Here is a 128,932-nt window from a genome sequence, read left to right as displayed (position 1 = left end):
TTTTGCATGCAGCCTCGGGGGCACAGGGGGTGACAGATAAAGCAGAACGAATATGCTTGTTTTGTGTACAAATCAGGAAAATAATGAACCGCCTCGGAACGTGGACCCGGGTCCCCGGGTGTCATGCCGCCGTCCCGCGGTAATTTGCATGGCATCCCATCCTTGAACGGATGAGGTGTGTGTGGTCAGGATGAATTACGGCAAGTTGAGCTTGCGAGATTTGAGGATCAGGGCGGGATAAGAAAGAGAAATAATAAGACAAAAGAAGAAATGGTCTGCTTTACGATAGAATTCGGCCGAGGCTCAAAAAACAAAGTGACTCTTCCTTTTTTTTAGTCTGCCATCTCGTATGGACCATTTCGTCATTGGTGATTTGTTTCTTTATTTATTTCTGATTTTGAATGATTACTATACTGTATAGTTTTGCACATGAAGCAAATTAAAAGGATTACTTGTACAAAACATTATGGGGGGAGCAACGCAGCCTATGACACCGAATCTGAAAAGGGAAAAGAATCTCCTCTCCAATAACAGAATCGCCGCGCGTCACATCCTAATTTTGTGGTACAATATGACGACGAACATGGTAGATTTAATTGCTGTCAGAAGGGAGACTTAATTAGTACTTCCTTATTTTCTCCCAACTGGGGAAAAAAATAAACACAATCTCACGTCCGATGACCTCGCTAGAAAGCAACACAAACATTTCTACAAGGTTCAAGTTACCCTCCCCCCCTTGTCCGTTGCAAAACCCAACAAACAGGATTGATACCAAACCAACTCACCCCCAAAGTCGCGGCGTCGACGCCGCCGCAGCCGCAGCTACCGGGACGGAGGGAGTAGCAGCGAATGGAACACGTCCGATCCAATCAAAATTCCAACCCCAGTCTTCATTCCCGTCGTTCCATTGCAGCCAGATAAAAAAAAAAAAAAAAAACCCCTCATCAGCTCTCTTCAGTGGTCTTGGTGCTACCGTGTGATGACGAAGGCCTTTTTTTTCTCTTCTTGTTCGGCCGTGGGGATGTTGGATAGACGAACAAGCCCAGCGAGAATGTTGGACGGGCCGATCGGAGGAATACATACGCAATAAAGACACAAAAGAAATAAAAATCCAGCCAGCAAAGTGACATGACAGCCACCTCCTGGGCTAAAATCATATGGCCTTCTTTTTTTGCTGCTATCATAGCTCCAGCTGTTATTTTTAAAAAATAAAAAATAAAAATAAAAAAATAAAAAAAAAAATATGTTGGTCTGTTGCGTTGAAGATTGACAAACACATACTCGGTTGCGAGAACTCAATACCATCCCTTACGTCAGGTTACCTTGCATATTCACAATTTATCAGTACCAAGATACGCAAGGTACCCGAGTAGAAACACAAAACGCATTCGGAAAGGCAAAAGGTGGGGAGAGGGACAGCAAAAAAAAGGAACGGAACTAATGCAAGGCTAAAAGGAACAAGAGAAAGGTAGATCCACCCCACCCCCTATTTTTTCTAGTGGAGGGTGGAGCCGCCGGCGTCATGATGGAGGACCAACGTGATGGAAACCAATGAGGGAGATTGAAAAATCCGGGCTTCGCATGGGAAGAGATCCAAGCGTTGGAGGCGTGAGGGTAGTAAGTACTGGTCTAGTAGACAGTAGACGACACAAAAAAATAGGGGCCGAACTGTGCGATCTGTGGACAGGTTGCCATTTTTGACACGGTTGGGTTCGCCGAGGGTTCGGTCGTTGGGTTGAAATGTCTCTCACATTGTTGGTGCCTTGTTTATTTTTTGTTTGTTTGTAATGGTTGACGAAAAAAAACAACACAATGAGCGGTACGTATAGTGATCACTCTATAGAATTATCGTGGTGATTCATACATTACGGAAGCAAAGACAAAGGGGGGAAGCAACCGAGGTGAGCCAGACAAGTTTCTGGGTCTGGTCTCGTTCTAGACCAGACGGGGTTATGCCCAAAAAAAAAAAAAAAAAACAATAGCACGCCACTGAGCCTTTTCGTATCCTTTGCTTTTTGTTTTACGTATTTTCCTTTCCTTTTGCCTTGCTCTACCTAGGTTTTGCCAAGGAAGGCGACAAGTAGCAGAAAAAAGGAAGCAAACTCAGATCGGAGGCTGCTCGCCTTCTACTGCAAGGGACGAACCACGTTGACCCGATCTGATTCGGCAGGGAATGTTTCACTACTGCAGACGAAAGCGGCATAATGGGGGGGTGTGTGGTTGAGAAAAATCAAAGAAACTACCAGTCTAACCATAGATAGGTAGTAGACAAATCGTGCTAGTTATTATCTGGCACGTCTTGTTCTCGGCAGCAATGTGAGACATCCAAGACACCTTCTTTGCCCTTTCGGCATGTCCTTGTGTGCGTGTAGATTAATCATTCTCGGGTAGCCTAGGCATAGAGCGGGTTCTCCTTGTCTCTCATCTCTGTGAGGATTGCTTAGACGAGGTACAACCCATGATCAGTTGCCCAAGTGAAGTGACTACTCACAAAAAAAAAAAAAAAAAAAAAAAAAAAAAAAAAAAAAAAAAAAAAAAAAAAAAAAAAAAAAAAAAAGGCGGATTGCATATTTATTCAGCTGCGATGGCGGCCTCCTACTGCAAATTGGCAATCATCTGGAAATTTGTGCTGAAATGTCACTACCTGTTCGTCCCATTGTACCGGGCTACTCCCGCGTAAGAACTAATACATGAGAATTCCGGAAACTCTTTCCTATGACAACTTGTTTTGAGGGAGCGGGAATAATACGGATAACAAAGAGCTTTTTTTTTTTTTCATCCCAAAAGAATCTGCAAACCATATCAAGGATAGCCTCAAAGCCTTTCTTCCCGCGGAACATGTTGGATTGTAAGGTTCGTGACGTGTACTATAACATTAGAATTCAAAATCACCCCCCAGTCTATAGCTCACATCCATAGATTCCCAACCAATCAACCCCAGAGCGGAGCCGTGACCTCGACTGCCCTCTCCACTACAACCCTCACCCTGTCTCCAAAGGCCTTGTTAGCACACTCGACCTCCAGGTCCTCCAGCCAGACCTTGGCGTTCAACTTGTCATCGATCTTGATGGCTACGCCGGGAACGGGGATGCCGATTTTGTGCAGCCGCTCAATCTCGGTACGTTGCCTCTCCTCCAGCCTCTTCTGCCTGCCGCCGTCCTCATCCCCATTCTCCGTCTCTCCCGACGTGTCATCTGATGCTGGAAGCCTGGGGTCCTTGATGGGTGAGACGTGGTCTGCGCCGAACTGCGCCTCCAGGAACATGAACAGCCGCTCGAGCCGCTCTTCCGGGCTCAGCCGCGCGTGCAGGTTGCGTGTCGGCAGCAAATATTCTTCTTCTTGGTGGTCGTGCGAGTGTGAATGCTTGCTTGCGGATTCTGCAAGGTAAAAAGATTGGATGGTTTTGTTAGGTTCGGGCTGTGCATATCATTCGATATAGCATATATATGCAGGGGTTGGTTATCAAGGTTAAACTTACTCTTCACGGCAGCGGGGCTACTCTCTACTGTCAGGAGCACAGCCATGACCGCATCTGCAAACCCGTCGTTCATTGTGTTGCCCTCCCATTCCAGCTCAACCTCGCCGTTGCCAAAGCAGCGAACGTTGATAGAGCCCATGACGATGTAGCCCGCGACCGGCCGCTCTACTTCTTCGTCCGCGGGCTCTTCCTCCTTCCCGTCCAGGACCATGTCGTCACCATTAGAGACCTCTTTGTGCAGCTGTCGCATCTCGGGCAGCTCGTCAATGGCGCCAAAGGTGCTCTCCAGCGCCCACTTGATGAGGTCCACGCCCGCCGCGGCCAACATGATCTTCTGTCGACACACAATGGTCGTAGTGGTCAAACCTGCATACTCCCGTAGATCCTCAGGTGCCATGAGTGATAGCTTAAAGTCGTTCTGTACCAGCACGCCCGTAACGAGCTGTGGATGCTGTTGGTAGTCGTCATCGGTTGGGAGTCGCGTCGGCGGCGTTATTGACGCCAGCTTACCCACAACCTTGGCTGTCTTGTCGGTCTTGAAAGGGATCCTCAACTCCTCACAGTTTCGTGGGCTATAAATCTTGACCTTTTCCGTTTTGGTGGCATTAAGTGATAGAAGCTTTGACTTAAGCCTCATCATGTTATTTTGCTCTCCGTGGACAAGAATCTACAATGCACAAGGTCATGTTAGCTGCTTTCCGCCCTCGCTGGCTAGAGAATTCCCCCGATTAGGGCCCACATACAACGACAGGAGCAGCAACCTCCTCGATAAACTCCCTGTTCTCCGTGCCATCAACGTGCGCAGCAAAAGAGAACTCTGCAACACTGCAGCGACGTGGAATCATGGGCTTCTCCCCGTCGGCACGCCTTGAGGCTGCAGCAGCAGTCCGCGTCATGATGGCAGGGATCTGCTCGGGCTCCTGCATGATCTGTTTTGCCATGGTGCCCTCGACACTGTAACCAGTGATGACCACACCGTTCTTGTCACTCGGGGCCCAACGTTCGAGAAGCTCGCGACTCACTCCGTTCTGCAACATACCAGGGCTGGCAAGCATGACACAAGGGCCAAGATCGTCGAAGCGGTCCAGATTCTTGAGCGACCGGATGTACTTGAAATCCCAGGGGCCTCCGCCACCGGCCCCACTCTTGCCCGATGCTTCGGCCTCGGCGAGGCGCTCGCGGAAGAGCCGCTTGATGTTGTCATTCATGGCGCCCACGTACGTCTGGTACACAACCATACACTTGCGTGCAAGGTTGCTCGCATAGTAGATGGGTACTTTTTGGTACTCCTGGTGCTTGCCCCAGTACTCGTCCAGGATCAACAACAGTTCTTGTGCTCTTCCCAAGGCAAAGACGGGCATGAGTACTCGCCCTCCGCGGTTCAGAATGCCCGTGATAGACTTCATGAGCGCCTGTTCGCGCTCTACCCTAGGCACATGTGATGCAATACCATATGTCGATTCAGTGATGAGCACGTCGATCTTGACACCCCTGGGTACCTCAGCTGACACCAGATGTCGATCTTGTTCTCGTGAATAGTCGCCCGTGAAGAAAATATTCATCCCCGCTATCTCGATGAGAAACATAGCTGCACCCAACACATGACCAGCCGGATATGGAGTAATGCGTATGGAGGATATTGTGTGTGTTGTGTAGTAATCGATGGCCTCAATCTGCGGGAATGTGTTCAGGTGATCCTGTTCCGTATAGACGGGCTGTGATGTTGGATTCGACGAGGTGTTGCCCACACGGACACTGTCCTGGATGAGCCATTTGTAAATAGCTTTGGTTGGATGCGTCATGAAGACGCGACCCTTGAAGTTGGTCTTTGCCAGTACGTAAGGGAGAGAAGCGGCGTGATCGACGTGGAAACTGTAGACGGATGGTTAGCGGTTGCCGAAATCATCACGAGCAGCAGGGCTAGTTGCAGGATCTGGTGTTTGCAGCCTAGCTGCCTAGCTACTTGGTGGCGGTGGGAAGAGATCGCGGTGAGCGGCGAACGGGCTTCACAGAACACAACGGGTTGACCATGATGGACAGCAGGTGAACAGGTATTGTATTGTTATCTCTGTACATGGCGATATACGATTCTGGTGGTCCACGGCACTTGTGTGCACATTAACCTCACACGGTGAGCAATAACCGCGTGGCAACCTTGGTAGCAACAGCCCCAAGAGTTGGCAGAGCATAGCATAGCATAACACAGCATAGCATAGCGCTACATGACTATGCCACACGATGCAAACAGCCCGTCGACCATCGGCTGGGGCATGCTCCCACATACTCCCCGAAAATCGCATTCGCGGAATAATAACCAACCCGTGTGTAGGTGTATCCCAAGCGGAGCAAGTAACATGACCAGATAGCGTAAGGAAACGGGCCGGCGTGCTTACTGGCTGATTAGTAGCACATCAACAGTGCTCAAGTCGAAATCATCAAAGAAGGGCAATGCAGCCAGGCCATCGTAAGCAGGATGTTGTCCCGCATCAAGCTACAGATCACAAAAGGCAGGTTTGCGTCAGTCAAATGGGCCAAGACAAGCATGGTACGTGTGAAGTACTCACCATTACAGTCTTGCCCTTGTACTGTATGATGTGGCATGATCGGCCAACCTCATTCCCGCCTCCAAGACATGTAAACACAAGCTCGTCGGCGGGGTCTACGGGCTCGTCGGGCGCTGCCACGTTCATGGCCGAGGCCTTCCTCTTTGAGGCCATCGTGGGTGGGAATTATGTCGGCCTGGCCGAATACCAGGCACTTGACTCCGGTCTGTATGATTAGTAGTAGTATGCGAGCAATTAGATGCTCTTTAGATGTTTGATAACTCAAGATGCACCACAGTCAAGGCGAGGCTAGCAAAAGCCGAGCCCGGTTCGCAGCCTCTGTCGCTTGTTGATTGAGGCACCCTTATATGTGATGACTTTGCGCTCAACGCAAGAAACAGTTAATTGCGACCGTTTCACCACAACGCACTAGTGCTTTTTTTTGCTCGCATGTATTGTGTGCACCGGTACTCGTCGGTTGATTCCGCTCATCAACGGCGAGAAGGAACTTGCTTGCCAGTGCGAGGTTGTCGCGTTAATGCGGCGCGGATTTCGTTTGTTCAAAGAACGCGGCTACTGCAAAAAGCTTAGTCAAACCCACTTGTCAACCAGTGACAAGTGACGACGCTGCCTAAAGAGCGGGTCCAAAGAAGTGGACTGGACGCTTTCCAGGTGGGCGATTCCACGTGACCTGGAACAATCTGCGACTTTGATTGTTGGTTCGCGCAACTTGAGCTTCTTCTCACCATTTTCAAAAGAGCAATCCCGAATCAACGAACGCCTCGACGCCAACGCATCTGCAGGAAGCGCAAATCGCGATCATAAAACGCTTCCTACCGAGAAAATAATCGACCGATATCAGAAGACTACTGGCGACGTCGCGTCTCGGATGGTGTTGGGCAAGGGAACCGCGCTGTGGCTGCAACGGGCTTGTTGCCCGAGATAGCGTCCAGTGGCCTGTGATCGATCTGGGGGACTGAGGAGAGGCAGCTAGACTAGGCCTCCTCATCGTCGCATCGCATCACTATCCATATCGCGCTCAGCGTTGCAAAGTCTCCGCTGAAGACGCTTGCTTTTGCTACATTTCGACAGTCGCGGCGACACGCCAGTCACCACCGTCACCATGGCGCAACCACAGCATCAGATCCAGCTGCCGCCCGCGCCGCAACGGCCATTCTCTCCCGCCCAGCTCTCACCATCAACGATACCTCACGCCCATACCCAGGCGCCGTACCCAGCGGGCAATCCTCCTAATAAAAAACAGAGAATGTCTCCAGCACCACCCCAAAGTCAACCAGCCTCCCCATACGTACCATCACCCGTATACGCCCCGAGCCCCGCCGCATCAGCAACGCCTCCTCCCCAACTTAACGCGGCCTCACCTCCGCCCATGAACCCACAAATCGCGCTGCCTCAACCAACAACGATGGCTCCTCCTCCCCAGGCTCTTACGATTCCGCAACAACCGACACCTTACGTTAATGGGAACTCGCTAAACAGTCCTGGTGTCAAGCCCACACAACAACCTATGGGCCTCACAATGCCTAGCCTCACCATGCCATCGCGGCAGCCGGGCACACCTTCGGTGGCGTCGCCAGCTCCGCTCATACCAACCACAACTCCAACCCCGCTGACTCCGGCGCCGGTCAGCTCCCCATATGCTACAGCGACTCTGGCCCCTATGCCAAGTCATCCCGCCACTCCGGGAGGCACTATGGGGCCGCCATCCAAGCCTGCCGACCGTCCGCAGAAAGAGGTCGAGTATGATGTAAACGACTCCCTCAATGGCACAGGAATCGATCTGAAGGAGATGGAACAGGACCTGGTTCAGTTTTACGCTGGTAGCACGCGTCCCGAAGCCAGGACAGGATTTCCCGCAAATGTACCTGGAAGCAGTGCAAGCATGTATGGTGCTGGGCTAGCGAATCAGCCGGCTCAGTTGGTGGGGATTACTGACCAGGCACAGTTCGCCGCCGAGCTTGCCAAGAGCGTGTGGAGCGAGGCAGCTGCAAAGCTAGCTACTGTGAGGAGCCAGGAGGTTAAGAATCCTTTCAGCAACATTGCTGTGATTCATTCAAAGGCATCCAAGATCGCCAAGGAGTATGGAATCGGCCTGGTGCTGGACCCCAAGACTAACGGTGGCATGGGCAAGATGAAGCTTGACACCGAGTTCGCAGAGCCGTCTGTCACTGTCACCCAGAAGGTTATTGATAATGAAGTGGTGGTGAATACTTCCAAGTCATTTCTTCCTGCAGATTCGTTTCTTGCAGAGCAGATAGGCCTACTTTCCATCGCCACAAAGCATCGGGTTCGGCAACTGCTTGAGGATGCGGACAGAGTCGCACGCACACGACAACAGACGTCACACGGTATAGTACCACCGGAGTGGATGGACGTGAGCGCGCCGATCACTACGGTCGATGCTAGTCTCGCAGAGCAAGCAAACAGTGTGAACGGAGACGGGAGTGCGGCTAGTCCCCGCCCCAATCCGCTTAAGCGTAAGCTTTTATGTCGATCAGCTTTGACGGTTTTGAATGGCGTCTAACAATAAGTTTTTTTTAGGTCCTCTGGGTGCTGGTGTATCACAAGCGGCTGCGAGCTTGGGGCTCAGTGCGGTCATGCGTGAGCAAAGCAAGAACGAACGTAATGCCGAAGAAGCCAGACTCCTCAAGCGTCAGAAGCGCGCTGAGGAGGAAGATCGCAAAAAGAAAGGTGGTGGTGACTCAGCCAACCCATCTCGTGCAGGCTCAGTTGCACCAGGAACACCAGGGGCATCGTCAGTCGCGCCAGAAACGCCAAAGCTCACCAAGAAGGAGGAGAGAGCTAGGGCGGCGCAGAACAAGACGATGGACTGGATGAATACAGCCTCTGCAAACTCAACGACATCCCATTTCTTAGGTCAGCTCTCTAGAAAGAAGAAGGGCAAAAAGTACGACTGGTTGACGTCGGGAGGTAGTGGCGCCTCAACACCGTCACGTGCTGGGCCTGGCACTCCTGCTGCGGGTGCGGGTGCTGCTCCTAGCCGCAAGGCTCCGGAGTCGATAGCACTCACGGTGGATGGAAGATACAGACTGGGTTCTTTGCGCGAAAATAGCGACAAGGGCAAGAACATCCAACTGAGGGATTGGATCACAGTCCTGGAATCGGATCGACTAGAGGTCAAGGCGTTGCAAGCCGCCTATGACAAACTAGATGCGTCGGCCGCAACGTAAAGGCTTCAACCTTCCCCAATTTTTTATCTCTCCTATTTTCCTGGCATAATGCCACTTGTGGTGTCTCGGTGCGATATATTCCGTGAGAAAACGGACTGATCGACGTGACGTTCAAATTGTCACAGAGGGCAATGTTTTCCATAGCTACTCTGTGCTGTATTCAAAAAAAAAAAACTCACAAATCATTGCCAAATTATACCGTACAAGCCCGAGCATGGCGTTCGATACGAGGTTGGTTCAGGGAGGGCGCTCTTATCAGCATTGGTCGACTTATTGAAAAGGCTGGGAAGGTTTTGGTCATATCATTTTCTCCTACGTTTTGGAAGAAATTCCTGGCATGGCCTGCAGACGGTCATTTTCCCTTGTTGTTCTTTTAGTCTTGGTATTACCTTCCCTACTCTATTCTCTGCTCGCTTGTGCAGCGTTGCTTGTTTAGTTGCAGCAGCGGTTTACACGTTCAGTCTACCCAGTTACAGGGGAGACGGTTCAGGTTTATTAGCCGGCCAAGTTGTCAGCTGGGGCTTTTATAATACTAAGCTTCAAAAGGTAGAACTGGCCCTACCTAATGAAATGGCAGATCATACTCTTTTGAGTCTTTCATGATACACTATGGCCCTTGTGAACGTGATGTGCGACAGCAAGATCTGGTCACGTTGTAGCAGGTATGAGATTTGGTTTTCACGTTGAGGCCTTGTCCTCCCTCGGTCTCGACACAGGCTCGCCTAGTCCAAGTCGAAGTTAAATTCTTTTCTCGTTATTTTAAAGATTCCACCAACCAGCTCATCGCGATGACACCTGTATAATACGAAGTGGCACAGCGGTCAGATAGAAAAGGCCTTTCTGTTGTGTGTAAGGCGTCATGGTGAAGGGCAAATCCCGAATATTAAGTCCATTCGCCTCTACATCGGTTTGGACGTTGCGTATAAGTTGTCAGCAGGTCAACCACATCATAATACCACGAAAAATGTAAGGAAATCAGACTTACCACAATCCTGGAGAAACTTGTTCGCGACTTCAGGAAACCGTATGGCCCACGAAATAATAACCTTTAAGCCTGGCTTCAATACAAGCAGTGACTTCAGCGTCTTTGCGAGGGCCGACGCAGACTCTTCGTTGTAAATCTAGAGTTTATGGCATCACATGTGTAAGCTCAGGCTCATCCAGTACCAGAACGAGCAAGTTCTAGCTGAGAACGTACCAAATCAGCTCCAAAAACAACGTCGAGACTTTTTTCTTGCTTGAATAATCTATCATGGAGCCACGAGGCTCCGAGATCCTCTCCCCACCAAAGCCTCTCAACTTCTACGCGGCCCTGGCCTTCTTCTTCACCGCCCAAGCCGCATATATCAACGTTTCTACGCGCCTCCTCGACGACACGCTCGTCACCATCCGTGGCGATGACGCTCTCGGCTCCGAAATACTTGGCACAGAGGATCGACAGCAAGCCCGCGCCGGCACCTAGCTCTAGCACCGAGCGTCCCTTCACGGTGCTCCCTTGCTCCGCAACAAGATAGTGCGCCAGGTGCAGGGCGCCGTCCCATGTGCGGTGGCCGGTGAAGCGCGATCCGGCAACAAGGCGCCTGGACTCGACGAGCGTGACAATGTCTGGGTTCACGGTAGAAGAAGACCCCGGCGGGAACAGGGGCACGGTGTAGGTGACATGCATGTCTTCGGGGTGGTCGGGACTGCCTGAAGCAGACATCTGTTCGAGCTTTTTGACGGCCTCCACCATCGCGACGATGGAAGGAAGTACACCGTCCTCTTTAGGATCGTCTGTGATGACGTGACCAGCCCGCCCGAGCCTCTCCAGCAGTCTCTTGAAGAAAACTAAGCGGTACTGAGCAACAGGGAGCTTGGCCATAGCTCTCTTCTTAAAGCAGAGATGCTTCCAAGTCCAGTAGCATGTGTCTGGGTGGGCAAGTAGCTTCTGCGGCGGCCATCTGATGCAGTCGACGTCGAGGCATTGGAAATATTGAGCTCTGAGGATGAGGAGTGATTCTTCTGTATCCATGTTGTTTTTTATTGTTTTTTTTTGGTACTTTAGACTGGCTTATGACAGTCGATGTAGCCAATATTTCAGCCAAACATATCAAACGTTGGTGAATCAACAACTAACAGCTTTTCGGAATGATGTGCCCACAATACAGTGACGTATAACATGGCTTGGATGGAATAACTATCCATGTTACCAAAGTAAGCAAAACCACGACAACATGATTTATTAGGCAGAATTCTAAATTATGATGGCTATTGGACAACAAATCCCAGATTACGAATATGATCTTCGGTGGGTAGCTACTCCGGGTGAAGTTGAGGCTTTCGGGCCCCACTTTTCCATGAGTGATGCACTGGATGCCTGCCGCCCCGGACTTGGCCGGGCTCTTGCACGTCAAACGAACGCCAGTCGCCAATCTAGGATGTGCCCCGCGATTCGAAATGTTGCCTCACTTGAACCCGCGACAAAGCAAACAGCTACACCTGCAATCTGACTCTCAACCTCTAAAACTTTCTGCTGTTTAACCTTGTCCTTCACGTCTTTTTTTGTCTCTCTCGTGTCTTGTTTTTGTTTATTTGCAAATTTATTCCCCACACGCATACGGTCTTTACTGCATCTCACCTAATTCCCTTGGCTCCCGTTTCCTGGTTATTCCTACCACCGCCGCTGTCACGATTTTTGGCGATATCCTAGGACAGCTTCGCCACGATGCTGAAAATATGGTCCATGGTGCGTCATAGTTTACGCTCTGCACTCGAGCATCACAACGAACGACTTACTGATGCTTCGAACGTGTGCAGAAAAAAGAGCAGCAGAAGGCTGAGACGGCCGAGGGAGCCGCGGGGGGCAAGAAGAAGAAAGTCACAGCTGCACAACTCCGTGTGCAAAAAGGTATTTTTGGAACAGTCCTCGGTCGCATGTGGAATTTCATGGGGGCTGCCGCGGAGCCCATGGCTTGTAAGCAAACGGTGCTGACAATGATCGTGTTCTTGTGGTCACGCAGATCTATCAGAGCTTTACCTTGGAACGACGATGAAGACAGAGTTTCCCGACCCCGACGACATCCTCAACTTTAGACTTATCATCGAGCCGGACGAGGGCATGTACCGCGGCGGACGATTCACTTTCGACTTCAAGATCAACCAAAACTTCCCGCACGAGCCGCCAAAGGTCTTGTGTGAACAGAAGATCTACCACCCCAATATCGATCTCGAGGGCAAGGTCTGCCTGAACATTCTGCGTGAGGATTGGAAGCCAGTCCTAAACCTCAACGCCGTCATTGTTGGTCTTCAGGTACGTCCAAATATAACTTTCTAGGCCCGCCCTGTTATATTCCACACGTGGCATAAGATACTCGAAGGGCTAGCTCTATCCCGTGAGCAGTGGCACAATATAAAGCAACTGGAATCGGAAAACGCTAACCAGCCCGCTCCATGACGTCTTAGTTCCTTTTCCTCGAGCCCAACGCCTCGGACCCGCTGAACAAGGACGCGGCTGAAGACCTCAGAAGCAATCGGGAGGGCTTCAAACGCAACGTTCGGACCTCCATGGGCGGAGGGGCTATCAAGGGAATTTCTTTCGATCGCGTTCTGAAATAGATATTGGTGGAAGGAAGGCAAGCTCTGCCTCAAGAATGAACATGATACCCTCCTGCTAAAGACTCAAGAGTCGCAAACCTGTGCCATTGGTACGATCATTTCTATCCCGACCGCGAAACCTACGCGTCGTCGTCCCAGCAGTGGCTATGAGTGAGTCATCTGGACGCCTGGAACATTTAAGACAATAGACCCCAGGAAGTCATCTCAGTGCCCAAAAGGCAAACATGCTTGAATGCGAGAATAAGCCGGGGAGATGTATGGATGTCGACGAGGGTGTTCTCGTTGGCGATTGGACTACCTAGAACTAGTTTTAAATACGGAGTATCGGAACATTAGATGGGTGGGGCAAGCGGTGTCGAATTTAGCGATTTCGGCGGTCTGTATTTTCAACACAGTCGGTTTCTGCTTTCTTATTTCTCGTCTTTTTAAGATCTACCTCATCTCCCCATATTGCTACATAAATCTAGTTCTAGAATGTTTTGATGTCTACAGTACACGTACAAGAGATATTATGTGGAGACACATCAGACGCGAGTTTGTTGGTTTCAAAAGCGTGACTCGGATGGCTGAGTAATGACTTGACTTTCGTCTGGTGGCTGGATATTATGATGGAATCTAGCCACAAACCATATCCAGGCGCCGTCTATAACGCTGACCCAAGACGCTTCTCCGGTTTGCACCTACCTAGAGCTGCTGCTGGCTCTTGGCAGATCAAAGCGGGGGCATCTGGGTCTGGGGCTCCGTTATGCGGGCAGTCCCCACTGGAGCTACCCTGCTTTTCAAAACGGTCCGATATCGCTGACCCAGGAAAATTTTGTACCCACAATGCCTAAGTCGGAGCTGATCCCTTATGTTGAGTTTTGTTGAAGCTCGCTCCTAAAATCATCTCCGTTCGACTTTCCATTGTCGGTGAACACGGATTCCCTCTCTCTCCATCTTCACTCAATCTTGTTTTTCTTGGTCCCTTATTCTTCCTCGTCACACCAAAATCATGTCTGCTCGTGGTTTCTCAAAGGCTTTGAGGCCAATGGCCCGCCAATTGGCCACTCCGGCCGTTCAGAGGCGTACCTTCGTCGCTGCTTCTAGCATGGTGCGGGCCACCAGGAAAGTCGCCGTCGCACCCGCTCAGCAGCAGATCCGTGGTGTCAAGACCATGGACTTTGCTGGCCACAAAGAGCAGGTCTGGGGTGAGTTGGACAGCTCAATTGCTCAATCCGCGGCGCAACGAAATTGTAAACTGACAGGATTTTTTGTCTACTAATCTAGAGCGTGCCGACTGGCCCAAGGAGAAGCTGCTGGTGAGTCATGTCAATTTTTTTTTTCCCTTTGTTTTTTTGATGCCTCAAAATTCGCCAACTTTCAAGCAGCCAAAATACTAACCACCTGAGTTACAGGAGTACTTCAAGGACGACACTCTTGCCCTCATCGGCTATGGCTCGCAGGGTCACGGTCAGGGTCTTAACCTCCGCGACAACGGCCTCAACGTCATCATCGGTGTGCGCAAGAACGGCAAGTCGTGGAAGGACGCCGTCCAGGACGGCTGGGTTCCCGGCAAGAACCTCTTCGAGGTCGACGAGGCCATCTCGCGCGGTACCGTCATCATGAACCTTCTGAGCGACGCTGCCCAGAGCGAGACGTGGCCTGCTCTCAAGCCCCAGATCACCAAGGGAAAGGTATGTGGTCCCTAAAGACCGACTTATTCCTGTTAATTGCCCAGCTGTGTGATCAGAACAAAAAGTCTAATCAGTCTCTATACAGACTCTGTACTTTTCGCACGGTTTCTCTCCCGTCTTCAAGGACCTCACCAAGGTTGAGGTTCCCACCGATGTCGACGTCATCCTCTGTGCCCCCAAGGGCTCCGGCCGCACTGTCCGCTCGCTCTTCCGCGAGGGCCGTGGCATCAACTCTTCTTTCGCCGTCTACCAGGACGTGACTGGCAAGGCTGAGGAGAAGGCCATCGCTCTGGGTGTTGCCATTGGCAGTGGTTACCTTTACAAGACCACCTTCGAGAAGGAGGTCTACTCTGACCTGTACGGTGAGCGTGGTTGCCTGATGGGTGGTATCCACGGTATGTTCCTTGCCCAGTACGAGGTTCTACGTGAGCGTGGCCACAGCCCCTCGGAGGCTTTCAACGAGACCGTTGAGGAGGCTACCCAGTCGCTCTACCCCCTGATCGGTGCCAACGGCATGGACTGGATGTACGAGGCCTGCTCGACCACTGCCCGTCGTGGTGCCATCGACTGGAGCCCCCGCTTCAAGGACGCCCTCAAGCCCGTCTTCAACCAGCTTTACGACTCGGTCAAGGACGGCTCCGAGACTAAGCGCTCGCTCGAGTACAACAGCCAGCCCGACTACCGCGAGAAGTACGAGGCCGAGATGGAGGAGATCCGCAACCTTGAGATCTGGAGGGCGGGTAAGGCTGTTCGCAGCCTCCGTCCCGAGAACCAGAAGTAAACTGTATTTTTCTCAAGTTCCGGTCAAATACGAGCAGATCTCTACAGACTGCTGGTAGGTGATCAATGTGTTTGAAAAATAATCTGGAGTCATCGCTACATTTCTTGGAATATCGCGGGGTTCTGTGTCCAAAAAGCTGGCGGTGTTTCAATCGGGTTTGCTTTTAATGTTTATCAGATTTCATATTTGTCTGGGATTACATCAGTCTACTATACCTCGCCAGTTTAAATTGGTATCCATTTTTTTTCGTCTTTTATACCTGCTCGGTCATCTGTCCCCATACTACTGTGCCACTATTGATTCTTTTTCTCCATGACGCCTTTGCAGTTGTTGGTCGAGCTCAACAAAACCTCCATCTTGGCCACCGCCAAGGGGGATCCAAACGTCGACCCATCGCCGGGCATCCTCGTAGCGCTCTTCCGACGCGATCCATTCCTCCTCGCCCGCCCGCTCAATATAAACGGTACGCAGGCCGCATGCTTTCGCTCCCTTGAGGTCGACCAAGTGGGCAGCCACCATGGCAACCTCATCCGGCTGCAGACCCAAGCCCTCGACAGCTCCCAAGTATGTCCTCGGGTTAGGCTTGTAGGCACCAAAGTCTTCAGCAGAGAAGAGACGGTTGAAACCGAGGCCGTCGCGGTAGGTGTTTAAGTCCTGCAGCAGGGACTGGTTGCCGTTGGACAGGGCAGCCGTGACCAAACCCCGGCTCGCCAACCGCGCGAGCCCTAAGCGGGTGTCGGGCCAGGGCTCCAGCCTGTGCCACGCGCGGCTCAGCTCCAGCAACTCGTCGTCAGTGAACAGGCCGGCCAGACCTCGCTCCTCAAGCAGGCGCTCGAGGCTCTGGCGGTGGTGCGTGTCGATGTCCTTCCACGGTGTGATTCCGGGCTCGAAGCCACGCGTGAAGCGGCCGTAGCTCCGCCTCCAAGCGGCGGCAAAGGCGCAAGGCCAGTCTGGCAGCAGGTCCGGCGTCGGAAAGCTCGAGGGCGACGCCGACGCCGCGATCATATCGATGCTGCTGTCCCTTCCGCCGCCGCCCGCGGTCTGGAGGTTCCTGGCGCGCGCCTGGAGCTCTGCGGGAAGCGTGGCGAAACCTGCTGAGTCGATCTTGGCGTCGAGTGCGGACGTCAGCGCCGATTCGATCGAGGTTCGCCAGTTCACAGTCGTGCCGAAGACGTCAAACGTCAACGCCTTGATCTTGTGCAGGGATAATGGGGTTGAGGCTCTGGGGAGGGCATGGCCTTCGGACATTGTTTTTTTTTTTTTTTTTTTTTTTATAAGAGGGTGGTTTCTTCTTATCTCTTTTTCTTTTCTTGTCTTTCACATCTATTTTCGAGTGAAATCCGAGGCTGCGTATAGAGGGAAATTGAAACAAATAAACATAGGTATACTTTGACTGCTCTCCAGGGTCAGAAAGGGGTGCTTTTTTGGCTTTGTTTTGGGAGGAATGAACATCATTCTTGCCGACGTAGGCCGATCCGACAGCTTGCTGAAAGCGGGGATGGTACGACGGTTAAATCGGACGCTGCCAAGTAAAAAGGTTCGGCCGTCACTAATCGTAGTCATTGCATTGAATAATTAGGTAGATAGGTAGCTACCTACCTAACTAACTGACTGGGCATGGGGGGGTTTGTTTTTTTCGAATGAAAATCGTCTAAATTTGTGTTGTACGGATGGTTCTATTTTCTTGACCCGCGCTTACAAAACAGCAAGCGCCTCAGGGTCTCCCTCATATATCCGGGCAGGTAAGCAAAGCAAGGTAAGGTATCTAAGGTTACTAGTTAAGATCGTATAGTAACGATGCCTACAACTTACTACCGCTCAGGATCTGAAAAGCGTAGATCGGACTGAGGTACCCAAGGTTAAGGTCGATACTTGGGCAGGTGATAACCAGACTCGCATACATGTAGCTGCTACCTGCCTGGTGTCAAGTAATCAAACAAGTAGGAGTGTACCGTACTTTCCATGTTATGAGTTTGTGCCACTTCCAGTATGACTGTAGTTTATGTACTATGGAAGGTAGGTAGGTACCTAAGGTAGCCATCAAAGTTGGATGCTCAACTCAATTATGTTATGCCGTATCATGGTAAATATTACATAAGTCTCAATCTAGTGAGATAGCACAAATTCTCGGTAGATTGTCTCAACTGTCGACAGACATCATCATCATCATCATCACCCTGCTACGGCCCTACTTAAATTATCAATAAAACAATAAGCACCAGCCAGGAGTCACTGTCTAGACCAGTGTCCAAGGCAACACAACCCCTAAAAGCCGCTTTTAGATCACAGGGACAAAGAAGCAACCAACCCAACATGCTCCCACCCGAATCGAATACCAGCATGATGTTAGCCTTGGTTGCATCCGAGGCGATAAAGGCGAGCAAGCGCAACAGTATCGAAGAGTCGCCTGGCAAACAAGACGCCGTCGCCGTTCAACCCACCACGAAAGATGGCCCCAACGACGGCATGGTGACTCCGCTACACCAAGAAAGCGACACCGGCGGGTCCTCGACACTGTCCCCGAGAGATAACGCCGATAAGATGCAGCCGAACACCCCTCAAAGCAGCCATTACAGCACAGAAGAAATCGACAGTCTGGATGGTGCAGAGCTGCCAGCCTTGGATCCGGACACACCAGGGGAAGCAGGCGACTATGTCGAGGCTCTAGCCCTCAGCAGTGATCCCTCGCAGATGCCGCCTCGAGCTGCCACCGTCCAAGATAGGGAACGGAGCTGGGCCCGGCCGGACGACCTGGGCCTATCGGACCCGTTTGTACAGCCCGTCAACATGGCGGCGACCTTGGTCTAGGTGACGACACCCGGCGGTCGGCATGCCGCATTGCCCATCCCCGATCGCGATGACGGGCACGACGATGACACGACAGTGTCTGACAGGAGAGATAAAGAGGGGAGCCTGGACGAGAGAGTGTACACCTTGATGCACGCGTACCTCCTCAAATCCCGCCGTCAAAACCTCTGGGCAGCCATGGCAAGCAGCATGTCACCGCGCGGCAAGCTGCTCGAGGACTTGTCCAACAGCCCAGAGGGGTGCAAATCGCTATCCATGTGAGACGTTCTCTCCCATATGTTTTGTTTCTACCTGCCTGACTTCTCCCATCCCCCTTTCTCGCTCCCCCGGATCACAGTCACTGGCCTTTTCTTTTTCTGTCAGCCTGGTGAAATGCACACAACATCACTGACAAGTGTATCGTGTTTTGCGATTTAGGCTTCATTATGAGCTTGTGGAAGCCGCCAGCGATATTGATACTACACTCGCGGCGAGGGCGCTCACCTCCATGTCCAGGACTGTCCAGGCAAAGCCCCTATCTCCTCACAAGAATGCGTCGTCCCGTCCACGCAGACAATTGCCCAGCTTCCCAGGAGAGTACGTGCAGGGGCGGTGATATATATATATAAACAACGGCGAGGAAGGACAAGCTCTCCGGGGAAAGGACTGTCTCTAGCGTGCTGAGGGGCTAAATACATACCCAAAGTTTTGTGATAATCGAACGAAAGAGCGTGTGCGATTTTGAACAAGGTTGGTTAGTTGTAGGACCATCAGTTAGCCAATATTAGCAAAAGGGCGGGAGGCAAAACTTGGAGAGCCACTCAGCGTGTTTACTGTGTAATGACATTCTGGATACGTGGCCGAACAATAATCACGGCTGCACTCCTCAACCAACTTCAGACTTGATGATAGAACTTTTAAATTATTGCTGAAAATACTTGAAAGTTATAAAAGCATGGGTATTCGCGGTTGGGCTTATCATGAGATGCGTGAGATTTTTGGCTTCAAGAAAACATCAGAACCTGCACGCTTTTGAACAACAAAACGCCATTTTGTTACAATAAAACAAACACAAAAGGTCAATTAAAACCAATCGTCATAATGGCGGTTTCAACTTCTCACCGGCCTCGCCGCTCGGCCTGTTCTCCCTTTCTTCTCCTACTTCCTCCTCCTCCTTGATTTCATCTGTTGTCTCGAGGCGCTCGCCGCGGAGAGTGGAGACGGCCGAGCGGGGCGAAGTCGACGTCGCCGACGGCCGCCGCGGGCTGTTGTTACGAGACCCTCTTAGTGGGCTACTAGCGTGATGCTCATTGAGGCCATGCTTTGCAGCCCCCAGCCCGTTTTTGAACTTGTCAAAAAGGGCGACCGACCGTGGTCCGTCTTCGTCCCAGTCGTTCGAATTGGCCAAAGTGGACCTGCTGGCCTCTCGACCTTCTGTTGCCATGGCTGACAATCTCCCCCTAATGCGCCGCTCGAGCAAGGTGTCCATACCGACCTGCTCGTCTGCCGCTGCTGGCGTGGTGGGCTGGTCGCGCGTGTCAACGGGGTCAACCATTTTGCGGGCGTCGCGCCCGAAGCATAGATACAAAGGATATACGAGCGTGAAGCACAGCGCTGCTGCTATGACACAAAAGGCAATCTGGATGTTCCTGCCTGTGTCGCTCCTCTGTATAATTCCATATATGATGAATGGGATAAAGGCCGGTCCTGATGCTCCCATGGTCAGCCATGCCGCTGCTAGCTTGGTTCTTGATCCTTGCCCGACCAGGCCGAGCGAGAATATCAAAGGCCAGCCGGGCCCCTCGGCGAAGAAGAAGATGACGATTGGGATCGCCATAACATTGGGGCCTATTGATGATGAACGTTTGACTGTGATGATGGCAATCATGGCCGCGATAGCCGTAATGATCGAGGCAAGTAACACAGTCCGCGGAGTCGGTATCCATTTGTTTCGGGGGTGTTTTGCCGAAAGGTATGCCAACCCCCCAGCTAGAAAGCGGGAAAGTGCAAAGGCTGTGTGAGAGATGACCATATAGTTGGATACCGAGAGCGTCAGTGATGGCGGATTGGGTTCACTGTTGGTGGCGTTGGCGGTAGACCCAGTCCCAGACGAGACTGAAGCGACGGGCGTTGCCGATTGGGTAGGTACCAGTGCCGAAATGAGGTCTTGAAAGAAGATGGACACGCTCTCCTGTGCTGCGATTAGACAGTACTGGGCCAGCACGGCGAGGATTATGCAAACCGTTCGCAGCTCAAGGCCGCCGATACTGCGCTTGGTCGAGTCTACCGGCAGCTTTTCGGCGCTGGCTGCCAGTTCCTGGTCGGTCACCTCGGGTAAAGGGATGTAGTAGAATAGAAGCGCAAGAGCAGCGCAGAACAAGGTGACGGCTAGGTATGTCCACTGGACATCGGCTAATATGAGCGAGTCTGGGCGCTCTTGGCGCTGTGTAATGTTGGAGAAATAGACATGTTGAGCCAGAAGGCCGCTGAGGATACTTCCGACAGCCTGGAAGCCTTGTGCCAGGCATAGCCTCATGGAAGCGAACTCGCTGGGGCCGCAGAGGACCAAAAACGGGTTGGCTGCCGTTTCTAAGACCGCAAGGCCACTGCCAACAACTGATTTGGTTTCAAAAGTTAGTGCAATGTTCTTCATCTTGGCGACTTGACTCTCATATGCCATAAGTAAACCTACGAAAGTTTGAGACCATAAACCCCGGAAAGCTCGCCAGTACGGCGGCAGGCCAAAAACAGATCGTGCCAGTGCCAAAGATTGCAAGACCCAACATCAGGGTGGCCTTGAACCCCCCAATTGATTCGTGTGGTCGGTGGTTCCTTGTCGCATGTCGAGAGCGGTGATGTTCATCATGGCGAAGTATCCAGACGCCAACAATAAGTGGTCCAAGAAGGTATCCCAGTCCGAAATAGATGCTGTTGAGTCCAATTGTTTGAGGGACTGTCATGTCGGCCACCAAGGCAACGACATTGTTCAGCATCCCTAACAGCCCATAAGACATGCCCCATAGTACAAAAGTAACCGTAACAAAAGCGCAGTATCGCCAGCTTTCGGCATTTGTGGCCTTGAGCATGCTTTTGGGCTTCTTGATGCTCACGAACCCAAAATACAGGTTGTTTTCGGTTGGTGCAGAGCCCTGGGGCCCTAGTGTCGTTACGGTCGACCGTCTAAGGTTAGACCAAGCATTGCTGGTCTGTGGTGTCCCCGGGGTGGCGGCAGTGCCGCCCATGCCTGGAGTCGTCAAAAACTCCATCACGTCAAGCTGCTGAGTTTGATCCTCGTGTCCAGCAGCAGTGGGGGAATGTTGTGGTGGTGCCGCCTGCATGCCCCCGCCGGCCCCAAAAGTTGGCTGCATAGGGGCAGCCGTGGGTAGCACCTCCCTATCTTTCGTGTTGTTGGATCCATAGTAATAATTGCCGTTGGGGTCCAGAATCATTGCAGGGAGGAGACGCAACACAAGAGGCTTCAGGGTCGGGATGCATGCGGTTGAGATGCCAACGTTGACCTCGACTGCAGACCACATGAGGGACTATGGAGTGATATGTCAGTGGTAAGAAATCCACAAAAATGGATGTAATGTTCAGTATACTCACGAGAGAAGCGCTCCAGCTAAATTGAGGGGAGTCTCCATAGATGGCATTCGGATCCGATGTCTGCGTTGTGGTGGGAACATAGTTGATGGCGTTCTGAAGGTAGTAGATTCTGACCACGTCGACTATGGTGACGAAAATACCCAGCCCAAACGTCAGAACCAAAATGGTCTTCTGTCGCGGAGGTAACCTCATGCTCGTGAGGACTGGGATCGGTAGGGCGAGGATGGCTAGGTCCGTGAGGATGTTGATGGGCGCAGAGCAGATGAACTCGGTCAGGAGAGGCACGCACTGCCCAGCCACGTCATCGTAGGCTGCGTTGATTGGATTGCATTGAAAAATGTTGATAAAAGTGAGAATGGTACCAGCTGTATTGACGATAAAGAGCACGATTTTCGAGGCGAGGCGGAGCAGCGGCTGTGTATTTCTCGAGAGCCGAAGGTAGAATATCAGGACGGATGTCTTGGCTGCCATCAGAGCCGGGTTGTACAAGATGGAAAAGACATATTCGCAGCGCCTAAGCTGCGGCAAGTACTCAGGAACTATGTCCTCATCGTGCCGGCCGAGACCCCTGTGAGTACCGAGAGCGATGGTCACCGAGATGCCCACGGCGAACAGCCAGGCAATCACAATAGAAAGATCATCCCGCCCGAAGCGTCGAACAATAAGGCCTCGACAAACCAATCTTGCGCCGACAAAGACGGTGGCCAAGATCAGTGTGGTGGTAGTGACGATAAAGACTGCGGGGCCTCGGTCTGGTACGCCGTCGACCTCGACGGTGAAGTCCTGCATAGTATGAGCACACCGAGCCTGAGTTCCAGTAACAGTCAAGGCTTGTCCCAGCTCAACAGTCTGGTGGTAAAGATGTCCCGGCAGCGGCCATTATCAACGGATGAGGCGACGGTGACATGAACAAAAGAAAAAGGCGGGCGAGCTAGTGAGGAAGCCTTCAAGTCCGGAGGCGGATCGGAAGAGTTGGAAATGCTTGTATAAAAAGACGAAGCGAGCTGTACGTAGCTTTGGGGTGTATGGCTGTCTGTATACACGTCCAAAGGGTTGCTTGCTCGATACTCGTAGCGGCGGGCCGGGTCAAGAAGCCCAAGTCAAGGTGAGTATATGGTGGTGCTTTTTCGTGCACCCCGTGTCGCACCCGCCGGACCTACAATATGCTGAAGATGTCGTTTCCGTTCCCCGCGCGTCGAGCTCAGCGAGAGACACTGATCTTCTTGGGATTGCCAAGGAGACCCACCTCGGTGACGTTGAAAGGTAACTTGCTCGTGTCAGTTGCCAGCCATGCGCCAAAGTACCTTACAGAGTAAAGCAATCGCGAGTGTGCCGTTGTTGCCAACCAGGCGAGAGGCAAAAGAGACTAGATTTGCAAGGGTAATCTCGTCTCAGCTGGGATGACTGCGGAAAAGAAACAGTTGGCGCGGTAGTTTGCGGGTGTTAACTTTTTTTTTTTTTTTTTTTGCCTTTCTTATTCCTCCTGTTCTTTTTCTTGTTAAAGGGTGCACCCTAGGGGTAGGCAGGAAGAAGAGTTGCCCCGTGGCAAAAGAACAAAACTAGAGGCTGCTGGGTTTAAGGTTGACCAGGTTGGATCCCCGGGCCCTGGACCATGACCGACGAGCCGTTCCTGTTGATTCGAGTAAACAATCCAAAACTGAATCCAGACTCTACGCGCCTCTTGTTGCAAGGTCGACAGCCCAGTTGAGGTTTAGTTTGATTGAGCCAGGCAAGGAATCACCCGCGTTGCGTGGCCTCCTCGTTTGACACTAACGTAAGATACACTACGAAGAGTGAAGGGTACAACGGATAGGTAGAGAAGAGGCTTCGTAAGAAAGCGGAAAAGAACAAACTATAAAGTAATTAATTCGTATAGCTAAGCAGGTAGATGATGTGTAGGGGAGAATGGGCCCGAAGGACACAAAAGACAAAAAAAAAAAAAAAAAAAAAAAACAAACCACAAACACAAACACACACAAAGGGACAACCCCAACTTCCGGGGAAGCACTCCGTTTGTTCTTCTTCCCGACCGCCAATTCTTAGTAAAGTGGAAATTTTTTGCGCAACAAAAAGGAAAGAGTCCCTTACCCGCCCACATCGAGAAATTCGTGGACTGTCACGGTTGGTTTGTCCCTCCCGCGGCAAAATGCATGCTAAAAAAAAATTGTGGTGTGCGGGTTCTGATGACATCGATCTTTACGAGGAATGGAAATTCGGGGATTTGGAGCCTCGAACGGCTGATCCACTTTTTTCGGCTGCCTAGGTGGGACTTTGGTTGACTCGAGTTTACTATAGTAATATTCAATGTGGATGCTCAACTGGCCACACAGACCGACTTCTTATGACATAATTTACTTGGCTCAGATGACGGCGATGCGAAAAAAGTTTGCTAACAAAGTCACACGGAAAAGGAAGGATCCCCGCTTACCAAAGATTTTGCGGGGAACAAGAGAAGAGAAAAACTTGCTTTTTATTGCTGGAAATGAAGACAATTTCGCGCCCCAACAGATTCCTGTCGCCAGCATCCAAGACATACCTACCTACTTCCTCCTACTGTAGTACCGACCAGTAGGGTACATAGATGGGCGCATGCCCACCTACATGCCACCAAGCTTCCAGCCTGCTGTACGCCCGGTACCTATGTCCCTACGATCCCTTTAGCCGGTTTGCGGGGTATTCCCCGACTCGGCTGAGGCGGGAAACAGAGAAAGGGTTTTGGCGTGTCTGTCGGCAAAGTACCTACCTTACCTACCTTACCGCCCTTCCCTATGTGGTCAATTGAACTGCATATTTATGGCTCGATCGATCTGGTCGGCATGTGGGTAAATAAACTGCCGCACTCCGTTAGCGGCATGTACGTAGGCAGGTGCATGTAGAGCTTAGCTAGCTACATTGCCTACCGCCACATGTTTAGAATACAGCTTCTCCATTCTGCTGCGGCAGCAACATCTACAGTACTCTTACCGTAACTTCGGTCAACTCTCATTCTTGGAACCAAACAAGGAAAACTCATCCAAGCATCGGCGAGGAACCTGTGGCAACTTGACGTCGTTTTTGAACCCTTAGTCTTTTACATTCCTTGCAATTACTACCTGGGTAAACCTTGGCAACAATCACCCCTAAGGCCAGCGTTTACGGTACACGACCACCATGTAGGTACCAACTCAAGCTCGATTCGTGACAACTTATCTAAAACTTTGACCCCTCATAAGGATGCAACGATCGCGCCCCTTCAATCCAGATCCCGAGCGTTTGGGCAACGCTAAGAACGGGCAGTAGCCCAACGGCTTACAACGTAGGTTAAACACAAAGCAAACTGATAACATTAAAGGGGAAAAAAATAAAAATAAAAAATAAAATGGCGGAATACATGAATAAGCTATATTCTGCGTTAGTCCACAAGGGGGAAGAGGGTGACTCCTCTGAAGAGAATATCTGAAATATCTGATGAACGGGGGATTGTTGGCTCAAGGTCACCATTGATAGACAGCTTGTTTTTTTGTTGTTGTTTTTCAAATCGACTGAAGTGATAATGACAATGATTAAAGATGATTTGCAACATCAAACGTAAAGAAAACAAGGAAACCAAAGAGGTTATTCCAAGGCAGACAGAGGTATGATGGGTTGTTACCGAGGTATCCAATCTACATTATATCCTATCCTTATAAAGGTAGGTAGCTATGGTCGATGTTAACATGTGTTTTGTTACCTGTTTCAATGTCACCAACCGATAGCTAAGCTCATACCTACCTCCCTTAGGTGGTACCTACCTTACATAGGTTGCCTGGGAGGTAGGTTTGGAAAGGAAAGTGACTGCTAGCACCAATGAGAAACCAGTCTCTCCTTCCCTCTGTGACTCGTTGAAACTGTGTGTCGTCGTTTCCCGACTGGAAATCTCTGGGCAAATCCCTTTGTGATAGACAATCATTCGGCCCTATCGTCTCGCTCTGTCTCAAGGCGCTTGCTTACCAATGAAATTGTCGTGCATTTCTCTACTACCTACCACCTTACCTAGGTACCTTAGGTGCCTACATTACCTTACTATACTTGAACTTCAAGTGCAATGCCCCCTCCCCCCAAAACAGGAAAGCTCCACGGATCTTAGCCACCATCGGGATTCGGCATCGAAACAGAAACAGCAAATAAATGCAGGGATGCATACGATTGTAGTTCAGTTCTACTGATTGCTCCCACTGGCCAAGAGTTAGCGGCTTACCAACGACGAGACAAGCGTATCATACGACTCGTGGTTCAAGTTTGCAAAGACACCACTGTTGTGTGGTGGCAGACATGGGCGTCCTTTCGCCGGTACAAAGAACGCAGCAAAGTCCCGCGTTGCCTAACGTAGTAACTGCTGACAAATGTCAGTCATCAAAGACTTGAGGTCGCATCCCGACTCGACACCCTTTCGTTGCAGTTATCAATGCTGGTTGGCCTCCTGCCAAGCCTTCTATTACTATGCCTTGCCCAGCCAGATCGTCAGGTACAGCAGTGCCGAAGTCTAGGATCGTCGAATATCTCGGACGATAAAACATCAGCAGCACCACGCTTCATCCGATCATATGGCTGTGATGCAAATGCTGTGATGGTGCGACAGACACAAAATTCACCAATGGCCAAGACAAATAGATCACGGTAGTGATCTGATATTGGTCAGCAAAGAAGAAGAAGCAAACCCAAAATCAAGAAAAAACTGGTATTAGTCAACCACATGGTAGTTCTCCCCCTGAATCGAGGACTGGCATCGGGACCCGAGTACTAATGAGAACTGCCTGGCTCCAAGGGCCCAGACTCATAATGGACTGAACAAAGAAAAAAAAACAGACATTGTCTTAAATCGATGACCCCAAAGTATAACCGGTTGTTTGGATGGTCAATCGAGTTAAGCCCCAATTTTAAAATAAAACCAAGATGATAGGGCTGGGGCTTCATGCAGACACAACAATCTAGACTTGGTCTCTGTTCTCACGAAGAAACTACGGAAGGAAGCGTGTATGTTCATCAAACTGACATGGCCACACTCATGGCCACCAGCCAGCGATTCATCTGCGAAACCACTACCGAGTGTTATCGACGCTTTCCCAGGGTTCAGGGGCTCGGCTTCTCCCACGATCCACTGACCAAAGGGATGACTGCTCACAGGAATGTGCAGCCCCGCTGACCCCCTACCACGAGTCGTCTGGACCTCGCACGCGGGGATTGTGCAGATGGGACGACACTAGTTACACGCTGTCTGCATAGACTCTGAAAGCAATCCGAGATAAATGGGAAACTGGAGACACCGTCTAATGTTTATCGCCAAATCGCGGTCCATGTTAATAGGTGGGACAGAAGTTTTTGATCAAAGTCAAAAAAAGATTTTGGGATATGCAGCCTGGCAGCCAATCTCTGCTTTAAGAAACAATCCTATGTTTACTTTTGGGTTGGCTCCGAGGAAGATGTCTTAACCGGCCGAAGGGGCTTCGGCGACACTGGCTTGATATAGTAAACCACTCCGAGGTATTCGAGTCAACGTGGTAACCGGGTTGAGCTGAACGACAAGCGCGAGGCTGAGCTGAACCTTTTTGCTAGAGGTGGTCAAAGACACCGGGGGGTGGCCGTGTTAAGCGCGAGGCCAGGCCGGTCTGTCTGGTGGTGTTCATGGTCACGAATCCTGCCTAATCGGGATAGCCGGCTTGCAACACGCGAATGTGCCGAGCTGTTCCGGTCCGCGAGTTAGCGCGAATTCTATACCCAGGTCGACGATGAATGTCAGTCGTGACAGCAGTGGCACTTGTTCCGCGGAGAGCTCGATACCAACCGTAATAGGAGATGGAAGATGGAACAACAACCTTCCAAAGAACCAAGAAGACGCCGTCCGGGTCCAAGATTTGCTGGGATACACTAAAATATGCGTATAGCAGTAACGTGAATTAGATGTTCGTATCCTCGTGTATCTGTGTATCAGGACAGACCTATCTGTGCCAAAGGTGTCCATACCTCTGAAGCCTCTGAGCGGTAACTCACTTCACATCTGCAAAAAATTCATTTTGATGCTTCCTGCTTCGAGTATACCATCCTACCCGCTACCCACGTCTCTTCGACGGCGAAATCGCGCAGCCTGTCCTCAAGACTAATGACTGGGTCCAGTGATTCCAGGGGCTGATCGATCACGACCCAATCAGCAAAAGAGCCCTTCTGAATGACGCCCGCCTTGCCCTCCAAGAAAGCGCCGTAGGCGGGACCCCTGGTGAACCCAGCCAACGCCTGGTCGATGGTGAGGGCCTCCTCCAAGTGCCACCCGCGGTCGGTGATCCCGTCGGCACCTTTGCCGGTCCGCGGGTTCTTGCGCGCGACGGCGGCGTAGATGCCGTGGAACGGATTCGGCGGCTCGACGGGGAAGTCGCTCCCCAGGACGGGGTTCAGGGGCAGAAACGTCTTCATCCGGTAAGCTTCGGTGCGCGTCCTCTCGGCGCCGAGCCGCAGCTCTGCGTAGCTCATGTCCGACGTTGCGTGGGTCGGCTGGATGGACGGTATGATGCCCAGCGCAAACATGCGCTTCTGATCGTCCGGGTGCACAATCTGCGCGTGCTCGATCCGCATGCGGTACCGCTCCTCCTGCAGCCTGCGGAGGGCGTCACTGTCGGCGGCGTCGCCCAGACCGTCGCGCAGCACGGCCTCCATGGCGTCGATAGCCACCCGGTTCGCCAGGTCCCCTATCGCGTGAATGTTGACCTGCCAGCCTCCGGCCGCCCACTCGCGTGCGACCCGCATCAGTGTCGAGGCGTTGACGAGCAGCGACCCAGACGCCCCGTCGTCAAGCCGGTCGCTGTAGGGCTCCAGCATGGCTGAGCCCCAGCTTCCCAGCGCCCCGTCGCCAAACAGCTTGATGCTGCGGATGGTAAGCATGTCGTTATCCTCCTGCCTGACGGCAGCCGCCTTGGCTAGGCAGACCGTATTGCGCTCCTCGCACTCGAGCATCGCGTATACCCGCAGTGTGAAGCCGCTGCCCTCCTCGCCCGCTGCAGCCATGGCCTGCATCATGGCCAGGTCCGTCGGCGTCACCCCTGCGTCGTGCATGCCCACCAGCCCTACCTTGTGAAGAGCCTTCATGGCCGTCCGCACAAACTCCTGCTTGGTACGGCGGTCAGGGTGTGGCCACAGCGCCGTGACGATGTCCATGGCGTTGTCGCAAAAGACGCCCATGCCGGGGTCACGGATGATCTCGCCGCCGGGTACCTCGTGCGGGAGGTCGGCGGGCATTAGGTCGAGCACTGACTGGGACACCCAGGTGCAGTGGACGTCGACCCGGTCTACCATAATGTAGAGGCCCCTGAGCCGCTCTTCCCGGGCTAGCATGTCCTTTGTTCAAAGTGTTTTCTCAGTTATCAGCATTGCAACAGAAGAAGAAGAAAAAAAAAAACAGCCCCCAAACGTGGTGGAATCCTTACAGCACTAGGCATGCCCCCCAGAGCCATCTGATCCCACCCGACTCCCCTGATCCACAAGTCCCGTGAGCCGACGCCGGGATGGGCCTCGAGGTATGTCACGATCCTGCGGTTGACCTCGTCAAAGGACGAGGCCCCAAAGAGGTCGACCGAGTGCAGGAACTCGCCGTACTGCAGCAGGTGCCCGTGGCCATCCCACAGGCCCGGCATCGCATGTCCTGACCGCACCTCGACGCCGGGAACCTCGGAGGCCTCGGCGTGCAGCTCCGTGACGCGTCCGTCGCTGACGGAGAAGCAGTCGGCCCTCGCCGGGTGTTCGAGCCCCGTTCTGACGCCCCTGCTGTAGCAGTACGTCTTCGTCTCTGCTACTCCGAAAGATGCCGTAAAGTCTGCCGTCTGCCATCGCTGCCGGTAAAAGATGGCCAGACCGAGGACGAGCAGCGAGAGCAAAAGACCCCGCTTGGTCGTCATCAGTCCCGCCATGGCTGACGTTTTCTTTCCTTTTTCTCTCTCGCGTGGGGGGGTTTTTTTTGTGGCTGGATGCAGCTTTTGGATTCTAGGGGAATCGGATCACTGCAAAAAAGAGACGGTCAATTGGGTGGTCGCCGCTGCAATTTTAACCTGTTATCCATTTGGGTCTATTGCTATTGGTGCCCAAAGTAAACTGGCATTGATTATATCAGACTGACTTCATTCAGGGTTCCCACCCCGCTCCCTGGTTACCGTTAATACCCCTGAAATTCGAACCCAACCGCATCCACACACATCAATCGATGGCTCCCTGTTAGCTACTATAGTCATAGTAGTGCATCTGCAAACTTTCCTTCTATCCATCGAGTCAGGCCTTTGTCACAAATCAGACGGCGCACAAGCAACATGGTTATCAATCAGTTGGAAATCGTCTTGAAATGATTATGTTCTAGAAGAAAGACAGACATAAAAAAGCACCACCAACGCCCAAGCTTGCATCATCCAATTCCCCGATGAGACCAAACACGGCCCACTTCCTATGGGCGTCAAAAACAGTAGCCAGACCACACCCTAAACCTCAAAGTCAAGTGAACCGGCTTCACTAGGCGCCAAAGTACGCCAGAACGCCATTCTGTATGAAATACAAAAGAAATTTCCTCTTGTGCAGCGAGTCGCAATACCAGACACTACTCAAACTTTCCGGCAGCAAACAATCCACCGACAACCTTGCTCCTGTCCTCGGCACCCTTGAACTTCCTCTGCTCTCGCCTCCTCTCCCTCTCCGCCAGCGCGGCGAGACGCTCGTTCTCGCGCGCAAAGTAGTTGATTCCAGATCGCTTGCTGGCGTTCTTCTTGACCTTGGCGGCTTCGTCACCACCCATGGACCCCGCTGCACTGGCCGTTGAGGCCGAGATGGCGGTCCCGGTGCTAGACGAAACACCGTTTCCGCTGGCTGCCATCGAGGAGTTGGTCGTGGCGCGCCGCAGCAGCGCCGGGACCTTGAAAGAGCCCGAGCTTGAGCCCGCCACGAACGCGGTGCGAGCGCTGCGGCTGCCGCCGTCGTCCGAAGACACAGATGAGCCGGAGCGCTTGAGACTGATGCGGTCGACTACGGAAACCTCTGCGGCCCTACGGCGAGGGTTGCGGTTCTCTTTGTTGCTGTTGACGCCTGAGCTACCAGATGTTCGAGGTGCCTCTTCTTCTTCAGCGTCGGCATCGTCACTTTCCGAGTCCTCTTCTGTGGCTGGGACAACAGAAGACATCGAGTTATGCTCCTCAAGGAGGTCTGAGAGCGACTCGCGGACCTCACCCAGGTTGGATGGCTTTTGGAGGTCCTTTCTACGACGCTGAGGTCCAGGAAGCCTGCCCGTCACAGCAGGCGCAGCACCTTCGGTCGTAGACGGCTGGCTGTCAGGAATGGCGTCGTCTTGCTGCGACTCGGATGGTGCCAAAATATCTAGCATGTCCTCGTCATCACTGCGATCCTCAATGGTCCGCATAAACGCCGATGTACGCGGATTCTCTGCCACCTTGGACACACGCTCATCAGCGAACAATGCCTTTTGCATCTTGGCGAACTGTCGACGCTTCATACGACGGCGAGCCTCGCCACCATCATCCTCATCTGAGAGGTCGCCGTAGTCAGCACCCCGCTTTCGTCGAAGCATCCCCGAGGTGATGTCTCGGAAGAGTTTCTCTACTTGCTTCTCATCGTCCGCACGCTCGCGATCACTGTTCAAGTAACAACGATGGTTAGCAAAAGAATGGCCAGGGAGGCTTTTTCTTCTTCTTCCTTGTCACAGGGGTTTCACTGGTGAAACTTACGCATAGATGGCGGCAATCTTGGACTTCTCCTCTTCGCTGGCTTTGGTGCGGTCGTCTATCATGTCTTTGACATCCTCTCCATCGTCATCGCTGTCCTCGCCCTCGGCGCCACCAAGGCCAGCATACTCGTCTTCAGACTCCTCGGCCTGCTCCTGGAACATCTCTTTGGCTTTGCTCTTCTTTCTGTCGAAAGCTTCCTGCTTTTCCTTCCGAACGGCTGCCTTGTTGAGCACGCTGAAGGCATTTGCCGCCTCTTGAGTGCCAGGAATGAGTTCATCCTCAGCATCCGCCACCCGCTCATCACCTTCGTCTCTGCGCGGTGCTACGTCCTCTTCATCCTCGTCCATGGCCACGACCTTGCGACGAAGCTTGCCCCTGCGCATTACAGGTGACTCGGGAATGGCCGAAGGTTCTCGGGACTGGGTATCATTCACGGCCACCGTGTCCACAGTCGATTGTGGGAGATCAATGAACCTGTCCTTCAAGGGTGTGCGACCCTGGAAACCGCCGTCTTGTGTAGCTTCGGGGAACTGAGACGCCTGAGTGAAGACGTCATCTCGCATCAGGCTGCCGAGTCCATGAACTTGAGACTGCGTGTCAAAATCGAAGTTTACACCGGCGTTTTGGGTTTCCTCGGCCTGCTGCGGTGCAGGTTGAGTGTCCATGATGGAGCTTTCGGGCTGTTCAGCGATCGAGGCCTGTGGGAACGTGGTCTGTGGCATTGCATCGAACGTAGGCCGCGGCTGGGAGATGAGAGTGGATGCAAAGGGGTCAACCTGGCTGTCATCCATGGTGCCAGCAAAAATCTGAGTAAGTCCAAGTCCAGCGGCCTCGCCAGCCTTGACCGGGAGACCGGGAATGAAAGTCTTGGTCGCTGAACGCAGAACTGACTGAGGAGGCAATGGTGACTCAATCGATCTAGTGGATGGGGATTTAAAAGCGGTGGACTTGGATTTTGGCGTAGCCTCGACGGCGCGGGGCTTGTGATTCGGGGTCGGCAATTTCTGTACCGGGAGCTCGTCTTCCTCCTCGTCATCTGAGATAACGGTCGTATGTTTCTTGGCGCGGCGCGACTTCTGCGGCGCGACGCCCAAATCATGGTCTTCGTCTTCTTGTTCCGCCAAAGAATCAACATCAGACTCGGCTTGATCGTCCACGAGGCCTTCGGCGACAGCTTCTGTGTCGTCCTCTGCCCCAGACTCCATATCGGCATCTTCGACTTCGGAGCCGGAAAGCTCAACCTCCGAATCTTGCTCTTCTGGGGCCTCGTGGTAGTCACCTTCCTCATCGCTGTCGTCCCAGGCGAGAGGGTCGACCTCGCCAGATCGTTTTCTATCCGCCTTGCTCTCCTCCTTTTCTCGTAGCATGATCTCCTCGGCCTCTCTCCTGGCAGCAGCCATAATGTCCTCCACATCTTGCATCTCTCTTTCGCGTTCCTCCTCTGTCTGGATGTGGACGCCCTTGGCCCGGAGAGCCTCGAAACGACGTTCGCGCTCAATGCGAGCCTGTTCGCGCGCCCGCTGGTGCAAGGTGAGCTGTAGCTGCGCGGCTGTCATGGTGGGCTGTTTGGCCGATCCAAACTTGCCCCGTCTCCTAGACTGGTCCTTGCCCGGAGAGCCACCAAGCTGGGCGAGAACCCGCAAAGCCTGCATTGCTCCATCGCACTGCTTACGTTGGGCAGGTGCATTGTCAAATATGGCGTCTAGCTTGCTTTTCTTTGTGTTCACTATCATGAGATCGTCCTCATCCTCGCCCAAATCGACCGAGACTGTACTGGGCAACGTGACCCTGAACTGGCGCTTTGGCTTGGCCGCGTTGTTCACAGCATCCAAGTCTGCGGTCGTTGCTTTGCCCTTGCCCTTCTCTAGCATTTTTGCGGCTTGTTCCTCGGTTGCTCTGGCAACCAGCGTAGTAAGCTCTGGCAAATCTTTATCATCGCCAGCTTTCGATTTGGGGTCGGTATCCATCGCCTGCTCGGTGCCAAGGGATTCTGACGGGCCATCGCCATCTGGCTTGTCGGCCACAGGTGGCGAGGTTGGTGGTGTGGGCGATTCGCTCATCTCGGCGTCCGTGTGGTGTGTAGATACAGGAGTCGCGGCCCTGCTAGAACTTGCAACAGGGGCCACAGCAGCCTGTTCTTCCACGACAGGTAGGGTCGATTTTGAAGCTTCATTCGCAGGTTTGAAGTTGAAACGTTCAAAGAGCGATGCCTTGGTAATCTTCTTTTTGGTCTTAGCCTCATGTGCGAGTTGCAAGCTACGGCTGAGACGCTGCGTCTCACGGTGCATCTCTTCGAGAGCCTTCTTGCTTGCCTTGCGAGCCGATGGGCGGCTTGCGGCCTCTTGGGTGAGCTTCCGGCCGCCATCGTCATCGGTGATGTTGTCTGACTCCTCGCCGCTTATCCCATCGGCCGCCTCATCGTCGTCTGGCCCATGATCCTTCTTGTTCTTCTCTTGCTCTAGTTTCTCCCGAGCGATGCGCTTCTGTTGCAGCTCCAACAAGCGATTCTTCATACGCTTGCTTGTGTTGGGATTTTCTGGCAGGTCTGCATCTTCGTCGGATACATCGCCTGCATCGAATGGGAGCGCGAGCTCCTTCGAGGGCGTAACAAAGAGATCCGGCGACGAGTCCCTAGCAGGCGTCGGTGTTCTACTCCTTGCCCGAGGCGCCTTCGGGCGTCTATTGTGTAGTTTTCTGATGTCATCCTCATCCTCATCTTCAGCATTATCAGCCTCGACCGATTGGGCTGCAGGGGTCCTCGTGGCATCGACGGCATTAATTGGTGTGGTTTCTTCTTGAGGATCCAGTCCTAAAAGTCTCCTCACACGATCTCTTGCTCCTTCTGTAGGCTTTGACTCCAATTGCACTTGCTTGGTAGCATCAACTTGCATCCGAGAAGCAAGTCGTCCTCGGGGTCTTAGTATGGCGTCGTCGTCTTCGCTTTCGTCCTCATCGTCATGGCTAAGCTGAGGCGTGTCTTCTTTTGTTGTGTTTGTAATAGTGGGTGTGCCCGGTTCTCTGCCGTCTTCTTCGTCTGAGCTTTCGTCTATTCCTGCAAGTAACCTACGTAGGTTTGACTTGGGAGAGAGTAGGTGCGTTAAAGGTTTTGACGCGTTTGGGGAAGACGCTGGTGACGATAAAGAGTGGGAAGCCATGGCGAAGGTCGACTAAATTATGAATGATAAACTGAAGCCAATTTCTTCAATATGATCGCATGCTGGGGTATTAAATGAGGTATACAGTACTGTGTATCTTGTATGGAGGTGAGTGGTAATGAAATTGTTGTTGATGGGGGGACGATGTAGGGTGTGGGGGGGCGAAACGGGAATCTCTTAAGAGACCTTGACGCGTAGTTTAGACGCGAATTTCGCGACTGAGACCCACCCTTAATTGACGTAAAGTGGGGCATCGCACGCGCGACTTTACAGTAGATGGGAGCTCACACGCTCGAACATGGTTATTGTTCACATGGGTTTACCGGTACATGTGTTTAAAACCTCTTTCTTCCATATGTGGCAGGCATTGACAATAACAATTTATATCATTTGGTGCGTACGTACTGATGAGTCCTCATCCCCGGGTATCGTTATTTTATAAGTACAACAAGACAGACTGCTTTAGCAGCAGGGCGTTGAATACACAAGCGGACTCAAAGCTTGTTGTCGCATCGTGCCAAGACCAGCAGCCGTCTGGCCGCTCAACCACAACCGGCTTTCCCCATCCAAGACACCCAGACATTTCACTGGGGCGTTGAAATCGAATGTCTTCGCTTTGTACAAGAATAAAAATGCAAGAAGAAAAAAAAAGAAAAGACGAAAACCCAACCAAAAAATAGAATAGATGGTAATCTGGTCTTGGCCAGAGCCCCCATCCCATATAGGAGCAGAACGGCGTAAAAACAAAACAAGCCAAGATGAGCCACCCAAGCTCAGTCTCCCTCTCTTGCTCCAAACGCCATGTAGCAATGCAAGATGATGTTAAAAAAAAATCGCCTAATCCATGGTTTGAGCGTGTGATGAACTCCATAAAAGAGGTTGTTGAAGATGACCGTCAAGGTAGCGCTGGTGCGTGAGAGATTGAATTGCGCTTCGTTGTTGTTTCTCCATCTTTTGCAATCGAAAATGAAACCACTTGTCGGCTTCAAACTGGCCTTCCAGCAGACAGAATGACTTATGCAGTCAAACAGGCATCGAGAACATTGTCAAACGTGCCGCTGTCGTCGAAATCGGCACCTTCCCACCATATATCGTCGTCCGAGTTGTCGACATCCATCGCATCTTCGTGAGGCACTCCATTAGGTAGTCCAATGCTCGTCTTTAGACTCTTAGCCTTGACAGAGGCGTCCACCATGCGCGTGTCGCCATCCCTGTCCTTTGGTGGCTCCCCTCCTATCCATGTGTAGTCCTCCCAGGCCTCCAGCTCTCCTTCGCGGTAGCTGTAGTTCATAGTTTGACTGATCAATGGGAAGTTCGCCAAACCACACTCGCCCATGTCCAGAGCTAGTTGCAAATCAGCCATCCCAACTGGCCCCTGTTCACTGGCGGATCGCGCCTCGATGGGTAACAACCCGCTCTTATCTCTTGAAAGTTCTCCACGCCTGGCCGATTCCTCCTCCCTAGCCAGCTGCTTGCGGTACTTATGCGTCTGTATCCATGTTGTTCCTTCCGTTATGTTGCTAGAACCACCGCCCAACTCACCGGGCCCATTGCTTCTAGTGCGGCAGAGGATCGCGGATAATACTTCTTTTATAAAAACCTCGGCAGCCACAGAGACAAATCCCGCTGCCTCGGGAGCATGCCCAGATACCAAGCCAGACTCATAGCAGAAGGGTAGCATGCGTGCCTCGACATTACTTGTGTCTGGGAACTCCCCGGATTCGACTGCGAGTGGTTGTGCATATCGTTTTCGAATCTCGAGGTCCCAATCTGGAAGAGATATTCAAAGTGTTAGCAAGGGGAGAGCGCGACTTGGAGGAGCAAAGCGTTAAGAATGCACGTACTCATGCGATTCAAGCCACCAGCAGCACTTTGTGGCACGTCTTGTATTCTTGGGGCTTTTGCCCTGTGATGTTCGGAGAATACACCAGCGAGAGCTTCGTGCGGGTCCACAATCTAGAAGGCATCGCAGGTTAGATGAGTCGGCTGAAACCTGCAAGCTGCTGAGCAATTCGTAACACACCTCGTTTGTAGCAAGATCTTTGATGCGCCGCCGATCTCTGGCTGGCAGCTGCATGACCTCGCCCTTTACCCTCCGCTCTGTAGCATCTCCGGTTACAGGCTTGCTGCTGGCTGTCGCCGAGGGCTTGTCATTGGCGCTGACCCATGGGGCAAGCCCCTGGTCCGGCATCTCGCGCGTGACATTTCCATATATGGCGGCGATGAGCTGATTGTGAAGGTGCTCTTTTTCGCCATTGGCAGAGAGAAGAATGGGATCAACGCGCTCGGAGAATTCAGCTTGTGTAAGTCGGCCTGGTGAAGCGCAAGGCGCAAGCGGTTAGTAATACAAATCAGGGACATGTTTGCGATGAATTGTCTGTATAACAAGTGATATGAATGCCGCAGACGTACCAACAAGGAACTGTGATGTCGTCTCCTTGTACACCGGCCATAGCTCGCTCCCGATGGCAGCCTTGAGGGCTGCATAAACGGGCTCGAGGTCTATCCGGGCGGGGACCGCATTGCTAACTTTTGGCGTCTTCTGTAATGACGAAGCTCCAACAGTAATGGATTTATGAGAGAGCACCGGGGTGGTGAGGCCGATTGCAGGCCGGCTGAGCTCGGCGGGGTTCATGGTATAATCGAATCGGGGGCGAGGTTTGGGATGAACGCGACGCCGGCTGTGGCCGACAGCGTCGCTCTACGATTCGTAGCCCAGCGCAATGGCAGAATCGGTAATTTTATGGCATTGGGATGTAGCTGTGGAGTATGCGATCACGATTTTGATGTCGAATTGATGATTTTAGTATGTTGTGGCCGTAAGATGCGATGGCGCAGTTCGCGGCGAGCATCTAGCATGGCAAATGCTGGCTGGCTTTGATGTCACGCATTCAGCAATTCTAATTGCCTGTCGGTAAATTTGCGGAGAAGCACTTGGGCTGGCCTGGCTGCTGTGATTCCCATTGTGGAGGGATGGTCCGGGGGGTGTTCCCAAAGAGTGGGACCGGTTATTACCAAAACCCGAACCCTACAATATTGGGGAAAGCACCTAGCCAAGCTAAGGTAGGTAGGTAAGGTAGCTACTTGTACGGAGTAAGGCGCGTCAGAGGCGCGTTCAACTTTGGTTTCCCCCGCCAAAACGGTGACATACGGTTGCTATCACGATTGACTTTATAAAAAGACGATCGCTTTAACTTGAAAGTCTATACAATCAATCCCTTTACCGGTATCGTGGTGAATTCAACAAAAAGCCAGGCAACTGTAATTGTTAGTACCGCCCTTTGGGAGTTATTGGACCCCGATTGGGGGCAGCCATGCGACAACAATGTCGCAACAACGCATTGCCAACGCCGTCGAGGGCCTGATAGCCCACCTCGTCCCCGCCGATCCTAGCAACAGCGAACGAACGCAGGAGCGTCATGAACACTGCTTTCAACTTGTCAACAATATTCTCAATAAGTACGCAATTTTTTCTTCTTTGAAAGTAAAATATCAATCCAACTGTAACTTTGTCTATAACCGGTAGCATGCATTCCTTATGCTAATAGCTTCCTCCCTCCACCATATAGTCAGACCTCACCTCCTATCTCATCTGATGTCAACCATGCCTCGGACTTGATCAAGCGTAAGCTGATACAGACGAATCCCACACAAGCCCTGCGCTTTGCGAATCTGTATACTCGCCTGCTTTCGCTACCTGTCCTAGACAAGAAGTGGGCTATATTGCACCTCCTTTACCAACTTTCCGATTCGCCGGACCCCAGCGAACCTCTTCCACTCAGCTCTCTGCAGCGAAGACCAGCGCCTCCACCAAAAGAGAAAGATATCGCTCATAAGCCGCCGGAGAGGGACCAGGCTTCTAGCTCATCTGCTTCTGCGTCCTTGTCTCGAGGCTCGGAGGAGGAGCTCAACGATGCCTTCCAACCTGCAGGCCTCAAAAAGTTCCCCCCGGACAAGGCCAGAAGGGGCCCTGCCGAGGAAGCCAGAGTTGCTGCTGCAACAGCTGCTGGTGAGGACATGGACGTGGACCCAACACCCGCAAGGGATGTTTCCTTGAAGACTACCCTACTGGCGGAGAACTCCCTGGAGATTAATCCATCAGAACCTGTGCTACTACGGGATCTGCCCTTTACACTGCAAGGGCTGTCCTCGACTACGCTGCCGTTTTCATCCAAATCAAGCCTGAAACTGCCACCTACGTTGCCCGCCCCAATAATATCACTACTACATCAGTTGGCGGAACCCTCTCTCCTGTACCGGCGGCTCGACTCCTTTGTCAAGTCGCCTGCAAACGGACTGCTCGGTCAAAGCCTACGATCCGCGATGACTGGTGAGTTGCGTTCGTATCTTGGTCTGGTGGCTACACTCGAGGCCCAGATACGACGTGCTTTGGCCGCACTGGACGAATCAGCACCTCGACACGGCATCGGCAAGGCCGGCGTCACTTTGAAGAGGCTAGTAGTTTGGACACGAGAAGCCACCATGGGCTTACGGCTGCTCTCACTAATTGCGGAAGAGTCGCGCAAGCACCATGGCGGACGTCTCATATCACTCATCCACGGATTTTTGACGTCGCATGGCGATCCAACTGTCGGAGCTTTTGCGGAGCGGCTACTCACACATGTAACCCGCCCCTTTTACGACATGCTAAGGCATTGGATATACGATGGCGAGCTCTCAGACCCGTATCTTGAGTTCTTTGTAAGGGAGCAAGATCCCATGGCTGAGAAGCACAAGGAGGCCAAGGTCAAAGGACTCAGCTCATTATGGAATGACAAGTATGAGGTTGATGAGTCGATGGTTCCCGGCATCATCAGCGCCGACTTTGCACAAAAGGTGTTTCTCATTGGCAAGTCGCTCAACTTCATACGCCACAGCTGCGGTGACTCCCAATGGGTAGAAGAGTATAGCAAGGCAGCTTCAAAGGAGTTGCGGTATGGAGACACAGCTACCTTGGAGGCTTGGATCGATGAGGCTTACAAGACGACAATGAAGCGGTTGATGCACCTCATGACTACCAAATTCCATCTCTTTGAACACCTCCAGGCCATGAAGGACTACATTCTTCTTGGCCAGGGTGACTTTATTGCTTTACTGATGGAATCCCTTGCACCGAACCTTGACCGCCCTGCCGGTGCCCAATACCGTCACACTCTTACCGCCAAGCTGGAAGAGGCCATCCGGGGCTCTAATGCACAATACGCCAGCCCAGAAGTCCTGCGGCGCCTGGACGCTCGCATGCTACAGCTGTCGCAGGGCGACATCGGCTGGGATTTGTTCACACTCGAGTACAAGATCGACGCGCCAGTTGACTGCATCCTGACCGAGTGGCACGGTAGACAATACCTGAAAATGTTCAACTTCCTCTGGCGTGTCAAGCGCGTCGAATTTGCTCTACACTCGGTATGGCGGAAGAGCACCACAGGCTCGCGCGGCGTCCTGCAGACTAAGGATCCGGCAGTTGCGCAGACCTGGCGCACCACGCGTGGGACCCTGGCCGAGATGGTCCATTGGGCTGGCCAGCTGCAGTACTACATCCTGTTTGAGGTTATCGAGGCCTCATGGGGCCAGCTCCAGAAGGCGCTGAAAAAAGAGGACGCCACGCTCGACGATCTGATCGACGCCCACACCACGTACCTGGACACCATCACCCAAAAGGGCCTTCTCGGCGCTAAGCGCAAGACCGCGACCAGTGCCCCCGCCGATGCAGGCGCGGCTGACGAGGAGCGCTCTGTACCCATGAACCAGATCGCCGACATCTTGCGCAACATCCTATCTTACCGCGACAGCGTCGACGGCCTCTACTCTTGGGCCGTGTCGGACTTCACCTCGCGCCAGAACGACGCCATCACAGCAGCTGCCGCCCACGAGGACACCGAGATGGGCGGCACCGCCGCCAGCGGCAATAACCCACTGGGATTTGCCTCAGCCGCTGCCTCCGAGTTCCCTGCTTTGCAGGAGCGCCTGCGCGTCTTGGGAGCCGACTTCCGCAAGCGTGTCCAGAGGTTACTAGGCGACCTGGCATACACCTCGGAGCACGAGACGCGCTTCCTGGGCCTGGCCATGAATTTCAACGACGTCTACCAGCCAATGCTCAGGGCCAGACACAAGCCTGGCGGCAGCGGCAGGGCTGCTGCTGCCGCTGCCGCCTCGGCCGTCTCCACTACGGGGTCTGTGAGGGGCGAGCGTGCTGCAGAGTGAGTGGTTTTGAGAGTGAATGTTGCTCGCACTCTTTCGCTCCTCGACACGGGCAACTAAACCTTGTCTGTTGTAACAAACAGAGTGCGGCGGGTGGACCCAAGTTAGATGCGTCGATCAGTTTTGGTCTTTGGCTGGATGGCGATGTTGCCGCAATAGTCTGACATAATGACGCTTCAACCTGTATGAGGGTGCTGAGGTAGACAGAGGCATTGTTGGTTGGCTTTAGTAACGAGTTTTGCTCAGAAGGCGGGCCTGGTTGTCCCGTTGGGTCTACCTACAGCATTATGCAAAGACTGTACCTAGTGCGCATGTGGTTAGATACCCCAAATAGCCAATGAATTGTGATGAATACATCCATTACTTCAAAGTTGCTGTTAGTCGCATAGTTTACGCCTGTTCGGTTCTTCAGTCATCACATAGCAAGCCATAATGCATGTTTTCTTCCGAATAGATTTTGCTCTTGTCGTGTTGGTAGATATCGTAGCTTTAACTCATCGATCGTCCCTTCATACAAGTCATAATGTGGTAAGGCAAGCCCATCCATCCCTCACCAAGTGCGACTTGCCCCAAGGATGATGAAGTAGACCGCCAATATGAATGATATGATGTGTATCCCTCATGAGAGGTGCAGTGAAGATTGCGTCCACGCCCTATCCCACAAAAGAAAGAAAACATAAAAAAAAACAAGTTGATCAAGCAGAGAAGTCAAAAATAAGATGTGGAGAAAGCAACTGAAGATTCCATGTGATGAGACAAGAGCAATCATGAGAAAAACAGGTACTTCCACCGCCCGACACCAAATCGTCAAAGGTGTTCAAGGTTCATAAGTAGCAAACCAACCCAGTCCTTCCCGGAATTTGTTACACGATACACCTCCCAAAAAAATTCCAATGCGATCCCTTCCAGGTATAGATAAAAACAAGGGGAATATCAAATGACCACCAGACTCCAACGCCGTCAAAGATGCGGGGGGCTTCGAATATGATACAACCCAACCAATCATCAGACACAAGCGTTCATCGACCTCTATCTATTCTTTTGCTCTATGCAAAAGGGGACTATGATTATACGTCTTGTCAAAACAGTATTCATCATTTCCCTCCATGCGCTCAAGCATGTATTAGTATAGCACCGCCAATTTCAGGCAGAATATGTGGAGAAACCCCGGTCCTGCGGATTATATGTAATGGGTTGTGATGGATGTGCATGGGCAACTGATGCCCAGATTATTCCGCAGAAAACCAAAAAAAGGGTAAAGCTCCGTAGTCGTAACATTCGTCGTAACATGGTGCAAATCATAGGTGACACTTTGTGTCCGCCGTGTTTCTGTCCGTCTTTCTTCTTTTTTTTTCTTGTGCAACGCAACTTTGATCAAAACCTGGCATCATGGCCGTAGGTAAAAGAGGCGATCATTCGAAGAGAATATCCAGCAAGATTCTCGTCTTACAATTCAAGGACAACTCCAAACAAGCTTCTGGCAGATTCGTTGCCATATCCAGTATCTAGAACAAGATGTCTCGGCACTGGGGAAAGCGGTTGAATTTCTAAACGTCGGTCATCTCGACGTCCGTATTGGTGTGTGAGGACTCAACCGGGGACCTGTCAACGGGAGCAGGACCCCAGTTGCCCTCAAAAACTGTGGCAGGGGCCCGACGCGAGGTAGAAACCCACTGCATGGATGCGAATTGCAAAACATCCGCAATCTTGGGTCGATCGGCCGGCTCGGGCTGAATCAACCACTGGACAAAGGTGTCAAGAGACCCAGGGTCCTCAGGGTTGAGCATGAAGGCCGGCGCGGTAGGCTCAGAGACCCGTTTAGTGCCAAAAAGGTTGCTGGGGTTGTACGTCTGCTGGCCGAGACCGAATGGGAACTCGTCCCGGCGGGATGCATGCATATCGAGGCCTGCCACAACGTCCTCGAAAGGAGTTGTTTCAGGGGCGATGGGCACACCGCGAAGGTCTCGCTTGGTTTCTTGGGTCTCGGCAGAGGTGAGAGCCGGAATGCCGGACAGATCACCATCCCTGAGCGAGGACCACATTGGGCCGTTGTGCGGGAGGATCGAGTTGCTGGCAGCCTCGAGAGCAATTAGACCCAGGGCGAAGATATCGCTAGGCTTGTCAGCCTGTCCACGCATAGCCTCCCGTGCCATGTATTGGCGGTCACCCTCAATATCCCCTCCTTTCGCGGCGGGCCATGAGATGGTCATGCCAAAGTCACCAATCTTCAGGGTGCCGTCAAAGGTGATAAAGATGTTGGCAGGCTTGAGGTCGAGGTGGATAAAACCGGCCTCATGAATCGAGTTGAGACCCTGTGAACGGTTAGCTCAAGTGCCCACAGGTTAATCAAACACGCCAGTACAATGAAGATCAGGTTGCACATACCTGAGATATCTCGAGCAGAATCTTCCAGATCCGGAAGTCATCGAGGCGACCTGGGAACCCAGCTTCGCTAAAGAACTTTTCGAGGCTACCCTCCTCGCAGTATTCGGTCTGAATGTAAAGGTAGGAATTCTCATCCCAGTGATCTACATACTGCAGAATGTTGTCGCGATCTTTTAGGGACCTAAGGACGAGCGCCTCTCGAAGCTTGTTGTCCCGATCCTTCACACCTCCAAAAGCAGTCTTAAGCTTTTTCACAGCATAAACTTTGTCGGCAACTGGAGTTGGTGGTGTACCCATGAGGCGACTGACGGCGAAGAGCGATGGTGTAGACTGAGCTGACACCTTGAAGACTTGAGAAAATTCCCCGTCTCCAATAGACTCAATCTTGGAGAACTTCCTTGCCAAGCTCATATCAACTTCACTTGCAGTGTGCCCATTCACGGGGGTAATTGCACGGCGACTGCCAAAAGACATGACCGAGGTACGCCCAAAGTTTGTTGTTGGAGTTGCAGGCGGATCGACAGCCAAATGTCGGTTCTCATGATGATTCGAAATCGAGAGGCGGCTAGCATCCGGTGGCATCATAGACTCCTGGGGAGTCTTGGGGGATTCGGAACCCATGTTTTGCAAAGGGCTCGCTGAAAAGTCATATTTGTCAGTACAATAAATCATCAATGTTGAAATACACTCCACTCTTACACCGGACGTGGACTCACAATTCATGTCCGTCCTGACACGCGCAAGCGACGCACCGAGTGCGGCGGGGGATGCGCCAAAGCGACGGGTAGAAAACGGGGTGGTAGAAATAGCTCCAGTCGACACGGACTTGCTCCCTCCCAGCGCGCCCTTTGTGGGCGTGGGAGGTAGATCAACGTCGAGAGCAAGAACAGAGTCAACATCTGAATCAAAGCTGAGCAGACTACTCTTTCGGCTGTGGCCACGGTTCTTGAACAATCCTCCGTTCCTCTCAGAGTTTCCAAAAACCGAAAAGCTTGGCTGAGGCGCAGGGCTGAAAGGTGTTTGGTCCGAAACCACTGACTTGCGCTGCTTTCGGGCACTTCCGGATGAAGGAGGGTAAGTGTTGTGGGGATAGTTTTGGCTGGTCTGGAAAAAGTCCCTCTTGTTGTTTTTGCAAGGAGTATCAGGCATAATCAGCTTCTTGCCTCCTCGGCCAATGGGTCCCAGTTCCGGGTTACGATTCATCTTGGACACCAGCCCAGTTGACGCAAAGGCGGCCTGACATGGCCTGGCTGATTTGTAGGCCGGAGTCGAAATAACTGGTTGTGCATTTAGCGGTAGTGACCTTGCAAATATGCTGGTGCCTCTTGACCTGTTCGGGGGCGGAGCAGGGAAATGTGTTGGTGACTCTTCAGTCACGCTCGAGCCCGATGAAGAGGTTGCAATAGAGGCCGTGGTCAAAGTCCGAGAGAGTGGATGTGGCTGGTGAGGGCGGTCCAAGACATGAGCTGATGGATTAGGAAGCGGACTGCGGGACGAGAAAATACTCTCACGCGGCTCCGCCTGCATGAACTGATCCAACGACCCACGTGTGTGCTTGTTACGCTGAACAGGTGTAGCAGCCTCGGATGAATTTTGGCCCAACCATCTTTCCCCGGCACGCTTGCCCCATGATGAACGCGGATCATGTCGTTGAGAAAGTGTCGATTTGCGAAGGGAGGAGGACCGCTTAGGTACATTCGCATTCGGTGATGGCGATGGTGGAGGAGCGATATCCCGGGCAATTGCAGCCATGGAGCTCGTCAACTTGTACTCCTGGTTGTTCAGATCGTCGTGGATTTCAAAACTCGATCGGGGAGGTGTTGGTGTCGGCGCGTGGTCCATGACGTTGAAGTCTGGCCCGAAGTTGACAATACCGTGTAGACTACGGCGCTTCGCCACAGGGCTGCCCATCGGATCTGCGCTCATCATATCGTCGGTCCTCTTGAGCGGACTTACAGTGTTGTGATGATAGGTTTCACTCTTGACGTCAAGAAATCGCGATCCCGGCGATGCACCGCCCTTTGAGGCACCGGTAAGGTCAAGGTGCATGCTATGACGCGACCCAGCCTTTTGGCTCATGACGTTTGAGCGCGCAGCTTGTCCTAACTGCAGCGCAAACGTATTAAAGTTCTCCTGCCCAGAAAGAGATTCGGGGCTCTGTGCAGGCGATGGTTGCGGAAGTGCGTTGCCAATATCGTTGTTGGAGCTCAGAGCCCTTTTAAGTGGGCTCCTTGGCTGCAGGCGCGACCGTGTAGGGGGTTTTGCGGATGCAGCCTTTGGACGATTCCGAAGGGCAAATTTGGCGGAGCGAAGTGGCGAGCCGATGGGAGTCTGTGCGATTTGACCTGCCTGAGGCTGAAAAGCGCTCGGTGTTGTTGCGTAGGTAAATGTCGCAGGCGTTGTTGATTGTTGTTGCACTCGCTGCGATTGAGGTGTGGGGCAGGGTGACTGAGGTGATGGCGATTTGGGCGATGGAGAGCCGACAGACTTATCAGAAGAATCCGATGCAGTGCGCAGCAGGAATTTTGATGGCGAGCGGGAAAGAGAGCGCCTCAAATGGCGCACGGCGGCCGACACGTCGACGTGATGCACGTTTGTCGGCGAGGGGAGAGTGAGAGTACCTCCGCCCGAATTGGAGAAGGACATTGTTATGGTGGAATGTTCTGGTCTTGCTGTACGGGAGTGGATGCGTGCCCTCCGGTATTTTTCCCCTCAAAGCAAAGGCCTCCGACTTGGAAAGCCAAGCACCCTACAGTCCACACCACCTAGCTGGATCTTTGAGTCCGCCACGGTGATTGCAGACGGATGCTGAGGGAAGGACCCTTTTTTGCAGCCGAATGTAGTTGCCAGTTTCCTCGAAGGTCAATAGCAGTATGGTCCCGAGTTACCTGACCAGTCAAACTAGGAAAGCGCGGCTTGGTGGATAGAACTAAACAAAAATCAAGCCAGAAAAGTAATTGTTACAGGCAGAAAAAAAAAAGTCGGAATCGCTGCTGACAATGGCGGTCCTGACTTGCTGACAGTTCGAAGTATCGATCCCAGGCTGACGAATAGAAGGAAGGTAGATGGCGACTCAAAAAGGAGTACCTTGTGAGGAAAAAGGGCGCGCAAGTCGAGTTGTTTATCCTAAACCATTCTGATGGTACAAAACAACAACTGGTCGGTCGGTCGGTTGTCTGGTTGACTGTAGGCTCTGATTGCCTCAAGACAAGTGACGGCTCTCTGTCCGAGGACAAAGCGATGCGCGCGCGCACTTTGGGACCGGGCCGCTGGAGACTGACTGACTGACTGACGTTGTTGGAGTTGAGGGCGCAAAGGAACTAAGGGAAGCTGGAATGTCCGTGTCGGAGACTTGGGGCAGGACGGGAGACAGTTAAGGTCTATCCTGGGGGGGCTGGGCAGGGCCCGTGCAATCAACCAACAGGGTCCAGAAATCGGTGGCAAATTATGTCAGGGATTCCTATACGCCCTGTCAAAGAGGGAGCGCAAAGAGAGAGAAAAATCGGAATACCGGGGTTATAGGCAAGGTACCTAGGTTTCTGGAGATGGGGTGGGATTGAAGGATGGGTGAATGAACAAGCAATTAAAAAAATTTCAACTTGACCAAGCAGCTTAGCAGCATGTCTATGGATAGGCTGAATTAAGCAGCTTGGAGTCAAAAGTGTTTTGCGCAAATATTTGGTTGGTCGCAGTCACTTGGGATGTTTTGCGACCGGCTCGTGTGGTCCGAAAGGTGGAAAGGGGGACTTTGGTGTTTGTGGATAGGAGGCCGAAAGAGCGACTCTGACCAACTCAGTTGCGACTGATTTGCGAGGGGGGAGGGATTGGTGGGATTGGCAAGGAAGTCGCGTTTGTTGACATTACTTCCCGATTAGGCCAGATTACACGTTGTGGGACGCGTCTAATGCAGGGACCAGGGTTTTTAGCAGGCCCCCCATCCAAAAGTAAACGACGGTCAGCCCCACCAGCTTTTCAGTTGTTTTTGTTTTTGTTTTTTGTATTATTTTTTTTTCCCTTCGCGAGGTCTCATTGTCGCACGGTGCGGCCTGCCAGCCAGTGATGTGGCGCCGGACATGGTCCGTTCAGTGCCAGTTTTCGCACCACTTTTTCTCTGGCAAAGTCTTACTGAAAGACATTCAGAGGCTTGGTCATTCCAAGTCAACAAGTGTTAGAGAATCATTGTAAACAAAGTTAAATTGTATAATACAACAATCCATTGTACATGCATTCTCGTATAGATTGGTTGCTTTCTCTTTCACCCCCATCGCACTACCACGCTCTTCCTTTCTTCTTTTTGTTTATATTTCCTAATTCAGTCGCGCGCACTAAGTAGTGAAAAAAAAAGTTGGCGCCACGCGGCCACCCTGGAGAGCTTCCCCGGCCATTGTTTTCGTCCACCCCGGCTAGCTGTGCACCGGATTGACTCAGGACGCGACCTTCATAAAATGGGGCCAAAATTGTGCGCGTTTCATGGGATGAGGGCCTCAGCCGCGGTTCCCTTGGGCTGGATAAAGAAGTTCTTACTGCAGCACGCTAGAGCTGCGACCCGTGAGGTGCCGACCCAATCAGGAGATTTTCAACAGTTGGCTGATCTCGTGACTTGGGGCTGTTCCGTCTCTCTGTACCGTACTGTACTTGGTTCGCGTTGGGACACGGCATGACGTGTGGATCTCTTTTGGTGATGTAGGTAGGAAGATGATGGCATTGTTTACTTTGCTTGTCAAACCCGACGCAGTTTCTAGGTGCGGGACAAAGCGCATTGGGCTTCTTCAAGCTTGGTTGGGCTCAGGGTCGAGTCGATCTCGACCGCACTAGACAGTTTACTCTGAAGCAAAGGGTCCAACGATGACGGCCACTTTACTTGGCTTGGAAGGGCCGCATCTCAGCGCGACGGAGGGTGTGCAAACAAAAAGGTCCGTATCATGAGGTGTGATGTAACTACGAAGTAATATTCAGGAGGTACGTACCAGTCTTTGCTAGTTAGTCTGCCTACGGAGTAATCTGATGGAAGCATCACTTACCAAGCGTTCGTAGTGTAGCAGCGAATGGTGTCATTGACCCGCTACACGCACAGTGTTATCCAACGTCGCTTTCACGCGGTTATTACCAAAAGCAAGAGAGAAGAAGTAATACCAGATCGGCGGCGGCCGAAGATCGCGAAGCAGCAAACTAGGTAATTACAGTAAATACCTCTCTTGGTTTAAGGTACGAGATATCTGACATCAATTAGGCTGGCATGTCAAAAGGGGCCTGTTCCAAATACGGATAGCAAAACCGTGGCATCCGGCGCAGCATTTTAACGGGGTACATACAGTCAGTCCTTCATAGTATTATGTATATTCATAAGCCAGACGTCACCAGACCGACTTTCTGCATGCTTTCTCCAGTACCTGCACAACAGTGGATTTATCAAAGTACTAGACCTCACATTTTTACTCCTCCCCCTCGAAGAGCCCCCCTTTCATAGCCAACCCCCTCGTTTGTGCAGCATCCCTTCTCAAACCGCTTAATTGCTAATGGCACTAGACCAGGTGTTAGGGTGTATTGTAATAGAGAATTTTGGGCCAACGGGTTGGATGGGTCTTTGTTGTTGGCTCCTCGGTTGGGTTCAAAACTGAGGCGAACAGCTTACATTACTTCGTCTTCGTAGATACCCGCCGCAGGGGGGGCTGCGCATTACCACGTACATACAGGAGCAGAACTGTACAGTTAGTGCCATAATTCCCCTCCCGCTCCTGCCTCCCCGTCTACTTCGTACATCCCATCCCCTCCCCTGGTAATGCACGGGCATAAAAATGATAAAATCAGATGGGTTGGTCACAGTGCTTCGTGAACAAGTCGTTTTCCAAGTGGAGAGAAGGAGGTTAGCAACGGGGGTGAGAAAGGCTTCCTGGTCGAACTCAATTCAGTTACACAAAGTGGGACCTCTCACCATCGCAAGTGAAAATGGAACAAAGTAAACAAAACAAACAACAGTTTGCAAAAGTAGCGACTGGTCATCGATAGTGTCAGCGGCGGTGCATTGTTGCCGAATTCGGCGGGGTGCCTCTAGAACCGATGGAAGGTATCAGATAGATTATTTTCTTTCCCTCGTAGCTTTGTTGTTGTTTTCTCTCTCCTTTTCTCCCTCTCGGTTGGGGGTGGTTTAATTTTGATCGATAGACCGATATTACTCGTTTCAATGCGTATTCGTCTGTCTGGTTAATCTTCAAGCCAAAAAAGATGCCGGACCAGTACCACCGGTGCGCTCTCCATCTCGCTTCGGTACCCAAATCTACTACTTACCCAAGAGGCTCCACCTGGTTCCGGTGCTTGTGATCCTTGTCTGGTTCCCGCTGCATTGGTGATCATCTTTTTTTGACAGTCCTTCCTCGCTGCCGCGCGCCACGTAATGCGATCCGATCCCACAAAATTCGCGGGTTAGACTTTTTTTTTTTTCTTTTTTTTGCTTCTTTTCTTTTTTTGTTCCTTTCGCGCGGCATTGCATGTAATCAAGAAGATCCTTCCATGCCATGATGGGCTTACAAGGCTCTACCTAGGCTCGGAAGAAAGAGTAGGGTAGACCATTTTCTCCGCCTCAAGAACTAAATCTCACATGGTTTGGGGAAATAACCTGGGAGTTGGCGCATTGAAAGGAGCCGATATTGATTTCTGGCTGATCGGGGTCGATTCATTCGATTTATTGATCTGATGGCTTTTTTGTTTTTTTTGTTTTTTTTTCTATCCTTGTCTTGCTTATGCGGACGAAGAATCGGATTCGGACATTTCGTCCACTGACAAATCCAACGTCCACTGCTGAGATATCAGAGGTGATTAGGTGTTGAATGTAAGCGAACACAATACCGACCTGACCCATGGTACAACAGCTCATGGCACCGGGTCGTATTTTCCATCTGTCATTTGGGCATCATCTGTCATACCCACACATAAACAGGACCCTTTGTGCAGGGTTTGACTTTTTGACAATTGACATGTTTACGAGGGCCTCTTTCTTGACGACAAGAAATCCCAAGCGTCTGACTTCGTAAATCCTTGGGCTCTGGAAGGGAAGACGTTAATCTACTCTGTAGGTTCGTACTAAGAACCATACCAGACCTGTCCAGATCTAGTCTAGTCCACTATTTTACCTGTTTGTCTGGAGTATTAAGATTATAAATTTTATTATTTACTTGGTACTTTAATTAGTCTGGACTAGTCCTCTCCGGGAGGCCCGCCGGTCGCGCTTTTACAACCTGCGGAAAGGCCCTCATCTGGTGCCGCCGACCGGCCAGACATCTTAGCTAGGTAGGTAACAAGCTAGGTAGCTATCTGGACTTTGGCTAGCTGGTTGGAGAAAGAGCTGCAGCAAAGAAGAGCGTGCGCATCTTGAAGATCCGCGGGCCCTTTCGGAGGATCTAGGTGGATCTAACAAAGTGTGCAGCAGGTTCGTAGGTAGACAAGGCAGAGTCGGTCCGCATCAAGGGCCAACCTCGTCGTAACACCCAGTTATGTTACTTTGTACGTTTTCGGCCCAGAGGGAACCTGGGTAAGGCCCAAAAAGAAGACCACTGTACTTGCAGGAGAAGTAAAAGACCATATCCACCTTTGAAGCCCATCCAATGCGGGCAAGCCCATCATCGCCTTGTCGCATTCCCATCCTGTTTAAACATGTCTGGCCCCTCCTTCTCGCCTCCACGTTGGGCTGCCTTTTTCTTCTTCATCGATGGAGGCGTTGTTCAGTACCGAACGGGATGTTGCTGCAAGTCAATGCACCCCATGTCCACTTTGTACAGTACATGGTAGTCGAGGTAGTGTCGATGCCCGGCTATGTCGGTGTTTATCTTATTTTTGGTTTAATTTTTAGACTCAATGCTGTAAAATGAATGGCACACTGTGGGAAGAGACAGGTGTTATTTTATTTATTTATTTTTCTTTGTTTGCTTTCATGATTCCCCAAAAAAGAATCCCACTTTCTCTTTCACATCGTTCGTACCCTTGCAAGACAAGCTTGCGCCAGACCCTTCGAGAAATGACGAATTCATGCGCCCCCCCGATCCCAAGAGCCCTTGAAGTGCGCCCGGCCCGACCACAACGCTCTTGTTGCAAGGAGAAATCGGATTTCCCTTCTTCTCTGGCATCGTCTTACAGGGCTATAATCAAACTTGGTGTGGATTCCCCCCCCTAAGCCTTCCTCCACGCACAAGCAAGTCATCCCGTAGAACCCCTTGGTCCCTGGTACCTGTCAAATCTGCCTGATATTATCAATCTCCCTGCATTATGGGCAGTCGAAATCAAACACCCTCTCCCCCTGTCTTCTTTTTTTTTTTCTCTTCATACTTGGTATTAGTGCCCATACTGTAGGTTTTTACCGCTTAGAGGTCTACCTCCGTTCTTTGCTGGTTCCTTATTCTTGGCAGTGCATACATGGATAATAAAATGGTACAACACATGCAAGGTGAGACGATCTACGTGGGGTGCAAAGCCGTCAACAAGTTCATCATCGTCCCGTCAACCCGTCTCGCCTCTTTCTATTTTGTTTCGATGATTCTTATCTGTACAGTACTCTATAGCGGGCATTACCACTCCGCCTGCGGGACCTCTTTCGGCTTCGCCGTGGAACAAAATAGAACGTGGGGCACGCCATCCTTATTATTTTCCCGTCTTGACTGACACTTAATATTATTATTATTGTCAAGATAATGATGATGATTATATTGGACCTAGAGAGCCGGAACCCTGACTGTTATGCCTAGGTAGAACCCAAGACCACACGGACATGGCCTATCCCAACCTAGTCCGTATCCATTCACACCACTCGTCTAGATCCTCGCAAACCTGGAGGGCGTACCCTAGGTCCTGCGGCTTCATGCGCTTGCGCCTGCCCTCGTTACCGCTGCTGGTACCGCCACCACCAGCAGCGTCGTCTTCATTTCCGCTGCTCCCGTCGCCACCGTCCAGGATATTCTCTGAGACGATATGCACCATGCCGTTGAGCCTGATGTCGAACACGACTGAGGCCGTCATACCGCGGAAGGGAAAATTGACCTGTAACCGGGGCACAGGGTGCGCCGTGAGCGTGACGTCGATGGCTGCCACTGCGGGGTGGCTCTGTCCCTCCTGTCCCTCCTGGCCACTTCTGCCGTCCTCGCCACCTGTCCTGCCGTTGCTGCTGGGTGCCTCTGGGGCCATGTCCAGGTCCATGCGTCCCATGTCGTCACCAGCATTGGATCCACTGCCAGGACCGTGCTGCAGGTCCTTTGTAAAGCTCGAGTAATCGTCACGGGTTGTTGTTGTCCTTGTAATAACATTCCCCACGTCTGCCACCGCTGGGGTTGTCCCTGTCTTCCCGTCAACAGAGTTTGTTGTGTTACTGGCAGCGATGCCGCCCCGTGCTTGGGAAGACGGGTCGCGGGGTCCAAAACTCTTGTCAAGCAACGTTGTTAGTAATGCATATTGCCGCAGGAGCGGCAGCATGTCGATCAGCTGGCTGGGGTGCGAGAAGGGTAGCGAAGTAAGCAGACGACCGTAGACGGGCTTGTAGATAAAAAGTGAGTTCTTGTGCCTCGCCACTGGCAGCCCGTCACCGTGAGCCGCCTTGTCCCTGGGGTATAACTCGATCTCCCGCACCCTCGTAATCGTCCTAGTTTCCGTCGGATTGAGACCCAGGGGCTCGGGAAACAGGAGGCTATCAAAAGTTCTCAACTCGCTGTATATGGGTTGTGACTGTGCGATTGCGTAGATGTGGTCCGAGTCGATAAGGGACATGACGACAGGTGGGTCAAAGTCTACTGTGAACATAACGTTAGGTAGCCTCTGAAAATCCATGCCGTCAACTGCCATCTGATCGACTGTCTTGTCTTCAGCATCTGGAGGAAGAATCGTGTTTGCCGGCTGTTGCCAGTCTAATATGGGGCCGTTTCCAAGGACCAACTCTTCCGCCGTCGCCCCTTGCTTCTCAACAGCCGGCGACAACCACTCGGTGGAGACGCGTGCGGGCGGATATCCCATAACGTTCATCGCGCTGCAACCAACCCATAAACCCCAGGTGCGTTCGGTCCTGTCGATGTAGTCTTGCATTTGCTTGGCCTCCTCCGGGTCAGTGGCCGTCCCCGGCGCCAGATGCTTCTCCTTCCAGTACTCCAGCGTCAGGCCAACCCGGCCCTGGATATGCATCCCCGGATGGCCGTTCCTCGTGCAGATGGCCGTCAGCTCCTTGAAGTGCTCGCTGCGTCCCTCCAGGGCCGGATCTGCGCGCAACCTCTCCAGGTCCCATTCGTAGAGGCGGTTCAGGCTCTCGTGCATTCCAGCAAGGGCCTCCTGGCAGCTGAATCCCGGTATCATGCTCAACTTATCCAGCATCGCCAGCCTCTCCAGATTCGCAGCGAACTTGTCCAGCATCTTGCACAGCGGGCTCTGCCTTGGCTCAAGCTTTAGGTCGTCGTACAGCACCCGCGATGCCCGCTCCTCATGTTTGGTGACGGTCTCATTCAGGCCCGGGAAGGCCAGTGCGACCTGGTCAACGATGTTGTTTGTTATGACAATCTCGAGTGCCAGGGCCGACCCAGCAATGACGAGTGTCCTTGTCAGCGAGTTGCCGCCGGTGGCGTCCTCCCACAATGTCTCGAGCCCAATGCTCTTAGCCAGCCGCTCTAGGCCAGCCTCGCTGACCCGGCCTTTGTGCTTACTGAGCATTGTGAGTATCTCCTGTAGCTTCTTAAGCCGGTCGTCATCCTCTGTCCTGCCCAAATCCCCAAGGCCGCCCGCGCCGATGTTATCCAGACCCAGGTCGAGCCCTCCGCCGATGCCCAGAGCTCCAAGGGCTGCGGCGGCGCTGGGCGAGTCGAAGTTGACGGGCGCGCCGCCAACGCCTGTGTGTCCCATCAGAGTGTTCGTGTTCGCCGGCGACCTCTTAAAGTGCGACGGCGACGACTTGGGCCCATGCGGCGAGAAGGCGGCGCTGTGCGGGCCCTGGGTCATGGAGAATGGCGTCGATACCGGGGGCGTGCCGACCGCGCCGTACTGCTGCGCCGATGCGCCAGGAGTTCTACCCTGCTGCGAGGGCGCATGCTTCATGGGCGTCGGGGTCGCCATTATGAGATTCTCAGTCGCGCAGTGATGCGCGGACGGTCTGAAGTGCGCTGATCGATCGGTATAGGTACGTGACGGGCTGTCGTGGATGAAAGGCTGTTGCACCACACCTGCCTTTGGTATTGGAGGGGTATAAAAGTCATCCCCACCTCGTCACTTTAGATCCAGAACTTGAGCTAGAGGACAACATCAATGCCGTTGATTTTGGCTGATACCAAATCTCGGGGCACAATTCTTCGCAATCGCGTCTTCCTTTGTGCAATGAGGCTGAAATGGTGGATCTTGATGCCAGAATGCATGCGAACGCGCGGGTACCTTTCTTTCTGTTCCCGGGCGATGTTTATCAAGATTTTTTGACACGGTACCTTGGCTGGCTTGGGTACCTGCCGCGGTAGTTGACCATTCCCACCCGCACTGACCACTTACGATTGTTGAGCTCCACCTTTACTGCGATTCCGGCGGGGGACCTCCCGTCAATCCAAGATAACGACCCGAGGTTCCATGCCTACCATGCAGCCACTACAACGCGCTAAGGTACACTCCAGACCAGCTCAACCATGCGGCCATGAAAACATTGGACGTCTTGTGATAGCGGCCGTGGAAGTACTTATCACGCGCCTATTGACAGAAAGTTGTCTCCGCTTCCTCGGGATGCCTGAGTGCTATCTGCTCTACTCCGGTTTTTAGCTTGTCGGCGTTGATCGTCTCCACCCCGAAACCCTGTTCCGAACTGCGGCGCACGTCATGATCTAGCAGCCCAGCCTGTTCCACAGTCCTCCACGTACACACCACAACAACACCAGCATCGACGATAGTGAAACAACTTGAGGCCCCTAGAAAAACTAGAAGCCATGAGAGAGACGAACCTTCATAGGGCTCGTATTATTTCGAGCATCGCCGCGACGGCGATATCGCTAGCATGCGGTACCAACTGTGCGGACTGCCTTGACAAAATCACCTACGATCTTTTTCAATAGCCGCCGCTGACCAGTGAATTGCATACAAATAGATGTCTACAGCGCGTGGGCGCCACAATTCGCCGACAAGCTCCGTCTTTCGACGACGCAGAGCGAGCTCATTGGCGTAGCTGGTAACTTGGGCATGTACACGATGGGCGTCCCGATCGGTTGGGTCATCGACCGCAACGGTTCACGGCCAGCAGTATTACTAGGTTCCACTCTGCTTGGTATCGGCTACTTTGGCCTCAAAGTCGCTTTTGACCAGGGTGACGGATACGTACCGTTGTTGTTCATTCTCAGCTACCTAACAGGTTTTGGTGGCTGCATGGCGTTTGCTGCTTCCGTGAAGACATCGGCTCTCAACTGGCCTCACCATCGCGGTACAGCTACTTCGTTTCCATTGGCTGCCTTTGGTCTGAGCGCCTTCTTCTTCTCAATGTTTGGAGAGATTGCGTTCCCGGGGGACACGAGCGCCTTCCTGCTTGTCCTAGCGGTGGGGACCATCGGTCTGACCTTTGTGGGATTCTTCTTCTTGAAAGTGTGGCCACATCCGCATGCGGAGCATCATCGCCACAACCATGCGGGTGATAGCGACGGCGAATTCGGTACCCCGTATCAAAGTGTCCCCGGTGTGTTACTGACCGACTCTACGGAGCTGAGGCGGACAACCCCTGCTTCTTCTCGCGATCGTTTTGTTGCCAAAACTTCTAGTGCCCATACTGATGAAGAAATAGGCTCAAACAGTAGCGAACAGAACCATGTAGTGGTCGCAGATGGAGAAGGCAATGTTAATAATAACTTGGTAACGCACCCAAAGAATTTGGATACGGACGGTCCTCAACGAGTCGATGAGGAAGCCGCCGATGAGACTTCGTCTTTGATGTCCCGCCCGTCGACTGCTTCTTCATTGCCTGGAGAGGTGCTTGTTCAGGCTATAGACCTCGACCGCTCTCATCGAGTTGATATTCGCGGTTGGACCTTGCTGAAGAACACAGAGTTCTGGCAACTTTTCTCAATCATGGGTATATTGGCCGGAATCGGACTTATGACAATCAAGTAAGTCCCGTTACATGCTCTCTAGATGAAAATCCAGCTAACAATGCTGCAGCAACATTGGACACAACACAAATGCCCTATGGAAGCACTACGACGAGTCCGTAAGCGAGGAGTTTCTGATTGGCAAGCAGCAGATGCATGTCTCAATCCTCTCCGTTGGTAGCTTCTCAGGAAGGTTATTGAGTGGTAAGCTGAACAAACAAACATCGCACGCATAAGATGCGATGCTTCTACCTAAGTTTTTGCGACGGAACTGACGAAAGTACGCAGGGGTCGGATCGGACTACCTCGTCAAGAACCTAAAAGCCAGCAGAGTCTGGTGTCTGGTTATCTCAGCCCTTGTCTTTTGCGCGGCTCAGATTTGTGCTTTGACCATCACAAACCCCCACTTCCTTTTATTCATATCATCGCTCTCGGGGCTGGGATACGGATATGCCTTTGGGGTATTCCCTTCGATCGTAGCCGAGTCGTTCGGGATCCACGGTTTGTCGCAGAATTGGGGTTTCATGACTTTCAGTCCGGTCCTGTCGGGATGGATATTCAACTTTTTCTACGGCCAAGCGTTCGATGCACACAGTGTCGTCGGTCCAGGAGGCGAGAGGACCTGCCTGGAAGGAATCGAATGCTACCGTCCTGCGTACTTTTTCACATTGGGGGCATGTGGGCTAGGCCTACTGGTTTCATTGTTCGTGATCAGGCACCAGAGACTGCAGAAGCTGCGAGAGGCGGCACGTGGGCTAGGAGGTGAGTAGGGGAATGGGTACATTCGAGGCCAGCTTTTGAAATGACACAAGAGACCACTTTTATCTTGTAAACTAGCATTGGCAGGGAGTTTTTGGAGACGCATTTGTTTGTGTGCAACTTGGACACATTATTTGTAGTGCATGGCATTTAGAACATCAGCATAGAGCGAGCAAATAAACAAGAGTACGGCCAACCTCTTCTCCGGTTCTGAAATGATGGCATACCGATACCCGTCGTTTTGATTTTCAAGATGGGGCCGTATGTACGGCTACATTAAATCATGAGTCAACAAACCTGACACGGAAAAAGAGAGATAAATAATGCCGAGCTCGGTAAATATGTGACCTTGCAAAATTTTCGCAACTTAGCTGTCCTGCGTAGGATTCGTATACCGAACCCGATTCGCATCGTACCGGGGACTCGCTTCGGTTTAGGATGGATTAGTCTCTTGGCTCTCTTGAGTAATGCTAGAAGTAGATAGTAGTATTATGGTAGACTTGTTTATTGACTTTTGTTTTTTCGACGCCAATACTGGGGACCTCATCAGCCGAGAGACGCCGACTCCTTCCTGGCTTGCTTCCAGAAGGAGGAGCCGTGCCCAGGCAGTGCAACTCTCAATGCCGAATTGACATGTTTAGTGGAGATTCGTCGTACAAGGGGGGGTTTGTGGAGAGGGGGGCAACCCGCATTGGCAGTGTCACGTAGATTCGACGAATGTGAGACTTCGCCAAAGGACGACCTGATTTCCGCATTCAGATGACGTCCAAAAAAAAAAAAAAAAAAAAAAAAAAAAAAAACACACACACACACACACAAATAAGGGAGATGCGGCCAGCCAGTCGCCATGCTTGACGCAAAATTTGGGCGCAGGCTTGTGTATTGTGCGTAGTTTGGGGTGAAGGGCGGTGAGTAAGTACTTTGTTAACAAAGGATGATGATGTTCGAATCAGGTCAGTGAGTAGCTCTGCTCGGGTCTCCTCTTTCGATTGCGCCAAGTTACTATTATTGTTCGCAAAGGCTATGGGGCTGCTTTGGGCGCACAATAAGATAATAAGATGTATAGTAACCGGTCAAGCGGTATGATAGGAATATGTAGCGTCGGAGGTGCGGCCCGCTCGGCTAAAGCGCCTCCTAGGACCACTTACAACAAACAAAGTAACCGCACCTTTTTTTTATTTTTAATTTTTTTTATTTTTTTGGGCATCTTATCAAAGCAAGGGATGACGGGGAATCCAAATGTAGAAGTTTTCTTCTTGGCTCCTTAAAATCGGGGGTCCAAAAACCACGTTTGTTAGATGTGGAGCTGAAAGCTCTTCGGTGTGGTTCGAATTTAAGCAGCTGAATGATGATCTGCTCACCCCCTGGTGGACAAGGGACAGGTCGCCCTAAGGGGCTGTAGGCTTTCTTTTTTCCTTTTTTCTTTTTCCCTTTTCATTCCACTAGAAGTAGTGCTCAAAGCCTGCTTCCTGGTTGGGTAGATGCTTATGGCTGTCAGCGGATTAAATTGTTTTGATCCAGGGGATGGTAGGACGGGGAGATCAAAATATTGCTTTTCGAATGCAAAAATATCGGTAATGTAACCCAATATAGATAGTTTCCGCTGGTATGGTGATGGTGATGATGATGATGACGAGAATCAGCACCTACCTGCCACTTCGATAATAGTTGCCTGACATGAACAAGGTGTTTTCAGATGGCGTGTGTTGTAAATAATTAATGCTGAGAAGCAGAAGAACACTAGACCGGTGAGGCTCTATCGGGCTTCGTACTCTACCGCTCGGAGAAGGTCCGGTTCCACACGTGGGTGCACGATCCCAGGGATGAGTCTGGCTTTCTAAATAGGCCCGATCTGAATGTGCTTGACTGTTGAGCTGAACTCCACAAAGACGGCACATACGGTTATTAGGTTTTCAGGTCGTGAAGCCGACTTTTTTTTTGTTTTTGTTTTTTTGGCATGGTACCTGATCAAAGACGGGTCATTATTCAATGTGCCCGCGTGAATAGCGTCAAAGTATCTAACATGACTTGGATTGGCTCCCATGTTTGATTGCAAGCAATTTAACATTTTGTATCCTCAGGGAGATAGTTTGTAAATAGTGGCTAGGCTCAGCTGAGGTCCCCCCATCCCAAGAAAGACCAGGATGATTAATTAACAAGACGAAAGAACTGAGTTTTCCAGAACGAGTGGGTACAAAACCCAGGACAGTAAAAAAGCAATAGAGATTTCCAGATTTTCGATACCCCGCTGACATGGGGATTGACATCGGATCTTACGGCCCCTTGTTTACAACCCTCAGTCGTACAGCCTTTTCTACTTTAGCAACTGTAGGTTAGGTACTGGTAGAGTTTAGGGCAATAGATGAGAAAGCATGAATCTACAAAGATCCACTTCCAGGTTGCAACACTGCCAGCGCAAGGGCGTGTATATGCAATATTGCGAGAAAGCTTGAGACGACGAGGTATTCGATCAAGATACCTACGGTACCCAAGATATTGTACGGGTAAGTGACACTTCGGGAAAGCGTCTATTTCTTTTCCCTTTTTGTCTTTTTTTTTTCTTCTCATCTTCCAGAGGAACCATCTCCCCTGTTGCCTGCTAGCGCGCGCGATGCCACGCGTAGCTCATGCATGCACATGTGCAAGCCCTCGACAGTCTTGCCGATAGACTTTTGCTATAGCCGAAGCTTGGGATCTCGATGGGCCATAGCACGACTGTCCTGAAGCACACTACATACTAACGCAGTATGGTAAATATGACAGAAAATTACCGGTAGAGGACATTTTAGGTACGGTATACATACATACGAGACGGGGATTAGGAGGGGGCAAATCTAGTGTGGTGCAGTGTCATCTACCAAATCTATCGGCTTGGTCTGGACTGCCGGCGGGCACCTAGATTATTGGGTATAACAACCTCAAACTCATTGGAGTCCCATTCTTTGATCTTATGTAAAATAAAACCATCTATGACGATGCTCTTGAACCTTTACCTTGAGTAACATCGTTTGGAGTTATTTTTTTGTTCCCCAACAGAAAGGTTCTTCTTTCTTTTGCCTGGTACCATGATTCTTCATATGTAAGCCTGTCAGTGGGCGCTTGATGCAAGGGAGCACAGCACAAGAAGGTGCCAAGCCGGGACTTGCTACATCTTATGGAACCACCAGGATGAAGGATGATCCGACGGAAGTAGAATGAGAAAAATATCAACACAACATAAGCCTTATGAAAGCGGAACTGCCTTCAAGAGTTTTGGTGAAAGTGTTTATTTTGAATTTTGTAAAGACTGATGCGGTGCTTTAGTTTTCCCGAGGGGGAGGGAGGATGGGGTGTAACCAAAATAGGTGGTCAGGGTCAAATGGTGGTGGTGGTGGATTCAAGGTTGCTTGGTGTCGGCAAGGTGGTACGGAGTAGGTAGTCAGGGTTCTTGCGGTGAGTGGGTGGGTGACTGAACTGCCCCTTCAAGATCCACCTCATGCAAGGAGCTCATCACCCACTTCTTGGCCCTTATCTTCTGGCCTGCCATTTAAGTACAGTACGTTGCCTACCTACCTTGTATGCAAGTAGATTGAGGTAGAATTGTACCGTAGCTCTCGACCTACAGTATGATTAGCTGCCCCAATCTGCCCAACGACCATCAGCTGCCAAGGGTGTGACTTTCGGGCCCTTTGGAGCTTCTCAGTCTGGGGTTCTTGTCTGACGCAAGCAGAGGACAAGGCAAGGTTGCAAGGATACAGCCACTACTGCAACCATCAAGCCTCCACTGCAAAGGAACTTCGAACCAATCCCAAACTCTACGCATCGCTCTAATAATCCACCGTCGTTCTATCTATTCTTCATTCCTACTCTGGCAGCGAGCCGTACTACTTAGGTCTAGGGACCCAGTAGATTGGTTTTCTTATCCTCGAAACGAGACCGCCCAATTCACGGTCGCACTGCTCGTTTGCTCTCTGTTCGGTTGTCGCATCTTGTCGATTACACTCCTAAATTGGCACAGCAATTCCCACCAGCCACCCGCCCCCCTCAAGGGTTTGTTTCCGATCGAGCGGGACTGATTAATCAGGTTTATCATCCAATTCCTACTGCAAACCGGCTGTACATACACGACCGACTCTGTCACCAACCAAGACGTCTTCGACTTGGTGCCGCTCACGTAACCGCCTGTTCCTCCGAGCCATCGAATTTCCGTCCCGGAACCTTTTCCGACTAAAATACCCTCACTCCGACGACCTATTTGCCTTGCCGTCTTGTCTTGCCGGCGAAAGTCTACCTGACCCCCACGTCCCGGCACAGTTGGCGATCAAGTTGCGATCCCGAGCGACCCGTGTCCACCCGCCTGCCACATTCGCTCGCCAGCCGTTTGTTCCCAAATCCTGCTGCCCCAGGCCAGCTACGTGCTATCTCGACAATTCCTCTACGACGTGCGATTCGATCGCTCCAGCAGGCAGCGCTCCCATCTCGGCCAATCGAACGACGAAATATCTCTCACCTGCTCTCGATAACAAAGACACCGCAGCGGGAGACTTGCATCTCCTACGTTCTGATAGACAGGAAGGTACATACGCGACGACTCGTCGATGGGATCCCATTAGGCTGGGTGCGTTGGCCATTGTAAGCCGCCCGGGCAACGACGTTTGCCAGCGCAGCGCGAAACCCCTCCAGTCCCAAGCCCCACGGCATTTAAGGGCGCAACGAAACAGGCCTTGAAACCCAATACAATTGGGTTCTCTGGCCAACAGGCATCATTAATGATGGGCGCTTGCATGAGCGCGAGCTCTGAGGAGTCGGAACAGAAGAAACGGAGTCAAAGGATTGATAAGGACCTCGAGGAAGATTCAAAGAGATTGAGGCGAGAATGCAAAATTCTACTGCTTGGTAAGTTTACCTCGCCTCGTGCCGACGGGCGATTGGAATCGATGGGAGAACATTTCTTTTAACAATCTACTACAGGTTCTGGCGAGAGTGGCAAATCCACAATTGTCAAGCAGATGAAGATTATACATCTGAAAGGCTACTCAGATGACGAACTTTACAACTATCGGCCGACGGTCTTCAAGAATTTAATTGAATGTGCAAAAGCCGTTATCAGTGCCATGCGGCAATTCGACATAGAACCGCAGCTGGAAGGGAACAAGGAACTATGCGACTATCTTCTCGACTACATGGTCGAGTCTGGACCACAGGCAGAGATAGACCCCAAAGTCGGTCAAGCTGTGCAGTCAATATGGAATGACCCTGCAAGGGAACAGTTGATGGACAGGCAAACCGAGTTTTACCTGATGGACTCGGCAGAATAGTAAGTTTCCGCTGGAAACCCTGAATACGTTGGCAGCAGGATCGCATTTGCTCGCAAGCTGACATTGGGCATTCTTTCCCCAACCAGCTTCTTCCAAGAGGTTATGAGGATTGTCTCTCCCGACTACCTGCCCAATGAGATGGATGTTCTTAGGGCAAGAACAAAAACAACAGGCATATACGAGACACGCTTTCAGATGGGCCAATTAAGCATACAGTAAGCAAGCAAGAATCGCGTCAGAATATGCACGTGGAGATCATATTACTGACTTTCATTGTGCGCCGCAGCATGTTTGATGTAGGAGGCCAGAGGAGTGAGCGTAAGAAGTGGATCCACTGCTTCGAGAACGTGACATCCATCATCTTTTGCGTTGCTCTGAGTGAATATGATCAAGTTTTACTCGAAGAAAGCAGTCAAGTACGTTTAGCAATAGTCCTCGAGGTCAACCGGTGTGGTGACTGCTTTGTGGCAGCCCAATGCATTCCCATTTGTGCGTGTGCTAACCCAATACCTGACATACAGAATCGCATGATGGAAAGCTTGCTACTTTTTGATTCCGTGGTGAACTCGAGGTGGTTCATGAGGACCAGTATCATCTTGTTCCTCAACAAGGTGGATATTTTCAAGCAGAAACTTGGCCGATCGCCTCTCGGCAACTATTTCCCAGATTACTCTGGAGGCAACGATGTTAATAAGGCAGCCAAGTACTTATTGTGGCGTTTTAACCAAGTCAACCGGGCTCACCTAAACCTATACCCTCAGTGAGTCCACTCTAAAAGCCAAGTGCTGCATATGATCTCAAAGCAGTGATGTTTGCTGACTTTGACAATTACACAGTCTTACGCAAGCTACCGACACCTCGAACATTCGACTTGTCTTCGCGGCAGTAAAAGAGACGATACTTAACAATGCCCTGAAGGACTCGGGTATTCTGTAATCTACAGCAACTCCGACCTGCATTTTATTCTAGTCCCTTCCTTATACGCCCAACCTTTGCACCTTATGTTTTTATTGATACCACGATCAACTTCATACTGAATCTATCTTGCCACGGCGCTTATATTATACTAGCATCAGCTCGGAGTTATGGTGGGGCGGCTTTTGCTGTTATGACTACACACACTTTCTTTGAATTCTTTTCCCTCACACTTATTATTTCTGTTTCTTCATCATCATGGCCAAAGCGGCTCTCCGGTCAATATTTTGCGTCAATTTATTACTTTTCCCCTTCAGGTTCTGGATTGTGAGGCTACTGATAGCCAGGAAAGGTGGGCGGCGGTGATCGAGTAGCTGCAAATTGAGCGTGTTCACGGCTACTATGAGCATCATTTTTTGCACTAATTCATGTGGATATATTTGTCTTGCACTCTTGGGACTGGATCGACAGTACCGCTGTTCAGCTTTGGACCGCACTAATGTACCACGCGTCAAGACTGGATACAGAGAGAGAGAGAGAGAGAGAGAGAGAGAGAGAGAGAGAGAGAGAGAGAGAGAGAGAGAGAAACACGTGGTGACCCAACCTACCCCAGATCTGTCTGTAATATGCAAGGATGACTGGCATTCTATGCTTCACGTGAGGCTCAGCTGTGAGGCCATGTTACCCCTGCCGGAGATGCAAATCATAGTTGCTTCCTAAACGATGCGGAGTAAGTGGCCTTCGAGGGGACGCTAAAAGTCGTCAACGGGCCTTTGAACTTGCTTTTCCGTCCAACAGCATGGCGGCGAAAAGCTACATAGGGAGGATCAACGGGCGAGAAGAAACCAACTGGGAAGAAAGTTTCGCGAGTAAACGCCTATTGGCGATAGTGCAACAGGCTGACGACTTGTCTATGTATGTGAACAAAGCCATGACAGGAAGAACAAAAAAGTTAACCAAAGACGCAAGAGGCACCAAACTGTAGGTGTCTGGTCTCGGCCCCTAGTTGAGTCTTGGCTATTACGGGGGTTGGCTGGCGAACAGCGAGTCTAGGTTGAGACCTAATATTTGCCTACCGCTTATGTAACCTAGTTCCTTGCCAAGGGACGAGACGTACCGCTGTGGCGTCCGTGAGGTAAATGCGAGTGTCAATTGATAAATTGAGACACTAGACTAGCTTAGGTAGGTAGGTAACTGATTAACATAGCTTGAGCTTTGGTCGAAGCTCTCAGAGCTGTGGACTCTAGTGTATCCTAGTTTGTAAACGTAGCGATCTCACCTCTGAGGACGAGGCAGAAAAATATATCGTGCGACAAATAGCTTTCCATGTTTGGTTTAAAATAACCGGAAAGAATAAATTTAAATCAATCTATCTGGTCTGCTTGCAATTGAGAATTGTAGAACAAACAATTGCACCATTGTGTCCATCAATTGCATACTGCGAATACCCGGTGCTGTGTACTGGTCAAAATGGGTAGGTGATGTCGAAGGTAGGTAGGTAGGTAGATACAGTTAGCCAAGATAGCTGCATCATTCCACCCGCTGGCTGGTCGTACTGCGCAAGTGTGCCCGGGTTTTGTTGCTCAAAAACGACGAGACTGGGGGAGCTGTTATTTGGTGCAAGGACAGCCAGCTCACCCAACAAAGACAAAGTCTGTACTAAGTTTCCGTGTGAACCACCAGTTTCCCGAGGACTCCGCGCCGAAGAGGTGCATTAGGTACAATAAATACATCGTATGCGACCAGGCTATAATTAAACAGTGGAGACAATGCAAGAAAATTCCGTGTACAAAACAAAGGTCCGTAAGACAGGCGACAAGCTGCCAAATCATTGATTCCAAAGGAATGATGCCAAGCCATAGCATCTCATCTCACCCTCCATGAACCAGAAGAGACAAAGAGAAGCTTCCGATTTGATTCGTTTGCGTCACTGTGCAGAGCCGCTACGTCAAACACAAGGAATCCCGTGGAACTTAACCATCACCTTGTGTCTTGATAAAGCCCCGCATCGCATGATGCCATGGATGGCGAGGGGCAGAGATCGCACGACGAGTGTTGATCGTTGTAAGGTAAAGGGTACCTCTCATCGTCCGACTATAGTACACAGTAGGTACATGGTTTTTTTTTTATTTTTTTTTTATACCTACGTAGGTAGGTAGGTACCTACTCTTGCTGGTGCGTGCCGTGCTAAGTAGGTGGGTGCATAATTGTGCAAAAGTAGGTACATAACAAACACTTGGTGCTCAATGTTACTCTTGTTTCACTGCAGTCTTCGAACGAAAAAGCTAGACGAGCTCGAGCAGAAATGGACCTTGAGCTTAGACTCCGGAACCGGAAGTGATCCGCACGGAACCTCGAGTCTAGACATGTATGCAGCCCATTGACACCCGGGAAGTTTCTGTTGTGGTCTAATTGCTGCTGCCATCCATTTTATTGTCGTGCCCGAAAGCGAATTCTATCGTAACCTTTCCAATTGGTCTGGTTGTTCATGTGTGGTGTGTGGCCATTGGTGATGAGAGGTAGCTAAGGTACCTCAGCTGGAGGTACCGAGCAGTAGACGGACTTGGGGCATGCGTTTTGCTGTCACCGCCCTCACCGCTTGTCCAAATGGAATCGCATCCTCTAGAAGCTGGGTCGGTTGATAATCTGATGCCTTGCGAATATGGGCTTGTGACAATTAGCAGCTAGACAATCCTATCTGAACTGGTTTTTGTCGGACTTTCGGTTTGATGGCCAAGAAGGTGGGCGAGGCCGAGACCCTGTTCCAAGTATGTTTATTAGTTCCATATCCATCCAACATAAACGCTCGGCTGGTGGGGTACGGCAAGGAAATGATTGCAGCCAACATCAAATCAGTCAACTAAAGTTCGGTCGGATCAGCACTTAGCACCCCGCAACCCCACTCCATCCTGGTAGCTGTGCCTCGTCTCACAACATAGCTCCGGAGCTCCTCCGCCCACCGGTCTGTTCATCCCGCAATTGCCTCTGCCATAGATAGGTAGGGCCATGGCCTGTCCTGCTCCTTCCCGTCCTCTTCTTTCTCTGCAGTCAAAACAGCTTCCGAATTTCATCTCCTTTGGAGCTTTTCAACTTGTCTGTTATCTGATATTCGCCCATTGAATGCAGCTATTGGCTCCTCTCTGCCGCATCTACGAGCTTTCAAGACCCAACAGCAGCTCCACCACCCCCAGACCCACAGAGGTCTCCTCCCCCACGATCTCCGACCGTTAGCGAAAGATAAGATGGCTACCGACAAGCCCCAGCGTATACCGATGCGGGAGAGGCGCCCTTCGTCCGGCGCCCCGCTGGTCGATATCACTGGCTCCGTTTCGCCCGCCGGAGTCTCCAGGCCTAAGCACAAGCGTACATTTACCGGCTTCGGAGCGCAGGAGATCAAGAGCGTTGAGGGTATGTACAGGCTATAAGAATGCTGCCACTATGTGATCTGCTGCAGTCCCATATGCCCCAAATAACATCTCATCGAACTGACTGCTGACAATTCTGCTCTTCTCTACCTCAGCCTCCATCCCGGAGGGCCAACGCGCGGCATGGACCAAACACCAGGCGAAGCCCTTCAAGAACAAGGAAGAGTTCGAAAATGAGGTTGTCCGCCATGTCGAGACTACTTTGGCCCGCAGTATGTTCAACTGTAACGAGTCGGCTGCATACTCGGCCGCCGGCCTGGCTTTCCGTGATCGTCTCATCATGGAGTGGAACAAAACTCAGCAGCGCCAGACCTTTGAGGACAAGAAGCGTGTCTACTACCTCAGTCTTGAGTTTCTGATGGGCAGGACTCTGGACAATGCCATGCTGAACTTGAACCTAAAGGACGTTGCCAGGCGTAAGTGAGCCTCTCATCAATTCTGCATGTTTCATTTGCCGTTCAGTAGCCGCCTTGTCTTGCAACCCGGGTTACTCTCCCATAACAATGACTGACTTACTTCTTGCTGCATTCCAGAGGGTCTCTCTGAGCTCGGCTTCAACGTGGAGGACATTATTAGCGAGGAGCGCGACGCTGCACTTGGAAATGGTGGTCTTGGCCGACTTGCTGCTTGCTTTTTGGACAGTCTTGCATCTCTCAACTACCCTGCCTGGGGTTACGGGTTGAGATACCGGTATGGTATCTTCAAGCAGGAAATCGTCGACGGCTACCAGGTCGAGGTCCCAGACTACTGGCTTGACCAGAACCTGTGGGAGTTCCCCAGACATGATGTCACTGTTGACATTCAATTCTACGGTCATGTGGAGAAGTCACAAGATGCCACTGGCAGCAAGTCGAGCGCCAACTGGGTTGGCGGCGAGACTGTAACCGCCATCGCTTACGACATGCCCATTCCCGGTTATGCCACACCTACCACCAACAACCTGAGACTGTGGTCCAGCAAGGCTGCAAGCGGCGAGTTCGACTTCCAGAAGTTCAACAGCGGTGACTACGAGAGCTCGGTCGCCGACCAACAGCGTGCCGAGACCATCAGTGCCGTTCTCTACCCCAACGATAACCTAGAGAGAGGAAAGGAGCTGCGTCTCAAGCAGCAATACTTCTGGGTTGCTGCCTCGCTCTACGATATTGTCCGTCGTTTCAAGAAGTCCAAGAGGGCATGGAGGGAGTTCCCTGAGCAGGTATGATATGTCACTTCTGCAATATCTTCCCACTCTTTGTAAAAACACGAAGAAACTAACATGAATTGCTTTGTTAAGGTTGCAATTCAACTGAACGATACTCACCCTACTCTTGCCGTTGTTGAGCTTCAGCGCATCCTAATCGATCTTGAGGGCCTGGACTGGGACGATGCCTGGAACATTGTTCAGTCCACCTTTGGCTACACTAACCACACGGTTCTCCCCGAGGCTCTGGAGAAGTGGCCCGTCGGCCTGATCCAGCACCTTCTGCCAAGACACCTTCAGATCATCTACGACATTAACCTATTCTTCCTCCAGTCTGTAGAGCGCCAGTTCCCTGGAGACCGTGATCTCCTTAGCAGAGTTTCCATCATTGAGGAGGGCCAAACCAAGATGGTTCGCATGGCGCATCTTGCCATCATTGGATCGCACAAGGTCAATGGTGTTGCAGAGCTCCATTCGGATTTGATCAAAACCACAATCTTCAGGGACTTTGTTGAGATTTTTGGTCCCGACAAGTTCACAAACGTCACCAACGGTATAACCCCACGAAGGTGGCTTCACCAGGCCAACCCTAAGCTCTCCGAGCTCATTTCCACCAAGTGCGGTAGCTACGACTTCCTCAAAGATTTGACTGGACTCAATGAACTTGAGAAGTGGGTGAAGGACGAGGCGTTCCGGAAGGAATGGGCGGATATCAAGCGCGCAAACAAGGCCAGGTTGGCCGACTACATCAAGCGCACCACTGGCGTTACCGTCAGCCCTGATGCGCTCTTTGATGTGCAAGTCAAGCGTATCCACGAGTACAAGCGTCAACAGATGAACATCTTTGGTGTCATCCATCGCTACCTTGCCCTCAAGGCCATGACCCCTGAGGAGCGAGAGAAGCAGCTGCCGAGAGTTTCCATCTTTGGTGGCAAGGCTGCCCCTGGTTACTGGATGGCCAAGCAGATTATCCATCTCATCAACAGTGTCGGTGCCGTTGTAAACAAGGACGAGGACATTGGTGACAAGCTCAAGGTTGTCTTCCTCGAGGACTACAACGTCAGCAAGGCCGAGATGATTATCCCTGCCAATGACCTCAGCGAACACATCTCCACGGCCGGAACTGAGGCATCTGGTACCAGCAACATGAAGTTTGTTCTGAACGGTGGTCTGATTATCGGTACTTGCGACGGTGCAAACGTAAGTAATGAAATTCCTTTGAAGCTTTTAGAAGAAATGTCTGCCATCAGCATTTGAATTCATCGCTGACACTAAACTTTCTTTACTATAGATCGAGATCACTCGCGAGATTGGCGAGAACAACATCTTCTTGTTCGGAAACCTTGCTGAGGATGTCGAGGATCTTCGCCATGCACACACGTACGGCAAGAGCCACGCCATCGATCCTGAGCTCCTCAAGGTCTTTGAGGCCATCCAGGCCGGCAAGTTTGGCGAGCCCCAGAACTTTGGCAGTCTTATTGCCGCCATCAGGGACCACGGCGATTACTACCTTGTGTCGGACGATTTTAGCAGCTACCTCGACACGCACAAGCTGGTCGACGAGTCGTACCGTGACCAGGAGGGTTGGATCACCAAGTGCATCACGAGCGTTGCACGCATGGGCTTCTTCACCAGTGACCGTTGCATCAACGAGTATGCCGAGGAGATCTGGAACATTGAGCCCCTCAAGGTTGAAGCTTAGACGAGAAAAATGATGTCTTCCTGGATTTCCAGGGCTTAGTTCTCATGCATATTGGTTTTTATGTCTTCATGTTTTGGTCAAATTCCCCTATGATTGGACTTTGGTTTCTAGTAAGAGGATAATACGAGTATGGCGATGCTCGGCGCTCGACGCTATGGGCACAATCGAGGATGAAACAGATATCTCATTAATGAGGAATGATGAAGCGTTAATCAATGTTACGAGATCATTCTCCGATGTGATTTTTGATTTTTGCTTTGCGCAGTATGTATTTCTAAAAGTATAACGTCTCGAAGCATATGAATCAAACCCTCCAAGTAGCCTCCTTCACACACATGAACGTTAGGGGGGCGACGTTGACATTTCTAACCTCATACCTTTCATCCGCCTGCTTAAAGATTTCCTTCCACACATTGACTGGCCTCTACTCTGCATTTGGGAGCGCCACCATGCGCATATCTGAGGCCGTCCCAAAGGCCCTCATGGAGTGCGGGTAGCACCGAATCCTCGCTCGGGTTATTCTTGGCTACATAATCAATAAACACAGCCCTTGCACCGGGCTTGAGCGCAGGAGCCAAGGCCTCGAGAATGGCTGCCGAATCAACGTCTGGCCGGTCTTACAGAATCCACTTGAGGATATAGATGTCGGCGGCGGAAAAGGGGTGCGGGTCAAAGAGGTTGTGGGTCAGGAGGGAGACGCAAGATCTCAAGTCAGTAGGGAACTCGTTCTCCGAAGACGGGGGCCACTGGTGGTAGGTCTTGGACGACGATCTTGCGGTTTGGGTAGGCCTTGGCAAGAGCGATGTCGTCGTGCCCTGTTGCGCCTCCGAGCTTTCGGGGGTGTCAGATTTTCGGTGTACCTAATCTGGTAGCAACCTTATTGTGGTTTAGAAAATTACGAGTTTTCATATGTGAATTCTTACTTTTTTTTCATTTGTTTTGACGACACACTGTACTTGATCTATACAACGCAGCTTTGCACAACTCTCTTGCGTACTTGACAGCCAAGGCTTCTCTAGCCCATATTTGGCAGGTGGAACGTATTGGATGCGGATTCTTGCGTATTGTATTGAAAGCACCCATTTTCACCAAATGGTTTTCTTTGTTCCGGGTTTGCGGTATTATAATGTTTGCGAACCAGAGGATGGGAATAATGTGGCGCTCACATCAACTACCTTCCATAGAGGGCGTACATATCAGGCGTCGTAGCAAGTAAGCTCCGGATTTCAGAAGTACCGGCAGTCACTTTGTGTTCAAGACAAGACAGATAAAAATCCACTGCTGCTATACTTGAGCAGAATCAAAGAAAGTTTGGAGGCTACAGAACAGAGTCTTGTTTGCAGACAACACTGTTGGACCTCATAGTAACAGTCTACCAGAAAGAGAGAGTTGTTACCAGCGTTGATGTTGTGCAGGTCCAACGCGTGAACCACGCAGAACCTCAATATATTGACGTGAACAGCAACGATGTTTCCGTGACCAGGTACTATGCCATCGGGCCTAGGTCTCCCTAAGCTGATCGCCCTGCTTCATCGTACACCGCTTCTCGCCTTACCTAGGTAGCATATGAACCCCCCTGGCTATTCCAAGATCGACAGGGCAGCCCAAGATATTTCATGTCCCAATAGGGGGAGGGTCTGTGCTTTGTTCTATACGATTCTTTGGAATTTCCCCGATCTACAAAAAGACAAGTTTTCTTCCTGAGTCTGGGCTGGGTTCGGGAAGAGCCGAGTGGCGAAAGACGATCTCCTTTCCCACCCCCAACGGTGCGGTTCTTACTGTCGATCCGCTCATGACCGTGGCATGTGGGAGCAAGGGCACTTGCGCCCGCTTAAAATAGCCAAAATAAGTTGTTCGTGCTTTTAAAAAAAGACAATCCGACCCTATTTGGCTTGGAATCAAAGTGACTCGTGTACTTATAATTAGATAAGAGACGACGAAATGGCGAGTCAAAAAAAGACAAAAATCAAGGCTAGAATATACTTATTATCGTAAGGATATGCGCCGCGTTTAATAAAACATGACGTAGTTTGTTGTTCAGTTCTGATCCATCCAAACTTATCTCGGCTGAAGAAGGGAGACAACCCCCTATTTACAACATCCGGTATCTGTGTAGGCACTAGGCAGATCTACTTACATGGTGGATATCCACATAGGTAGGAACCGGTTAACCCGTTTTTGGCAAAGCCGGATACCGTCAAAATGCCCTGGCGATGCTATCGGAAGAGCTTGCATCTAGCGTGGGGCAGCATGAAAGGCATATTGAAGAAATGCCTACTACTGGGGTCTAGGTTGCATCTTCGGACTGTAGCAGCAAGAATGTTGTTTTTCTCCTAATAAACCAACTAAGAAGCCTCTCCAATACTGAACGTGTCGTCGCAGCCATAACAGGCAAAGCCTACGTGGTAGACTTGTTAGTAATGATGTCATCGTGCATCCGTTCTCCTGAGCAGCGGGGCACCGTCACGTCGCGGGGGATGCGTTTCTCAATGCTGGTAAGACGCGGATAAAAGTACCGGGTACGGGTGGTTTGTGATTGACGGTTAAAATGTAGCTAAGCTTGTTAAGGAAGCATAAAGGTACGCATTCCTCTCTGGTAGATTCTTTCGTTACAATGTTTGGAATTTTTGTCATTCTCAAAATGATCGAATGTGTACTCCAAGGATGCAAGCGAGTACTATTTACTGAGCCGAGGACATCTTGACTTGGAGTCCCACCAATATTATGGGTAGACCCTATACTACGATACGAAGAGCAGCTCAGGGCAATCGTCTTTTGAAACCTAATTCCCTGTAGAAGACTTTTCAGGGTCCGGAAAGACATCAATCGCAATGGGCCAGTCATATCACTCTGACTGAATACTGAGTTAAGATGGCGTCACTATTGCGTATGTAGCAACTAGCGTGACTCAGTTATTTTTCAGGGTTCTCGGCCTTTCAGTTCCAAGCGGCATGTGCAGCAAGAGTCGTGAGCTTTCAATATGTGTGGGTTATCGAAATCGAATCCGTTTATTGTGCTATCAGTTAGATATGTGTAAAATTGTCGAATATGAGAGGTGTATACAGTAGGTATAGTCTCTCTTTACCGGGCCTGGGCTTGCGTGGAACGACGGGTGGTCTACTGTACGTTAGTCTAGATCAGGGTTAGCCTGCCGTTGTACTGTACGCCATCGCGGAGCTAGGACCTCCAAGAGAACGTGTGCCTCGGGTCGGGTTTATAATTCAATGGACCCAACGGCCAAGAAGTGTCAACACCAGGCACGATTCCAGCCATATTTTGTAACATACATACACTCCTTACATATGGAATATGGAGCTGTTGCGGGCTGTACTCTGCTGCAATCTCTGCATCTAGGCCGTTCCCTCACTCAGCTGTACTAGGTATGGTATTATCACACCTGACAGAGAGATCGTTCCAGATTCGGCGGCTGACCGTCAATTGGCGGTGAGGGAATATTAGACAGACCCCGGGCCCTTGGGCTCAAGCACAAGAAATGAGATTGTTTGATCGGTTGGTTTGGTTTTGAGCGTGTTGCGTCGATTGCAACCTCTTGAGCCACGTTCAGAATCTCGATGTCGAGCCACAGCGCCGATGGTCGGGATTATTGGCAGTTGTGGAGCCCTCAGCAGGGAGTCAGTGGACCTCAATCCTTGTTCTGCCACTGGCTCATGTTTGAGTGGTAGCGGGCTGGGGTGGGTCAGGAAGGAAAACTGACGTCACAGACTAATGGTGGGGGTTTTCTTTTCTCCCATTTGTCGTTTGTCGGAGGGCAGACGATTGAGGGACAGAAAAAGCATATGGAGAGCTACTTACTGTACTTACTGTACTGTAGGTATGTGAGCTGTAGGTAGGTACCGAGGAAGTTTCGTGTGAATGAGATGAAAACAAAAGTACTTCGATACAGTTGGTAAGGCCGTTATTTTCATGTACCTTGTGTAGGACGTATGTTTTAAGCAATCACGATGGGGCTCGTCGGCGGATTAGAGTGCATGGCGCTTTCGGATCACCGCGGCGGCAAACAACGGCCTGAACTGTCTGTCCAAGGACAGCGGCGCAAACCCATCGTGCTGTTCTGACCGGTCGTGTCCGTTTCTGTGCCTATGTATTCGTTGTGGCACAGCTGGCTGACTACTTCGTACCGAACTTCCATTGCTGCATTATGCTCAAGTAGTCTAATAATATTTAGCACAGCATGAAAGGCTGGGTTTTGGTGGGACGGATGAGGGGAAATATGTGCGCTACCTTGCCGGGAAACGGAAAACGGATGGGCGACATGGATGTGAGTAGGATGGAAGCGTCTGAGGGTGGGAGTGTTGTATCCCAGTAGCGGGCCGCAACAAAATAACCTGTTAGGTACATCTGGTTTGCCCGGCTGTCGTGTCGTCAGCCTCTGTATGCTGCTGTCGGCGCTAGCTTTTTGGGGCATTTCTGCGGGTTGACCCCAGTCAGCGTGGCAGCTTCAAGACTTGAGCTCCTCCTTTGCTACGCTCCAGTTCGGCGGCACGGCTTCCAACAAGAAACCTGGACATTTTTTTTTTTCCCTGAGCAGAACAAAAGCTGATCTTCTCCTATCCATCCATCACACATCATCCTGTAGCCAACCAATTTCCGCGTTTCCCCCTCCTTCAGCTATTCTTTTACTTTCCGGCTTTCCCAAGTATCCTACCTGTCATAACCGTATCAGACCTGTGCGCGCCCATCTTCTCCAACGCAACATTCTTCCCATCTGGTGCATCTGGTCCCTTTACCCTGGAACCGCGCCACAGTTTTTATCGACGCATTCTTGTCTGTCATTATCACCCGATTTTCGCGTGCTGCTCTCTTGGCCACCGGCAAATCGTCGCAATCAGATAATCAGCCCCCGAGGTTTATCTCAGCCCTGTGACGTTTATCAGCCTTCGATTCGCGCTGCGACAGTCGCGAACCTCTGGAATCGGAACCAGTGACACCATTGTGCCAATTCTCATCGTCTTTTGACGACGGTATAACCCAGAGGAAATCTGTTACGTGCGGCGAGGTCCTTTTTCAGTAGGAGGTAAGAAGACACGCGAAAAAAAAACATGCAATTTTGGCGCTGGTTTTCGCTGCTTCGACATCATTGAGATCTCACTGCGTTCCAAAGACGTGACCCGGTTTAATTCAGCGGACCTTCCTGATCCCGCCGAATCGTCTCTGCAGGTGCCTCAAAACCAGTGACAAGAGGCGGGGTATCCACAGCGGACAGCTTGTGATCTTGTTTGGGTTCGGTCGCTAACTGCACTGTCTCTCAAAAAAACTGTAGTGAACATAGTTCAATCAGTGAAGCACCCCTCCTGCTTCACCCGCTTTCCCGCAACTCATCGATCGACCAACTAGCAGAGACCGTTCGACGACGCTATTTCTCTTCGCTTTGCGACTACGAGCTTAGACAGCCCAGTGCTGTGTGACAACACGAAGCTAAAGTGTGAAGCTTTCAGGCCGACACGTCTTGTGGTGAGAACACGAGCGCAGTTCGTCTAATTTACCTAGCAATTGGGGATCATCATTCGTGTCATTTGTCGTGGACTTGATACAGCCAAAGCTCGACAATCTCCCCGACACCTGTGGATTGGTTATATCGGCATACCGGCGCCTGTTATAGTAGGCTGTGAAACTTGCTTCCAGACGGTACCACACACAACCTTTCACAATGGCGGAATTCGTGCGGGCCCAGATCTTCGGCACCACGTTCGAGATAACTTCAAGGTACCACCACCGTATGCTCACTAGAACAATGGGAATTTCAGGGGGCTAACGAGGACAAAAACAGATATTCAGACTTGCAGCCGGTTGGCATGGGCGCATTTGGACTGGTGTGGTAAGTAGCGGCGCTTCAACCTATTATGTTCGGCGTGATAGAGTATACAGGCTAACTCCTCACAGCTCTGCGAGGGATCAACTTACAAACCAGAATGTCGCCATCAAGAAGATTATGAAGCCCTTCAGCACACCCGTCTTGGCAAAGAGGACATACAGGGAGCTCAAGCTGCTGAAGCACCTGAAGCACGAAAATGTTGGTCCAGGCAGCTATTCTTGTGACAACAGCAACCCAGATTCTAACCTTTTCCACAGGTCATCTCGCTCAGTGACATCTTCATCTCGCCGCTGGAGGACATGTAAGCATGATTTGGCCACATTTCGACTACTTAACTCTTCATGAAGATGTTGGTAGGCACTCTATAAGCGTCAAACTAACACAGCTACTATAGCTACTTTGTGACAGAACTTCTGGGTACCGACCTGCATAGGCTCCTGACATCCAGGCCTTTGGAGAAGCAGTTCATCCAGTACTTCCTTTACCAAATCATGGTATGCTAGTTTGCCCAAACCAGAGTCTTCAATAGTTGCACTGGCTAATTTAATTGTTGGCAGCGTGGCCTGAAATACGTCCACTCAGCTGGTGTGGTACACAGAGATCTGAAGCCTAGCAATATCTTGGTCAACGAGAACTGCGACTTGAAGATCTGCGACTTTGGCCTTGCTCGCATCCAGGACCCCCAGATGACCGGCTATGTTTCCACTAGGTACTACCGCGCGCCGGAAATTATGCTTACTTGGCAAAAATACGACGTCGAGGTAGATATCTGGAGTGCCGGGTGCATTTTCGCCGAGATGCTGGAGGGCAAGCCACTGTTCCCTGGCAAGGACCACGTCAACCAATTTTCCATCATCACGGAGTTGTTGGGAACGCCACCCGACGATGTGATCAACACAATCGCCAGTGAAAACGTAGGCCTCAACGAACTCACACCATCGTAATGATGAATTATACTGATTCTTACAAACACATTACAGACTTTGCGATTTGTCAAGTCACTCCCCAAGCGGGAGCGACAGCCTCTCAAGAACAAGTTCAAGAACGCGGACCCATCAGGTATGTGTGGGAAGCGAAATTGAGCATATGGTATTGGGCAAAGTTCAAATCTAACAGAGTGAGCAGCAATCGACCTGTTGGAGAGGATGCTCGTATTCGACCCCAAGAAGCGCATCACAGCGACAGAGGCATTGGCCCACGAGTACCTGACCCCCTACCACGACCCCACCGACGAGCCCATAGCCGAGGAGAAGTTCGATTGGAGCTTCAATGATGCAGACCTACCCGTGGATACATGGAAAATTATGATGTATGTTCTGTCCTGCCCTTATCGGTCAGGTGTTTTGTTCAGAGTGGTTACTGACTTTTCAAAATCCTTAGGTACTCGGAGATTCTGGACTACCATAACGCGGAAGCCGGTATGCAACAGATGGACGATCAGTTTACCGGCCAATAAAAGAAGATCCATTAGCGCTAGGTACTAGAAGCGAGGGTTGAGAGCATACACGATACCACGATTACACCAACAGATCACGACTTAACCTTTTGTCGATTTCTTCCGTTTATGATTTCATTTATCACAACCGCGCATATGGACCATGGGAGGGGGGAATGCAATCTACATGAGCTGCTGGAGAGGCTCGAACGTCTGTGTTTCGAACCCCGAGCCGATAAAAAAAATCGGAGTATACGCAGGGAAAGATACAGACAGTTGTAAAGGTTCAGGGGGTGCATCATTGCACGGCCGATTATGTCGCAGTTTGTTGCGAAGCATGTTATAGATACTTGTGGCACCCCTCAGGTAACAGAGAGGAAAATAAAATAAACTCGAAAAAAAAATTATCGTATAACTGCGTGCCAGTCCGTACAAGTAGGTATTGATATCCAGAGTGTGGGGTTGGGATACGTTGGTATACATACAGCTGGAATGAAAACATAATCGTCTCCTTTGATGGATGCAATCCCTGATCGTCAGTGCTGCAAGCCTTTGGCTCAAAGCTAATATCCAGAGATATATCATTACAGTAGAGTACCTAAGCCAGCCGCCTAGCTCTAGCCGGGCCGTCGCGCACGTCAAAAGAATCCTGCCTGCCATTCAAACAGAGCCGAGTACATAAAAACCCATGGGTTTGGTGGGACGACGGGTTTTTAGGCGGAGTTTGAGTGCCGCGGCCGGCTTATCCGCCATGGCTGACTTGGTTGCAGTGGCTCCTTCCCCTTGCGCGCCCCCCTGAAAGAGGTTGCAATCCGCAACGAGGCTTGCTGCTACTGTAATTACAGTGGATACATCTTTGTTGGAGCGCAGGCGTGTCTGGCAAGATATTGCCATGTGAATTGCTACCATACGTACTGCGTAGAGTAGGCATATCTCTTTCCGTAGAAAATATCTTGGTATGAAATCTGTTTTTCTTTTCATTTTCCCCCATAGAGATGATTTACTGCCTGTGTAGGTTAGCGTAATAAAGCAGGACTATTGATAAGGTCGAGTTCACTCCCTCCCTCGCCCTCCGCGGCTTAGCTCAGTTCTCATTTTGAGTGCGGCTAAGCCATCGAGAATTACTGTTGCTCTAAAAAAGAACCTAACCCCACATTAATCTGGGGTATGGCCTGGTAGGTACCCTCGAAAATCTTTCTCCACCCAAGACAGAACAAATCACCAGGAGATCCCTCCCCCGGCGGCGTACAGTAGACAGACATCCATCAAAAACGGCCCATCGGTCTTAGACCAAGTCACCCTCTATTCGTACCTGACAATCCTGCGACGACTAAGAGACGGAAATTCCCCGCTCAACAAGGCGCAAATATCAGCGACCGCATCCTGTCAGTGACAGATCGAGGGGACGTGGGCACAACTTTTCGACAAGCCAAAGGCCACCACCACCACCACCGCCGCTCTCCCCCCGCCGTATGGATTCGCGACAAGGGACAACGTGGCTGCCGGGCAATTCCTGACCGCCACCTAGGTCATCCACAAGACGACCTAGAGACCCGGAACCTCTTCGGCGCAAACAAACAGCGTCTTGGGTAGGAAAGGGAGGAAATCAAATTAAAAACAGAACTGGAATATAGGCAGTACCGTTGCTATTGTAGCAAGACCAGGCGCCTGAAAGCCCTTGGGGGGTATCGAGGTTGTCTCCAAATCCACGAGAAAAATTATCAAGATGGCGGTTCCTATGACCGAAACCGAAGACCTCAAGGCAAATGGCAGCGGCGCCGAGAGCACGAGGAGAAGTATGGACAGCACGATGCGGAGCGACTTTGTGCCGCTCGTGGCTGTGGTCGATTTTCACCATGCCCGAGGCCCCGAGGTGGAGAGGTGGTTCGGCGCTCCGGAAGGCTTTGACCCCGCCGTCGAGTACGATTGGTCCTTGCTGCCGTTCATGGCCCTGAGCGATGGTGCGCATGCGTAAGTATACTTCCGGAACCGAGCAAATAAAAAAATTCCAAGTAGGAAAATCAAAAGATGATCATGTAAATGTCAAACTAACCCGGGGCTGGCGCCGATCCAATTGCAGCTCGACAGAGGAATTCTCCTACTTCACCCTTCTCCGCCCGGCCACTGATTCTTCCCCGGCGACATCACTCTTCGGAATCGCGTGCACGAGACAGATGGACTCGTCTCAGTTGATCAACAGACCTGCAGACGTGACGCGGTCGACGGTACAAAAGGCCGTCGTTGTCATCGCCGACCACCCGCGCTCGTTTGGCATGTTGCGCGAGCGCATGAGCATCGTCACCAAGGCTTGGTTCGACCAGCGAGAGTTCACAGACGTCGATATTCTTCGTCGCTTCCAAGAGAGCCTTGCTGAGGACAAGAGCAGGGGCAGACTTGCTTCTGAGGATGAAGATAAAGATACGTACCTGGGCCTTAGTCTGCGGGAATTGGTCAGAGAGTTCAAATGGCAAACACTAGTGCTGTTTAAGTGCTGTCTACTGCAGCCCAAGGTAAGAAAGAAGTCGATTCTTTTCTCTGCAGGGCTAAACCGGCCTGCACTGTCTTGTTTCCTTGGCTAACGTCTCCACCATCGCCGAACCAGATGCTTTTCTTTGGATCCCGTTGCGAGCGACTATGCATGATGCAGTTTTCTCTTATTTCATTGATACCCGGCCTTCTTCGCCACTTACAAGACAGCGCCAGCCCAGAATTACACAGTTACGAGGACAGGCTATCAAAACCCACTGGAGTCAAGACTAGTGATCGCACGTCCCTCTTGGCTTACATGGGGATGCCATTGCAAATATTCGGCAAGGTTGGTTACTCGTGAGTCAAACCTTTTGTCACGGGACACTGCTGATGATGCTCTCAAACAAAAAATACAGGGAAGTTTGTTTGGCCCTTACACTCCCTTACAACAATTGGACATATTAGCAGACCATGGTACCAAATCCTACATTGTAGGAAGTACCAACTCTATCCTTCTGCAACAGAAGGATCGCTACAGTGATATTCTTATCGACCTAGATCACAACTCGGTCAGCATAACATCGCCATCTCTCAAATCGGCGCTCGCCCTTTCGTCGGCAGACAGGCGGTGGATCGAATCCGTTGCGGCCGAAGTCAACGACACCTGGGATGAAGCGAACCCAGGGCGCCCCAAGACCATGGGGTATAAAGGAAGTGAGGAGTCAATCAGGCTCCAGTTTGAGGATTACATGTTGTCCCTGATGGCTGCTGTCAAGTGCCGAAACTGGCAAGCCAAGCACAAGGACAACCCTCGAATGCAGTTGTCCCACGTTGAGGGTGACCCGTCGGTTGACTTCAACCCGGACTGGATCGAGCATTGGATGCGAACTGATAACTACCGCATGTGGAACACATACACGGATGACTGTCTGTTTGACATTGCCGAGCCTAAACATCCGTGCGCGAGCGGGCTTAGCCGTCTCGCGCAACAAGTCCAGGACTTGGGCTTGGACGAGCGCCTTGCCGCTGCCGGTGTCGTCGTTGGTCGTGGCGTCGCTGCAGGTAAGGAGCGAGCGTCAACGATTCTCAATAAACTCTATTCCGACGTCGAGGCCCTGCGGGAAGCTCAACGAAAAAGGGCCGAGCAGCAGCAACAGCAGGCCAAGGATAACGGAAACGGTACGGCACGCAACTCTCAGGATACACCCGGCATCACACGTGCCGCCGAGTCGGGCAGGGCCGCACAACCGGCGCAGACCGTAGGTGCGAGGGCAGGCGCATATGCGAGCTCGTGGGCCTCGTGGGCCGGTGAGAAGCGCAAGGCCTGGGCACGATCCAGCAGCACCACGGCCGCCTCACCCCCTGCCGCGACAACCCCTACGACTGCGACCGGCGGCTGGAGTTTTGTGGGCCGAAAAAGCAGCAAGCGAGACACGACGAGCAGCCTTGCATCGTCGCGCCTGTCATACTCGGACGCAAACTCGGAGTCCGAGTTCAATCTACGCAGCCCAACGGCTTCAGTAGCCTCCTCTGGCCTCCACGTCGATGCAGAACCGACGCCCCCGTCTGATGTCTCAATACCGACGTCTCCGGCGACCGAAAAGCGGTCCATGCTTTCACCGGAACAACTGGGTGGCAGCAGCTCCGGGAACCTCAAGGGGCTTGAGGACGGGGCTACACCAGTCCCATCGACTGCAGTCACCCCTACAACCGACGCGCCAAAGGAAGGGATACTGCAGCCTTCTGCCGCAACCTCCGTCCCTGTCTCCACAGCCCAGGCTGTCTCTGACAAGGCAGACGAAGAAGAAGAGGAGGACTCAAAGCCCAACGTCTTTGCCACTATCGAGACGGAGAACGTATGGGCCATCGATAGCCCTTCTTCCCCAATCCCCTTGCGCAAGTCTTCGCCCAAGCCAGAGGGCACGGCACCCGTCGGCTCCAAGATTGTCTTGCTGCCCTGAAGCTTTTCTTTTTCTTCGCCCCCATCTTTTCAGTCTTGTCGAGTAACACCATTTTGTATTGCATGGTAATCTATGACGATTGGGATATGTTTGTTTGAATTCGGATAATGAAGGGTCATGTTGAAAATAAATAGATGAGCCATGTTCGCTTAAAGGGTCTGGATTACCGACTGATCTTTATTTTTTTATTTTTTTATTTTTGTTATGGATTTTTCTTTTCTCTTTGTTTTCTCGGGGAGACCATTTGCATACATCATCGCGTATATATAATAGTTTTCATGTCTGGATAATTTGCGTTGGTGAAACATACAATCAGTATAATGACGAGTTGGGAGAAATAATATTAACCTCCCCAGAAATCCAAGACTAGCTACGTGTTTGTTCTTTGGACACCTCTTCATCGGTCTCAACGCCGAATTTGGTGGCAACATGTCCATTGCGCATTGAATTGAGATCGTATTGATCAGTGATAGCCATGGCACTTTGATAGTATTGCTGTTTTTGATGTTTAAAAGTGCTTGAAATAATCGTGAAGTCCTTCTATTTGTTATCGCCACCGTCAAAGACGCTAGGCAGGCCAGACTCCTGTTTTTTCATTTTTTTTTCAGTGTTAGAAATACATTTGCCGGCTGTTTAGCATGCGGCGCTAGAAGAGTACAAAATATGAACGCATAAAACAAGAGAAGCGCTGAAAGCACTCGGCCAAATCCAATCCAGCTGTGCTAGGCTTCATAACCTATTTCTTAATACACTAACTGGGGATGTAGCCATGTATCCATCAACTTGTAGGCTTTAGATAGATAGTCTATGCAACAGTACGCGTCCACATCAAGGGAGATCGGGCTACTTCTCCGTAACTGCCATCGGGACGTCATCGTCGACAGCTCCTCCGGCCTCTTCCTCGACGGCCGGGACACCCTCGGACGGCTCGCCTTCCATGGCCTTGCCGCCCTCGTATGTGACACGGCGCCACCCGCAGTCTTCGGAACTATCCTTGATCCATTCGACCGTAGGGAAATAATGCTCGTTCTTCTTCATCGTCACGACCCACGGAACGCTGTCAAAGGTAACGGCCTTGAGACGGAAGTCTAGAGGAAAGGTGATTAGACTGTCAGCACATACTTTGCCAAACTCTCATCGAGGCAAACTGTCAACTTACAGGTGTTGTCGGGAATAGCGGTAACGGCCGCCAGGAAAGTTTTGAGGTCTGGCGTCGGCTTGCCGTTTACGTGCGTGATAAAGTTGGTAGGGGCCAAGCCATACTGATACGATGGCGAACCGCGTGTCCTTGCAGAGACATAAACCTCGCTATAGAGTTTGCTGATTTGTTGACGAACTGCCTGGTGTGGGCGATGGAAGATAGCACCACAAAATGAGACAGCATGGTCAGTCTCGACATCGTCGGCTGCCACAGTCGGTAACTTGAGTGTGAGTTCCTTGGTCTCTCGCACAATGACGGCGTCGAGAAATTCATGTGAGTACATGATGTCCAGCTCAGATATGCGAGTGATCAGCTTGCCATTCAGGGTGAGCAGAATGTCACCCTCGAGCAGCGCGCCGCTGTTTTCGTCCTGTTCACGCTCAAATGTCCGCTTCGTGACCATGAAGAGCTGGTGGTGTGACGTGTTGGCCAGCGAGACCTGCTGAATCCACTCCTCTGATACGCCCATGATGCGAGCCTGGGCCATTTGGATAGACCGGAACTCGACAGACAACATCCTGAGTTTGGGGACAATACCTTGCTGTATTTGCTTGACGACCGGGAGCAAGGTTGGCGTCGCCAAACCCAGATGGTACTCTTCATCCCGGTGGGTCGAAGGCGAACGTTCTCCCAGGTATGTTAACCACAAGGCCTGCACTGTACCGTCAGGAGCAACGAGCACACCGCTTCCACACTGCCCGCTCAGGTTGGTGTCAACGGTTATTGCGTCCACATTGACAGCACGGTAGCGAGGAGCTCCGCTGTTGGCAGGAATGGCGACTGCGAAGATTTCGGTGACCGTGGTAGCGGTGTGAACCACACGGCCGATTCTATTGTAACCAATGAAGTATGTGGATGCGCCTTGTGTGATCTCTTCTGAGCTCAGCTTGGCGCTCTGCACAGGAGCGTCTACCAGCTTAGGGTCGTACTGAATAATCGCGTAGTTTTGCAGAGGATGGAGGAAGACCACTTTGCCCTCGACAACGATGGATTCGCCAATGGTGATGGAGATGTCACAGAGATCATATGGCACAATTGCCCGAGATATGACAACTAAGCCCTTCTCGGCGTCGATAACAAGACCCATACCCCACTTTCGATTCTTGGGGAAGCCATCGAGCTTCATCGGCATTGTGCACGTTACATGGACGAACGAGCGAACGAGTTCCGCCACCGCAGGGTGTGAGGTGTGCTCGAGCTGGATGAAAGATGCTTTGCGAGGAACGGGCGGAACGGGCGGAAGAGCATCCGCCAGGTCTGTGAAGTCCCAGAGACCTGTCTCATCGTTGCGCACCGCCAGTTTCATCTTGGATGACCAATGGCGGTCAACATAAATGATGGTGGTGTTGAGGGTGTGCAGGTCGCGCAGGTGCTTATAGGTCACCACGACACGCGCCTTATCGGGTATGTTTTTAACCACTTGAATGAAGGTTTCCAAATCGGGAACCTTCTTGTTATCGATGGTTTGTAAGATCCATCCGTTGTCACTTGTCTCGAACCTGAAGGAACCCGTGGCCTCACACACGTAGACTCCCTTGCAAGCCACACCGTAGAGGCGTGCCTGCTGGTATGACAGACTGTGAAAGCTGCCGCCGGCGACTGAAACAAAGCGATCCGGAGTGATGCTGTGAAGATCTCCGACCTCAACCTCGACCTCCACGTCCTCCCCACCGCGTTGCAAAAGCAGTTTGACGGGCTTGCCGACGTTTGAGTCTAGGATGTCGTCCAAGCGGATGAACTCGGTGATGAGTTCGTCATTGACCTTGAGGAGAACGTCACCCTCCTCCACCTTGTTGGAAGAGGGACCCTCGGGCAGGATGATCTCGGCGACTAGCAGGTTTGTCTCTTTCGGGAACGCCTTGCGCATCTGGGCCTCCCAATGGGGTGCCAAGCCAAGACGTCGGCATTCATCAAACGGCTTAAGCAGGAACTGACATTGGATGTCACCCCGGGTGATGGGTTTACCCTGTTGCAGGCACTGGAGGGCTCGAAGTGGGCGATCGAGGGGCAAAAAGTAGTCAGTGGATGCTCCGTCAGCCCTTCCACCTGCTTGTAGAGCCACGGCATAGCCATCAATGTTGACAACAGGACTACCAGAACTGCCTCCACTCGCCGCCGCACTTGCTTGGTCTAAACAGGATTGGATTAGTTAAAGCCGACATCTAAAGGGACCGTCAGGTCAAGCTAAGAGCTGACAGTAGAGGCGGTAAACCATAGAAAGAGTAAAAAGTATCACTTACAGTAGCATGTGTTGAAGTCTGAATAGCCCTCGCCGTATTCAGGAGCATTCCTATCCAGACGACTTATGACGCCTGAAAGAATACTGAGCTTCTCTCCAGCATCGTTACCAACGACCCTAATCTCGACACCAACTTTGGCCAAATCCGGACGAAGCGGAAGCGCCGCGACTGGCATGTACTTGATGGCCTTTGGATCGAACTTGAGGATACCGAAATCGTGGACAGGATCACGATAAACTGGGTAAGCATCGACCTCCTCGTGGTTGTCAAAGATGCAGTATCCCCAGAAAGGGCCGGAACCGACGACATGACGGTTTGTCAGGATATATCTGTGTAAAGGGATGGACGTCAGCGGTCTTGGCGTACCGAACAAGCTTCGAGAAATCCAATATCAAGAGCCATTGATCGGAAACAACGGGAAACTTACCCTCTTTCAGCGTCCACTACAAAACCAGTCGCCTCGCTTGTGAGAGCAGCATCGGTGTCGAACGAGCAAGTCTGGCAGAATCGGATCGACACGACATTGCTGACGACCTTTTGTATGGTGGCTTGCCACTCGACGGTATCTGGGCCGACAGATGGCAGGAGAGCCTGGGCGAGTAGATCCTCATCGTCGAGACCCTGATCGTACATGTCCTCCTCCGGGGTGTTATCGCCGGTGGATTGCTGTTTCGCGCCGTTCAGGGCTCGCTGGTGCTTGGGCGGACGGTCATCGAGCGACGAGGCCGACCCCGGTTTCCTCTTGGCGCGCTGTGAGGTTGGGCCGTTCATCTTGGACGTGTCAATGGCTGATATATCACGAGGCGATTGATGCGCAGCAGCAGTAGCCGCTGGGGTGGATGCGCTCGAGGAATAGAGGCGCAGCGAGCCGACGGGGACGAGGTTGGAAGTTGGTTGGGGACAGTTGAGTGTGAGGTTCAAGGACGTTGTCGTAGCAGCGGCGCAGAGATTGAAGCGGGACAAGCGGTAAATAGATGTATGGGCGAATGAGCTATTACTTGCGAGACTCCTGCTCAGCCCTGCAATAAAGGCTTTCCGCATACAGGGCCTCCAGAGGACGAGCGAGGTCGAACCGCTGTGGTTAAGTACCTAGCCCAGGCAGGTACTGAGGAAACAACACTGAATTGTCTCCAGTTAGCACCCAGTCAAGGCGAGCAGTCAAACGCCAATGACAGTTCCGAATTTTTTTTCAAGACTGGAAGGGTACGAAGCAGGACCAATGGTTTGCTAACGGTGCATTCCAGCCTGTTGGTCACTGGCTTGGTAAACGTGGGCATGCCGAGCCGCAAACGGGTCCTGGGAACCATTGAGGTTGCTTCTCAAAAGTTCGCGCGGTCACGTGAGTAGCGTTAAGGGCGGTCTCTAGATTCTGCCCACCAACGTCATCTCTTTTTCGCTCCTAAAGGTCCAGCATAGCTCAGCTAAGTCTGGGATTATTACCTGGTTGCATACGTACAGTAAGTACTACGAGTACAAGTCAGTCAGAATTACCCACACAGTGACACAGAGAGATGGGACAAGTTTGATTCTGCGCCGACAATCACAGGTTCTTGAGCCTTGCGGTAATATCCCTTCCTCCCTTTGTGATCCACCGGAGTAGAGTTGGCGCCGTATCAAGCATCATCCCGAAAAAAAGTCTAAATAGGAACTTGGCAGCTCCAGTTCCATTCGTCGTCACACTTGTAAATGATTGAGCAATATTATCTGTGACCAAGGCAATCAGGTTCGCATTGACAGCAGGCAGCTGAAGCGGCGAACTTCATGGCCTTGCACATTGCAAATTCTAGTAGCGACAACTGAACCCAATGTCCTTCGCTGACACAATCCCACCTTGACCTTCCCAGCTCCACTATATGAACAGTCAGTCTCCCCCCAACGACAACAGTCAAGCAAAACAACAATGACATATACTGTCAAATAATCATAACTCCCACTCTAACACAAACCAGGTTGGTGTACATTGCTGTGACCTGTACAGCCCATCGTGTCATCGACGCTTAGGAACCCAAATAGAACCGCACCGCCCAATCCCAGCCGGTAGGCTATTGTCAAGCGTAAAGCAGACCCAGGAATGAATGTTTGGTGCATGAATAATCGTGCATGCACCGGAGGATTTCATCGACGCCAGACTCCGAGAACTCCAAATGAAGAAAGTGACAAAAGGATCCAGGGTCGTCGCCCTGCAGAAAACAAAGGAAGAATGCTGCCAAATGGCGGTTTGATGAAAGGTTGTACATGAGTACGAGAGTCGTAAATGCTAGCTGACAAAAATCCAAACGCCTGCGAATGCTCGTCCGCAATGATTTGCTCTCACAGGAGCTCAAAATCGTCGTCGTCGATTTCTGTCGACACCGTAACAGGCCTCTCAGCAACACTTGGGCCACCGGCTGACTTGCGCAAGTCCCGACGGGCCTTGCGGCCCTTTAGCAGATCACCGTTGGTGTCCACAATCTCGTACTCCTTCTCGACGAACCTCTCGGTCGTCTTGGGATTTGTCTTGACGTACAAGTCAAGGCCAACTGGCGCACGCAGACCTGGGGTTTCGGCAGTATCAAAGCTGTACAGGACGCCCTCGATGCCATCTCGGAAGGCAGTCTGAGGAACGAGCAGATCTAGTATTGACCTAGATGTCTCCTCAATCTCTCCTTGTGCGCCAAGTCTGCCAGTCGCACGTCCATTGACGTGGCGGTAATCTGGGTTACCGCGCGTTGCTTTGCCGACGTTCCCACCCTTCTTCAGCCGGCTGGGGCTATGAGGGTATGGCGGTTAGCTCGAGCTCATTTGTTGCCATTCAACTCGATTCAACACTTACTAGTCAGAGTGCTTCTTCCTCGGCCGGACCTTGGCAAGCATGCCCTCGTTACCTCCAGAAAGTTCGCCAGTGACCATGTCACAGCGCACGCCGGCTAGCGGCCTGGCGCCAATTGCCCATTTCTCTGCTGAGTTCTTTCCACGACGCCATTCCTTGCTTGCGCCGCGAATGTCACGCTCGTACTGGGTAGGCGCCTCAAACATGGTAGCCATGGTTATGTGGTTTGTTACTGGGGATGCTCCAGTCGAATGTGGGAATATCCAAGGAAAGATTCTGTCCAAAGAGATCGACAGGGGCGAGGATCCTGAGGTGCCTTGGTGTCGGCTTGACGAAGTTCCTGATAAGTTACTGTATAACGGGATGTTGTATATTTGCTTGGGAGAGGTGATTTCGGAGGGTTATGCCAGTCCAAGTTTGCCGATAAATTGGGGGAAGTATTAGGGATTAAGTGGTATGAAGTCCGGAAGGGTTATTGGAACAAAGAAATTGATGGTCGTAAGTATCTGTTGAACAGAGACAAAGTCGATGACGGGGTGGCAAAGAACTCGAGAATAACGACGAGCTGCTTGCGTGACACAGCTGGACCTGTAATCACGAGACTCTTCTGCTGGAATGTATGACACAGAATAGCAGGGAGGCGCCTTTCTTTGTGAGAGAAAACAGTCGAGTAAGAAGAAGGAACAGGAATGTCGTCAGGTACTCCTTTGTTGATGATGAGAAAGATTCCTTTAAAGCTGACTTGTTTAAAGTAGGTAGGTAGGTATGGCAAAGCAGGTAGATGATGTGCGGATGAGGCAAGATAAGTAATGAGGATAGGCAGTTGCTATTGCGAATGGTAATTGCCGCTTGGAAAGGGGGTCGGAGCGCCTCGTATGAGTCAAAAAGATGGAAAGGGCGTTGGGATGCAGCAGATGAGAAAGACTGGGGCTAAATAAACTAACACCAAGCGGAACCAGGGGCAAAGAAACAGAACGCTTTAAGATGGTACAAAATAGGTATATAAATCAGGATGATTCGTTATGACTAACTAGTTCGAGTATGGGATTTAAATGTTTGTTTTCTTGATTGAAGTTGAAATGATGAAAGGGAAAGAAAGGGAAGAAAGAAAAAAAAGGCAAACTCGAAGAAGGGGGCGCGCATGTTTCTTCGAGCCCATATAATAACTAATAGAGGCGCAGGCATGGGGGCGTGATGCCGACTAAGGTAAGTTGAAGTAACGAAGCCAACAGCAATCTTATCAGCGGGTTTGAGATGACGACTGATAAAGCTGGGGGTGTGTCTTTAAGTTTTACGCGCGTGTGTGTTACGGCCTAGACTGGAAATAAGTGTGACAGGTTTCCAAAGGCGGGGGCGTGCGTCTTTGTCTCTGAGATTGGCTCAGGCGAATGGAATTGGAGATTGGGGGCATTCTGTGTGGTCGGTGGATTCCGGCATGACTGGGACTATGGGCTGGGCGGAGTCACGCCTGCGGATTTCAAAAGGTGTGGTCATTAGATAGGTAGGTTGGTCTCTTTTCCGTTTCTAGCGTCTCGTCTTTCAGATGCAACAAATGATTGGGGCTGCAGTCCGGCGTGACCAATTAACCCAGCATTTCAAAGCACAGGGCAGAAGCAGCTCATCCGAGCCGGCCTGCACCCATGGCAACCCCTGCGAGACCCCGATGATGATGACAGTTGCGGCGTGTTGTTCCTGAACTTCCCCAGGTAAAAATCGATCATGACGATTATGAAATCAGATCAGATGGACAACCATTCGGAAACATGGAAATGCCAGCCCTCATTTTGTGTGTGGTGTAGCGCTGAACAACCTCTACCTCGGTTCGAGTAACTAAGGTACCGTACCTTGCCTAAGTTACGTAGGAAGGTACCTAGGTAGGTACCTAGCTATCTGAATGTTTCCACGTCAGAAATCGCGCTCGTGCTCTGCTTGACTAACGGTTTGCGCCCACCCTTTTATTTTTATTCATTTTTATTTTTGTCATTTGCATTTATCGCCCGAGGCTGCTGAGCACTGAAGGCTGAGCCAGCCGCCAAGCCCGCCCTTTCGGCCGGCTGCCAGCCTAGAACTGGCATCTACCCAGAGGTAGGTGCCTACATACTATATACAGGTACCCACGGGCAGCTGATTTTGCGGCTAATTGGTTCAAGGTCTGTGGGGGTTCCCCTATCATTGAGCCTAGTCTACTTAGTATTGTTCTACTGGTAGGTGCCCTTGGTGTCATAGATGGTATAATACAGTGCATACGGGGTCGGAGTCCCTACTGCAATTATAGTCCAATCTAAAAGTAATAAGCTTGCGACATTGTTATGCCATTTTATTGTTGTCGACACGTCAGAGGTAACCTTGATAGGTAGGTCGTAATCCTTGTCTCCGAATCATCCGTTTGGCCATCCCACTGAAGGAGCCGAGAACGGCGCCCAAGATAGAAAGAAGTTTAACCCGTGTAGCAACCAATACAATACGCTTACTGTACTTTTGTAGATTGTAAACCGAAGGAGCATCCAACAAGGCCCTCAAGAATGACTCGTCCATACAGATGACAAGCGGACAGGGTCTACCGCGTATTGGTTATTACAGCCTAGGCTCAATTCTCATCCGCGGATCTTTTGCACTTCAGTGGTTTCACTCCATTCAGGGCTCTCAACTATTCTTAAAAGTTCATCCTAGGTTGCCCAAGGTTGGAATATGAACGCATCGGTAGTGGAAAAAGACTGATTCGCGCAACCTAAATTCCCTTGAGAGGCGTTGCTATCGCAGTTACAGTCTACGTCGGTCATTCCCACGCATGCACCCCGCATTTCGTTATCCAAGGTGCTGCTTCTTTCTACTCCACAGGCATAATCGGGACCTTATCTACCTACAGCTAGCTACCTATTGTACTTGTCTCCATACGGGTCGGCAATACGCGTGCTCCCGAAGCAACCCCGGAAACGTCGGGAATGTACTCTAGCACGGTGAACTACCTATCTAAGTTAATTGAAGGGTTTACTAGGGTTAGCAGGAGAGTTGAGCGGATCTCTTGTCCAAGGCCTGGAAATTTTGAGCTGAGGCTACACAGACTTTGAGAGGCTTCTTTGGCAACTCCGAATTTGGTGACATGAGCAGATAAATTTCCGGATCCGGTAAGTTTTGGTCACGCAGGCTAACTTTCAGGTCTTTGTGCACGCACCGTCAATCAAACCATCCAACACTGTGCAACCGTATCAACGAAAACAGCCATTGCTCAGCCTGGACAACCGATCTTGGCATGTGTTATAAAAAAATCAAGGATTATTACAAGCCTTCCAGGCAAAACAATGGTCATTACGAGGCAGAGTTGGCAACACCGTCTGGCACAGTTTTTGGTCAGCAGTCCGAGGGGGTTTCTATTGATAGCACGCAACCCAAAAAAGAACAAAAACGTCAATACTGCACAGGCTTCCGCGGAAGTGGCCTTCAATGACCTAGCAACGTCACCCGAACTTATCCGGTAATTGCACGCATCTGATAAGAACACACAAATTACATCTCTGTAAGGTGCGTGCATCTAAACATGAATTTTTTGTAATAAAAAAAAAAAAAAAAAAAAAAAAAAAAAAAAAAAAAAAGTATGATGAGCTGAATTACTTTGCTGTATGGCCATTACCATAAGGGTATCTGTCGCACAGGTCTACCGGTAAGCTTCAGTATCTCGGTTCCACAGACTAACCAGCACACTTCCACGGGCAAAACATGCATGGACGCAGGGCTCTTGAAACCACCCAAGTCACCGGTAGCAAACCCCGGCGTTCCCGATGTCCCATCACGTTGCCGGATTGATTGTCTGGTGCTCCAATAGAGAATGCAGACTTTCCCAGAACTCGACAGCTGTGGCGTCATGGCTTGACTGTTCATGAGCCTGCTTTGGTGTTCAATTGCACCTTTCATTTGACGGCTCATCGCGTATTGCGACTGGGTTGTCTGATCAAAGAACGTAATTGACTCCAAGCTAACGAAGCAATTACTTCGCCAAGAGGGGTTTGTCAGCAGGGATGTGATGTCATCGCTTTGTCGGCTGACGAGCGAGGCCAAGATAACGATAAGCGACCGTACACGTGACTTGAACCTCCAAATGGATTTCAACCTCGCGAACAAAAGACGCGTAGAGACGCTTAGTCATCATTAGAGTGGCGCGCCATGCCATCGTGAAAATGACCCAGATAACGTTCTTGATTGTGCATGTCGCCTAAGCTGAATTCTAGCCTGAATCCGGGTTCAGTGGATTCGTAGGTAAGCTACTGGGTGCCCGTGCATTTCTTCCAATCTAATTTGGCCCCACAACAATCGGATTGTAGCAACTGTGCATCGACTTTTGGGACTGGATACGAGAATACAATTATACGAATAGTAGATTATTCATCAATCAAGGGTAACAGAGAGACCGGAGGACTCATCTCACTCCGCTGTTCCATCCGAGCGGGCATCGTTGTTCCACACGCCACGCCAGCATGCCATCGGACTTGGCATCGTACCTTGCCGACCACTATCTCACAGCCGACCCGAAACCCTCAAAGAAGCGCAAGAGGAAGCATGGCGACAGCAAGAAGAAGAAGGAAGGCGATGGCCTCTTGATTCAGGACGACGACGACGATGCAGCCTGGACCAAACCGTCGAGCCGCGACGCCGACGCCGACGAGCTGGGCTCCACAGCGACGGTAGCGGGAACGTCGGCCGAGTTCAGAAGGGCCACCAAGTCGAGCTGGAAGACGCTCGGCGGTGGCAGCAGCAAGCAAGACATCAACAACAACGCAGATCAAGAGGCGGCAGCAGCAGATGCTATCCTAGCGTCGGCGGCCGCAGAAAACGCCGCTGCTCGGGCCGCCGAGGACGATGCGCCAGTCGTGGACGGCGCCGCGGCGGCAGCTGTCAAGATGAGCGACGGCACGCACGCGGGCCTCCAGACCGCCGCAACCGTGGCGGCGCAGCTGCAGAGGAGGCGCGCCGAGGAAAAGGCGCAGTACGAGCGGGAGCGGGCAGAGCGGCGGGCAGCGCGCGGCGGCGACAGCAGTGGGGAGGAGGAGACGGTATTCCGCGACGCCACGGGCCGTCGGATAGACGTCACACTGCAACGGGAGCAAAAGAGGAAAGCCGAGGCCGAGAAGGAGCGGGCTGCCAAGGAGGCCCTCAAGGGAGAGGTTCAGATCGAAGAGGCGCGCCGCCGCCGCGAGAAGCTCGAGGATGCAGCGCTCATGCCTCTGGCCAGAGGCAAGGACGACGAGGAGATGAATAATGCCTTGAGGTCCGAACAGAGGTGGAATGATCCCATGATGCAGTTCATGAGTGAAAGCGACAAGAGGGAGGCTGGAGGCACAGCCAAAACTGGTGGCAGGCGAGTCAAGGGCAGGCCGGTTTACAAAGGACCTGCGGCTCCCAACAGATATGGGATACGGCCAGGCTACCGCTGGGACGGCGTCGACCGTGGAATTGGTTTCGAGGCTGAACGGTTCAAAGCATTAAACCGGCGTGAACGAACCAAGGATCTCGAATATAATTGGCAAATGGATGAATGAGTATTATATATACTTTAGGTTGCTTCATAACGACGAAAGTGCTCGCTGCCTTAATTATCACTTGGTCCAAAAAAAAGTATCTCCTTTGCGCTGGGTTCCGCTATTGTACACTATGCGTTATGATAATCAACCGCAAAGAATCCAGAAACCGACTGTTCCCGGATTTAATGGGACATTGGCCATACTATTTTCTAGTCCTACGACTCGCAGAAGAACTTCAGCCTCATATTGTTGGTCTTAGAATCAAACCACCCGTGGTCCATTCCCTGGATGAATGGAGTTTTACTGTATGGGCGAGCTTTTTGATGTTATTGTGCGTCTTGACATGCCTAAAATATCGCCTATAAAAGTCCCGACAGCTGATACCCCTCGGATTTGCTGCGAGGGCGGCCACAACTGCCGGAGACGTGACAGTGCAATACAAGCAAGTACACTATTTGCTTGGCTTCATCCGCAGCAGCTTATCGACCTTGTCCAGTTGTGAGTGGCGGACGACAAGACTGATGAACTCCTTCCTGTGAATCTGGTTTTCGCCCGTTCCAACTCGGTCACTGAAGTATCGCTTCAGCAGATCTCCAATAGCAATGCCCTGTGGGTTTGCTGCAAGAGCGGCCACGATCTCGTCAGGAGTGACCACGCCGGGCTTCGGGCTGTCACCCTTGATGGGTGATCCAGGTTTAGAGCCTGCAGGTTTCGGGTGGTCAGCATGTAGGCGGCGCGGCGAGTTTGAAAAAAATATGTCCAGGAACTTACCTGATCCCGGATTAGGGCTTCCGGCCCTGGAGCCGACGGGTGTGCCGCGAGAACTGCTGCCGGTGGCTCCCAACTTAAGTCGGTTCTTCTTAATACCGCCATCTGACATCTCTCCACCAGTAGCCTCACCATCGCTGGTAGCACCACCGGGGCCCTTGACACGCTGCCCAGGCACTGGGGTTCCGGAGCGGCTGGGTTGTACTGAGCCGGTAGCCAATTTCTTTGCCTTCTTGCGAGATGCTTCGTTCTCGCTTGATTCGGATAGGTTGGGGGAACCCGGGCGCTTGAGGGACTTCCCTTGCTTGTTCTTACTAGGTGAGGTTCCACTGCCTTTAGCCGAGGCTCCCACAGAAAGCTTTTCCTTCTCTTTGGCTTCCTTGGCTTCTTTCTCTTTCGCCTCCTTCTCCTTGGCCTCTTTCTCCTTGGCTTCCTTTTCCTTTTCCTCGTCCGGCTCAGATTCTGAGCTCTGTGCAGCGAGTTAGTAGAGGAATCCTGGAAAGATGGCGGGGATGAACTTACACTCGACGAGTCATATGGGTTGTCCTTGTCATCCGAATCACTCTGGTACATCAAGTGCTTTTCACGACGGGCCAGAGCCTTGCGGACACGCTTGCCCTCTTCCTTTCGCAGTTGCTCCATCAGCTCCTCCTCGGCCTCCTCTTTCTCCACTTGCTTCTCGTTCGCATCACCAAACAGGTTGGCGCCGAGATGATTGCGCCGTTGTCGCTCTTTTGCCTCCTTGGTCTCCTCATCCCTCTCCTTCTCAAACGTGTGGTTTTCATCATCATCCTGGAACTCATCTCCAGACATATCAATGTCGTCCTGATCAAGCTTCTCAGATCTGGGAGCGGACCGATAGGTGTTGCTTTCCTTCTTGACCTTGGTTGCCCTGCCACCTCGAAGGAAATCCCGCGTAGCCGCTATCTCTTGCTCGAGCTTCATTTGCTCCTTCTTCTCCTCGGTCATCTTGTGCGGGCCGATAGCGACGTTTTGCTTCATGATGCTCTCGGCCTGCTCAATGCTGAATGCCTTGAAGTGAGGCTTTGAAGTGAACTTGTAGTACTTCTCCAGCGGGACCATTTTAAAGCCCTCGCCGCTGATAACAAGACCAACGTTTGCCTGGGATAGAGCAGCAACGTATTGACCAACCCACACGTTCTTGCCATCCGCATCTTCCAAATGCCATGGTAGAGCTTCTTCATAACGCAGTTCGGATGTCTTGGGATCGTAGTCTTTCTTCGTTTGTCTATGCGACGTAAAAGCCTTTTCTTTCTTTTGGGGCTGCGGCTTCTTTTGCGCAGGTGGCTCGTTTGGCTTGATTGTTGGTGCTATCTGAGCAAGGTCCGCTGCACGTTGGGCTTCCTTATCCGCTTTGATCTGTGCCAATCTCTCGGCCTCCTTGTCGTCTGTTGTAGGCTCGGGTGGAGGTGGGCTCGCCTTGACTTCCTCCTCCTCTGGTACGACTCTGGCCGCCGCTGGCTGTCGGGGATCGCGGCGATGGAGAGTAACAGGACGCGAGAACTGTTCGGGGTCGGTGGGATCGATACCATTTATTGGATCGCCTTGGACTGCCTTGGCCCGGGACAATCGCATGACATGGTAGCGTGCTTCCATGAGGGCACGCTTAGAGATCATCAGCGGATACTCGACAACATTTGGCGGCGCAGGATCGGTCCAGCCACCGTTGAGCTTGCGCCGAGCCTCAAAGTCCTTGAGCTTCTGGTAGTCCTGCTCCCGGAGAGCCTCGACTGGATCCTTTGACGGACCGGCTTTCGCAATGACAGTCGCGGACGGCTTCACGGTAGACGCGGGCCGGTTCATCTGCTTGGATGGGTCGTTTCGGCCTCGCGCCACCAATGGATTTACCGCGCGCGGTCGGCGGTACGGGCGTTTGGGCGCCTGCCCAGGCTGCCCGTTCGGAGCATTGGGAGGTGGCGGCGCGCTCATTTTGATTTGTCTGATGAATGAGGCGGGGAGGTCACAGTTAAACAGTTACGATTGCGCTCAAGTGAAGGTAATGAAAAAGGTGAAGACCGGTTTAAAAAGGCCTTGGCACCGAGGGAAAGTGGACAATGTCAGGGATGAACACCATCGAAGGATTTTGATTTGATGAAATGCTTGTTTATATGGGAGAAAAGAAAACAACACCGCGACAGCAATTCAAATAAAAGAGGGCAAGAAAGTGCACATGCGAACGCTCCCTTTGGTTTGGTTTGCCTTTGCGCGTTGATGCACGTCAGCCGTAATGTGAAAGTAAAGTAAATGTTGACTGACGGTGACCTGACGGCGACTTGCTTGTCTGCATGCGGAATGACGGGGTTGGCTTGTGCACAGTGCCGGATTTGCGTGTAGAGTACTCTTGTGGCCCAAGTTCTTGGTAAACTTGCCAATCACCGCCCAGAGCCTTCAACTCATAGTGGGGCTCATTGACGGAATTTATCTTACAGTGACTTGAGCTTGCAAGCATCGTCACAAAAGATCATAAGAGGAGGATGGTTTAGGTACCTATACTGAGGAATACATCAGAGGGGGAGCTACAGCGAACATCTTACCATAGTATTAGAAGCTATCTCATCTCCTAGGAATCTAGGTAGATCCGTACGTATCTTAGAGCAGCAGTATGAATGATGGTGGATGTTGTGGATAATGATGATAGCCTCTGAGCCTGCTCGCGCTTGCTCTGGGTGATGCAAGAAAAGATGTATGGCTTGTGGACACTGTGTGGGTCAGGTTTGTGCTCAGCAGCAGAAATGGCTGCATGCTAAGGTGGCCCTTGATTGAGGTGAGGCTTCCTTGTCCAGGTTCAAATTCGTCAAGCCGCAGCTGATCTTTTATGCTGCCTCGATAATTTATCAATTTCTTCACTGTTTTCAAAGGACCCGGCGAAACGAAAGCTAAATATTAAGTTTGGCATGCAAAAGCTAAGTAAGATCATATGAGCATCTCAAGCAGACTGTCCCGACGTATAGCTTAGGCTCATTCTCAGTCTGCTTGTACGTATGTAAGCTATTTTTTCCTACCCAGGGAGTACCTTTTTTGTGAACCTCCCTTTTTGTCAAAGTTCTGGGGTGCAAGGCTTTGAGGTCACATATCATCAAGAACATTTCGCTTCAACCCATGAGATGAGGCTGATTATCAGTTAGACCGTGCAAACCGTCGGTTTTGCATAAATTCGGCATAAAGAACAGAGCAGTCATCTTTGCAGGTCTAGTGCTTTGCACAAATCATTCAGGCTACCTGCTGGTTCACCGTACGCCCATATAGGAGGACTTACCTTTCTGGGTCTGACCTGGAAATCACCCGAGCACGCAAGGTTGGCCAATAGGGCCACTGATGGCTTGTAGCCTTCAACCAGTCTCCACATGGAAAGGCCAGGGGCCCAGCCTACAGGCCTGGAGGATAGGCTACGCGGTCTTATACTCTCCAACAATGGAAACGACATTGGTTCCTTGCCCTCTCCCTCACCCTCACCGGCGAAGAACCCCGTCGACATTCCAAGTGGGGTAGCACGGGACTCAGTCCTGGATTCCGACATTCAGCCTTTGCCCGGCCCGCCCGACGTCGCGGCTGCCAAGCAGCCCAAGACTGGACGGAAGCGTTTAAATCAGGCCCAAAGGCGGGAACTTTCTGCTCAACTGTCTATCCCCATCGATCCACGCCCTTTGACATCCAGTAATAACTGGGGATCACCTCCGGGTTCCGGTGCCCATCGGTACAATGCCCATCCACACCAATACTCCCACAGATCCCAGTCGGCTACACTAAACCAGTTCGATTCCAACTTTCATGGGTCCCCACCCAGTCATCGATATATGAATCACCGCCAGAACCTACCGAGCAATGGACCTCCTGGATTTGAGGACCAGTGGCGACCTCAGCATGGTGGGAACCCTGACGCAATGCTAAGGAATCGACACCAGCAGTATCCGAGACCTCAATTTGAGTCTAGCTCAGGCCACAGAGGTTCACATACAGGGGGAGGTCAGGGACGGTATCCCCCCTTGACACAAGAGACTCTGGACAACCAGGCGGCACTTTTGAACGGGCTGTGCGAAACCATTATCAAGGATGCCGAGATTTCATTTGAAGAGATCGCAAGAAACGAGCAGTTTCGCCTCAGGATTGAGTACATCTGTCGCAAAACCATCGCACAACACGAGCTGCAGTATGAACCAAACTTCATTCCCGAGACGGTGCAGCTAAGGTGCTTTGGCAGCCTTTCCTCTGGGTTTGCTACCAAGGCGTCAGACATGGATCTAGGTCTTCTATCACCGCTCTCTTTTCCTCAGCCTGATGACGGCAACTCACCTGTACCACGACTTTTGGAAAAGGCATTTCTTGAAGCTGGACTGGGAGCCAGATTACTCACACGCACAAGGGTGCCCATAATAAAGCTTTGCGAGAAGCCTTCGGAGCAGCTTTACAAGGCCCTTTGCCAGGCAAGAGTAAAATGGGAGAGGGGAGAACCAGAAGACCACGGTGCTAGCGGCGATGAAGCTGCCGATGATGAAGACGAAGATACAAGTCCTGCAGTAACCGAACCGCAGGAGACTGCCACTCTGTTATCACCCGCATCCGATGTTGCTCTGAGCAACCCAGACCTGTCATTGGTTCCGGGATCTGGGCCATATGAGGATGAACTTGCCAAGTTGAGACAGATTGGCACCACAAGCCTCGGCAATTACTTCAACTCGGCAAAGAAGCTCCTTAGAAAGTTTGGCAAACGCGACATAAACAGTACTAACGCTAGCGAGCTTTCGGAGGATGACCTTCAAGTTGTAACAGACGTCGCATACGCCTTTGTCTATGGTTTGGCCGACGAGGAGCTCAAAACCCGCCTCATGAGCAGATATTCTGTCTTCGCCGGCACTGAGTCACGACATACCCACTACCGCTGTCTGTCAGGAATGATGGCCCAGATAGAAGGCGAGCTTTTGGCAATGGCGTGGGACAAACGATCACTCCCGGAGAAAGACCTGCGCTCAGAGAGTGAAGCCAACAACAAGGTCAAGTATTGGGGAGTACTGCAGGATCAGAGGTCATTTGGAACTGACCCGCTGGGCTTTAGTAAGGAACTCAAGCTTATGCGGAGCATGCTCCAAAATATCCCTTCGCTCCAAATCCAGACCTTAAAGCAGTTGCAGAGCGAGTCGGCCGTCGAATATCATCAGCGAACGGTCAAGCTTTGCATGGAGCTCGGCATTTACGACGCAGCAAACCCTGACAATCCTCGCCTACCGATTGCCATTCGCCAATATGCACTGGGCATCTGGGATCACAAGATCCGCGACCAAGTGCTTACTTGTATCGACAGCATGGGCGTCATCAGCTTGAAGGCTGTTGCACGACTACACAAGAGCCTCCAATTGGCAGCCGACTTTGAGAAGGCTCTTTCCAAGGGCTTCTACCCAAACGACATTGAACTTGTAAAAACGTACATTGGTATGCTCCGGAGGCCATTGCAGCGTTCAAACCCTCCGCATCACTACTACGACTATGTGGTGCCCCTGACCCCTCAAGATATGGCCACTGTACAGGCAGTCAAAACCCTTTCAGACCCCTCGGTCGCCGTTCGCAAGGCCCCGCGCGATCCTTTCGGCAATGGGCTAGAGTTTCCGAAGTCTGGTGTTGGTGTTCAGTGCGACATCAACTTCTCGGCGCACCTCGCCCTGCAGAACACACTGCTTCTTCGATGCTACTCATATGTAGACCCCCGAGTACGTCCCATGGTACTCTTTGTCAAGCATTGGGCAAAAGCCCGTGGGATCAACACTCCGTACAGGGGAACTCTGAGCAGCTACGGCTACGTTCTCATGGTACTGCACTACCTAGTGAATGTTGCACGACCTTTTGTCTGCCCTAATCTGCAGCAACTGGCAAGGCCACCGAACCCGCACATGACTCCAGCAGAGATGGAGGCAACTCAGTTTTGCAAGGGTAAAGACGTGCGGTTTTGGAGAGATGAAGAGGAGATAAAGGGCCTAGCGAGTCAAAATCTACTCACGCAAAATCGGGACTCGGTTGGACACTTGCTGCGCGGCTTCTTCGAGTACTACGCGCATCCAGGTGCCCTGAGTATAGGGCAAGGTCATGGATTTGAATGGGGGCGTGAGGTCCTGAGCCTACGAACGCTGGGCGGAATCTTGACAAAGCAAGAAAAGGGTTGGACTGGCGCCAAGACGGTCATTGTGCGACAGCCAAGTACACCCGCCAGTGCTTCCGAGACACTTTTTGAGCCTCCAGGCCAACTTGCTACCTCACCGCGCTCTACCGTTGCGCCTCGACAGGCCGCCAGCACGGAAACGAAGGAGGTTCGCAATCGCTACCTCTTTGCAATCGAGGACCCGTTCGAGATTGACCACAACGTTGCGCGAACAGTGACGCACAACGGAATCGTCGCCATCCGTGACGAGTTTAGACGGGCGTGGCGCATCATCCGGGGCGTTAGCAAGGCGACCTCTCCCAGCGAGAATTTGTTACAATATATCGAAACGGATCGTGATAACGAGGTCACTAGCCACTTGAGCGAACTTGTTGATGAGATTCACGGCGTTGGGCGCAAGGGCATTTCCTGAGGGACAAGGAACCAGAAGGCTTTGTATTTGTATACCTGATGACGTTGGGGTGATATTGTTCATCACCAAATGATACAGTGTGATTTGTATGGGAAATAGGTATGATTTTTCCAGGTTCACTGGTCAAGCCAGCACCTGTCTGTCTTTTGTAAAGGCTTGGATGATGCTGGAAACTGGGGGTGCTTTGTAAATAGGGGGTCTTTGGTCTTCCACATGTGTGATGCTGGCGACTGGATTTTGGCAACAACGCATGTTCTCGGCTGCCTTGGCTTCTACACGCGATGCATTTTGCGGCGAAAAGAATTACCTGGTGAAACCAATCTGCACAAATCTCTTTGTTTCCATGGTTTGTTTTCTTGATTTGGTAGAAAACAAAGATAAAGCTTGGTGACCTGGGGGGGGACAACCAGACGTGGGGGATTAAATCTCTTCCAGTCAGGCTATTTCCCTAATTCGTTAAACTTTGAGATTGCATATTCTCCCTTTTTGTTGCATCCCATCAACATAGAAAACTGCATCTGAAGAAGATAATATTGATATTTATGCATGGTCAGTAAAGTTTCGGATTGCTTCCAACTAACCCACCGACGCGTTCACTGACCGGATTGTTGATCCAGGCAACTACACACGCGAGGATATAAAAAAGTACAACATCCCCAAGATCGGCGAACTACTTACCACACAACCTCGTATCAAAACCATCTCAGAGCGCTATCACTTGTCATATATCTTGACAGAATCGCGTTTTCACATCTTGGAAAATCAAGAAAATCTCAAGATCTTTGCACCTCCAGAATCAACACTCACATTTGAGATTCTCACCTACTTTTCACCTACTTATCACCTGCCTAATATAATACCCGCAGTATACGGCCAGCGTTGTTGGAAACAACAATCATTAGGCCCAACCATTCTTTCTCTTCTATCGAACACGGAGCGCTAGCATCTATTCCACCCTTCCCTACCGGAAACCCACCTGGGGACCAAACGAGAGCTCTACGAGATAACATGGCCTCCATGTCAGAGAACCAAGCTATGGCGGACGGCCAAATCGAGCATCAACTTTTGGACGCTGAGCCAGCTGCCAATACAATGGACGAGACTACTACCAGTGATAACCAACGCCAGCTAGCTGAGCTGGCTCTGAGATTGTCCGGCGGGGGCACAGACGAGAGTGCCATGCAAGTTGGCCAGCCCGAGGTGCCACTGCCTGCCAATGGGGACGCCAACGGGAGTATTCTCCAAATATCGGATCACAATGACGACGGAACAACGAATACCGAAGTCAATGTCGACATGCCGTTGGCCGCAACAGAGCTGGTGGAACCAGAACAACAGAACCAGGAAGAGCATCCCAGCCTTGAGCAAAATACTACCGAGACCATCCAGAAAGCACACAAAGTCATGATCCTCACACTCCCATCACCTCCACTTACCGCGCCCCAAGCCGGTGAAAATGTCACGCACAGGCCCGAGCTTCGATGGGAGACCCGAGACGGTGCTCCGTTCTACCGCGAGCCCGGCAACGCAACATCAAACAATGGCATTGGCAATGAGGTCGAGGGTTGGATGGACGTCTTTTGGAAACCTTCGGGCTACTTTTCTTGGTTCGTACCAACCGAGCAAGAAAAAGAGGTCGAAGAGCAAATGAGCAAGGCGATGCTCCTTGGTGACCTTGCACTTTACTCTTCTCCGGCCCTGGATTACAATCCCATGTACCACGATTTGGTTACAGACCAGAGGTACTACTTCCACAAGCGGCAGCCGGTTTGTGATCCTGCCAAGGCTGCTGCCTCGGCCGTCCGCGAGACGTACCTACAGATGGTGAGCGAACTGGGGAACAAGCGACTCCCTGAGCCTTTGGAGGAGGCTCCCACGCTGTCATTGCCTTCTACGGCAGCAGCTCCGATTCCCGGCACATCTTTTGTCTGGCCGCCTACCAATATTTCAGGGTCTTCTCCCGATTCTCGGCTCTATCCTGAAGCACCCATAAACCCTCTCGACAACGAAATCTTAACCCCTCAACAAGACCCTGCCGTCAAAGACGTCGACGAAGCTGCTGTGTATGGGATCAAAAGACCGGGACCAGTGACGCCAGAGAGCGCACAGAAACGTGCCAAAACGACCCCGTCATCACCGACCACACCCGAGGTCAACGTGGAACCACCGCCGACCTTGATGTTTCCTGTGGCTCCTAGAACTCCCAACGGAAATCCAAAGGATGTGACCGCACAACAATGGGCATATATGCTGGACCTCCACCAGATCAGGCAGGAGCCCCTCATCCGCGACGAGCGGCCTGAGATCGTCTGGAAGGTTTTGTTCGACAAGACCGAGGCTAAGTGGAAGCCCAAGTCCAAGACACAGGCGTCCCCAACGATCGCAGTAGCTAAAGTAACCACCTCAGGCCGCACGCGACCCGTCGTAGCAGCGCTGAGCTCAGCGGGCGGTAGCCAGGAAAATCCCATTTCGCTTGACACGCCAGAGGGCAAAGTCTACACCCCCAGGGTCGGTACTGCCGGCAACCCGATTACAGTTGAGCTGGGTATCGCAGAGGAGGACGTGTCGGTCATCTCACCCGTGAGTTTCTGGACTAGTCCCGCGTCGAGCTCCACGCCAGGCTCTGAACTGTCATGGCCAAAAACACCCGTCAGGGCTTCTGCTCCCTCGCAGGACCCCTTCGCCGCCAGGGTCACCCGTTCCGCAGACAAGAAAACCGCCACGTCTCTGCGCCGGGACGGTTTCGAGTTTTACCAAACCAATGACGGGGAGCTGCTTCGGTACCAGAACATGATTGAGGACCAGGGAGTGGTTCCGGGGACTCTTCTTCCCGACGGCCGCCAGCCCGACCGGCTTCTTATCGACAATTTCCGCAAGGACTCCAAAAAACTAAAGGAAACAACAAGCAACTTCAGCCCGAGGAAGTACACAGTCCACCCGAAGAACACCCCCCTGAACAGCAAAGAGTACTGGGAAAACTGGCTGCAGCACAAGAATCAGGCCACGCCCACGACCGCCGACTCACACACTGCCGCCGCCAGGCAACGCTGGATAGACGACGCGCCCAGGAGCTCGAGCCAGCCCGCCCTGCTGCGGGGGTTCCCCATGGTGGAGATGGTGATGTTTGTCCGAGCCAACAACCGCCAGGACGAGGGAAACTGTTACTGGAACGCTCTGTCGCTGCACATGTACGGCCGGCCGGACTTTGGCGAGCGCGTCAAGCTGGAGCACCTGCGTCACGTCGAGGCCGTGCTCAACACGCCGCAGCACCCGCGGCACGAAGCTTACACCAACGTCAACGCCCGATTTTTCCAAACTAACGCCGAGGGACTGTCGGGCGGTCCCTTTGTCGCCAACATGTGGCAGATCCTGCACCTGCCGGGGTCGTGGACGCCGTCGTGGATGACGCAGATCACGGCCGACGTGTACGGCGTCTTTGTCGTCTTGTACACGCTCAAGTGCGAGAAGCGGCTTTTGGTCACCGAGACAACCACGCGCGGAGCCTACAACTCGCGCCACATCTTCCTGCTCTTTGTCGACGGGAACCACTACCAGCCCATGATACCAAACGAATTCGACCCGTCCGAGTTCCGCTGCCCGCGCCCGTCCAAGGAACTCACCAAGGCTTATGTGTTCGGCGACTCCAAGCGTTGGGGTGAAGGAGTCACTCATGGCTGGCGCAACGACGTATCGTTTGGCAACCGTGTGCCCATGTCGTTGCCTGTCGACCATAACATGGGCGCAACCTATACTGATACAGAGCGGCTCCTCAAGGCCGTGGTGGAAGGTGGTACCGGATCTTGGAAATCGGAACTATAAGACATCGGAAATGGGAACGACAGAAACATCGGAAACGAGACAAGATATCAACTTTAGAAAGGGTAATCAATCAATCCACTGGGGCTTGAAATGCTACTGAAAACATCGAAATCATGATTCGGCAAGGTGGCTTAGCTGCTGACCGACTTTGGAAGAAAGAAACTCAAGTCACGAAGCGAACAGAAAGACTGGGAAATTTTTGGAGTGTTACTATCATCATTATCATTCTGCATTTAATTTTACTCGACCAAGCCGATCAGGACTTGACTTGGGGTTTGTTCAGACGGTTCTCTTGCCCACTGCCCATCAACCTGGAGGAAGCGACCATGGCCGCAACGAGTGCGGCCGGTCGGGCAGTAGGCCTTCTATGTCCGAAAGTCCAACAAGGGACATTTGATCTTCCAACGCTCCGTTAGGCACTTCTTCTGGGATGAAGGAAATACCTGCTACCCAAATGGTAGCATCGTCGGTGAAGTCCTTTGTGAGGACCGTGATAGTGCGCTAATAGCACCTTGGGGGGAAAAAAGGAAAAGAGAATATGGAAAGGATGACGGGAGGACTGATGGTCTCTAAAAGGAACTGGCATCTGGATCACTGATCAAAGCGGTTTAGCTCAAACTAGTTGCATGTTGACCTTTCGTTTCACCTTTTGTTTTTTTTCTTGTTTTTTTTTTAAAAAAAACATATGCCCATAGCACCGAAGACGCCAAGCTCTGAAAAGAAACCGAATGCATACCTTGCCCCCTTACCATTTTGTGAGTCGTACAATATTCGTTAGGCCGCCGCAGACCATAGTAGATGTCATCAAAGGCTTATTGTATGTTTGCTCAATCGACAATGTGCTGGAAAAGGGGCGAGATGGCTTCACCATTGTGGTTACGCCTGATGGCCTCGGCAAGAAGATGGGAAAGGTCCAAAATCACCAGCTTGCTTGCACTCCTTGCCTTCTCAGGGCGGATCGGATAGCTGTCCGTCACGACGATACGGTGGATGCAGTCGCAAGCCTCCAACTGCTCTAGACAATCGCCACCAAAGACGCCGTGCGTTGCCATACAGTAGACAGTCTTGGCACCACCTCTTTTGACGACGGCTTCAGCAGCAGCGATCCAACTGCCGGGCTTGTCGATCATGTCATCGACAATGAAGACTGTTCGATTGCGTACATTGCCGACTAGGGTGATCATGTGTTCGATGCGAGGATCCTTGAGCTTGTCCTCCTCCTCGTCTGAGCTGGCAGCATCCCCAGAGCCACCGAGGGCATGGTTATCTGGCTGAAAGAAGGAAGAGGCGTGCGACATCATCATGGGATCGTCGTCAGGCAAACTTGCGTCTGCCGCAGAGGTGGATGGAGAGGGAAAATCGTCAGGAACAATGTGTCCCTGGAAAAGACGAGCATGTGTAACCTCGTCTGGGCGACCGTCATTCTCATCGTCTGCGTCCTCTCCGTTATCAGCTACATCGCCCTCGACCCCTTCCTTCTCTTCTGCCACTGTCTCGGTTTGTATCGGATGTGACGTGACTCGTGATCTGCCGTTCGAATGTGACTGCGTCCTAACAGGTATACGTTTTGGCGATCCACGGGAATCGGCCACTACTCGCGTCTTTGAAGAGGCTGCTTCTGACGTGCCATCAAGGTTGGGAAATGGTGCTTCGGCAGTGGGTGTTGTGGCGACGCCTCCGTCCTTGGCCGCAACAACAACAGGGTCTGGCCTGTCAAGCTGATCAAGGATCATACTAGCTGACATGCCGCCCCCGCCGCCTCGTTTTTTGTCGGTAGTAACCATGCCAAAGTTAAGCTTCAGGGCATCTGCTAGCGATGTTACTCGCTTTGTGCCGCCTGCGTTTTTCGACACAACGACAGCCTCCCGCCAGTTTGATACGTTGAGCCTTATCCACCTAGCAATCAGAGGCTCGGCGTGCAGGTTATCGACAGGACACTGGAAGAAGCCCTGCATCTGGGAGGCGTGCAGGTCGACTGTGATGACGTGCTTGACACCGGCAACGTGTAGTAAATTGGCCAGCATTCTTGCGGTAATAGCTCCTCGATGTGACTTTTTCTTGGATTGACGGTTGTAGGGGAAGTATGGTAGTACAGCTGCAGATTGAGGGGCTTCATGTTAGCGTTTGCCATTTCGCTTCAACCAGGGCGAACAACCAAAGCTTGATGATTGGAACAAGGCGAGAGCAGAATTCAAAGACTTACCCGTAATCTTGCTTGCTGAACCTCCTTTGCATGCCGATATCATGATCAACAACTCCATAATGGTGTCGTTGATCTTGGGGCTGCCGGATTGGACGACAAAGACATCCTTCTCTCGTGTGCTTGTGAGGATTCGGACGCTGGTTTCGCCCTGCGCAATTGATCAAGTCGACCATGTCAGCCTTGAGGAACCAATCCAGGATGAGATTGGCCATTGCTGGCGCTGAATTGCAAGCAAAATGACAGCTTCTCGTCGCCGCTGACGATGGGCGAGACCACCAAACCACCTCTCTCTCTCTCTCACTCAGTCCGCTGCGAGGTCGGAGAGGGGCCAGGAACAAGCAAACATGGCAGTTGGGTACCAACATTTGAGAATTGGGTGAGCTCGGCCTCAGCCGGCGCCATGCCCAAGTTTTCACATATTCGTTTGGTGAGGTCGGGACACGAGGTACCCGAGAAGATCAGAGTGTTGCGCATCTTGAAAAGGAGTAGAATCTCGGTTTCAAAATTTCGCGAGGGGAAGACGAGGGAAAAGCTTTTCAATTGAAGCACGGCCCTTGACCAGGGCTTGGGGCAGACGGGGGAGGTTGGATGGATACCAACCCAGGCTAATCAGGTGACCGTTTAAATCAATAAATCACGTGCGACCTTGTCTTGCACCACCACTACCACCACCACCGCCAAGGGAAGGTGTGAGATACGACAGGTATGACAGGTGCAACAGGTGCAACGGGAAAAAAAAAGTCTACACACGAACCATCCCATAAAAAAGTTCGCAGTGAAAATTGCATCCAGCAAAACGCGAACAAAGTCACCATGGGGATCCGAAACCTGGCGACAAACATCAAGCCCTATTCCCAAGATTGCGTCCTTGACTCCAGCTCCAGAATTGTCATTGATGGGCCGAGTCTCGCATACCACATAATATCCTTGTGTTCGCCTAGGCAGGGAGCCACGACACCCTTCCAACAGCCTAGCTATTATCTCCTGGCGGGCACAGCTTTGGCATGGCTGCAAGAGCTGGAGCGACATGGCCCTACGGTGTACGATCCGGCTGCATAATTCTCCTGACTTATAGTATGCACTCCAATCTGACTAACATAACTGTCTCGATGTTCTTTCAAGTGCTGCCATATATTTCGATGGACACTTGCCGCGACGGAAGCTGGCAGAAAGGCTCGAGCGATCCACTAAAATCTCTCGGCAGCTGAATAACTTCTTTCTCTCTACGCCCCATGGTGTTTCAGAGATCACACCACGCATTACCTCAGTGGAAGCCGTCAAGCTCTTTTCCTCGGATGGCAGGCTGGCGACAAGCACCCCCTCTGGCTCGGGAACATTGCCAATTCCTTCGTTCGCAGTCGGCGCCATACATGACGCATTACGCCAGTCAGAGCGGTATGGATCCTTGACAAAGCTTGTCCCAGAGGAGGCGGACTGCTACTGTGCAGAGTCTGTACGTCTCGCAGGGGGCACCATCTTGACATCAGACTCGGACTTGTTAGTCTTTGATTTGGGCGAGGACGGCAGTGTGACGTTGTTCCAAGACATTGGAGCTCCAGCAGCTAGCAAGACTCCCGGGTCCGCTGTTGGTTTCCACACTCGGACGTACACTCCTGCAAAGATAGCCAGTAGACTCGGTCTACCAAAAGCATATGGCTTATCCGCTCTTGCCTTTGAGATCCATATGGACACACACATAAGCCCAGGCAAATTACTCGAAAAGTCGAAAAAGTCTGCCGCCATCAAAGCAAACCCAAAAGAGTACGAACTCTTCATGGAACAGTATCGACTATCCCCTCAGGACATAACTACCGCGGCCATGCTTTCCCTCGAGGAGATGAAGCCAATGGATTCAAGGACCTCGGAGCTGGTCCTTCAATCCCTCGGCCCTGTGAATGCGAGCGCATCTGAGGTTGAGGCCAGTACTGGCGAGGCTTCAAATGAAATAGCCATGTTTCTTCCTGCTCTCGTAGATGCATGGTCACGAACTAGCGCGTGGGAAATGAGTACCTCTGTTAGGGCGTTAGCCTACAGCATATTCCAGCTTGCCCAGGACTCAGTTACCAAGCACAGCCAAGTCCGGGAGTACAGGCGACTAGTGTCAGCCAAACCCAGTGGCACGCTACTCGACTTGCCCAAGGGTGATGATGTCGAAGTCTCTTGCACAAGGTTGACAGAGATTATCACAAAGATCCGTTCTATCATGACCAGTCAGGACCCCTCCCTAGCATGGTCTGTCTTTGGATTGCATGAAGAACTACGCTGCTCCCAAGAGGCGGGAAAGCAGCCCCTCGGGCTACATGTCCTCACTTATTGGACCAACTCAGATGGCACCATCCGAGACACTGCCTCTTGGGACATTCTTCACTTCGTCGCACAGCTCAATGGTCTTTTCTACTCTTTGGGGATGCTGCGACAGGCGCTCGACCTTGTTGCTGGGCGTATGTCTTTCCCCTCTCCCGCTCTGAAAGATCTTTCAGACCAGATTTGTCACATACCTCATATCACCAAGTATTGCTCAGTTCATGACGTTAAAGATCTTCCACAAAGACTAAAATCTTCCTGCGGGCTGGATGCCCTGAAAGAGATTGCCGACTTGTCAGGGTCTATTGCTTTTGACGACAGACCGAAGCTTCAGGGCAAGAGTAAGAAGAAGAGAAAACGAACAGCGGATGCGTCGGGCGCAAGGGCTAGTCCAAAAATGGCCAGCAAGCCTCGGAATATGTTCTCACTATTGGATTCCGTGGGTTCAGATTGAATTTAGGGCTGACGATTCATCATATAAATGAGTACATGATCACAAGATGCGTTTGAATAGGCTATATAATGATATATATATAGTATGTACGAAAGTGATTTGTGGAAACTTTCAATAAATTGCCCAACCAGCTACTCAGAACCCTATCAACCAGGTCCAGCCTGATCTGATTTCTGAGTGGTTATTTAGAAGCAATCAAGTAATTATATCGAATATACACATGACGTGCAATGGCCCAACCCTGGGGCCGCAGCAGTCGGAATATTTTACTGGCCTCCTCCCTACGCTACCGAGGATAGTCGGCGAAATCAACGCTGTTGTTTTTGGCCCAGACTTTTTGGCCATCAATTCTGGAGTGATTTTGTAGAATGAACTGTCTGTGAAGGTTCCAACTAGGCGTTATTCTTCGCACACGTCTTGCTAGTATCTGTTCTCGCGGGGTGACATGGCAGGTCCGAAGTCGGTGATGGGTGTTTCGCGGTCGCCACTGTTGTGGAAGAAACGGATCAGTATGTTTATCTTGTGCACTTTGTGTATAATATCCCGAAATGTACTTGACAAACCTTTCGGATCGTGACGAGGAGCCGCACACGTTGTCAATCAAACGCAACGCATGCATTGTGCCCTCTAGCTGATGGGCTGTGGTTTCGTATTTCCGTTTGTAATATTTGTGAAAACGTTCGTTGTGTTGCGAGACCTCTCGTAGCCTGGACAGCTCCCGATTCAGTTGATCGGCCTGAGCTCCGAGTCTGGCAATCTCGGCCTCGTGTTGAAGATTCTGTTTCTCCCAATAGCTGTCTCTTTTTATGGATTCCTTGGCGGTGGACTCTATGCTGCAGTGATCCCCCAGGTGGCTCTCACGGGTGTTCGATTCGTGAGTGGTGGACGGGTCTGAAAATCCACTCCCACACTTAAAGCTCTCACCCAGGGCTTTGCCTAGGGAGTCGATATCGGTCAAGTCGAAGACACGCCCACGACGCTTTTCAGCGGTCGTTGTGGCCCCAATAGTCGCTCTATCCTTGGCTCTGCGGACTGTTTTCAAGTCGGCAGCAGTGGCAGGGTTGGACGAGAGTGCCTGGTTGCTAGAGCTAGCAAGCTTCTGCATGTTTACCGCTGCCGCGTGAAAAGTGTTTTGCTGGAGTAGTGGGCCGCGGCTTGTCGAAATAATCGGACTGATGTTCAGCTGGGAGGATCTGACCCATGCACGTCGTTTCTTGGTCAGGCGTCGCTGTGCCTTGTAGTGATGAACATTGACGATCAGGCACTCGGTCGCGCTCTTGATCCAAGCCATGGTGCTAGTGGCTGGTCGTCGCCTCCTTGGAGTTGTCAGGCTAAGGTTGTCGGAGCGGGTGATCCTGCTGTCTCCCGAAACTGTTGACAGATGGATCTTTTTGGCACCTCCATCCGAGGGGGCTCCATAGCTCGCCATTTCAGTAGCACCATGCGTGAGGGGATTGTCGGGAGTCGACATGTCTATACGGCGATGTATATAAAGCTGCCTGAAAGATGCTCCGGGATCTGACCGGCAGCAATAGAAGTTGCAACAAAAAAGTCTTCGAAGTACTGCCCTAGGAAAGGCAATGCTGGGAGATGACAAGGACAGAGCGAAAAACAGAAAGCAAGAGAGTCGGGAATTTATTTAAGGACAGCAAGGGTCTGGCCAGGATTCAAGGAAGCGTAAACAAAGAATTCTCAGAAAATGGCTTGACAATTCATTGTTTGATGTACGCGTCTTCAAGAGGGATTGGAACAAAGAAACTTTATACAGCTGTTACTAAACCACAAAGGTTATAGACATCAAAGCGAACGGGAAAGCCAAACTCTAAGTTCCAATACGATTATCGCCATGTCCATTGATAGTCGTTGCTGGGAATCGTATCTTTCAGCCATTTACGACTTGAATGGTTGGTTAGTGGACTTTTCATGTGCAGCAATTCTTGGCAAAATCCTCCCATCATCAATCGACCTTTTGGTTCAGTGCAGAGAGACTGTTTCATCACTGTCGCCATTGTGGACTGTTTCGAGGTTGTGGCGCGAAGATTCCAGCACCGGGCCGTTGGGTTACTTAAGAAGATATGTTAAGTCAGCTCGGATTGTGATCACAAAGGGTTGTAAGAGTCTTACAGCTTGGTTTCTGCGCTGACGAGAGTCCAATAGCCCCGCCCGGGAGAGCACCACTTGTACCACTTGTGTTCAGCCCAAAGCCGTTGCTAGTACTGGCACCACCATACCCAGGGTTGCCGGGAACGCCGTTGAGGTGTTGATGCTCTGATCTCAGGCCATGATGACGGTCCTGGTTGAGCAGAGGCGCACCACCAACAACCAAGCCTGGTATGTTTGACAGTCTAATACCGGCGGTATTGTTTGAATGGGTCCTGTGCTCTGGAGTTGCTGCAATGCCTAGAGGATCGCAAGAAACGCGTCAGTGCCAGTCAGTGAGAGTTAAGAGACGAGATGTGTATACGCACGATCACGTCGGAACTGCTGGTCCCACGTGTTTGTTGTTCTTGGTTGTAAACCTCCATGAGGTCTAACGTCGTCAGCCTGTTGTTGGTAAAACCCAAGTCGCTGGTATCGATCTGCAGCTACAGGTGTGGCACCGATAGCTGCAACTCGATCCAAGGTTGTGTCAACCGCCTCGGAGGCACCATCTTGCAGTGAACCCAGCATAGCCTTGCGTTTGAGCTTATCGTAGAGCTCCTGAACTTGCATGAGCTTTTTGTTCTTTTCTTTTAGCATGACGAGCAGCTCGTCGTTCTTTCGGCGCACAGAGTCACGTTCCAGTGTGACCGCTATGGATAAGATTAGTAAACTCGTGTGACATTAATGCAGTCGAGAGTAGATACGTGAGAACAAGTACCGGATAGCTTGTCAGACAGCATTCCTATCTGGCCATTTGCTTCTCCTGTAATCTTGTCCAGCTCAGCTCTCGACTGTGAGTATTTTTCCGTCAATGTCTGCTCAAAGTAGGCATGATAGACGCTAGGATCAGGAAATTGTCAGTCTGAGAACCCTAACATCAAGCTATCGGGAGTTATCAGACAGACATCTCTTGGGCCATCTGATACTCCCAAAAGTTCAAGGCAGCATTGGCACAGTCAATCACAGCGACCGGGCTCAATCCACGCAAAATGCTGCCTTTATAGTCATCTGTTGGTCTTAGATTGACATGAACTGCGTTGTCTGGACCCGGTAAGGGCGAACGACATGCGGGACATTGTCGAAGATGCTCCGCGCCTGGAGTGATCAAGTTGCTGCGAGAAGCGCAATCAACACAGAAAACATGACTGGTCAATTAGCAGTTGTCAGCATCAAAGAAGATTAGGTAGCAATATGGTAATCTGTTCAAAAGTAAGATTATTACAGGCAGCTGGTGACGACAGCTTCGTCCTTCAGCTCTGTCCTGCACAGAAGAGTGTTGCACTTCAGCGACGATTCCATCAGGTCCAAGCGATGGCTTCAGAACCATCGAGAGTAAACGGGGAAGGTTAATAGCAGTTTGTTCAAATCCGAGTAGAGCAACTTTGATATTTTACGAGCCTTTGATGGTAAAAGACGGTTCTGAGATTGTAAGATATGATGTATCTCTCAGGAACTGAGAGGCTCACTATTGAAAAGTGGCGTAGGTTGTCGTCCTCAAAGCTCCCTTGTACCTGAGCTGATCTTGGCTGCCATCTGGTTTACGTAATACATCCATCCCCAATCACAACAGACAATCGGGTGGGGTAGTTCCCCGCCAGCTCCGCACGGAGCTGAAGCTTTCTTTCGAGCGAGCATTTGCCCTGCACGGCAAGCCGGCGACCGGTGAAGTACCGCTGACGCGAGGTGGGGCAGCCCCGGTTCCAAGAAGCTGTAGGCGCGACGTTCGGCCGATGTTTGACGCAAGCTAACGGAAGAACGATTCCTTTGTCTACGTAAAAAACCTACCTTTAGGCATTTGATTTTTCCTAGTCAGAAGCAACAAAACAACGTCGACACTAGTCAATCTGATTGCCATCAACAGAGCAAGGAGCTGTGAATTCCCCCCAAATATCATAATTCACCGCCCGCTGGGCCCTCGGCCATCATGACGGAGGTGATCATGACACAGACGCCCCCTGTCCTCAATGGGCCCTCCGAAAAGGAGAAGAAGTACGACAGACAGCTGCGACTTTGGGCCGCCAGTGGTCAAGCGGCTCTTGAGTCTGCCAACATCCTCCTGGTCAGCTCTGGTGGTGGAACTGTTGGTGTAGAGACCCTCAAGAACTTGGTGCTGCCCGGTATGTCGAAGCAAGCTGTCTGCCTGAATCTTCGGATATTGGCTATTTCTTTTTTTTTTTTTTTTTTTTTAACGTGTCTGACGTCCTGAAATTGCTGTGGCAGGCATTGGTCAGTTTACCATTTACGATCCGGCCACAGTGTGCGAGTCCGATTTGGGAGTCAACTTCTTCCTGGATGAGGATTCACTGGGCAAGTCAAGAGCACAATGCTGCACAGAGATGCTGCTTGAGCTTAATCCTGAAGTCCATGGAGAATGGCACCCAAACAGCGAGGTACATGTCATCCCTTCGACCGCAATTTCCAGACTTTCAGGGGTTGATCATGTGCTAACCTTTAGTGTTTAGCATGGCGCTCTCACCCTTGCGCAGCTTCTTGAAAAATCGCCAACTTTTACCATGATAATCTATTCCCACCCCATCACTGAGGCTGACAAGGACCTGCTCTGGACTTATGGCAGCCAACACAAAACGCCCCTTATCTCCATGCATTCGGCAGGGTTCTACTCTTACTTTCAGGTCAAACTGCCCGGCGCATTCCCAATAGTAGACACTCATCCTGATGAGACCGCCACCACCGACCTGCGACTGCTTACACCTTGGCCAGAGCTGCAGCAGTTCGCCAAGGAGCTGACGCATAATATCGACAGCCTAGATGATCATGAACATGGTCACCTGCCGTACGTGGCGATCCTGCTCCACTATCTCGACCAGTGGAGGGACGCACACGATGGGCGTTATCCGACGACATACGCAGAGAAAAAAGAATTCAGAACTCTTGTGTCACAGGGGACAAGGATAGGTAACGCCACGGGACCAGAGGAGAACTTTGAGGAGGCTGTTGCTGCGGTGCTGAAAACTATATCGCCACCTTCGCTACCAGATGGCTTGAGGGAAGTGTTCCGATACCTGGATTCTCACAAAGTATGCGACTCAGATTGAAACCTAGGAATCCAAGACAAGAGAAAAGCCACTGACTTCATAACAATAGACAGAGGAAAGGACAGGCTTCTGGCTCATCGCAGCGGCTATACGACAGTTCTGGGAGAACAACAAGTGTCTACCTGTGCCAGGCAAGGTGCCCGACATGAAGGCACAGTCGAATGTATATGTCCGCCTTCAAAACATCTACAAATCAAAAGCCCGGAAAGATGTAGCCGAGGTCCTGGACATTGTACGGTCATACCCTGGTGGCGGAGAGGTCGATCCTTCAGGGGTGGAACTGTTCTGCAAGAACGCAGCGTTCGTCAAGCTCATCAACGCAGCCGAGGACGGGACCAACAGTGATCGGCTAGCAAAGGTTGTGGGTAAGTACTTAAGCGCCCTTTGCCACCATTAAAGTTAGAAGACCGGGGTACTCGCGGCCATTCGATATTAATTCTCGCCACAGAGGCCGAACTAGCCAACGATGCCGTCGCCGAGGCGAGCATGATGCCGCTCTCTTTGGTCCCAATATACTTGGCACTGTCCGTCACCGCACACGACCCCACCGCCACAAGGGAGCAGATTATGAGTGCTATCAAAGACTGTGTGCCTAGTGTGGGTGATCATGAGCGGCTATTGGAGGTTTCGGAAGAGGTTGCCAGGGCGGGAGGCGCAGAGCTTCATAATATCTCGGCCTTGACGGGCGGCATGGTCGCGCAGGAGATGATCAAGATCATTACAAAGCAATACATCCCAGTCGACAACACATGTGTCTTTGACGGGATTGGGAGCCGCTGCCAGACACTTCGTCTCTAAAGTGGGGAGGGGGGCAGGACAGCGGCGGAGCACACCAAGAGCCCGAGGTCCTCGACGCGAGCTCAGCTTGTACGGCTGATGAGGATACGCAGAGGTATATTTGGGCTCTGATGACGAGAGGTTGTTCTCAAAGTCGCATCGACAACAAACCGCGCAATCTGGCTGATTTGGGCGTTTGTCGGCACTGATCTTGCACATCCGGGCTTTTATGACACAATTTCTCACTGCATCCACACGTTGTGTAAAATTGGCCCAGAGACCGAAGCATTGCGCTACGTACATGTCAGAAAAAAAAGGTCTGGAGAGACTAATCAGAGACTAGAGTTTCTTCCCCGGAATATTACGAATATGCATAGGCGCAGGTTAAGGTTCATTGGGAGGTTAAGAAATAACAAAAGTGAGCAGTTACCCAGAGCTATTTTCGTGCATTCACCGCCAAGGGCATTGGCCAACTGGATATTTACTTCGATGCTCACCCGTTCCGACCAAGTAATGTGGTTTCTGGATGCGGAGAATAGACCGGACCGCCAGTCCGGGAGAGCACGAGGGCAATGATACCCTGCCCCATACGCCGCGCACTGGGCAATGTCCGGGGTAAAATAAGCAAGAAATTGAACAAGTGGCACACTGATACGATTCCAATATCTTTTGTCAGTCACTAATGTTGCGTGACGAAATTGCAGACTATGTAGGCATTAGAGGAGCAAGATCAAGTCAAACTCTTGCTCCCGTTCCAAGCACCCAATTATGGATGCGTGTAGGGGTGGTGCGGGTTGAACAAGGGAAACAAGTGCCGGAGCTTTTAGTCGAGCGAGGCTGATATCACTCCAGGGCGGTATACTCCCCATCACCTTCTGACCTATTACATCGAGTCTGAGATAACCGCCACCGATTCGACCATGTGCATCCATTGAAGCGGGTGGGCGGTACCTGGGAGACGAGGCAAAAAAAAGAGAAAGAAAAAAGAAAAGAAAGAAAGAAAGAAAGAAAGCCCTGATCCGCGGCTCATTACTTCAGATGAACGTTGTTTTTTTGGCGCACATCTTGCCTTGTTTACCCAGGTTATAGGGAGAAGCCAAGCTGTATTAATGAAAGCCACAACGTGTCGAGGCGGAAATTAAGAAGGACCTACTGGTGACGTCTGCACGGCGGCAAGAAGACGTTTGACGAGAGGCAAAAAGATTATCAAAAAGAAAAATAAAAATGGGTGGGCTATAGCCAACACAAAGCTACGCTCGCCACGCTACGTAGTCTGCTGAAACAACAGCAATATAGAATATCCTGCAGTTAGCCTTTTTACCTTGTTATGGGGGGAAACAACAAAATTGGAGGGTCATGGGGAAATATGGGAAGGAGAGAAAAAAAACACACACACACACACACACACACACACACACACACACACACACACACACACACACACAACAGCCTGCCAGCCCCGGAGGACCCCAGGCTTTCTTTTTCGGTCTGACGGGAAATCTGGCCGGGCGATGGATACATCATGACGATGTGCCTGGTGAAGCCACTCTCCACTGGGGCTGCAGGTGCTACTCGGTACGGAAAGCCGAGAGTGGGTTTGTTTTAGGGGGTGTGAGATTTTTTTTTAAAAGAAAAGAAAAAAAAAAGAGAAAAAGGGGATTTGAGAGGAAGAGGGGAGAAGGGGCGTATCTTATTATCCAAAAGGCGTGGCAAGTGGGTGTGTGTAGTACCTGAAAAGGGTTCAACCGGTTCGGCCGAGCCGGCTTGCTTGTGGGGAGCAGAAGAATGGAGGGCGCCAGGAACGACGGCCTTAGTATAGCGGACAAGAGACGAGGATGAGTGAGGGAGGAGTAATAGTATACTTCTTTGGCTAGTCTTCTTTGGCTAGTGGTAGTAATGGAGTGGGAACGGGTTGGGGCTTGAAAAGGGCCCCAGTACGAAATCTCCCCGTGGGCTTCCCGGCTGTCTCTCGGCTGTAATACATCCTAGGAATATGAGTGGGTGCAAGCAGGTCCATGACGTTTATCATTGGGCAAAGGCGTTAAATTAAACAAGGCGGGACCCTTTTCTTGGACGGGCCAAAGTAGAAAAGAACAGCTCAAGAAAAGGACAGCGGCTTGAATGGCGGAGGGAGGTATCATCGTTAAGAAAGCTGCGGGCCGCGTTTGTAAGGTCAGGTGCTGCCAAGCAGTGCAGATGCATGGGAGCGGTATTTTCTGGCCCCCCTTTTTTGTCAATTCCCATGTTGGCGACTCCCTCTTTGTGCGGTTCACGATTCCGTCTAGGATTATCTGATCCTTATTTTTGGGAATTTTGGCCGCGGAGGTTTTGTACCTTCATAATTATCAGGATTTAATGCAGCTTATGTGAGGGATTTCAAGAAATGCAAGGGAAAGAATGGTTCGCAACCTCTTCCTGTCGTAGGAAGCAGAAGAAGTGAATAGAAACGAGTTGATCGGGTCATATTGAAAAAAAAAGTTGGAAACATCCGATCAATTCTTGGTGATGGATACTACGCACAAGCTTAAGTGAGGATATATTCCAACCGAAAAGAAAATGGAGACCAAGGCTGATGGATGCTGCAATCACGATCATCGAGAGGGCCACAGGACCTAGGCAATAACCACTGGGAGCGGCAGAGAATTAATTTACGTGTCTCTGCAGTCCCGAAAACGCCTTAGTTGCCCCTGTAATCTTGGACACGGGAATGTTTAATGTGTGAATGGTTGCCAAACCCGAACTATTACTACGTATGTTTATAAGTGCCTATATCATAACCGGGTCCAATTAAGAAAACCTCGCAAGATCCCTGATAGTTGATTGCCTCAGACCAAGACAGGAGGGGTACGGGTACTGGCTCCCAGGGATTAGAGGCAAATCAATCCTGATTTGCCCTTGTTTTTTTTCCTACAGTACGTATTATTGTTTTCTTGTCTGTTTGCTTTTCATTGTTTTCTGTTTCTTTTTTTACTCTCTTTTTTCGGTTTGTTCATCTTCAGCCATTTTCTTCTTGAGAAAGGGGTTTGTTAGCCGAAATAATTTTGCTCCTTTTTCCCGTCTTATGTCCAAAGATGCACGTGTTGAAGACTCCCATGCATGTCAGCGGCAAACAGTCTGGCGAAGGTTGGATGGCAATATCGCCTCCCTGTTAAGCCAGTAAGCCAGCCAGGTCACGTTGGTGATCTACTCTTTTATTACCATGCAGCAGGCTCGGTTTGGTTGAGGCCTGGCTGGCTTGGCTATCTGATTTACACAATGCTTCGGCTTTGTGTGCCTGGGGTGCCGAAAGTCAAGTTAGGTAAGATGGTACTTACTTCGTATCTACCTTAGGCAAGGTACCTTACCTGGGTAGGTGCGAAGGAAACGAGCCTGAACCAGCCATAAAGTAGAACTTGGCTAGGATTGGGCAGGCGTTACTGGCAGATTAGACTATTTCTACCAGTCTAGAAGAGGCCAACCTAGTTAGGTACCTGAAAGGCATGTGTCTTGGTGTCTGTTTTGGTCAGGGCAAGGGAATGATGCTTGCCGATCAGGGTTTCCATACCTTCCTTCTTTCGTCTGGCCGGCAAGGTTGGGTTTAGCGTCACCCAGAAAAAAAAAAAAAAAAAAAAGCTCGACGAATGACACTCGGGCCGGTCATCGAGCATGATCTTCGAGGTAACTTCCAAACGAGACGCCTGCGGGGGCACTATGGACCAAAGAAAACTTACAAATAAAAAAAAAGTCTTGTCACCAGGTGATCACAGACTGCTTAAGCGCATGTTCGACGGCCAGAAGGAAGCTCGCTTAAGGCCGTCCAAGGTGCAGAAGAGATCGTCTGCAGGCTTTGATCTTCTTTGCTGCCGGGCCAAGGAAATGTGGACCTGTGGGGGGAAAACGTTAACGAGGACAAATGGGGGCCAATAAAGGTGGGAACCGTCGACATGTCTTGATGTGCCGTAGCAGGGGTGGGCAGTTGAGAACAGCCGGTGACGGACTCTGGTCTGGCGGCGACATGCATGTATGTAGGCGCGCTCCAAAGCTATGGTGGAGTTTTTAGGGAGAAAGGGGAGAAAGAAAAAAAGAAAGAGAAAGAGAGAGAGAAAAAATGCTGTGTCGCCATCGGTTGCGCTGGCTTACTGCATGTACCCCAGGCTCGCTACAACGCTGTGCTGTGTTCGCTACCAGAACCCGGGCTCTCGTCATTGACATTTTTTGCTTTTTTCCCCTTCTATTTCTTCTGTTTCGTTTCTTCACCAGCTGTGACGAGAGTGGCAACCGATTAGGTTTACCGGTAGCCCTGAGGCGGTATACTACAGCCTTGTGCAAGCAATTTCGGTTCCTAGTGATATTCTAGAGACACGGCGGTCTAGTCAAGAGGGATCTTGAGCATGTGTCTACCACGTACAAGTTACCTAAGGAGGTACTTTAGTTCCCTTTCAGTCTCGGAGATTCTTCCCTAAAAGGAGGGGAAATATGGAATCGCAACCGGATCTAACGCAGGATGAATGCGCAGGCAAAAAGAAAACTGGAAATGAATAGCTGCAAGAACGCGTGCAGTTATGATAAAACCATGGATTTTCCAGACGCGTTTAATCTCCACTTTTCAATCCGAGGCAAGACACCCGCTAAGCCCATCAGCCCATTAAAAACGGCTGCCCGTTTCACGCTGTAAAAATATCTTTTTTTTGGTGGTTTTTCTTTTCTTTTTCTTTTCTTCTTATCCTTGCCCCTCGGGTCGTACCTGTTTCTTACCTGTCAGTAGCCGGTATACTGTACTTATCGTGATTGAAACGTTTTGGAGTTGCTTCTCTTCTACACCTTCGCGACTTGGACCATTTCTGGACGGACTTCCTTGCAAGCTTACTACCTGGTATTGTTGTGATGTGGGCAGGATCGCCCAATAGGAGTTTGTGTCCGGGATCCGCACTCTCTGCTATATACCTATACTAGTGGTGATATTATGATTATGGATATGACTTCTTCAATGCATCAATAATATGAGGGGCATTTCGATCGAGTACCAAGGATATGTATATGTTGGATTTAGGTACTTGGTCCTTACTCGTAGAATATCTGTAGGTGTCCACAAAGAGAGGAGGACAGAAGGCCTTTTTTGTCTGCAAGGTGACATCCCCCACTTTAGCCTACTACCCCACACAAAAAAAGTTGTGGGGGACGGACAAACTCGACAACTTCTGCAGAGGCTGCCCGCCACTACGGAGCCTCGCTTCGCTCTTGCGCCCAACCTAAGGTGCGTATGTGCGTGCCTTACCTAAACCTCTAGGTGTCAAGTGTGCAGTGCATAACATCACTTTGTACCTTCCTAACGCTAAGTACCTTAACCTCCTTCCGTTGGTGGCGTTCTGAAACAGCAGAACATGAGCGAATCCACATCTTTCTATCCAATCTTGTCTTGTTGCAGGGGCGTTCATCGTCTCCACTCGCTCACCTTTTTACTTCTTCTTTCTCACACACCCCAGCACCAGATCGTTCGCCGCAACGTAATATTCACGATGCTTTTATTTTTCCTCGTCCAGGGCTAGCCGGCAATCGCCAACGTCAAAGCGTTTGTACATCTAAGCGACAGTTTCATCATTTGATATCTGCTATACTTGTGTTTACAGCTGTTTTCTATCTCTTTCTTCTGCTCTTTCTTTGCATTTTCTTGTTCTTGTCCTATTAATATGTATGTTCAGGTACGTGGCACTCCTTGCTCTGCCGTCATTTAATAACACCCGCGGGTTATGGCAGCTACGCCGGGGCGGCAAGGGACAAAAAAAAAAAAAACCTGACATTCCCAAATATACACCAAATCCAAGGTGAGTTCGGCTGCCAAAACCCACTGAGCGGCTGGGCATGATTATTACGGGAGAAGTCATCGGCATGGACCCCGAATTCCACTTCACCCATTCAGTAGTATTTCATGACTGCTTGGTCTTTCTTTTCTTTTTCTCCCCCTGCGGCATTCCCGTGGTGACAGCGGAGTGGCCGTCTACCCACAGTATCCTTGTATCCGTCTGTTCGCTTCATGGGTTTCTACTGCGACCAGGACTAATTACTCTAGACTAGTTCTACTGTAAACGGAACATTTCCTCAACTCCCTTGCAGTCTTCAACATTGGCGTGTACCTTGCTTGGCCTATCACTGACTTCACTTCTTTTACCTGAGCAAGGTATATGTATGGGCAAGGTACCTGAGTGGCAAGCAGCCACGGTACATACCCAAGGTAGTCACAGACACTCCCTGTTCGGGCAAGCCACACGGCATTGATCACCATGCACCTACCAAGTTGAATTAGTCCAGAGTCCCTCATGGCCACACCCCTATCCCCACCATATACAGTACGGTAAATAGACACACTTCTTGATACAGGTACAGTACATGTGGTTCCTCTGCGCGTCCCGCCTTTCCTCGAGAGCGTATTCATGTACTCTACACCTCTTCGGGCCACTTTTGGGGATTCCTTTCCTCATTAGTCTTGGGTTCCTGGCATGACCGACCCCATGCGTTGTCGAACGCGGGGCCGTTGGAACTAGCACGCAGTTATAGCGGACCCAGATATTACAGGGGATCGTGCTCTCTGCTTCTCCACATTCTCCATACCTCGACTGGAAACACCCTTGTCGTATCGGATATTGTTCCCTTCCATCCTTTCCAGATGCCCTCCCAAGCCCCGACAGCCAAGTCAAGCAATATCGCATCTTGAAGTTATAAACCCTCATCCTCCTTCCATAATTTCCCTTGTGTCTGGGTTGATCCCTTCATCACGCCACCCCTCTAACAAGCTATATTGCAATACAGACCTACTTATATAACATTGTTGAATACTTGATCGACTGCAAGCAGTCCCTCTAGATCTCTCACATCGTTGTATATAACACGAACTATCAACAAAAAGCATAGTTCATACCTGCCATCCTGCTTCGGTATCTACTCAAGAGCCCTTCCTCAAGCCTTGCCACTTCTTCCCAGGTCCCTTCATCAATTGCATATATTTTCCCCCGCTTGAAAGCTCTCTTCTTTTCTTCCGGTCAGCATGGCGCCGGCAACATCTCCGGTCCCTACTCAGGGCATGTTCCATACATTTCAAGGAGTCACGCCCCGCAAGCAAACGTCTGAAGCTCCTGGGAGTCCAAAAACTGCCAACCCAGTCAGCAATTCTAAGCGCATCACCACACCTCACGCCTGTGCAGAGTGCAAAAGACGCAAGATGTAAGTGAGATCGGCACCACCTGTCTTATACAAGAGTGTGAATGTGGCCATGCTAACCTGACCTCATGATTTTCCATTCTCCAGCCGATGTGATGGACAGCAGCCTTGCGGTCAATGCCTATCAAGCCGTGCTCCCAAGAGGTGTTTTTACGACAAGCACAGGCAGCGGGTTATCCCATCAAGGAAGACGCTAGAAGCACTTTCCCAGTCATTAGAGGAATGTCGATCCATTCTCAAAAGACTATACCCGAACCACGATGTCCAGTCTCTGTTGCCCATGTCCCGTCATGATCTCCTCGATCTGCTCGATCGCCCAGGACTCGAAACCACCGCCGCGGCTCTTCCGTCACCACCTTTAAACACCTCGCCGCTCAGTGACGACATTCAGTCCCCTCTCTTCATCAAGCCAGACCAGGTTCTTTCGAGTCTCGAGCAGATGCCATCCAGAGACGCGGAATGGGACGAAGAGCGCAGGGAGAGAGATGCCATTCCGGCAGAGGCCGATGATGTTAACGCATTGTCCCTCACCATGGATCGACAGGCTTCGTACCTTGGAGCTTCATCTATCAAGGCGGCCCTGATGGTTATGCTCAAAGTTCAGCCTGGACTGAGGAGCACTCTCTCGGCGCCGCTCAACACTGGCGAGATGCCGCACAACTACCCGTCTACCAAGTCGAGGGCTGGCACCCACAAGGACCCCCAGCGGATCCCATGGTCCTGGAAGGGCCAGACACTGATAGATGCCTTTTTCAAGCGGATTCACGTCTTTATCCCCATGCTGGATGAGACAACCTTTCGCGCCGACTATCTGGAGGGCCAGCGCTTCGACGCCCCATGGCTAGCTCTCCTCAACATGGTGTTCGCCATGGGCAGCATCGTTGCCATGAAGTCGGATGATTACAACCATGTCACCTATTACAACCGCGCAATGGAGCACCTTCCCATGGATGCCTTTGGAAGCAGCCACATTGAGACTGTACAAGCTCTTGCAATCATTGGTGGCTACTACCTGCACTACACTAACCGCCCCAACATGGCCAACGCAGTGCTTGGAGCTGCCATCAGGATGGCGAGTGCTCTTGGTCTCCACCGAGAGTCTCTGACCCAGAGTGCCGGCGATGTGCTCGTGGCTGAGACTCGGAGACGCACCTGGTGGGTCTTGTTCTGTTTGGACACATGGGCAACTACAACCATTGGTCGACCATCATTTGGTCGCTGGGGCCCTGCTATCAACATTCGGGTGCCCGAATTTGGCATCAACGCTGCGCGAGACTCGACACACCATGCAGGCATCCTGCCAATGATCGAGAACATCAAGTTCTGCAAGATCTCAACCCAAATACAAGACATGCTTGCCGTCTCGCCGCTACTAAGGACAGATGATCGTTGCCATTTGGACGCTGCCCTGGTAGACTGGTACGCCAACATGCCATGGCTCCTTCGCACGACGGACCCCTGCGCAGAGCCTCTATACATTGCACGATGTGTCATGAAGTGGCGATACCAAAACCTTCGGATGCTCTTGCACCGACCAGTGCTCTTGAGTCTTGCCTCGAGTGGCTCGACCCACGCAGCGGAGCACGACATTGCAGCCATTGAAACCTGCAGGGACCTGGCACAGCAAACAATTGAAGACATTGCCAGGGAATGGACCCGCAATCAAATGTCTGGGTGGAACGCAGTCTGGTTCCTGTACCAGGCGGCCATGATCCCATTGGTATCAGTATTTTGGCAGTGGAACAGCGCGCGAGTGCCCGAGTGGCACAAGCAGATCGAGACGGTCCTAGAACTCCTCGATGCAATGGAAGACTGGTCTCTTGCAGCGAGGCGCAGTCGCGAGGTCGTATTTCGCATGTACGAAGCATCACGCAATCTGCAGAGGCAGCAGCAGCACCACCGTTCACAGAGCCCAGCCGACTCTACAACATCATCACATCACATGGGAATGCCGGGCGGGCGCACTTCCCCAAGATTGATCATCGGGCCATCGGCAGATACTGCCGTTGAGATGCCACACATGTCACCGATCGGCATAGTTGACCCCGAAAGTATTATGGGAATTATGGGGGTCTCAGATCAGCAGAGCCTTTGGGATCTGGATGGTATGCTCTGGGGACAGCACGACGAATTTGACGCCGGTGCTTACGGATTTCACGATAACATGATGATGAGTATGGATTACAACATGATGGGAAATGACATCCCAGTCACGACGGCCGCAGCCTTGGACCACGGCTATCCCTATGTCCATTAGCGCATTGTTTTAGCTAGTGCGCTATTGTTTAGGTACTACCAACAAAAAATTTCATCTGATTCTACGGAAAAAAAAAAAGATGTCGTCCAGTCTTACCCCGCAGAAACGGCACACAATGGGGAAGGGGAAAGTTGGAGTGTGGGGTTCTGAGCATGACAGCGCATAGCTGTCAAGGGTGTGCAGCCGCCGGTACTTGCTGGGAGCACCACATATGCACACGCCCCTGGGGGGGACGACTCAAAACCTGCAGCTGGACTGACGGGAAAACTGTTCCTGGGCGGGTGGTTTGGTGGGCGTGTCCGGTTATTCTTTTTTGGATCTTTTCTGCTTGGAGGCGGCATTTGTTACATTCGTTCTCGTTCTTTTTCTTTCATATTCTTGCCCCCTCATTGTACAGATGGCATTTTCCGGGGTGCACTATTCGGAGAACGCGGGGTGCAGATGGAAAGACAACTGTCATCTATCTGGTCAACTCTCGTGGCAGTAGTGCACTGGGGGGGTTTTTTTTTTTCTTTCCATGGACAGGCATACCATGGTTCTTGTGTAAGCGGACGTTGAAAATACCCGAAATGAGTAACGAGATACATACATAACGGCACATCTTCTTTCTAAATGATACCACTTTCTTTTTTTCCCCTGTCATCATACATTCAAATCCCTCTCCCATTCTTTTAGGAAAAAATCAAGAGAAAAGTTTTTATGATCTCCACCCTTTCGGGGGGAAAAAATGTACAGGCCGAAATCACGAGCGTTTACCGGCGGCTACTGAACGTCGCTTAAAAAATTGTATTCGTATATACATACCTTACCTAGGTACATAACCAAATCTCAGGAACAATATGAGCTTGTCTAGTCTAGTCTTAATCTAGACTAGTTTCTGGTTCTCTTTAAATTGGAGACGTAGAGAATAAAGTGACGACGCAGCATTGAAGGAAACGGAATAATTACATGGACGAAGCCAGTGGCAAACAACCAGCAACAACTACCCTTACCTAGTTCTTTTTTTCCCAATGCAACAAAGCCATCTCTCGTGTCATGGACTTGGTTGATGATCATGGCCAAGAAAATGGTAAACGCAACCGAGGTGTCATGTGAACAAAAGACGACAGCGCAAGCGAGACCCGGTGGCGATAAAACAAACAAAAGAGAGAAAAAAAAAAGAATAAGAAACAAGACCATGGATCGGTTTTGGGGTATCGTCATTTTCTTCTTTTGGGTGGGTGTGGGATGCCAAGCTGATCGGGCTGTTCGCACTTTGCAGACCAGGACGATTCCGGACTCCGGATATTGAATTTGTCCTTCGCTTTGCCTCGGTACCAGTTTCCATTTACTTTTGTGTTTTTTTTGTTACTCTTTTTGTAAACAATATCTCTACATTGGGAGATTTTCACGAATGTCTTTGTTGAGGATTATGAGTAATGCTGATATCCAAGACATGGCTTGATTTTTTTTTTTTTTTTTTGGGAAAAAATGAAACAGCTCAGTCTATTGTGGAAATTACCAAAAAAATAGTTTCCAAAATGCAGACGAAAAAAAAGGAGTGACATATCTCTGTTGTTCGGGAACGAATCCCGTCGGGTGGGTTCAGAGATGGGGAATTTTTGCGTCAGGGGAAGAGGGGGTTTACTTTTCATTTTTCTTCCCCCCTCCCTCGGTTGGACAGCCGGCTTTAGGGCTTCGAAAAAAAAAGAGGCTCATATTTCCCGGTCCAGCTAAAGGCGAAATTAAAAAAAAGGGATTAGACTCGTGCCGTGGTGCATGTTTATGCTTACATTTTGTGCTGCGTCTGTTGCATTCTTTTTTTTTTTTTGGTACTCGTTCTTTTATGCTATAGTTCCCCTCACCCGTGATTCCATGTCATCATCTTGGGCCCGTTCAGCATAACTGATTACATGGAGATACACCTATCATATAATTCTCAAATCAGAAACTAAGACTTTGCTCAGATCTGGTTTCAAAGCCCAGCCACTTTTACTAAAATTATTCCATCGCGACCATTGTGGCTTATATTTGTATACTCTGAGATTGGAAAGATGGGAGGGCGTATCTATCTTCCTAGAGGTGTGCCACAATAAAAAAAGGGAGGTGGGAGATAGTGGCTATGTGTGTGTGTGTATGTGTGTGTGTGTGTGTGTGTGTGTGTGTTTGGGTGGGGAAGAGGTGTATGGGCAACAAACAGCGATGCTGCTTCCCCAGACTTTTCCCCCGATCGCCAACTAACCTAACTGGCCCCCAAAGCTGATGCTTCCCTTTGTTTTGGTTACCTTTTTTTCCTCTTGGTTTTTTTTCTCTCTCGCAGATCAGGGCCCATTGGCGCGTCTCGGTGGGTGTGATGTGGTCAGGTGGACAAAAGCATATGAGAGTGTATCTGGGGGATGCGCAGGGTCGCTAACGAACTTGCATGTTTAGCGAGGAGGCAAAAAAAGGGAGAAAGACATAGAAGAAGCCCCAAAAGGACCATGAAAGAACAGCAAAAGGCCAAACAGTCAACTTCTACAAGCACCCATGGAAAAAAAAAGTTTGTTAGGACTGAATGATCCGCCTCAGGCGGTGTGCGTATGGGTGGGTTGTGGTGTGTGCGTATGTATGTATGTGTGTGTACAATACTACGTATTTTGAAGTGGGAGTAGACGGCGAGCGGGAAAGACTTTTGATGCAAGTGTGCCTGTTTTGTGCTCCACAAAGTGGATAGAAGACTTTTTTTATATTGTCGAATAGTATGTGAGTGATTCGACCGTCCAACCGGAGAATATCCATCGGTTTGACGGCCCCTTTTTCGCGGATGTGCGCCATGGATAGGTAACGTGAGGAGAAAGGTAGGGGACCCTTTTTGGGAGGATTTTCCTGCATGGGTTGTCCACATTAGGGAGGGTGTGAAGGATGATAGATGGATGGGTTGTCTTGGTTTATTTTGTTGGGTCTGGATTACTGAAAAAATGTGTGTGTGCTGTGTGTTAGTTAGTGTATGGATAGTGTACCACAAATGTATTTGTGTGATGGACTAGGAGCACCCGAGGCTAGCCTTGAGAAGCCGAGTTGGGTCTGGGAGCCTTTGTTGAACACAGGTTGACGAAGTGTGGCGATATACGATATGCATACCAAATGGGGGTTGGTTGTCATGTTCTAGACTATAACAACACATGCTGTTGAAGGCCCGAAGATGCGGCAAGTGATTTGAGTTAGTTGGTTTATAAAATTACAACATTCAATGATTTGTTACTTGGTATAAAAGAGTATAAACCCCCAGGGTGGACGATTTTTAAGCTCTACTGAATACATCCTTTTCTCTGTACCAATACGGAATATGCCCAGAAAAAAAATATATTAGAAAAAACCTCCGCAAAGAACATAACGAGCATGGTATAAGGCAAGGCATTGACGCTTATGGATCAATCGCTTGTTGATGTTAATTTAAAGGGGGCGTGTGTATAATTAAAGTGTCGTCTGTTCTCATCAGAAAAGAGACAAAAGAGACAAGGGCCCTGAAAACCCCTGACCCTGACGACTACTGCCGTGGTGGTATTTGCTAGGTTGCCCACCCCCTCTCTACTACATATACTTGTAGGCCCAGCCTACCACCCCCGGATTTACCAACCCCACAGTTGCCTGATTGGTCGGAATCGACTTTTGCCAAAATGGCTTAATGCAATCTGGATTGACGGCCCGTTAGACGACGAACAGAACTCTGATTGATGATGAACCTTCTCTCCTTTCTCTGTCTCTCTCTCCATGTGACAAGCGGCCGCTAGCATGAACCCCCCTAGTCACAGTCACAGCCACTGCCGACCATCCCGTCATTATTTTCAAGTTTCTTTCTTCCCCCACATGGTACGGTACGGTACGGTGCGGTACGCTTCATGGTCGGGCATCACAACATTGAAAAAAAAAGCATACCTATACGAACCATAAATCTCAAAATGCACAACCAGAAAAAAAAAAAAAAAAAAAGATTTCAAGTATCACGAGGCGAGCATAATAAAATGCATAAAGATATTATTGGTCAATTATGCGATTGGATACGACATGCCATTCCGTGTCTGACTGAGCCCAGGTACCTAGGTACCTACCTAGGTAGGCAAGGTAGTTTTGTGCCAGGCACCAAGAAGAATAAAATTGCAAAGTGCGGGGTTACAGGCAGGTTCGACACCCGCCTTTACCTGAAGCAACCTACCAAGTGTGGGAAGGGGAGAGAGCAAAAGAGAAGAAGAATAGTATAGCCAGGCCAGCAGTTTGTTACCCCCAGCCTACCTTACCCTAATGCATCATCACAAGCATTTCAACACCGCCGCATAGGTGCATCCCGATTTTCTTTCCTTTATTGCTTTCACGTTAGAATAAAGGCGGAGAACCAAGCTAGCTAAGCATTCTGTCAATGGCTTTGCCGTGTGTCTGTCTCGACCTCCCCCATCCAACAGACAAAGAACAAAAAAAGTGAATATTCATGTG

The 128,932-nt window shown here is 51.1% G+C and overlaps 37 protein-coding genes across 37 annotated transcripts; 19 read left to right on the top strand and 18 right to left on the bottom strand.

Annotated features, from left to right (window-relative positions):
• Positions 1–2,831: 2,831 nt before the first annotated feature.
• On the bottom strand, positions 2,832–6,587 carry PgNI_03686 (uncharacterized protein). The gene is made up of 5 exons (XM_031123740.1): positions 6,043–6,587; positions 5,872–5,969; positions 4,222–5,350; positions 3,479–4,145; positions 2,832–3,377 (listed from the first exon to the last, which is right to left on the bottom strand). The coding sequence occupies exons 1-5, from the start codon at positions 6,193–6,195 to the stop codon at positions 2,932–2,934; spliced, it is 2,493 nt and encodes an 830-aa protein (XP_030984062.1). The 5' UTR covers positions 6,196–6,587; the 3' UTR covers positions 2,832–2,931.
• A 208-nt stretch (positions 6,588–6,795) lies between these two features.
• Positions 6,796–11,453, bottom strand: PgNI_03684 (uncharacterized protein). Its single transcript, XM_031123738.1, has 3 exons — positions 10,432–11,453; positions 10,219–10,354; positions 6,796–10,132 (listed from the first exon to the last, which is right to left on the bottom strand). Exons 1-3 carry the CDS (start codon positions 11,242–11,244, stop codon positions 10,014–10,016), a joined length of 1,068 nt encoding a protein of 355 aa, XP_030984060.1. The 5' UTR covers positions 11,245–11,453; the 3' UTR covers positions 6,796–10,013.
• On the top strand, positions 7,145–9,233 carry PgNI_03685 (uncharacterized protein; the record flags this gene model as incomplete). The annotated part of the gene is made up of 2 exons (XM_031123739.1): positions 7,145–8,519; positions 8,584–9,233. 2 exons carry the CDS (start codon positions 7,145–7,147, stop codon positions 9,231–9,233), a joined length of 2,025 nt encoding a protein of 674 aa, XP_030984061.1.
• A 205-nt stretch (positions 11,454–11,658) lies between the features above and the next one.
• PgNI_03683 (uncharacterized protein) lies at positions 11,659–13,334 on the top strand. Its single transcript, XM_031123737.1, has 4 exons — positions 11,659–11,958; positions 12,030–12,120; positions 12,233–12,522; positions 12,675–13,334. Exons 1-4 carry the CDS (start codon positions 11,938–11,940, stop codon positions 12,825–12,827), a joined length of 555 nt encoding a protein of 184 aa, XP_030984059.1. The 5' UTR covers positions 11,659–11,937; the 3' UTR covers positions 12,828–13,334.
• A 112-nt stretch (positions 13,335–13,446) lies between these two features.
• Positions 13,447–16,619, top strand: PgNI_03681 (uncharacterized protein). Its single transcript, XM_031123735.1, has 4 exons — positions 13,447–14,014; positions 14,094–14,125; positions 14,222–14,500; positions 14,586–16,619. The coding sequence occupies exons 1-4, from the start codon at positions 13,819–13,821 to the stop codon at positions 15,279–15,281; spliced, it is 1,203 nt and encodes a 400-aa protein (XP_030984057.1). The 5' UTR covers positions 13,447–13,818; the 3' UTR covers positions 15,282–16,619.
• Positions 15,564–16,529, bottom strand: PgNI_03682 (uncharacterized protein; the record flags this gene model as incomplete). Its single annotated transcript, XM_031123736.1, has 1 exon — positions 15,564–16,529. The coding sequence occupies one exon, from the start codon at positions 16,527–16,529 to the stop codon at positions 15,564–15,566; it is 966 nt and encodes a 321-aa protein (XP_030984058.1).
• Positions 16,620–17,426: 807 nt separating the features above from the next.
• Positions 17,427–19,000, top strand: PgNI_03680 (uncharacterized protein). The gene is made up of 2 exons (XM_031123734.1): positions 17,427–18,346; positions 18,507–19,000. The coding sequence occupies exons 1-2, from the start codon at positions 18,219–18,221 to the stop codon at positions 18,682–18,684; spliced, it is 306 nt and encodes a 101-aa protein (XP_030984056.1). The 5' UTR covers positions 17,427–18,218; the 3' UTR covers positions 18,685–19,000.
• A 70-nt stretch (positions 19,001–19,070) lies between these two features.
• On the bottom strand, positions 19,071–22,463 carry PgNI_03679 (uncharacterized protein; the record flags this gene model as incomplete). Its single annotated transcript, XM_031123733.1, has 3 exons — positions 19,071–20,684; positions 20,761–21,610; positions 21,675–22,463. The coding sequence occupies 3 exons, from the start codon at positions 22,461–22,463 to the stop codon at positions 19,165–19,167; spliced, it is 3,159 nt and encodes a 1,052-aa protein (XP_030984677.1). The 3' UTR covers positions 19,071–19,164.
• Positions 22,464–27,698: 5,235 nt separating this feature from the next.
• Positions 27,699–29,648, bottom strand: PgNI_03678 (uncharacterized protein; the record flags this gene model as incomplete). The annotated part of the gene is made up of 2 exons (XM_031123732.1): positions 29,105–29,648; positions 27,699–29,015 (listed from the first exon to the last, which is right to left on the bottom strand). Exons 1-2 carry the CDS (start codon positions 29,582–29,584, stop codon positions 27,699–27,701), a joined length of 1,797 nt encoding a protein of 598 aa, XP_030984678.1. The 5' UTR covers positions 29,585–29,648.
• A 355-nt stretch (positions 29,649–30,003) lies between these two features.
• PgNI_03677 (uncharacterized protein) lies at positions 30,004–34,551 on the bottom strand (the record flags this gene model as incomplete). The annotated part of the gene is made up of 2 exons (XM_031123731.1): positions 30,004–31,303; positions 31,397–34,551. 2 exons carry the CDS (start codon positions 34,549–34,551, stop codon positions 30,259–30,261), a joined length of 4,200 nt encoding a protein of 1,399 aa, XP_030984685.1. The 3' UTR covers positions 30,004–30,258.
• Positions 34,552–34,918: 367 nt separating this feature from the next.
• On the bottom strand, positions 34,919–37,429 carry PgNI_03676 (uncharacterized protein). Its single transcript, XM_031123730.1, has 4 exons — positions 36,964–37,429; positions 36,575–36,864; positions 36,396–36,507; positions 34,919–36,321 (listed from the first exon to the last, which is right to left on the bottom strand). Exons 1-4 carry the CDS (start codon positions 37,184–37,186, stop codon positions 35,567–35,569), a joined length of 1,380 nt encoding a protein of 459 aa, XP_030984686.1. The 5' UTR covers positions 37,187–37,429; the 3' UTR covers positions 34,919–35,566.
• Positions 37,430–37,821: 392 nt separating this feature from the next.
• On the top strand, positions 37,822–40,752 carry PgNI_03675 (uncharacterized protein; the record flags this gene model as incomplete). The annotated part of the gene is made up of 2 exons (XM_031123729.1): positions 37,822–38,010; positions 38,121–40,752. The coding sequence occupies exons 1-2, from the start codon at positions 37,877–37,879 to the stop codon at positions 40,750–40,752; spliced, it is 2,766 nt and encodes a 921-aa protein (XP_030984683.1). The 5' UTR covers positions 37,822–37,876.
• A 454-nt stretch (positions 40,753–41,206) lies between these two features.
• On the bottom strand, positions 41,207–46,638 carry PgNI_03674 (uncharacterized protein). Its single transcript, XM_031123728.1, has 3 exons — positions 43,851–46,638; positions 43,135–43,772; positions 41,207–43,061 (listed from the first exon to the last, which is right to left on the bottom strand). Exons 1-3 carry the CDS (start codon positions 45,778–45,780, stop codon positions 42,297–42,299), a joined length of 3,333 nt encoding a protein of 1,110 aa, XP_030984684.1. The 5' UTR covers positions 45,781–46,638; the 3' UTR covers positions 41,207–42,296.
• A 1,309-nt stretch (positions 46,639–47,947) lies between these two features.
• On the top strand, positions 47,948–48,477 carry PgNI_03673 (uncharacterized protein). Its single transcript, XM_031123727.1, has 3 exons — positions 47,948–48,047; positions 48,209–48,307; positions 48,365–48,477. The coding sequence occupies exons 1-3, from the start codon at positions 47,980–47,982 to the stop codon at positions 48,432–48,434; spliced, it is 237 nt and encodes a 78-aa protein (XP_030984681.1). The 5' UTR covers positions 47,948–47,979; the 3' UTR covers positions 48,435–48,477.
• Positions 48,478–48,899: 422 nt separating this feature from the next.
• On the bottom strand, positions 48,900–49,826 carry PgNI_03672 (uncharacterized protein). Its single transcript, XM_031123726.1, has 3 exons — positions 49,420–49,826; positions 49,067–49,327; positions 48,900–48,959 (listed from the first exon to the last, which is right to left on the bottom strand). Exons 1-2 carry the CDS (start codon positions 49,646–49,648, stop codon positions 49,143–49,145), a joined length of 414 nt encoding a protein of 137 aa, XP_030984682.1. The 5' UTR covers positions 49,649–49,826; the 3' UTR covers positions 48,900–48,959; positions 49,067–49,142.
• Positions 49,827–51,610: 1,784 nt separating this feature from the next.
• PgNI_03671 (uncharacterized protein) lies at positions 51,611–54,204 on the bottom strand (the record flags this gene model as incomplete). Its single annotated transcript, XM_031123725.1, has 2 exons — positions 51,611–51,641; positions 51,905–54,204. 2 exons carry the CDS (start codon positions 54,202–54,204, stop codon positions 51,611–51,613), a joined length of 2,331 nt encoding a protein of 776 aa, XP_030984679.1.
• Positions 54,205–54,720: 516 nt separating this feature from the next.
• Positions 54,721–57,528, top strand: PgNI_03670 (uncharacterized protein). Its single transcript, XM_031123724.1, has 4 exons — positions 54,721–55,134; positions 55,211–56,216; positions 56,269–56,402; positions 56,487–57,528. The coding sequence occupies exons 1-4, from the start codon at positions 55,053–55,055 to the stop codon at positions 56,966–56,968; spliced, it is 1,704 nt and encodes a 567-aa protein (XP_030984680.1). The 5' UTR covers positions 54,721–55,052; the 3' UTR covers positions 56,969–57,528.
• Positions 57,529–60,680: 3,152 nt separating this feature from the next.
• Positions 60,681–63,747, top strand: PgNI_03669 (uncharacterized protein). The gene is made up of 6 exons (XM_031123723.1): positions 60,681–61,832; positions 61,908–62,253; positions 62,341–62,469; positions 62,541–62,670; positions 62,776–63,014; positions 63,091–63,747. Exons 1-6 carry the CDS (start codon positions 61,706–61,708, stop codon positions 63,188–63,190), a joined length of 1,071 nt encoding a protein of 356 aa, XP_030983456.1. The 5' UTR covers positions 60,681–61,705; the 3' UTR covers positions 63,191–63,747.
• Positions 63,748–66,220: 2,473 nt separating this feature from the next.
• On the top strand, positions 66,221–69,788 carry PgNI_03668 (uncharacterized protein). The gene is made up of 5 exons (XM_031123722.1): positions 66,221–66,577; positions 66,690–67,010; positions 67,128–67,789; positions 67,868–68,974; positions 69,066–69,788. Exons 1-5 carry the CDS (start codon positions 66,412–66,414, stop codon positions 69,474–69,476), a joined length of 2,667 nt encoding a protein of 888 aa, XP_030983455.1. The 5' UTR covers positions 66,221–66,411; the 3' UTR covers positions 69,477–69,788.
• A 305-nt stretch (positions 69,789–70,093) lies between these two features.
• Positions 70,094–70,410, bottom strand: PgNI_03667 (uncharacterized protein; the record flags this gene model as incomplete). Its single annotated transcript, XM_031123721.1, has 2 exons — positions 70,094–70,307; positions 70,400–70,410. 2 exons carry the CDS (start codon positions 70,408–70,410, stop codon positions 70,094–70,096), a joined length of 225 nt encoding a protein of 74 aa, XP_030983463.1.
• A 3,028-nt stretch (positions 70,411–73,438) lies between these two features.
• PgNI_03666 (uncharacterized protein) lies at positions 73,439–73,946 on the top strand (the record flags this gene model as incomplete). The annotated part of the gene is made up of 3 exons (XM_031123720.1): positions 73,439–73,540; positions 73,663–73,755; positions 73,890–73,946. 3 exons carry the CDS (start codon positions 73,439–73,441, stop codon positions 73,944–73,946), a joined length of 252 nt encoding a protein of 83 aa, XP_030983462.1.
• A 60-nt stretch (positions 73,947–74,006) lies between these two features.
• Positions 74,007–77,527, top strand: PgNI_03665 (uncharacterized protein). Its single transcript, XM_031123719.1, has 10 exons — positions 74,007–74,511; positions 74,758–75,200; positions 75,265–75,312; positions 75,378–75,507; positions 75,567–75,610; positions 75,704–75,803; positions 75,867–76,223; positions 76,290–76,368; positions 76,435–76,618; positions 76,690–77,527. Exons 2-10 carry the CDS (start codon positions 75,145–75,147, stop codon positions 76,763–76,765), a joined length of 1,074 nt encoding a protein of 357 aa, XP_030983465.1. The 5' UTR covers positions 74,007–74,511; positions 74,758–75,144; the 3' UTR covers positions 76,766–77,527.
• A 444-nt stretch (positions 77,528–77,971) lies between these two features.
• Positions 77,972–81,476, top strand: PgNI_03664 (uncharacterized protein). The gene is made up of 4 exons (XM_031123718.1): positions 77,972–78,715; positions 78,825–79,254; positions 79,347–79,559; positions 79,630–81,476. Exons 1-4 carry the CDS (start codon positions 78,471–78,473, stop codon positions 81,172–81,174), a joined length of 2,433 nt encoding a protein of 810 aa, XP_030983464.1. The 5' UTR covers positions 77,972–78,470; the 3' UTR covers positions 81,175–81,476.
• Positions 81,477–81,680: 204 nt separating this feature from the next.
• Positions 81,681–85,875, bottom strand: PgNI_03663 (uncharacterized protein). The gene is made up of 4 exons (XM_031123717.1): positions 85,043–85,875; positions 84,616–84,944; positions 82,334–84,505; positions 81,681–82,262 (listed from the first exon to the last, which is right to left on the bottom strand). The coding sequence occupies exons 1-4, from the start codon at positions 85,654–85,656 to the stop codon at positions 82,018–82,020; spliced, it is 3,360 nt and encodes a 1,119-aa protein (XP_030983459.1). The 5' UTR covers positions 85,657–85,875; the 3' UTR covers positions 81,681–82,017.
• Positions 85,876–86,148: 273 nt separating this feature from the next.
• PgNI_03662 (uncharacterized protein) lies at positions 86,149–88,659 on the bottom strand. The gene is made up of 2 exons (XM_031123716.1): positions 87,428–88,659; positions 86,149–87,364 (listed from the first exon to the last, which is right to left on the bottom strand). The coding sequence occupies exons 1-2, from the start codon at positions 87,637–87,639 to the stop codon at positions 86,926–86,928; spliced, it is 651 nt and encodes a 216-aa protein (XP_030983458.1). The 5' UTR covers positions 87,640–88,659; the 3' UTR covers positions 86,149–86,925.
• Positions 88,660–91,647: 2,988 nt separating this feature from the next.
• Positions 91,648–96,070, bottom strand: PgNI_03660 (uncharacterized protein). Its single transcript, XM_031123714.1, has 3 exons — positions 94,228–96,070; positions 93,709–94,174; positions 91,648–93,639 (listed from the first exon to the last, which is right to left on the bottom strand). The coding sequence occupies exons 1-3, from the start codon at positions 95,653–95,655 to the stop codon at positions 93,389–93,391; spliced, it is 2,145 nt and encodes a 714-aa protein (XP_030983460.1). The 5' UTR covers positions 95,656–96,070; the 3' UTR covers positions 91,648–93,388.
• Positions 91,894–92,955, top strand: PgNI_03661 (uncharacterized protein; the record flags this gene model as incomplete). Its single annotated transcript, XM_031123715.1, has 1 exon — positions 91,894–92,955. One exon carries the CDS (start codon positions 91,894–91,896, stop codon positions 92,953–92,955), a length of 1,062 nt encoding a protein of 353 aa, XP_030983461.1.
• A 1,000-nt stretch (positions 96,071–97,070) lies between the features above and the next one.
• On the top strand, positions 97,071–100,283 carry PgNI_03659 (uncharacterized protein; the record flags this gene model as incomplete). The annotated part of the gene is made up of 1 exon (XM_031123713.1): positions 97,071–100,283. One exon carries the CDS (start codon positions 97,071–97,073, stop codon positions 100,281–100,283), a length of 3,213 nt encoding a protein of 1,070 aa, XP_030984764.1.
• A 1,008-nt stretch (positions 100,284–101,291) lies between these two features.
• Positions 101,292–104,102, top strand: PgNI_03658 (uncharacterized protein; the record flags this gene model as incomplete). The annotated part of the gene is made up of 1 exon (XM_031123712.1): positions 101,292–104,102. One exon carries the CDS (start codon positions 101,292–101,294, stop codon positions 104,100–104,102), a length of 2,811 nt encoding a protein of 936 aa, XP_030984765.1.
• A 189-nt stretch (positions 104,103–104,291) lies between these two features.
• PgNI_03657 (uncharacterized protein) lies at positions 104,292–106,861 on the bottom strand. Its single transcript, XM_031123711.1, has 3 exons — positions 106,669–106,861; positions 106,306–106,453; positions 104,292–106,197 (listed from the first exon to the last, which is right to left on the bottom strand). The coding sequence occupies exons 1-3, from the start codon at positions 106,777–106,779 to the stop codon at positions 104,930–104,932; spliced, it is 1,527 nt and encodes a 508-aa protein (XP_030984760.1). The 5' UTR covers positions 106,780–106,861; the 3' UTR covers positions 104,292–104,929.
• A 146-nt stretch (positions 106,862–107,007) lies between these two features.
• Positions 107,008–109,333, top strand: PgNI_03656 (uncharacterized protein). Its single transcript, XM_031123710.1, has 2 exons — positions 107,008–107,345; positions 107,428–109,333. The coding sequence occupies exons 1-2, from the start codon at positions 107,011–107,013 to the stop codon at positions 109,061–109,063; spliced, it is 1,971 nt and encodes a 656-aa protein (XP_030984761.1). The 5' UTR covers positions 107,008–107,010; the 3' UTR covers positions 109,064–109,333.
• Positions 109,334–109,483: 150 nt separating this feature from the next.
• PgNI_03655 (uncharacterized protein) lies at positions 109,484–110,534 on the bottom strand (the record flags this gene model as incomplete). The annotated part of the gene is made up of 2 exons (XM_031123709.1): positions 109,484–109,550; positions 109,627–110,534. The coding sequence occupies 2 exons, from the start codon at positions 110,532–110,534 to the stop codon at positions 109,484–109,486; spliced, it is 975 nt and encodes a 324-aa protein (XP_030984762.1).
• A 234-nt stretch (positions 110,535–110,768) lies between these two features.
• PgNI_03654 (uncharacterized protein) lies at positions 110,769–112,671 on the bottom strand. The gene is made up of 6 exons (XM_031123708.1): positions 112,428–112,671; positions 112,111–112,350; positions 111,924–112,045; positions 111,532–111,855; positions 111,188–111,463; positions 110,769–111,127 (listed from the first exon to the last, which is right to left on the bottom strand). Exons 1-6 carry the CDS (start codon positions 112,502–112,504, stop codon positions 111,060–111,062), a joined length of 1,107 nt encoding a protein of 368 aa, XP_030984763.1. The 5' UTR covers positions 112,505–112,671; the 3' UTR covers positions 110,769–111,059.
• Positions 112,672–112,886: 215 nt separating this feature from the next.
• PgNI_03653 (uncharacterized protein) lies at positions 112,887–116,424 on the top strand. Its single transcript, XM_031123707.1, has 6 exons — positions 112,887–113,322; positions 113,426–113,595; positions 113,668–114,243; positions 114,311–114,626; positions 114,710–116,120; positions 116,204–116,424. The coding sequence occupies exons 1-5, from the start codon at positions 113,130–113,132 to the stop codon at positions 115,057–115,059; spliced, it is 1,605 nt and encodes a 534-aa protein (XP_030984756.1). The 5' UTR covers positions 112,887–113,129; the 3' UTR covers positions 115,060–116,120; positions 116,204–116,424.
• Positions 116,425–118,529: 2,105 nt separating this feature from the next.
• PgNI_03652 (uncharacterized protein) lies at positions 118,530–119,059 on the bottom strand. Its single transcript, XM_031123706.1, has 2 exons — positions 118,749–119,059; positions 118,530–118,596 (listed from the first exon to the last, which is right to left on the bottom strand). Exon 1 carries the CDS (start codon positions 119,036–119,038, stop codon positions 118,790–118,792), a length of 249 nt encoding a protein of 82 aa, XP_030984757.1. The 5' UTR covers positions 119,039–119,059; the 3' UTR covers positions 118,530–118,596; positions 118,749–118,789.
• A 1,344-nt stretch (positions 119,060–120,403) lies between these two features.
• On the top strand, positions 120,404–121,273 carry PgNI_03651 (uncharacterized protein; the record flags this gene model as incomplete). The annotated part of the gene is made up of 3 exons (XM_031123705.1): positions 120,404–120,706; positions 120,772–120,839; positions 121,193–121,273. A coding segment is annotated over one exon (300 nt), but the record flags the coding sequence as incomplete, so codon positions are not given.
• A 294-nt stretch (positions 121,274–121,567) lies between these two features.
• Positions 121,568–125,537, top strand: PgNI_03650 (uncharacterized protein). Its single transcript, XM_031123704.1, has 2 exons — positions 121,568–122,232; positions 122,317–125,537. The coding sequence occupies exons 1-2, from the start codon at positions 122,057–122,059 to the stop codon at positions 124,484–124,486; spliced, it is 2,346 nt and encodes a 781-aa protein (XP_030984759.1). The 5' UTR covers positions 121,568–122,056; the 3' UTR covers positions 124,487–125,537.
• Positions 125,538–128,932: the final 3,395 nt, after the last annotated feature.

The sequence above is a fragment of the Pyricularia grisea genome (assembly GCF_004355905.1).
Source record: "Pyricularia grisea strain NI907 chromosome Unknown Pyricularia_grisea_NI907_Scaffold_2, whole genome shotgun sequence".
NCBI lineage: Eukaryota > Fungi > Ascomycota > Sordariomycetes > Magnaporthales > Pyriculariaceae > Pyricularia > Pyricularia grisea.
This window is presented reverse-complemented; position numbering and strand designations above follow the sequence as displayed.

Excerpts from the sequence above, each read along its gene's own strand:
- PgNI_03686 (XM_031123740.1), bottom strand. The coding sequence starts at position 6,195 with ATGGCCTCAAAGAGGAAGGCCTCGGCCATGAACGTGGCAGCGCCCGAC. Across the intron at positions 5,970-6,042 it reads ACAAGGGCAAGACTGTAATG|CTTGATGCGGGACAACATCC; the intron begins GTGAGTACTTCA and ends TGTGATCTGTAG. Across the intron at positions 3,378-3,478 it reads TAGCCCCGCTGCCGTGAAGA|AATCCGCAAGCAAGCATTCA; the intron begins GTAAGTTTAACC and ends TTTACCTTGCAG.
- PgNI_03684 (XM_031123738.1), bottom strand. The coding sequence starts at position 11,244 with ATGGATACAGAAGAATCACTCCTCATCCTCAGAGCTCAATATTTCCAA. Across the intron at positions 10,355-10,431 it reads TTGTTTTTGGAGCTGATTTG|ATTTACAACGAAGAGTCTGC; the intron begins GTACGTTCTCAG and ends CATAAACTCTAG. Across the intron at positions 10,133-10,218 it reads CAAGTTTCTCCAGGATTGTG|AGGCGAATGGACTTAATATT; the intron begins GTAAGTCTGATT and ends AAACCGATGTAG.
- PgNI_03683 (XM_031123737.1), top strand. The coding sequence starts at position 11,938 with ATGCTGAAAATATGGTCCATG. Across the intron at positions 11,959-12,029 it reads TGCTGAAAATATGGTCCATG|AAAAAAGAGCAGCAGAAGGC; the intron begins GTGCGTCATAGT and ends GAACGTGTGCAG. Across the intron at positions 12,121-12,232 it reads ACAACTCCGTGTGCAAAAAG|ATCTATCAGAGCTTTACCTT; the intron begins GTATTTTTGGAA and ends GTGGTCACGCAG.
- PgNI_03681 (XM_031123735.1), top strand. The coding sequence starts at position 13,819 with ATGTCTGCTCGTGGTTTCTCAAAGGCTTTGAGGCCAATGGCCCGCCAA. Across the intron at positions 14,126-14,221 it reads GGCCCAAGGAGAAGCTGCTG|GAGTACTTCAAGGACGACAC; the intron begins GTGAGTCATGTC and ends CCTGAGTTACAG. Across the intron at positions 14,501-14,585 it reads CCCAGATCACCAAGGGAAAG|ACTCTGTACTTTTCGCACGG; the intron begins GTATGTGGTCCC and ends GTCTCTATACAG.
- PgNI_03680 (XM_031123734.1), top strand. The coding sequence starts at position 18,219 with ATGCACGCGTACCTCCTCAAATCCCGCCGTCAAAACCTCTGGGCAGCC. Across the intron at positions 18,347-18,506 it reads GGGTGCAAATCGCTATCCAT|GCTTCATTATGAGCTTGTGG; the intron begins GTGAGACGTTCT and ends TTTGCGATTTAG.
- PgNI_03676 (XM_031123730.1), bottom strand. The coding sequence starts at position 37,186 with ATGAACCCCGCCGAGCTCAGCCGGCCTGCAATCGGCCTCACCACCCCG. Across the intron at positions 36,508-36,574 it reads AAGATCTTGCTACAAACGAG|ATTGTGGACCCGCACGAAGC; the intron begins GTGTGTTACGAA and ends GATGCCTTCTAG. Across the intron at positions 36,322-36,395 it reads TGGTGGCTTGAATCGCATGA|ATTGGGACCTCGAGATTCGA; the intron begins GTACGTGCATTC and ends TATCTCTTCCAG.
- PgNI_03674 (XM_031123728.1), bottom strand. The coding sequence starts at position 45,780 with ATGTCCTTCTCCAATTCGGGCGGAGGTACTCTCACTCTCCCCTCGCCG. Across the intron at positions 43,773-43,850 it reads TGTCAGGACGGACATGAATT|CGAGCCCTTTGCAAAACATG; the intron begins GTGAGTCCACGT and ends ATGACTTTTCAG. Across the intron at positions 43,062-43,134 it reads TTCTGCTCGAGATATCTCAG|GGTCTCAACTCGATTCATGA; the intron begins GTATGTGCAACC and ends AACCGTTCACAG.
- PgNI_03673 (XM_031123727.1), top strand. The coding sequence starts at position 47,980 with ATGACGGCCACTTTACTTGGCTTGGAAGGGCCGCATCTCAGCGCGACG. Across the intron at positions 48,048-48,208 it reads GAGGGTGTGCAAACAAAAAG|TGTTATCCAACGTCGCTTTC; the intron begins GTCCGTATCATG and ends CTACACGCACAG. Across the intron at positions 48,308-48,364 it reads ATCGCGAAGCAGCAAACTAG|GCTGGCATGTCAAAAGGGGC; the intron begins GTAATTACAGTA and ends GACATCAATTAG.
- PgNI_03672 (XM_031123726.1), bottom strand. The coding sequence starts at position 49,648 with ATGGCATGGAAGGATCTTCTTGATTACATGCAATGCCGCGCGAAAGGA. Across the intron at positions 49,328-49,419 it reads AACCAGGTGGAGCCTCTTGG|ACGAATACGCATTGAAACGA; the intron begins GTAAGTAGTAGA and ends TTAACCAGACAG.
- PgNI_03670 (XM_031123724.1), top strand. The coding sequence starts at position 55,053 with ATGAGAGAGACGAACCTTCATAGGGCTCGTATTATTTCGAGCATCGCC. Across the intron at positions 55,135-55,210 it reads GCTAGCATGCGGTACCAACT|ATGTCTACAGCGCGTGGGCG; the intron begins GTGCGGACTGCC and ends GCATACAAATAG. Across the intron at positions 56,217-56,268 it reads ATCGGACTTATGACAATCAA|CAACATTGGACACAACACAA; the intron begins GTAAGTCCCGTT and ends ACAATGCTGCAG.
- PgNI_03669 (XM_031123723.1), top strand. The coding sequence starts at position 61,706 with ATGATGGGCGCTTGCATGAGCGCGAGCTCTGAGGAGTCGGAACAGAAG. Across the intron at positions 61,833-61,907 it reads ATGCAAAATTCTACTGCTTG|GTTCTGGCGAGAGTGGCAAA; the intron begins GTAAGTTTACCT and ends AATCTACTACAG. Across the intron at positions 62,470-62,540 it reads ATGGGCCAATTAAGCATACA|CATGTTTGATGTAGGAGGCC; the intron begins GTAAGCAAGCAA and ends TGTGCGCCGCAG.
- PgNI_03668 (XM_031123722.1), top strand. The coding sequence starts at position 66,412 with ATGGCTACCGACAAGCCCCAGCGTATACCGATGCGGGAGAGGCGCCCT. Across the intron at positions 67,011-67,127 it reads CCTAAAGGACGTTGCCAGGC|AGGGTCTCTCTGAGCTCGGC; the intron begins GTAAGTGAGCCT and ends GCTGCATTCCAG. Across the intron at positions 67,790-67,867 it reads GGAGGGAGTTCCCTGAGCAG|GTTGCAATTCAACTGAACGA; the intron begins GTATGATATGTC and ends TGCTTTGTTAAG.
- PgNI_03665 (XM_031123719.1), top strand. The coding sequence starts at position 75,145 with ATGGCGGAATTCGTGCGGGCCCAGATCTTCGGCACCACGTTCGAGATA. Across the intron at positions 75,611-75,703 it reads ATCTCGCCGCTGGAGGACAT|CTACTTTGTGACAGAACTTC; the intron begins GTAAGCATGATT and ends CAGCTACTATAG. Across the intron at positions 76,224-76,289 it reads ACACAATCGCCAGTGAAAAC|ACTTTGCGATTTGTCAAGTC; the intron begins GTAGGCCTCAAC and ends AACACATTACAG.
- PgNI_03664 (XM_031123718.1), top strand. The coding sequence starts at position 78,471 with ATGGCGGTTCCTATGACCGAAACCGAAGACCTCAAGGCAAATGGCAGC. Across the intron at positions 78,716-78,824 it reads CTGAGCGATGGTGCGCATGC|CTCGACAGAGGAATTCTCCT; the intron begins GTAAGTATACTT and ends ATCCAATTGCAG. Across the intron at positions 79,560-79,629 it reads CATTGCAAATATTCGGCAAG|GGAAGTTTGTTTGGCCCTTA; the intron begins GTTGGTTACTCG and ends CAAAAAATACAG.
- PgNI_03663 (XM_031123717.1), bottom strand. The coding sequence starts at position 85,656 with ATGCGGAAAGCCTTTATTGCAGGGCTGAGCAGGAGTCTCGCAAGTAAT. Across the intron at positions 84,945-85,042 it reads GTAGTGGACGCTGAAAGAGG|ATATATCCTGACAAACCGTC; the intron begins GTAAGTTTCCCG and ends CCCTTTACACAG. Across the intron at positions 82,263-82,333 it reads CGCTATTCCCGACAACACCT|ACTTCCGTCTCAAGGCCGTT; the intron begins GTAAGTTGACAG and ends CCTTTCCTCTAG.
- PgNI_03662 (XM_031123716.1), bottom strand. The coding sequence starts at position 87,639 with ATGGCTACCATGTTTGAGGCGCCTACCCAGTACGAGCGTGACATTCGC. Across the intron at positions 87,365-87,427 it reads AGGAAGAAGCACTCTGACTA|CCCCAGCCGGCTGAAGAAGG; the intron begins GTAAGTGTTGAA and ends ATACCCTCATAG.
- PgNI_03660 (XM_031123714.1), bottom strand. The coding sequence starts at position 95,655 with ATGAGCGCGCCGCCACCTCCCAATGCTCCGAACGGGCAGCCTGGGCAG. Across the intron at positions 94,175-94,227 it reads ACCCATATGACTCGTCGAGT|AGCTCAGAATCTGAGCCGGA; the intron begins GTAAGTTCATCC and ends CTCGCTGCACAG. Across the intron at positions 93,640-93,708 it reads AAGCCCTAATCCGGGATCAG|GCTCTAAACCTGGATCACCC; the intron begins GTAAGTTCCTGG and ends CGAAACCTGCAG.
- PgNI_03657 (XM_031123711.1), bottom strand. The coding sequence starts at position 106,779 with ATGCGCAACACTCTGATCTTCTCGGGTACCTCGTGTCCCGACCTCACC. Across the intron at positions 106,454-106,668 it reads AGCTCACCCAATTCTCAAAT|GGCGAAACCAGCGTCCGAAT; the intron begins GTTGGTACCCAA and ends TCAATTGCGCAG. Across the intron at positions 106,198-106,305 it reads TTCAGCAAGCAAGATTACGG|CTGTACTACCATACTTCCCC; the intron begins GTAAGTCTTTGA and ends CTCAATCTGCAG.
- PgNI_03656 (XM_031123710.1), top strand. The coding sequence starts at position 107,011 with ATGACAGGTGCAACAGGTGCAACGGGAAAAAAAAAGTCTACACACGAA. Across the intron at positions 107,346-107,427 it reads GAGCGACATGGCCCTACGGT|TGCTGCCATATATTTCGATG; the intron begins GTACGATCCGGC and ends TGTTCTTTCAAG.
- PgNI_03654 (XM_031123708.1), bottom strand. The coding sequence starts at position 112,504 with ATGGAATCGTCGCTGAAGTGCAACACTCTTCTGTGCAGGACAGAGCTG. Across the intron at positions 111,464-111,531 it reads CCAGCAGTTCCGACGTGATC|GCATTGCAGCAACTCCAGAG; the intron begins GTGCGTATACAC and ends GCGATCCTCTAG. Across the intron at positions 111,128-111,187 it reads GTCAGCGCAGAAACCAAGCT|TAACCCAACGGCCCGGTGCT; the intron begins GTAAGACTCTTA and ends TATCTTCTTAAG.
- PgNI_03653 (XM_031123707.1), top strand. The coding sequence starts at position 113,130 with ATGACGGAGGTGATCATGACACAGACGCCCCCTGTCCTCAATGGGCCC. Across the intron at positions 113,596-113,667 it reads AATGGCACCCAAACAGCGAG|CATGGCGCTCTCACCCTTGC; the intron begins GTACATGTCATC and ends TTTAGTGTTTAG. Across the intron at positions 114,244-114,310 it reads GATACCTGGATTCTCACAAA|ACAGAGGAAAGGACAGGCTT; the intron begins GTATGCGACTCA and ends TCATAACAATAG.
- PgNI_03652 (XM_031123706.1), bottom strand. The coding sequence starts at position 119,038 with ATGCATGTCGCCGCCAGACCAGAGTCCGTCACCGGCTGTTCTCAACTG.
- PgNI_03650 (XM_031123704.1), top strand. The coding sequence starts at position 122,057 with ATGGCGCCGGCAACATCTCCGGTCCCTACTCAGGGCATGTTCCATACA. Across the intron at positions 122,233-122,316 it reads GAGTGCAAAAGACGCAAGAT|CCGATGTGATGGACAGCAGC; the intron begins GTAAGTGAGATC and ends TCCATTCTCCAG.